A 121686-nucleotide genomic window follows, 5' to 3' on the forward strand; every position below is an offset into this window, starting at 1 on the left:
ACTTTATCTAGTTTCATTGTTTTGCCTTGTGATCAAGTGCTCATTATAACTTTTTCAAGAAAATTACCCGTTTATTTGAAGTGAATGTGACTGGAAATGACATTATAAGCAAGCCCCAGGAGTTAAAAATCAATTTTAGGTGAAATTTTGCTCGAAAAAAAAAAATCGTCGAACGTTCTTTCTTCATTGTGAGTGTGAGTGCTATATCTCAAGAAGTAATCATAGATCTAGTGCGGTGATGTACTCCGCCATTGAAAGCGCGAACCTTGATTTAGACGGGCAAAAGCGAAGCCTACCCACGATGCAACTGCAACCATTGATCTCCAATGAATGCAACGCTGATTATTGTCCGTTTTCCACCAGGATTCACTTGTCTCCTCCCTCGTCACGTGGTATTCGATGATTCTATTTCGCTGTTTTCGGCAGAAGGTATATTCGGACCATAGCATTTTGTTGTAAAAGCAGCGATTTTTAAAATCTAAGAATAACTAAAATGACAACAGACAAGTGAAGCAAATGATGTAACGGAGACTAAGACTTTTTTGCACATTAAAATGCACGCACAAGTTAAAGCTGTCTGGTTGCAGGACTGGAGTAGATACCTGAAACCCCACCTGAATACCCCAGAAGAAGGATCTGCTGGTCTGGTTGTCTCCTTTAGAAGCGCGTGGATTGATTACCGACCACCGCCGCGTAAAATAGAGCTCTGCATTCGAGGTGGCGTGGCGAAGTGCCTTCTCGTGAAAAACGGACAATACATCCTCGCCAAAAGTTGTTTGCGCGCATGCGCTTTTCGGAGGCTTGCCAGTATTTTTAGTTGACTTGCCCATGGAACCCATTTTTCGTTTTGTGTCTAGTTAATCATCTATGGAAGTAATGCTACGTATGATGAAATTTGGAATAAATGTGAACTTACACGAATGCAGGTGCTGATTCAATCTTGGAGTTGATCGCTCCGACGGGGGCTGATTTTTGCCTTCGTTTGCTCAAATAAAAATAGTTAAAAGAAAACCAGAATGTGAGAGATAATCCATATTAAATATCGCCTGCTCTAGAAAGATGGTTTATCCCCAGTTTCGCCGGCATTTCAAATTTCCTCCCTCTCCCTTTAATATATTAAAAGGTATGATCCAAACTGATAAACAGGGGGAAGGAAAATTTCTTGTCTGCGAAACTGGGGAGACACCAGAAAGACTTTCATGCGATTTAATTGTTTTGGCAAATGACGGCGAAATCTCCATGATTTAAAACTTTTATCGCATGCCATCTTCGTTTTGCTAACAGAAAAAATGGTTGTAATGGGGTTGTTTCCTTCAGTCAAAAGTACTACTTTTAGTCACTGAAATTGAAATAAATAAATAATAGCATAGATAAATAAATAAATAAATAACATGGACCCAGAAAATACTTTCATTTTCCAACAGTTATTTTTTAATTAATTTTTTAAAAATGTCCGATTTTTCAAACAAGGCGTTATCTTGATGACGTCACAAATGATGCACTTAGCCGCATCTTTCTACCTCGTTTCCACGTTATGATAATCAAGAAGCAAATTAAATATTGCGCTCTACTCTTGCTATCAACCATATCGTTTCTAATACACGTGAGTAAAGATGCGAATTTCCCAACAGTTACTTTTTATTTATTTTTTTATTTATTTTTTAAAGTTCGATTTTGGAAATGAGGCGTCTTTAGGACGTCCCAAGTGATGTACTTTGGCGGGCTACTCCATTGGCACGCTGAATGTGTACCTTTTGATGGCACCCGCGTTGCGAGTACATGAAAATAAAGAAGTGAATTAAATATTGCACATCTTTCTACCTCGTTTCCACGTTATGATACTCAAGAAGCGAATTAAATATGCGCTCTACGCTTGCTGTCAACCACGTTGCCCAGTACATGTAAATAAAGATGCAAATTAAATAATGCGCTCTGCGCTGATGGTATCAGTGAATGGCATTTCATCACTTGTGATGTCACGTGCAGAAACGTAAAAAATGAAATTGAATCTACGCACCGATTAAAATATTTTTTTTTCAATACTAAACTTGAATCTGAGTTTGATCAACTAAAATACTTACCATTTTATGTTTCAGTGTAATGTGGAACTTGGAGAGCTGTCAGGATCAGAGCTGGCCGCAAAAATCTCAAGCCACAAGGAAAGGTTGCCACGTCTATATTGATAAAGCAGAGAATATGTAGCTTGACCCCGTTTGACCTTCAAGAACTCCGTTTTCTTAGCCATTTATCCTAGACGCATACTTCCAATTGCAAAAATGGTGTAAACAGGGCCGTATGCAAGGGGGTGGTTTATAAGGTTCAAACCCAGTGGCGTAGTCAAGAGGGGGGTCCAGGGGAGCCGGACCCTCCGGAATGACTAAGTGTAAATATATGATTAAAGAACAAAATGCATTGTGTTGAAAACAAGCATTTTACTTAAGTAAAAAAAAAAAGGAATTAGTAAAAATATCTATATATATATTTCTCTTGTACAATGTATAATATACAAAAAATGATAAAGTAAAATGGGCTGGGGAAGGAGGGTGTGTTGTAAAACGTAGAGCTTTACTGCAGCGATTTTCAGCTTTTCCCTATTGGGCAAAATTAATACTCTATGCAGTCTCTAAAAACATAGGTTTCCCTTGTATCATTGAAGTAGATGCAAATTCTGAGAATATATCTGTTTAGAATATAACAAAAGACACTTCTCCTTTCTCTAGTTCCCTCCAAATGTCTTGGAATTTTTTCCTTGCGTGGGCTTTCTGATAAAATGGGGAATCAAGCTTGCATTAAATTTTGCTGCTTATTTTAAATTCAAATGAATTCAAAATTATTACTTGTCATCAATAAGAGTTGAATAAAATTTTCATCTCTAAAAACCTATTTTGCTTATTTTTAAGAAGATCTCCACCACATCAATCTGTCAAATTTCCATAGCCCCCCCCCCCCCCCGAAATAACTTCTTGACTACGCCGCTGATTGGACCCCCTCCGAAATGAAATCCTGGCTACGCCACTGTTCAAACCCCCTCCGAAAATTTTCATCTAACGAAATGCTTTCCATTATTTATTTAATTTATTTATTTATTTTTTTGTGACAAAAATAATGTTGTTGTTATTATTATTTCAATTTTATTTGTGAAATGAAATTAGTATGACTGAAAAATGGTACACACTCATTGTGTGTTTATAGTAGTTTATGGAGGTAATTGAGAAATTCATTTCTTATGTAACAATATGGCGTTTTGTAAGAACATCCCCTCCTTCCATTTAGATAATCTATTGCAACAAAAATCAATAGACTACACATAAAACCAAATTTGATAGACCATATAAATGTTTCAAAGAATGTGTTTGGTGAAACCCCCACCGAAACAAAAGTACGGATACGGCCCTGGATGTAAATAAGCTGCACAGAGTTAAAATTTTGAAAGTTTGAAGCAAAAAACAAAAGTGAATTCGTAGAAAAATATGAAATCTAACTTTTTAAATGGCTTCCAAATCTCTAAAGTGTTATTTAAAGAAATCAGAAGCATACAAAAAAAAAAAAAAAAAAAAAAAAAAAAAATCGACCACAATAAGCTTGACATTGGTACGACCAATACACAATGAAACGCTGCGTCCAATGAAACATTGCGTTTTGTGACTTAACCACTTTGCACTCCTCTTTTTCAGGGGACCCATAACGACTTTTTTCTCTCTCTCTCTCTGAAATTGTTGGAGTTTTAGTAGAGTGTTTCTACGGATCAAAGTGTAACATTTCCTTTTCCTTTGATTTTTCATTAATAATGAAAGGTAAATAATAAATATATGAACTGTTTTGTGGCTTCAATAAATACACCGTAATCCGTGTTCTTCTGGTAGGGCGTATATTATATCTCATTTTATGTCCAGTCCCTGAGAATTTTGAGCTTGAATATCTCTCTGAATTTTGATCGTAAATGTTTCGTTTTTTATTTTTATTTTTAGTGCTTGTGATTTTTCCTGAATGGGAAGCCTTTAAGGATCTGGGGTCGATATGAAAGCTTAGATTTTATATTTTTTACGAAATATTTTTTTCGCTTCAAACTTTTAATACGTTAACTCTGCACCTTACTTTGACCATTTTTGCTAGTGGAAGAGTATCCAGGATTAATGGTTGCGAAAATATAGAGATCTAAATGGGGACACGCTGTATATATGTGTGTGTGTGTGTATGTAGTTGCGTTTCCTATACAAAGCCATAGTTTACGTCGAATCTTGTCTAAATTTGGCACGAAGGTACTTTGGCACCCGCAAATTGTCGTAGGGTTTTTTTTTTTTTTTCGAATGTTGAAAGAAAGTTTTAAACTGCTCGAATTTTATGACCAAAAATGTCTCTTTTTACACGAAATAATTACTGTATAGTTTTTACCATGGTACAATTCCCTAAGCACCCAGATCTTTTGGTTACTGAGTTATATTTTTCAAAAATAATAAGCAGAAAGTCACTTTTTCCCAAAATCTTGAATTTTCAACTTGTTGTCAGAGGAAAAGACAAGGTGTGCAAAATAAAGGCACATAGACTAATAAGGCCACACCCTCAATTTTTATATTCAAGATAGCAAATATTCCCTTGATTGTGATTTCATCGTCATCAGAAAGCCTAACTGATGATTTAACATTATCAACAAGCGACCCGTTCCTGTTACCAAGATGGCAAAAGTGTAGCAACCGTTTTTTTCAAAAGGGTCTTGTCAAAACTGCCTGATATTTTTTTTGCAGTTAATTTTGTTTCTTCGTGGTTCACTGTAAATTACTGGTAGAAAAAACGTTGTGAATTGTTCTAGAAAGCCTTATTTGTGAAGTAGACGAATTCAAAAAGACTGTGTACCGCCATTTTTCATTGTGATTTGATATCCTCAGAAAAGTAGACAGTAACCCAGTAAGGTCACGATTGGCATTATTAAGGCCTCCGGTGCCTTAATAAGGTCAACGGAGGGAGGGGGCCGAGGGAGGATATGATCCAGTGCAGCATATATGAGCATGAAGTGCGCGCAGGAGTGACAAAAAAAAAAAAAAAAAACCGACTTATTAGTGCCTCGAATGTGACGAATGGTTTTTCTAGCCTTCATTGAAGCAAACATGGAACTTTCAATGTTTTTGAGTTCATCAAATGTAGTTTAATATGTTTTTATAGTAACAAAAAATAATTTTTCAATTTTTTTTTAATAGTTTGATAATTTTTTTCGGTGCTTTTCAGAGTTGGCCTTATTAGGGACACGTTTCCTCACGAGCCAATTTGTCATTTTTTCTTAAACTTCTTCCTGCTAAACATAACTTGAACAGGGATTTTCACACGAAATATATTTTTTTTTCTTATTTTCTATGAGTTATTTGATGAATGTATTAAAATTGAAAACAATTGAAAAAAAAAGAAAAAAAAAAAAAAGAGCGAGATATTAGGCTCTGAACCTTAGGTTGGCCTAAGTTAGCGCACTTACCTTTTTATCTGAAAAATTTATCTCTAAAATTTTAGATTTTCCTTAATGATATGAATATATAACTTTTCCGCATCCGGCAGTTTTGACTATTTTGAACGCGTTTTTTGCTCCACCGGCTTATATAATGCCTTGACATATTATTGAATGGTTTACGCTAAGTATGAAAAAAACGTCTTGTTAAGGTTAAATTATATTATTGACGGGCATTTCTCAAGAATGTTTCATGTCTATACTGCAGTGGGAAAGGAAAGAAAAGGGCAATAAATAAGAAATTTTCATTTTTTGGCATTTTTGTCATGTAATGTACAAACCTGTTTATTTGGATTCCGTTGAAAAAAAAAGCGAAAAATTCGTAAAGTTCCAACATTTCCCTACTTTTAGTATTGAATCCAAAATGCGTTTCTTCAAATATTTCGAAAACTCATTTCTGCAGATACTGCCGATTACCTGCCCACGGCAGTATAGGCCGAGATCCGCCCTTCCCCAACATTACAGCTTGTTGTTCTATTTTTAAGCAGCAATGTAAAAAAAAAAAAAAAATTGTTGAACAAATTTGGGTGAAATTGCATATTTTCACACTCCCGAACAAACCTCAATGAATTTGAAATGAACCGGAGACGCATTTCAACATACTTTGTTTCTCATTTGGTACTCTACAGTATTCGTTGGAAATAAGTGAAATATAAATATTTAGATTCATTCACGCAGGCCCGTGTCCAGATTTTCACAAAGGAAGGTGTTTCTAATGCTTCTACAAACTTATCCGAGGAGGGGGGGGGGGGATCAAACCCTCCCAAACTTAAATTTTAAGTCAAATTGCCGATCCCAGTATGGCTTTTATACACCTCGAAGGACTGCTGCTCTCCACCCCTCCCTCCCAAAAGATAATGGGGTTGTTTCCCTTCAGTCAAAAGTAGTTCTTTTAGCTGCTGAAATTGATAGAATAAGCAAAAAAAAAAAAAAACATAGACCAAGGAAATTTTTTCATTTTCTTTCCCAACAGTTATTTGCTAATTAATTTTTTAAAATGTCCGATTTTTCAAACAAGGCGTGGTCTTGATGACGTCACAAATGATGCTCTTTGGCGCATCTTTGTACCGCGTTTCCACGTTATGAGAATCAAGCAGCGAATTAAAATTGCGCTTTACGCTTGCTATCAACCATATCGTTGCCAATACACGTGAGAAAAGATGCGAGTTAAATATTTTGCTCTGTGAATGGCAACACAGAGTGGCATTTCATCATTTGTGATGTCATCGGCAAGAAATTTAAACAATGAAAGCGCACTGATTTAAGTGATTTTTTAAAACTATAAAACTTAAACAAAATTTTTTAAAATTGATTAGATCCTATGTTTTTAAGCATGTTCTTTCAGAAAAAAATACTTTTAAAATTTTGGAAACGGCCCCATTCTGGCAGCTCAAGTGACCGCAGTATTTTTTTAATTCTACAGCTTCTTTTAATCAAACGTTGTTTGTTAATTTTTAATCAAATCTCTTTACTATGTCGTATATTGCAATAAGTATTAAAATCTGTTTAAAAATCCTCATTAATTCAGGTTTTATATTCTGAAATAATGCGTAATAAGATAAACAAGAGCCTATTTCAGATTCAAATTACAGTACCAAACACAATCACTAATGCATCTTCATAGCTGCAACATATGCAAAATTTATCATAACCTCATTACAATAAGCAATAATGCTTTCTATTGACAGAGTTACTGCAGAAAAACTTCAGAAAGAAGGTTTTTGAGCAATCACGATTGCTTATTGCTTTCATTTGACAGTTTTGGCGTCCTATCATTTTATTTTCCCCCCAGTACCCTCTGCAGCATCACTGTCGACCGGCCTCACGATGTTGCTCCTCTAGCGAAAACCGTCTCCAGGTTGCGCCCATATCCTACACACACACGGATACATATACACACCTGCAAACACACATACATACACACACCTGCACACACACACACACACTCATGCCTGCACACACACACTCATGCCTGCACACACACACTCATGCCTGCACACATACACACACACACACACTCATGCCTGCATACAGACACAAACACACACGCATACATACAAATTCCTACACACACACACACACACATACTCACACACTCATGCCTGGACACAAACACACATGCCTACACACATACACACACACACACTCGTGATTGCGAAAAACATAATTTGAATTCAAAAAGCCAAAATTCAAATTAATTTATCCTTTTTTTTTTTAAAACGCTGCACACAAGCTTTCACATTTAATTTAAGTCAAATAGACATTTTCTTCATTTGCTAATTATTTCTTACTCCAAGCAGAGGTTTAACCCCTAAAACCCTCCCCTTGGGCACGGCCTGCACGGCTAGTTTTAGGCTCAACAACAGAATTTTGTTCAGCAATCTGCTTACAAAGATAGTCTGCAAGACAAACCGACATAAGAGTTATCATAAAATATAAATCAGCATTAAGAGGAGCGTAAAAATAAGATGACAGACTAAAAAGACACTTGAAAGCTACCTGATGATTAGTACCATGAACCAGTGGACACCAGAAAATATGATACAAATCTTTGTTTGCTGAAATTTAAGATTTTTTTTTTTTTTGAGCAATCACGAATTGCTTATTGTTTTCACCTGACCGTTGAATGGTGCCCACGTCCTTTGATTTATTTTTTATACTTATAATGCAAGCGTCCAGATTATGCAGTCCTCGGAATTGAATTATTTATAAACGGCCATCGCGACTTAACACAATCCTTTTTACGCGGAAACAGTATCCAGCACGAAACATCAAGCATTCAGTCCCTGGCATTTATTTGAATTTTGACGTCTTGAATTCAAATTATGGTTGCGATAAAAGCCATTAGTGGAAACAAGAAACCTAACGAGCACGAACCTATTGCAATTCGTGAATGCGAAAAACATAATTTGAGATTTTAAGATCTCAAAATTCAAACTATTCTTTTTTTTTATTTATTATTATTTTTTTTTGCTCCAATTAAGTTAGTCTAGCTCTTATTAAGTTATTAGTCGGACTTTTCCAAAAGTCTGCAACGTACGTCGCTGCATCACGCTGTTTATGCCGCCGTGGTTTTAGGCATTATACGCGTTGTTAAGGTGTTCTATAGAATGCAAGATTTGAAACTTTGCAGATAACATAATAAAAGCAAATCTACCAAGTTTTTCTCTTCAAAAGTCTTCTTACTTTTAGTTTATTTAAAACTAGCGGTACCCGCAAGGCCTTTCTCGTAGTAGAAAATTAAAAGGTCATTTGGTTCGCCTGCATATTTACAAATAATGGATGATGAATTTCTCGATAATTCGCTATGTTCATTTGCTCGCCCATGTTACGGTTCCACGTTATGATAATTTGGTAATTTACTTGTCTTTGTTATGATAATTTGCTCCGAGTAATGTTCTTAAAATTGGAATAGAAAAAGAACAAAATCAAATTTTCGAAAAATCGCTTCCAAGTGCCCATCCCTATGCCACGAACTAATTCTGTGCCAAATTTCATGAAAATCGGCCAAATAGTCTATGCGCTTTCTTGTTTTACTATTGCCCCATGAATTAATAAATATATTTCTTTTATTTTACAGAGTTTTAGATTTAATCAATGATTTGGAAGCTAAACTAACAAAAGCAAACGAAGAAATAGCGCATCATGTCGTAGAAAATGCTGAACTTCATAATCAGCTCACTTCTGTTTGGTAAGTTTTAATGAAATGAAAATTTAAAAAATGCGGTAGTGAATAAAAACTATAATCTAAATATGAGAAGCAAAGGGATGTAAGTGCAAAAATTGAAAATTTGGACATAATTAGGGCAAATGTTAGGAGAATCCCCTCTCTGTTATGGGGCACGAGATGGTAGTAGTATATCTGATGGGGTTCTGTTATAGGACAAGGTTTAGAAAAGAAATTTCAATCGAAGCCTAGATAGGATCTGAACTTTAAACGCGTTTTACTCAAAACTTTTAAAAGTCCACTTACATCCCGTTTCTTCTCACTGACTCATATGAGGCAGGGAGAAGCAAAGGGATGTAAAGAGTTCGAATAATCTTCGAGGAATCGAGTTCTCGATTTCAAAATCTTTCGAAATCGAGAACTCGAGCGTTTGACAATCGAGATCTTTTGAATCTAGATTTCGAGCGATTGACTTCTCGATTATTTTGAATCGAGATCTATAGATATGATAATTGATAATCGAGAACTCGAGATGTAACAATCGAGAACTCGTGATTTGATAACCGAGAACTCGTGATTTGATAATCGAGAACTCGAGATGTGATAATCGAGAACTCGAGATACGAATGTCCGAAACTCGAGAACTGATAATAGAGAATTCGTGACGGTCGAATTCCCGAATGATCTTGAATAATCGAGTGATTCGATTTTGAAAACTCGATTAAGCTCATCACGAATATGAAGCATCCGACTTCATATGAATATTATGAAGTATCCGACGCCTCTGTAAATCGGCTTTTTTAGCAATGACATTCTTAATGCAAAGAAAGCAGTAATACAGCGTCCGTTTTCGAAGAAGAGTTCAAAATCTTTCTGGGGAAAAATATGAAATTAAACCATTACAAAGACTAGACCACAAACACATCCATTCACGTTCTTTGTGATATTTCACACTATTCACATGGTGGAAAAAAGAAGACTGTTTTGGCAAGGGGACTTGTAATAAATGCGGGAGACATGACGTCAACGTTTATGGTTTTAATAAAGCTAACAGGTGGGCAATTAATAGAACTAACAAATGAAATTCCACACTTTTCAGGGTTAACAAGGATCTTTTTTTCCAATGTAAAAATATGCAAGTTTCTTGTTTGTAATGTGCTCGATGCGTACTCTATGATGGTTGCCACGTTTCTTGTATAAAAATCGTTAAAAATAATGAAGACTTGCAAAAAATTAAATAAATAAATGAAACTACAGTAGACCCTCGTTTTACGCGAGTGTTACGTTCCACAGAAATGCCGCGTAAATCGAAACTGCGTAAATTGAGACCTAATACTAGTGTTAAAATAGAGGTTTGGTTCCGTAGATAACTAAATACTTTATTCGGGAAAATTTTATCTGTTTGCATTGCCGCATCCGCGTAAAACCGAAACTCATCCACGTAAAATAAAATAAAGGTGTCAAACCTTAACCCGCGTAAAACAAGGGTCTACTGTATTTTCATTTCCTGCCGGAAAAAAACCACAGATTGAAGCTTATCTTGGCATTTAAACATGGAAATCTACAGAACAAATGAAAGATCCGGATTTTAGAGGGAGTAAAAATCTAATGTGAACCCCACACTATATACTTATACAGGGTGCGGCAAAAAAACTCGGACAAAGTTTGCATCATCGAATGGAAGTAAACTAATTTCTTTTTAATCAGTGTCCTTATTTAATTTTGTCTCTCACTTTATAATTTACAGTATAATTCCTAGTTTATGTATTTGTTTTTCGATTTTCTTACAATTTTAATCAAAAAACCTGCTATTTTAACCAAGGAGAATGATAGTTCGTTTGTTTGTTGTGTATCGGCAAACAGTATCTGATGCAGTATGCCGTTTCAAGTGGCTTGGAAATGATAGTCGATGTCCAGTAACAAGTGTACAAAAACAAACAATGAACATTGCCGTTAATCGTCAGGCCATCTAAAAGTTAATTTAATGAACTCCTTGGCTTTACACGTGAGAAGTCGTTCGTAAGACGGGGTTGGGGGGGGGGGGGGGGTACAAATTTCTATGGCAAAGAGACTTGATAATGGAAAATAAAGATTTAAATTTAGTTCTTCATACTTATTCATTTGCTCAAAAAATCAAAACTTAACATATTAATGTTAATTTTTAGGTTTGAGCTTGATTTTCTGAAAAGAAAGCATTTTGATGAGGAAACAACGTTGGATGAAAAGAAATTCATGGTAAAGAAACGTTTTAGTATTTAAATAACGCTACACTACGGTCATAATTTTTCTCCTCTTTATTTTTATTTTCACTTTCTTTAATACAAACAAGTAAACATTTTAAGTGTAAAAGGGCATGACAGAATTAAAATTCTTTCATAAATTTTGATAGATATCCACTTTTTTCAAAGAAATATTTATAAAGTAAAGTTTTTTCGTTTAGAGCTGTGTTTCCCAACGGGGGCGTTTTGGGGCGGCAGGGGGACGGTGTACACGTTTTGGGCGGTAGGGAGGCGATGGGCATGTTTAAGGTTGTCGGGACAGGAATTTACTTTGAACGATAGCGAAACCCCACTCTCTAATATCGTCAAAAAAAGCTTTAAAAAGTATTCCCTGAGGAGAGTATCTGAACATTGATCCTTTTCTTAAAGTCATCAATTGTCTTCCTTGTATGATTTAACGCCCCCCTTTCAACGATAATAGCAAAGATAGCCTGTAATTGCGTCTTTAGGATTTCTATTTTGAAAATGCTTTAGGGAAACCCATAATCCCCCCTCTACCTTTTAACGTCTCCAAAAATAGCATAAATTCCAGTTTTAAATTTTATATTTAGAATAATTAGTACTCCAATACCACCCTCTTCGTACTGTTAACGGCAGATATAGCTTAAAATTTCTCTTAAACATTTCCGTGGGAGAACTATGGAAGCCTTCCTTTTCAAAAATAGACTGAAATTCAGTTCGACTGCAAAAAAGAATACGGGAGGGAACCTCGAACAGCCTCCTCTTTTTTTCATTGTCACCAAACGAAGTTTGAAATCGCAGTCTTAGAACGTCAGTTTCTAAAAACACCCAGAAGAGAGCCACCTGTCTTAACTGACACTTTTTGTATCGTTGGGGCATCTCTCTAAACACCAAAGTTAAATTATAATTACGTTTTTTAGAATTCAATGTCGAAAATTTTCCGGAAAGAGCTCCCAAACACTCGTAAAGATTGCACATTTTTTACACTACTTCATTGGATAAGAGGAAAACGTAAAACCGGTTTGAATTTTTATCAAGGGCCTGATTTTACGTTTTCCCGCTTGGAACGTTTTTTAGAACTGGTTCGATAGAAAGCGTAAAATCGGGGTTTTACTATATACTACGTTTTATTAAATGATATCCTTGCACACTACAAGGTGATTCAAAACGAATGTTGGGGTTTCAGATGCGGCTACCGATTTGGGAAAATTGGACCTACAGCTAGCTCTCTGTTGTAGCTTGAATGAAAGGACGAGTTGTGAAGTTTCAGCAAACTACCGTTAGACGTCTCTGCGTGTTAACTTATGTGTCTCAGTTGCTGATATTCTGTTAAACTTTTTATCATTTTATGATTGGTCTCCTGGATCACCAGACCTAAGGTTCCTACCAGGGGCTCTAACAGACCTAACTCCGTGTAATTTTTCTATGCGGGGATGTGTAAATGGATACTATGTCTGTAGACCCCCTTTACCTAATAATCATGACGAACTGAAAAATTGAATCACTGTAATAATTGCGTCTGCGACTGAAGTTAAGCTACAACATGTATGGCAGGAGTTTCAATATAGTGGGACATCTTTCGGAACTCAGGATGAGCGCACATCGAACATGTTTAGAATGATTTGAGAATGGGGGCAAAAATCATTTTGTTCCATTTTACGTGGTTTTTTTTTTTTTTTTTTTTTTGAGCGGTACATGAAATTTTAATCAAATTAGGACACAATTGACGAAGTTATCTTTAAATCGAGTTCGAGGTAGCACAGTGAAATCCCGATACCACGAATACCAATACAACCATACATCCGTTTCAACGAAATAAATTTTTGTCCCGATTTAATCTTAATATATAAAAATCAATGTCCTGAGATAATATATATACATATATATATACATATATATATATATCAACGCACAGCCGAAACCGCTGAAGCTTCAGACTTGAAATTTGGCAGGCATGTCCGCATGATTACGAAAGTAACCACTAAGAAAGGATTTTTCGAAATCTCAATTAGTTCGGGAGAAATTAATTAAAACCTCTTAATTTCTGAGAAATTAAAACCTGTCATTGAATTCAAATCCCTTATTTTCGAAGGCTTTCCTCCATTCAAATCATTATTCAGTACTTCATCTCAACTTTTGGTCGATAGTGAACTATAAATTTAATATTGTTTTTGTTTCTCACGTGATTCTTCGAGGCTTTTCTTAAGTCAAATAATTCGCAAATAATTTTCAGTATTACAGATCGGACCCTTTTTTTCTTACTTTGTGTAAATTTTGTTGGCAAGCTGTTTTACTATTCAATTTTTGGTTTTTAAATAACATCATTTGTTTCTTGCAAATGTAATTAGAAAGGTTTAATTTGTTATTTTGTTTGATTTTATTATAAAACTTACTTTTTTAAAAACTCATTGAGGATGGAGCACATCAATGTGAACGGAACTATTCTTCCTCATCATGTCGTTAATATTACAGGTGATGGTGCATGTCTTTTCCGATCTCTTTCGTTTTTATTGTATAATAGTGAAGCTATGTTTAATGAAATTCGTGCTACCATAGTTAATTACGTTTATAATCATTGGGATCAATTTTCTATTATGTCATCTGATAAACACGGTAATAATTATGAAAGCTCCGAAGATTACTTAGTGGATATGTCGCAGGTTCATGTTTTTGGTGGATTCTGTGAATTATTCGCTGCTGGAGACATTTTTCAGTTCTTATTTGAAGTTTATTTTGAAGGCAAATTTTATGCAAAATTTGGAAATGACACTTTTCCAGTGAGAAGACTGAAATTTAGTGGTGATCTTTCAAATGGACACTTTGATGTTTACATACCGGTAAATGAAGCCAGTATAGTCTCTGAAAGTAGCACAGAATCACTCCATAATACCACTGATTTTGAAAACACTAAGGAAAAAAGGAAAAAAAGACGAGCCAGATTTTCAAATGCTACACGTAAAAAGCAGTTGAAAACTGCGGTCAAAAAATATCAACAAAGTCACCCAGAAACTTTAGCTGCTGCTGTGAAGAAATATCAAACAAGTCACCCAGAAGCTTTAGCTGCTGCTGTCAAGAAATATCAAACAAGTCACCCAGAAGCTTTAGCTGCTGCTGTCAAGAAATATCAAACAAGTCAACCAGAAGCTGTAGCTGCTGCTGTGAAGAAATATCAAACAAGCCACCCAGAAGCTGTAGCTGCTGCTGTCAAGAAATATCAAACAAGCCACCCAGAAGCTGTAGCTGCTGCTGTCAAGAAATATCAAACAAGCCACCCAGAAGCTTTATCTGCTGCTGTCAAGAAATATCAAACAAGTCACCCAGAAGCTTTAGCTGCTGCTGTCAAGAAATGTCAAACAAGTCACCCAGAAGCTTTAGCTGCATCAGTCAAAAAATATAAAAAAAATCACCCAGAAGCTCAGAGATCTGCTCAAAAAAATTATGAGAAACAAAATCCTGGTTTACGAACTGAACGCCGTTTACGTCCATGGAACACGAAAACCTACTCAGGTTTTGCATATGATTGTAATACAGAATATGAAAATGATATTGGTACTATGGACAATAAATGCCCAGTGTGCCATGCAAAAAAGTTCAAACGTGAAAGCCCAGGTTTGTGCTGCAGCGGGGGTAAAGTACAGCTTCCACCACTACCACCTCCACCAGAACCACTGTATAGTTTGCTCATGGGCCATCATCCAGATCACCGCCATTTTATTGATCGTATTCGGCAATACAACGGATGTTTTCAAATGACATCGTTTGGAGCCAAGCAAATTAAGGAGACTGGTTTCATGCCAACATTCAAAGTTCAAGGACAAGTTTACCATTTGTGTGGAAGTTTGCTCCCAGAAACAGAGCAACAGGCTCAATTCTTACAGATATATTTCGTAGGTGATGATGAAAAAGAAGCTCACATAAGGTCACACAACTATCCTGGTGTCAAGCCAGACTTGGTAAAGCAACTTCAACATATGCTGCATGAAGTAAATAATTACATCAAGGATTTAAAAACTGCGTTAGATAAGGTGCCACTTGAGTGTCGAAATTTTCAAGTAATGATTCATGCAGATCGTATGCCTGCCAATGCACATAAAGGACGTTTCAATGCACCATCAGCCAACGAGGTGGCTCTGGTGATTGTAGGACAGCAGTTTCAGCAGAGAGACATCATCCTTGAAAGCCGCAATGCAAAACAGCAACGAATAAGCGAACTCCATAGGGCATATGATGCCCTGCAATATCCTCTCATGTTTTGCTATGGGGAAGATGGATATTCAGTTGATGTACTTCAGCAAGATACTGCTGATAAGTTGGGGCCTACTACTAAATTACCTGTCAAGAAAACTGTTTCTGCAGCTCAGTTTTATTCCTGGCGTATAATGTTACGAGATACAGAAGAAAATTATCTGTTACGCTACTGTGCTCTTCTAAGTCAATTTTTAGTTGATGAGTATGCTAAGATAGAAACTGAAAAACTGAATTTTCTCAAATACAATCAAAGCAAACTGAGATCAGAGGAATACATTCATTTAAGAGATGAAGTAGGAAGGTATGATGCTGATCAAATAGGACAGAGAGTGGTATTACCATCATCGTTTATCGGTGGACCCCGTTACATGCACGAACGAGCTCAAGATGCCATGTCATATGTACGTCATTATGGAAGTTCAGATTTATTTATAACTTTCACGTGTAACCCAAAATGGAAAGAGATTCAGCGAGAATTGTATCCCGGACAGAAGCATTATCAACGTCATGACATCATTGCGAGAGTTTTCCATATGAAAGTGAAGGAGTTTATGGATCTTATAGTTAAAGGACAAGTTTTTGGTAAAGTTCGGTGTCACATGTTATCTGTAGAGTGGCAAAAACGAGGGTTGCCCCATATTCATTGCCTGCTGTGGCTGGAAGAAGCCATTACTGCTGATATGGTTGATAAAGTTGTGTGTGCTGAAATTCCAGATGTTGATCGTGATCCCCTTCTCTATGATATTGTTAAGGCTAATATGATTCATGGGCCATGCGGAAGAGTAAATACATTTTCTCCTTGCATGAAAGATGGTTGCTGCACAAAACGATATCCTCGCCCTTTCGTCCAAGAAACGCAGAGGGGACTAGATGGTTATCCTTTGTATCGTAGGAGAACTCCAGAGGACGGTGGTTTCACAGTTAATCTTAAAGGATTTCAGTTAGATAACAGATGGGTTGTACCATACAATCCCGTTTTGTTGCGTACTTTTGAATCTCATATCAATGTTGAGATAACGAATTCCGTAAAATCCATAAAGTATGTTTGCAAATACATCACTAAAGGAAATGATCAAGCAGCCTTCATTTTAAAGAATGATAAAGATATTGATGAGATAGAGATATACGAATCTGGCAGATATATCAGCAGTTCAGAAGCAGTGTGGAAAATATTGGGATTTCCTATTCATGAGAGATACCCTGCAGTAATTCATCTTGCTGTGCATCTGGAAAATGGCCAACGTGTTTACTTCACCGCACATAATATTCATAACAAAGTTGTAAAACCTCCAGAGACAACACTTTCGGCATTCTTCAACCTTTGCAAAATTGACGAGTTTGCCAGAACACTTCTGTATGTTGAAGTTCCTTCGTATTATGTGTGGCAACAGAGTAAAAAGTTTACAAGACGTAGGCGGGGAGAGAAAATTGATCAATGGCCAGGGATAAAGATAGATTCTGCTTTAGGACGCGTTTACACAATTCATCCTAACAATGTTGAGTGTTACCACCTACGCCTCCTCCTCCATCATGTTAGAGGTCCAACATCTTTTTCTTATTTAAAAACTGTAAGCAATGTTGAATATCCTACATTCAAATCTGCATGCATGGCAATGGGATTGCTCGAGGATGATAAACAGTGGCAATACACTATTGAGGAAGCTATTTTAAGCAGCTCATCATTCAAACTGCGAGAACTTTTTTCAGTGATCTTGGTATTTTGTCATCCCTCTGATCCCCGAAGCCTTTGGGAAAAGTACAAGGACAGTTTTTCAGAAGACATCCAGTTTCAGCATGAAAGACAACTGCAAGACTCCGCTCTTTCAACTAAGGACAAAGCGTACAACCAATGCTTGATTCTGATTGAAGACACTGTTCAGACTCTGGGAGGTCAGCGCTTAATGGATTATGGTTTACCTCAGCCTGAGCGATTTGAGACTAATTTGCAAAACAGAGAGTACATGCGAGAAACAAATTTTGATCTTGAAGATTTGAAGAAAAAAGTACATAATGCTGAAGTCTCTCTAACAGGCGAACAGTCCAGCGTATATCAAAAGGTCCTCAACAGCCTCGAGTCTGGTTCAGGCCAAATGTTTTTCTTAGATTCACCTGGTAGAACTGGAAAAACATTTCTCTTAAATTTACTTCTTTCAAAGGTCAGAAGCAATAAAGGCATTGCCTTGGCAACTGCATCATCTGGAATAGCTGCAACGTTATTGGAGGGTGGAAAGACAGCTCATTCTGCTTTTAGATTACCCCTTAACCTCAATTACTCAGAGAATCCAACGTGCAATATTAAAAAACAGAGTAATTTGGCTAAGGTTTTACGTGATTGTAAACTCATTATCTGGGATGAGAGTACTATGGCTCATAAAGCAGGATTCGAGGCTCTTAATGCAACTCTCAAAGATCTAAGAAATTCTGAGGAAGTAACGGGTGGAGTAACTGTTCTACTAGCAGGAGATTTTCGGCAAACATTACCGGTTGTACCTAGAGGAACACGTGCAAATGAAGTTAACGCATGCATCAAATCGTCGTATCTATGGCCTAAAGTGCAGAAACTTCGTTTGAGTAAGAATATGAGAGTTCATTTACATGGAGATGCGTCAGCGGAATTGTTTTCTAATCTTCTCCTTAAAATAGGAGACGGATTATATCCTGAATGTGCTGGCAAAATTATTAGACCCCACGCACTCGCTACGGTAGTCACGGAATTGCCAGATCTCATCGCCAAGATTTATCCTGATGTTGCTGATATAAAAAATAAGCCCATTGAATGGTTGTGCGAGCGTGCCATCTTATCTCCAGAAAATGACACAGCCGCAGAAGTCAACAGTATCTTATTAAAGTCGTTTAGTGGAGAAGATATTTACTACAAATCTTTTGATACAACAACAAATCGTGATGATGCAGTGCAGTATCCAGAAGAGTTTCTTAATACCTTAGACCCTCCAGGTTTTCCACCTCACCTACATCACCTGAAAGTTGGAACACCAGTAATGCTACTACGAAACCTTTGTCCACCAAAGTTATGCAATGGCACCAGACTACAAGTGATTAGACTTAATAAGTATGTTATCGAAGCTACGATAATGACTGGATGTGCTCGAGGAGAGTTGGTTTTAATACCCCGCATTCCATTAATTCCGTCGGACTATCCTTTTGAATTTAGAAGAGTGCAGTTCCTGTAAAAGTTTGCTTTGCAATAACCATTAATAAGTCGCAAGGGCAGACGTTAAAAGTAGCGGGGATCGATTTAAGAGAAGACTGTTTTTCACACGGCCTATTTTATGTACCTTGCTCCAGAGTCAGTTCATCAAGCAGTTTAATAATTTTAGCACCAGAAAAAAAAACCAAAAATGTTGTATACAAAGAAGTTCTTGCTTAAACACACAGGCATAACAATAAAATGTGGATGGTCTGCGTTTTCAAAGAAAATCAATACTTTAAAATGATCGTTAATAACAGTTAAGGATCGGTTTAGGCCAAGGGCATATATATTAGGAGTCCAGGGGTCCGGGACCCTCCCAAAATTAGAAAAAAAAATTAAGCAAGCATACAATCCCGTTTTGTTGCGTACTTTTGAATCTCATATTAATGTTGAGATAATGAATTCCGTAAAATCCATCAAGTATGTTTGTAAATACATCACTAAAGGAAATGATCAAGCAGCCTTCATTTTAAAAAATGATAAAGATATTGATGAGATAGAGATATACGAATCTGGTAGATATATCAGCAGTTCAGAAGCAGTGTGGAAAATATTGGGATTTCCTATTCATGAGAGATACCCTGCAGTAATTCATCTTGCTGTGCATCTGGAAAATGGCCAACGTGTTTACTTCACCGCACATAATATTCATAACAAAGTTGTAAAACCTCCAGAGACAACACTTTCGGCATTCTTCAACCTTTGCAAAATTGACGAGTTTGCCAGAACACTTCTGTATGTTGAAGTTCCTTCGTATTATGTGTGGCAACAGAGTAAAAAGTTTACAAGACGTAGGCGGGGAGAGAAAATTGATCAATGGCCAGGGATAAAGATAGATTCTGCTTTAGGACGCGTTTACACAATTCATCCTAACAATGTTGAGTGTTACCACCTACGCCTCCTCCTCCATCATGTTAGAGGTCCAACATCTTTTTCTTATTTAAAAACTGTAAGCAATGTTGAATATCCTACATTCAAATCTGCATGCATGGCAATGGGATTGCTCGAGGATGATAAACAGTGGCAATACACTATTGAGGAAGCTATTTTAAGCAGCTCATCATTCAAACTGCGAGAACTTTTTTCAGTGATCTTGGTATTTTGTCATCCCTCTGATCCCCGAAGCCTTTGGGAAAAGTACAAGGACAGTTTTTCAGAAGACATCCAGTTTCAGCATGAAAGACAACTGCAAGACTCCGCTCTTTCAACTAAGGACAAAGCGTACAACCAATGCTTGATTCTGATTGAAGACACTGTTCAGACTCTGGGAGGTCAGCGCTTAATGGATTATGGTTTACCTCAGCCTGAGCGATTTGAGACTAATTTGCAAAACAGAGAGTACATGCGAGAAACAAATTTTGATCTTGAAGATTTGAAGAAAAAAGTACATAATGCTGAAGTCTCTCTAACAGGCGAACAGTCCAGCGTATATCAAAAGGTCCTCAACAGCCTCGAGTCTGGTTCAGGCCAAATGTTTTTCTTAGATTCACCTGGTAGAACTGGAAAAACATTTCTCTTAAATTTACTTCTTTCAAAGGTCAGAAGCAATAAAGGCATTGCCTTGGCAACTGCATCATCTGGAATAGCTGCAACGTTATTGGAGGGTGGAAAGACAGCTCATTCTGCTTTTAGATTACCCCTTAACCTCAATTACTCAGAGAATCCAACGTGCAATATTAAAAAACAGAGTAATTTGGCTAAGGTTTTACGTGATTGTAAACTCATTATCTGGGATGAGAGTACTATGGCTCATAAAGCAGGATTCGAGGCTCTTAATGCAACTCTCAAAGATCTAAGAAATTCTGAGGAAGTAACGGGTGGAGTAACTGTTCTACTAGCAGGAGATTTTCGGCAAACATTACCGGTTGTACCTAGAGGAACACGTGCAAATGAAGTTAACGCATGCATCAAATCGTCGTATCTATGGCCTAAAGTGCAGAAACTTCGTTTGAGTAAGAATATGAGAGTTCATTTACATGGAGATGCGTCAGCGGAATTGTTTTCTAATCTTCTCCTTAAAATAGGAGACGGATTATATCCTGAATGTGCTGGCAAAATTATTAGACCCCACGCACTCGCTACGGTAGTCACGGAATTGCCAGATCTCATCGCCAAGATTTATCCTGATGTTGCTGATATAAAAAATAAGCCCATTGAATGGTTGTGCGAGCGTGCCATCTTATCTCCAGAAAATGACACAGCCGCAGAAGTCAACAGTATCTTATTAAAGTCGTTTAGTGGAGAAGATATTTACTACAAATCTTTTGATACAACAACAAATCGTGATGATGCAGTGCAGTATCCAGAAGAGTTTCTTAATACCTTAGACCCTCCAGGTTTTCCACCTCACCTACATCACCTGAAAGTTGGAACACCAGTAATGCTACTACGAAACCTTTGTCCACCAAAGTTATGCAATGGCACCAGACTACAAGTGATTAGACTTAATAAGTATGTTATCGAAGCTACGATAATGACTGGATGTGCTCGAGGAGAGTTGGTTTTAATACCCCGCATTCCATTAATTCCGTCGGACTATCCTTTTGAATTTAGAAGAGTGCAGTTCCTGTAAAAGTTTGCTTTGCAATAACCATTAATAAGTCGCAAGGGCAGACGTTAAAAGTAGCGGGGATCGATTTAAGAGAAGACTGTTTTTCACACGGCCTATTTTATGTACCTTGCTCCAGAGTCAGTTCATCAAGCAGTTTAATAATTTTAGCACCAGAAAAAAAACCCAAAAATGTTGTATACAAGGAAGTTCTTGCTTAAACACACAGGCATAACAATAAAATGTGGATGGTCTGTGTTTTCAAAGAAAATCAATACTTTAAAATGATCGTTAATGACAATTAAGGATCGGTTCAGGCCAAGGGCATATATATAAGGAGTCCAGGGGCCCCGGGACCCTCCTAAAATTAGAAAAATATAGGTAATAAGTAATTATTATAGGAGATTTTTATTTACTACGTGCACCAAACACTGTTATCCCCTGCTAATTCCATTACCCGAGCAATGCCGGGTACGGGAATGCTAGTGTCCATATATTGTTTGAATTCCATTGTAATGAAGTTCCAGTTGCAACGAACAAAATTTGCGGTCGCTTGGAGTTCGCTGTAATGAGATTTCACTGTATCTTCAAGCGACGAAAGTGAGTTTGAACCAATTCGCTTGTTGCCAAACCACGAAGGATAATGATTATACGTTTTGAAAAGTTTTCTATGCGTAAAATAAGAGCTTAAAATTTTATAAAATGTTCGCATTTGTATTTTGTAAATCAGTTTATAAAAGGTTTGGTCAGATTAAAAGTAGCTGCTGCGCCTTGAATTCGTAAAGAAGCAATTCCTAGTTATTTGGTATGATTTTGGGGGGTTTTTTTTTTGCGTGGGACTTTTTTTATGCGGTTCCCATTCGCACCATAAAAAAATTAATAAAATGTGTTGCGGAAATTTTTCAATAGCTACTCGCAAAACTTTGGGCGATTTTTTTTTTAATGCTGTCAATATCCACCGCACAAAAGAATGTTTGAGTATATACATGTTTGAAACTCCATTTTTATTTTTTTAATCATCCTGTACTAAGCTACATAATAAAAAAAAATTTATTGTAGGAAGATCTGAAAGCGAAAGCAAACGCTTTCGAAAATAAGCAAAGCAGTCTGCTTGAGGAACTAGAACGAAGAAGGGAAGAAAACAATGAATTGCAGAGACAAGTTGTCCAATATGCAAAACAAATCGTACATTCCGAAGAGAACTGCATGAAAGAAATAGCGAGCCTCTCCCAAAGTTTGGATTTGAATGCTACAATAGAAGAACGTCTGATGTCCATGCTGGAACGAAACACCTCACTGGTATAAACGTTGTTTTCTAATGCTGCGTTCTTGAGGAAGAAATTGTAATTGAAGCAAAAAATCCGGACGAACTTTAAACATGAATAATTCGTAAACGAATCAAGATAAAACGATTTACTAAACGGATGGAAAAGAAGCCAGGTTTTGTCTGGCAATGAAACAAAAATATATCACCAAGTAAAACTTGGCGACCAAAAACTTGACGATATATTACCAAGTGTTCGCCAAGGTATAACATCACTTGAGTTTACATTGGTATTAACACCGATTCCGCCTCCCCCCAAAAAAAGGTGAAAAAGACCCCTTTTGACACATCCGAATACAACTAAAGGGGGAGGTGCACAACTAGATCCCACTAGGAGTCTACATACCAAATTTTAACTTTATATGACATACCGTTTTTGAGCTATGCGAGGTACGTACATACATACGCACATACAGACGTCACGAGAAAACCCGTGGTAATTCACTCGAGGATGGTCAAAATGGATATTTCAGGCATCCATACGTTATAGGCATACATGCACGTGCCGTAGGGTCGAAAAACCACTCAACAGAGATTTTACTTATTCGGGGATGAGTAGAATTGAAAACTAGGCCGAAATTTATGAGGAAATGTTTTTTTCGCTCATACAGGCATACAATACTTCCTTTACTATGTAAAAGGAATTAATAAAATTATTTACAAAACTAATTAAATAAAATAAATAAAACTATTCTACTGCAGCACTTTTTACCGAATTTAGCTAGTCTTATCATCAGTTCTAAAGGATAATTATGACTAAGAATGTCCAAAAAATTAATTACGGTCATATGTGTGCACGTAACTACATTATTGTAAATACTTATTTTCGCGAGTCCATCGTAATACCAAAAATTTAAAACTCGCGAAATATTTCTCAGTGACGTAATTTTAAACTTTCGGTTCTGTTCGTATAAAATTCACGAAATTTTCCCTTAAAGCTCGCAAAATTATCGATATCTTCATTTTGCGAAAATTTTGGCTAGCGAAAATAAGTTTTTTTCATTTCTCACACCAGGGTCCCCAGTGCCTACCACTATTTGTGTTTTAACCAGTTGGATGGGACCCTGAAGACAGCTCTGACTTTTTGATCCAGACCTGAAACCGAGCAATTCCTGATCAAGCGCCTCCAGAAGTATCGTTTCACTCAGAGGACTTAGTGAACACGAGCATATTTAACTTCCCCCAGTCACTATTAATGAAGACGGTGGATCATCGACAGACTAAGCTCAAACCCGGGACCCTCCAATCAGAAGTTCGATTCCTTATCGATCAAGCCACCACGGCCAATGTGCCCAATACTGGCTGGGTGCCTTTACCCTAGTACATAAATAAATATTCAGCTACCGAAGCAAGCTGGCCTAACGGTTAACGCATGAAAATCGGAAATCTCGGGCTCGAATCTTCAAGCTTGCATTTTTTAACTACCGAGAAAAAGTTTAAAAGTGTTTTAACCATTTACCATGACATTAGTGAAACATTTCTCGATTTTAATGGTATTTGTAAAAGTATCATTAAATTGCTGAAACTGAAACTTACTCCTTGATCCCGGATTTTATACACAATAAAATCATCAATATAAGCATTTAAATATTCACTAAAAATCCAAAAAATATGCGCTAAATTTTTTTTATTTCTCACTCACATAAAAGCTTTCAGATCTGAATAAAAACACGAATGGCCATTCTATTCTTGCATTATTTATATTTTAGGCGATAAGTTTTAATTTTTGGCGATAACATGCACAAAAAATAGTATGCGCATTAATAGTTGGCACAAAAAATCGCGCGACCCGAGAAAAAACCACGCGTCGCCCGAATTTTCGTTTTTGAAAGAACAAAATAGTTTTTGTAATCCTTCTTTTACGAAAGAAAATCTAAACGCCCAATCTATGGAAAAACGGTCACTTTGTCTCTCACGTAACGTCTCCCACATTTCATTAAAAAATACTACTTTAAAATATCAATGAACAAATTTTTTTCTGTCTAACAAATTACAAACTGTGTGATTTCTTAAGCAAAAAATTTCATCATTACTTTCTAAAATTATTACTTTTTAATGAAATATATATACCGTCACGTGTGGGACAAAAGTTGACTTTTTCATGGAAAAGCACTAAAAGTAAGTGAATAACGCAGTGATATGCTGTTATTTTGAAAATTGCCATTGTTATGCAGTTATTATGCATTATCGTGAAAAGAAGCAAAAATTTGCAATCACATGTGCACCGTATTCATATAACGTGAACTGCACTTATCACCAATTTAATGGTTGCATCTAAAATTTAACTAGAATTAACGAATTTGTTGGTCAAACATTGAGCTTGATTTTTAATAATGTAGCAGTAGAGTTGTGAAAACAGAGCTATTGCTTAACAATGTACTTTCCATATTTTGCTTCAGCAATCATCTACACCTAATCCAGCAGCGTGTGAAAACGTCGTCCAAGACTGGATCAGGATGATAAGAGAGGCAGTGAAAGAAAACAAATCAGAATTTGAGGAAGTAAATTACCAAATACAGCAAACAAATGATGAGCTAGTCAGCTTGCAAGAACAGTTGGAAGAAGCTAGAAAGGAAGTTATAGAGCAGAAGTACAAAGTACAGCAAGCAAATGAACACCTGGAATTCTTGCAAGAACAATTGGAAGACGCTAAAAGAGAAGCTGAAGAGGCAAAGGCAGAAGTAAATACAGATTTTTTTATAATTTCAATGTACGTACTGTCTGTCCACGTTTGGTATACAATTGACTAACGTCCAGTTAAGACGAGTTAAATCTGAAGGGGAGAGGGGAGTAAAAAGTTGATGCACGTGATTCGCTCATTTCAATGTGACTCTGCTTAATTTAGAGCCTAACACACATCTGCAATAGCTGGCATCCCTGAACACTAATAGATGCTTCCATTTCCGCTTGAAAACCGAATGTTTGTCTTCCCATTTCATCGGTAGCCAGACATTAGGCTAGAACTGGTAATCGAAAAAAATAATTTGTCTGAAGTGCAAATAATTGATTTTTTAAATTTAAAACAGATATTTTCCAGCGTTGCATTTGTGGTATCCCATAATAGGAGCCATTTCGGGTGAACAAACCTTTTCCTGATTTTTGAAAAAACTAAAGTTTATAGCCAAAAATTTTTATTTAAGCTTTTAAACGCAAATGATCTTATCTCCAAAACCCTGAATTTTATTTTACATTGATGTTTTCTTAATTATGTTAGTTGCAAGGGGAAAAACAAAAATCACCCGATAAATAATTTATGATTTTACCCTATCCTCGGTTAGTTCCACTTTCAAATAGTTTTCGAATATCCTATATGAGGCAGTGAGAAGCAAAGGGATGTAAGTGGACATTTTCAAGTTTTGAGTAAAACGCGTTTAAAGATAACATCCTAGGTAGGCTTTCATGGAATTATTTTCTAAATCATGCTGTATAGCAGCAACTACCAAAGCTACTAGTACCATCTCTTGCCCCAAGAGAGAGGAAAGGTTCACCTACCATGTGTACTAGTTACCTCCAAATTTTTAATTTTGCCACTTACATCCCTCTGCTTCTCACTGCCTCATATGCATTCATAAATATTGTACTAGAAATCTATTCGAGCGCACTCTTAGAAATGTTTTCAAGAATGTTATCTCTTCTGAACTTAATCTAGAGGTAATTTTTGCAGCTGGAGGATATGACAAAAGTTAGAAATGAATTTCTGGAATTGATAGCAAGAAGAGACGAAGAACTCCAAGGATTGGCATTGCAGCTGGGCCCTGTAGAAGAAGCAAGGATTTCTTCAGGCCAAGAAACAGCTTTAACTAATCCTCTTCCATCTCACGAAGGATCAGGTTTGTTTTCCAGTTCTGAAGGCGAAATGCAGTCTGGTGCAAGTCCCATTGCAGTGTCTTCATTTGGAATAACACCACCACTTTCGCCTGCCTTACAAAACTCACCTTTCGTTTTTGAAACACAACAGTGTCCTTTAATAAGAGTTGATCCAATGAGTCAAAGTCTCACTACTACAAGGGTAGCTCCAGGAACTCAAAACATAGATCCTGGTTCCAGGAGAGTTGCACTAGCAAACCAAACCATTCCGCAAGTTTTAAGAAGAATTGCGCTGGGCACGCAAACGCTTCCTTCTCGTGGAGGTAGAGTAGCGCCAAGAACACAAACACTAGCTCAAGAAACTAGCAGAGTGGTACCTGGTACGCAAACTGTTGGAAGAGTTCATAACCGCTTTGATGTTGGAAGTTCCCTTGGAATGCGAACTACCCTTCTAAATAAACCACAGCCATATGCTCAGACAACAAGATTAGCTAGCACACAACCAGTAGCAGGACCTTCTAGGATGATTGACTCGCCGCTACAAATACGTCACAGAGCAGAATTTACTCCTTCTTCTTATCGAACACCATGGATTTCTACAACTAGATTTGGATATACTGATCCTACAGCTAAATGCCTAAACTTACCTCCAGGAGATGATTTAGTTTTTGACGATAATCAACCAGCTAATCAAGGAGCTGTTAAAAAAACGGTTCTTCTCACTAGTCCTCAGAGGCAGAATCCGCTTTTAGTAAACATTGATGTGTTACCTAGACCCCTTATACATTCATCTAGTGGAGAACATTTTGTTTGTGACATATCTTTGGACGTGCAAGATGCAAAGACACAAAAAACTCCAATAACTATGGTTTATAGAACACCAGATGTAACGCCTACAACCACACGACGGCACGGTTTAATGGGAACGCCTAGAGGAATTTATAAAAGAAATCAACGAGCAATAAGGAGATTGTTTCCAACATCTGATGCGTCATCATCTCCAAAAGATCTCGATAAAACATTGTTTGTATCAAGCACATCCCCAGATATGGGCTTTCGAAGAACTTCCCCAACAATGCATCAATCTTTCCAAGTACCAACATCTCCTGGACTGAATCAGACCATTGTAAGGACCTCTCCTGGATTAAATGATACTTTTGTAAGAACCTCTCCTGGATTAAATGAGACATTTGTAAGAACCTCTCCTGGATTAAATGAGCCTTTTGTAAGAACCTCTCCTGGATTAAATCAGACATTTGTAAGAACCTCTCCTGGATTAAATCAGACATTTGTAAGAACCTCTCCTGGATTAAATCAGCCTTTCGCAAGAACCTCTCCTGGATTAAATGAGACATTTGTAAGAACTTCTCCTGGATTAAATGAAACTTTTGAAAGAACCTCTCCTGGATTAAATGAGACATCGCAAAGAACATCTCCCGGTTTGAATGTAAGACAAAGACTATCGCCTTTGTTACGTGAAGCTTTCAACAGAACATGTCCTAGATTAAATGAGACCATTGAAAGAACGTCTCCTGGGCTGGGAAGAAGGCAAAGATTATCCCCTTTGTTGAACAGGGCTTTAGACAGAACATCGCCTATCGCGTTCTCGTCTCCAAAGGATGTCTATAGAACGTTATCCTCAGGATACCCAGATTCAACTTTTGGCACTACCCTGCCCACAGTCTTTGATCAGACAATTTCCTCAAGTGCTTCACCAGAAAGCAACTTAACCGGCACTTATGAAAGAACATCTTCTGGACAGAATTGCAGTTTGGGACTAGATAGTTTTCAATCTGAATATTCATCGCCTGGTGTGATATCATCTCCAAAATATTTTAACAGATCATTTTCCTCAGGATATCCAGGTTCAACGTTTGGCACAACTCAGCCCACAGTCTTTGATCAGACAATTGCCTCAAGCGCGTCACCAGAAATCTTAGACAGAAGCAGCTTAAACAGCAGTTCTGAAAGATCATCTCCTAGACTAAACCGCACTTCTGGAAGGATATCTCCTGGATTGAACGTACGGCAAAGATTGTCTCCGTTATTAAACGAAGCATTAGGCATGTCATCACCTGGCCTAAGCAGTTCTTCTGGAATGAATGGTAATTCTGATCAACAAGGAGACGTAACTTTCAATTCTTCTGGTACCACTGACTCATTTGCAATGTCCTGAGTAACGGATAACACTTTTGATTTATGACTATCAAAAAACTTACTTTCTCGACAGTTCACTGGTTAAATATCACATAAACCAAGTTTCCGGCTTAAAAAAATAACATTTCATATTAAAGACTAAAACAATTAACAGCTTTGAGATCGTTTTATTTATTTAGCTAAAATTCTAGCACTTCTAGTACAAGGAACTCTCTCAGAAATGGTTAATGAACTCAACTTTTGCAGGACCGATGAATATTCATTTTTTTCCAATTAAAAATGTGCAACCACTTCATTTGAAAATATCTTAACAATCAATGAAAAAATAAATGCATTTCAAAACAGAACTTATTTGAAGGAGCATCATAAATTTAACATCGAATCAGTTTCCAAAATAAAGTTAGTACAATTTACTTAAGAGGTTTCAGTTTAGCAAAATGTACTGTACTTGTCACAGCAAAGCTTTATATTCATTCCCTATTGCATTACGCCTTATGCATAGTTAAAAATTGGTACCTGGCAAATGATTTCAAATTCACACATTGAAAGAAAAAAAAAAGGGGGGGGGAGCAAAAATGTAAAAGGCAATTCCACGTGACTCACGTTACTATTTGACGTAATTTCTCAAAGGTAAATGGTATTTGGTATATATATTAAAGAGATACCGTACCTGACTTAATTAAGTTCTTAACAGTCATCTGTTGTACAATAAGAACCAAGGGATAGCAGTATTTTAAATTTTAATGCAATTGGACGGTATTTAAACCTGAAAAAGGCATCGTGACTCACTTTACAAAAAGAAAGGAACTAAAGTTTTGTGAATCACTAAAAACTTACACGATTTCTCCCTTTTCAGAATAATAAAATCTAAAAAATGCATTAAACTAAATAAAACATATTTCTAAGCTATGATATGCACAAAAAAACAATTTATTCTGCAGTCGTTAGTTGTGTTGAGGAATCGTTTGAGTGTGATTCACGTTACTTTTCCTACTTAAGTCTTTGAGGTTAAGATATTACTGATTTCAAAACATCTTCGTTTGCAAATTCTGTTACAATTTCACTTAATTGCAATGTAAGTTAATGCAAGGGCTGCCAGGTGTCCCTTCTCCCCCCCCCGCCTGTGAACGCCCCTTATTGCAGTCCTAAAAAGGGAATTTCTAAGGATGAGGGCTGGGTAAAGCTATTTTCGGTAGGAACATTTTTCAAATTGAAGTCCTGAAATGCAATTTTTAATTATCTTTCGTATCATTTGTGAAGGAACATGGGAATAGAGGACTCTTTCACAGAAAAATTTCGAAATGAAAACCATAAAACAGAAATTTAGGTTCCCTGTGGTCTAGTGAGCAATAGAAGTTCTCTGAGGACAGCAGCATTTAGAGATCGACCAAGTATCAAAGTTGGCATCAAGAAATGATGCAAACAATGGAGCAAAATTTTGAAAATACAGTCAATTCGCGATAACTCGAATATTACTATAACTCAAAGTTTTTATGAAGTCCCGACCCTTTGTCTTTAATTTCATGCTAATCATTCTCAATATCTCTAAGTTAACTTTCTTTAACTCGAAGTTTTTTTCCAAGATGACTAGAAATTTATTTCGAAAGAAAAAAAAAGAAAGAAAGAAACAAGTGACTATGAGAGAAAAAATAATTCACCTTCACTTGCAGTTCCTGCACAATAGATCTCTAAAGCAAGAAGAGCACCTGTTGAGCCAATGTACGATAAAGGAGTTACATGTGCGGAAATGAGTTAGCTTGTTTTCTTTTGTTATACTGTTTACACTTTGACAAGTTGCTGGACTACGAATTTACTTTTAAACTGTCAAGAAAACTGATTGTACCTTTATTCAAAGGCTGACCTAAGTTAAGATGCGTTCCCCTTCATTCTTTAGTTTGATTTTCGATTATTTGCTGATAAGTTTCTTAGAGACAGAGTGAGTTTTCTTTACTATTAAAGATGTCTGAGCAAGTACTCTGTCAATGATATTAAGAGAAAAATAGAAACTTCTAAAGTGGTACAATCCAGAATCAGCTCGATTCAAGTGGTTCCAGCAGTATCGAAATCAAAACCATGCTTTTGATTTTTTTTCTCTCAATATTTTTACTTTCTTCTATATCTAATATATAGAAGAAAGTATTGGATTCGTGCAAATTTTCGAATTTCGAATTTTGACGGATTCGAACGTTTTGAGGTGTGCTGAGTCCATTTCGACTATTTTTGGAAAATGTCTGTCTGTCTGTGTGTATGTGTGTGTGTATGTGTGTCACGTCTGTGTGTGACCAGTTTTTTGTGGCCGCTCTACAGCAAAACCTACCGCATGAAATTGAACGAAATTTGGTACACATATGTGCCCCTATGTGAACTTGTGCCCATTGGTTTTTGGCGCGAATTCCTCCAAGGGGGGTGGAGCAATGGGACGTTTTTTGAGTTACGCGTGCTTGCTATTCCTCAGGAAGTAACTGGCGGAATCAAACAAAATTTGGTCCACATGTTGCCCCTAACAGGAGCAGGTGCTGATTTAATTTTGGTGTCAATAGCTCAAGCGGGGGATGAGTTATAGAACGTTTTTTGTCATCAATTGTGACTGCTGTATCTCAAGAAATAACGAACGGAATCAAACAAAAATTTTTTGACAAGTAGCCCTTAGTGGGTATAAGAGCTGATTTTATTTTGGTGTCAACAGCTAAAAAGGGGGTAGAGCAATCGCCCGTTCTTTTTTTCCATTGTGAGTGCCCTATCTCAAGAAGTAATGCTACGTTCTGGTTGAAATTTGGAATATATGTGAATCCATACGTAAACAGGCTTTGGTTCAATTTTGACTCCAATCGCTCCAAGAGGTGTTGATTTTTTTTTCTTTTTTTGCGAATAAAAATAGCTTTATTAATGCAACAATAAGAAAGATAAATCGTAATAGATTGTCGTCTGCGTATTTCTTGTGATTTTAATTGTATGGAAATGATCGGAAATATTATCTCAATGATTTAAAATTTTTAACTGTTGCCATCTTATGTTTGTTAACAAATAAAATATTTGTAATTAATTCAAGTAAGGCTTTTAAAATAACTTTCAATTTTCGCTCTTTGCTTTGATTTTGCAATAATTCGGATATTGGGATGGTCGTCAAGTTTTTGCATGTGTAATTTTGTTTTTGTTAGGAATATTGCTTCTTCGTCAAGCATGGGGAGGGATCAGAAAAAATAAAAATATAGAAGAAAGTTTCGTGATGGCCACAACATACTACAGTCGACGCTCATTATAACGACCACACATTATAAAGACCGTCCCATTATAACGACCAGTGGTAAAAGTCCCAACTTTGTTCCTATGAACTCTATGTTAATTTGCTTTCATTATAACGACCTTTTTGTATCGTCTAATCCAATACAGCGACCGAATTCAGCGGACGCTATTTCTGGTGTTCTTTCCAATAAACAAATTTGTAGCTTGAAATGACTTTGATTATTGTTTACGGACATCTGCCTGAAGTTTTCAATGTCAAATCGAACTTTGAGAGGGGTGGAGGGATTACCATTCACCACTGCTAGCACAGAAAAAATAATGGGGGGAAAAATCGAGAAATTTCCAGATTCCTAAGAAAAGGGAGTTGACAGATGTGTTGGTAGTTTGGTGTTTGAATCTAGTGGTTTTTAAAATTTGGGGTTCTCGAGGGACTTTTAAATGCTTCTTTGAAAAGCAAGAAAACACAATTTATCACCTATATCTGAAACAGAAAATAATGTTTCGCAAAAATCACTTCTGTCAAAAAGGCAAACATCTGTCTGGTTTTATCTTCAGAAAATGTTGTGGTAGTAGTTGTAGTAGCAGATTTGCAAGTGTGTAACATTTTCCTCCCTATATTTTCTACTTTGAAATTTGTTTAATATTCTGTCATAATATTTTGCACACGATTTTTCTAAAAAATTCCTATGATAAAAATAATTTGGGCATTTAACTGGAATGTTTGAAAAAGTACCATTTTTTTCGGAACAGCGGGGCATGCATGATGACCGTGTATATTTTTTAAAATTATACCTCTTATAACGACCACTCGTTATAAAGACCTTTTTCTCTGGGACGGAGATGGTCGTTATATCGAGCGTCAACTGTAGTTGATTTTGGCTTAAAAATTAAGTTCTGTAATTTTGTCTTTTATATGTACAAATTAATTAAAATATTTGATGGTTTTTAATATTAAAATGTGGAAAACCAAAACTAGCAGTAGGTCGAACTTCCGATAAGTCGAAGTTTTTTCGTGGGGGTCCCTTTAGATTCTAGTTAAAGCGAATTGACTGTAATACGGGGGTCTTTAAATTGAAGTGTAGATACTGGCGGCTATATTGTTTTGATAACGTCTGACTAATCCATTGGCTCCGCATTGCAAAAATTATGGGGAGGGGGGGGGGGCTGACGTCACTGGTTACCTAGAAGGTAAGTAATCTCACGGGGCTTCTTCCTCCCCCCTTTAAAAAAATTCAGATTTTTTTAACTTGAAAATGCTAGTTTACATATTTTCTGATGTGTATAATTTTATAAACCAGCAATATGTGATAAGGCGTTTTCAAGGTAAAATAATGTAAAAATTGATGTTATGTATTTGGCATAAATCGAAGTTTCGCTGCTTGAGTAAGGATTTGCGTTGAAATGAAAAATGACGAGCAGACGATTTTTAATTCATGCATCTTTTATTCTGTGTTTTTTTTAAGTATGCAATAAATAATGGAACAAAACATGATGAGTATTCCATAGACTAATAATAAGAATAGATCGAGCTATGGCAACCCTTTTGCTGCTCATAAACCAAACCATGTGACTGGTGGATATCCTAGCAACAGCGAGCGTTGATCGTAGCAGACGATCAACGTCCGCGAGAAATAAAATAAATAGAATCGATGGAACACGGAAGAATGATGTTTTATGGAGTCCAATTTGTAAATTTGTTATTCTAAGTTGTAAATATTTTGTTAATATAGTGAGTTTTTCGTTTAGATAGTACTGTGCATTTTCTTTAGTCAATTTCAATAACTCTTTAAGCAATTAAAGATGCAAGCGCTCAAAAAGAATCGGCAAACGGTAAGATTTTTACCTAGAATTTCAATTTAAGATACCGATTAGTACATTTTAGCATTAACGCAAAACGTTTACGCCATTACGTTCACGCCAACGCTGACGTAGCAGTTCCAAATGAAATAAAAGTTACTGAAAACTGTGATCAAAAACTAATTACTAATTTCAAAATAATGCATAACTAAAAGAAAAACAGTTCAATCTCTGCACATAAAAAATTATAATGAAAACACATTACGTCTTAAAATACATGTTGAGTGCCAAACTATAGATAATGTTGCCATCTAGCAACCTTGCTGCCAAAGTTTTCGCCAAGCCTCCCACTAGTCACATGATGTATCCATGAACCAATTTTTTCATCAGCAAGTCTGGGAAAGCTCGGTCTACTCTTATTATTAGTCTATGGTGTATTCAGTTGTCTTATTCAATGAACTAGCTGTATCTGGATGCCAGTGCTAACAATATAAAGGACAGTGTTCGAAATAGGGTTCAATTTCTAGGGGGGAATGTCCCCCTTTACTTCAGATTACAGGGGGGATTTTTTTTAATTTGGGGGAGAATTTTTATAAGTTTTGAAAATTTGTTTAGAATTTTTTTATAATGCATTTTTATATTTATTCATTTTTAAATTATTATTTTTTTAGTATAATATCAAGCCCACACACACACACACACACATTTTCAAATAATTATTCAGTAATTTTGCGATTTTATTTTATTTCATTTTTAATAAAATATTTCACAACTAAGTAACATACACATGCACTCAATTATTTTTTTAAATAGACCATTTTCTGGATCATCTGAATGCGGTTCGGCCCCATTGTTTAGAATAATATTTCTACTGCACAAAGTCTTTTTTTCTGACGATCAAAAATTAAAGTAAAAAATTGCCTATACCTTTCGAAAACGGACTGTCGTTTTCAGCACCTTTCGAATCGCATTTCGGCCGGCGGATCGGAATCGGTTGATGTCGGCAGATCGGAATCAGTTGATGTCGGCGGATCGGAATCGGTTGATGTCGGCGGATCGGAACGAGGGTTACGATCGGAATCGGTTGATGTCGGAGGATCGGAATCTACTATTGCTGTCGGCGGATCGGAATCGATTGATGTCGGCAGATCGGAATTCTTCGATGTCAGCGAATCGGAATTCGTCGATGCAACTTGAATTGCTTTGAATTGACGGACGCTTTATTAAATTTTTTCCATCTTTCCAAAATGAAAATGGATTTTTAAATTTTTTTTTATCTTCTCCGCTTTCCCGGTATGGGCTCGTTATGGAGTTTACAAATTAACGGGGGAGGGGGGAATCCCGTACGGAACTCTGGATCGCGCGGGATTTACCGATTTTGTGGGCGTTTCGCGCAATCCCGCGCTCTATTTCAAACCCTGAAGGATTTTCTATGAATAAATGAACCCCCCCACCCCTCCCTGAGAACACCATAAAAAAAGCATGAGTTTCTTTGAAATTTAAAATATTTCTCCAAAGACACCAAACGCATAAATTACATTTACAGTTGATTCAAAACATCAAATAATCCACCAATGCCAATGCTTACTATCTATCTCGTCAACAGGGACGTAACTAGAGGGGGGCAGACGGGGCTCGTGCCCCGGGCGCCAGATTTTAAGGGCGCTAAACTGACTAAATAAATGCTTAAATTTAATTTTTTTAAAAAGGACAAGTTATTAGAAGCCACCCCCCCCCCCCCCAAAAAAAAAAAAAAAAAACACGCTGTGCAGGCGCTGGCAGTAAGTTTGCATGGTTTTATCTGGATAAAGAGTGGGAAGGATAGACAGACAGAGAGAGAGAGAGAAAGAGGGCGCAGTAAATAACATGAATGTGTTTTCTGATCAGAGTGACCAATACTTATTATAGCTTATCTAAGAGTTTTCCTCTCGGAGGAGGAATATGGGAGCTAAGCTGAGGGAAGTACACACCAATACAAAACAACGGAAATGCTCAAATGTCCTTTTTCTACAATTAAACGTCATAAAGCTGTAAACATGATGCTTTCCTTTCAGCATTCACAATGACGAGAACTTGTCTACCCCACCCCAAGGGGCTAAGGGAAAATCGTTACATTGTTCCCTTGGCCGTAGCCCATGGCTTAGGAATTGGAGCCACTATCTTTACCCAACAGAACCATTCTCTAAAGAGTATCTTCTCGCTCGTACCACGAACTTTTTTCTGCTTTCTACTCCGTTCTCAGGGTTTTTTTTTTTTTTGCTCATCTTGTATAGTTTTAAATCAATTTTAAGATATGTCGAAAAAACTATGTGAAGTTGAATTCAGAAAGAGAGTGAAAGACCACGAAAAAGAGGCCCCCAACAATCTTCATCTTATTTATCATCGTGGCTAAAGGTTAAATGCTAAAGACGTTAGGAGAGCAGGTAAGGCTTTGTTTATATAATTTGAATGATGTAATACAAATTTGTTGAATTTTATAATTTTTCTCATTCTTGGAAAAAAATCTCTCACTATAATAATGGAGATTCAATTTAAAGTTCGGGAGGCTGCCAATTTTTCTTTAGAAAATACTAGGGTTATTTTTAAGATAAATTGAACTAAAACGATGAATTTTCGACTTAGTTTCAATATATTTTTTCCACCCACACAATATTTTAAATATGCTTAAATCATCAACGTCAATCAATGTGTTAGAAATCAGCTATTTTTTACGGCTCTTAACTTGAATTTTCCTTTGGTACTTTTGATGCATATTTATAATTACAGAAGAACCTCGTTTATCTTGCTCCCGGTTAATCCAGATCTCCGGCTTATCCAGATCAAATTTTTAAAGTTAAAAAATATATATTCACTGAAATGATATAATTCTAAATTATGATAGCCGGAACGAAACTGTCAATGTACCAAATATTTGCTATTTATTTTGATTAAATACACAACTCCTGCATAGGACGTGCAATAAATTATAGTCATCTAATAAACAACATGGCATATTTGGAGTGTCATTCCTACACCACAGCAGCTGAACTATAAATGATTAAGTGTTTGCGAGTAACAATCCTTAGTAATTTTGGTACAGCGTTTTTTGCTGTTATAAAATATAAGTCTGCTTATTTACGAATGTGTTTTACAAATTACCCGGATTTTCGTTATCCGGATTGCCTTTGGTCCCCGCTAGTTCGAAAAAATGAAGTTGTACTGTAAATGAAAATAACCTCAACTGAAAACATATAATATTTAACATTTTTAAGATATGTGTTTAAAAAAAAAAGGTTAACAGAAAGAGTTTTGATCTCAAGCACATTAGGTTTCTGTTTTTCTATTAACTGTTTCTCAGATGTGTACTATATACCAGAGTTGGGGGACGTGCGTCCTTCATAAAAATTATCTTTTGTAATAATTAATATTTAACTGTACAGACTGCGAAAATTTAAAATGTGTTGCACATAAAATTATTAAGATAGAGTTTACAGGGGTCTGTCCAGGATTTTTCACATTGTCCGTTTTTTGTGAAAAATCAAATAATTTTGTGAAAAATAAAATTTTGTAAATAATAAAAAAAAAAAAAATTTTTTTGTCAAAACAAAATTTTAGAATTTAGAGATGGCACAAACGGCATCAATTAAACTTAAAGTTGAGTGTTTTCCTCTTTTCCGTCGAGAAAATCATTTTGGATTTTTTTTCTGATATTTGGCGGGGGGGGGGGGGGGCATCGCTCTTTCAAGTATCAATATTTATCTACCATTCTACATTATGTTAAATTATACTAGATATATTTCTGTACAGTACTTAAAAATAATTGTAACAAAAATATAAATAAATAAAATAAAATTCAGAATAGGGTTCAGCATTCAACTTTTTGACCCGAGACACTCTTAAAACGCACAGAATTTCGTTTATAAAACTTATAAATTCCGTGATTTTAACAAAAATAAAAAGATATTTCAATTGTTTACCTCTTAACAAAGCGTAATAATCATCAAAATTTCGTAAAATCGGATTCCCATAGCAAAGAGATCGCAATTCTCAAAGTGAAGGCATCAAAAGTATAAAAGCGGCTTGTAAAAGAAATGTTTTTGATAAAATTATTTTAAAATTGCATTTTAGAGTCCTATGATAAACATACCATTAATATCTGTGGACACAGTTGACCCAAAAAATAAAATAAAATAAACCATCTATTCAGCATTTTAATTTTTGACTCATAACAGAAAATGGAATTTTGCTTTAAAAACTTGAAATGAGAGTTCTAACAGAAATAAAGAGACTTTTCATTTATTTGAATCCTAATAAAGCGAAGTTAGCTTGAAAAAAGAACAAAATATGATTCTCATATCGGATGTTATAAGATTGCATTTTTCAAAATGTAGACATCTAAAGAAAAAAAAAACGGTAATTAAAAGAGTTTATTTAAAGTTAATCATCCTTGTGTATTAGCATCGAAAAATCAAAACCCATATAATTTTCTCCCAAAATAACAATTAAACATCGCACTGCACCGTAAAAACGCAAATATTAACAAGCTGGCAAAATGACGAGAATATTTTCTAATCAAGTTATTATAAAGGTTCAACGCCAGACGCTAAGCGGTGATAATTTTGAAATTGGTAACCCTATCTGAAGTGATCATATTTTTTCCTCATCCTTACTATTCCTTTGCAGTTCTAAGTTCATTTCGCAGATATATATTATTATTATTGTTTATTAAATCATGAACGAAGAAAAGTGCTTACCAATGCCTTTTCGGAAAAGTTTACAACATCGCCGCTAATTAGCTGTGATAAAACAAACAACCATTATATTTATTTGGCAGTAGCAATTATTTATCGCTTGCAGGAGCATCGCAAGAGTGCCGATTTTTTTTTTTTTTTTTTTTTCAAAATTAGCCGATTTTGTATAAGCTGATTCCTCTAATTTGACTTAAAAAAAGGTTCCAAAAATTATCGGTTTATACACAGAAATATGCGTTATTTTACTTTCAGATTTGCTCTTTCAATAAACAATTTGTGAAGATCCGATCTTGTTTATCAGAATTTTGTGAAAGGTCCGTTTTGTTTGATCGGGATTTTGTGAAAGGTCCGTTTTGTTTGATCGGGATTTTGTGAAAGGTCCGTTTTGGTTGATAGGATTTTTGTGAAGGGTCCGTTAACGGACCCAAATTTCCTCTGGCCAGACCCCTGGTTTAAATAAGATAATCTGTTCTTTTGAACTATAGGAAGATGTCTGCTTAAAGTCAGGATAAGCCAAGTATAGTAATATTCAATTAATTTCAAGTAAGAAACAAAAACAAACAACCTACTAAATTTTTTATCTGATTTAAAATTATTTCACGCATTATTGTGATATGTTGCTCTTTTGTAGTTGAATATTGTTATTTTTCTTGCGAATTTCTTCATAGTAGTATATTAAAATACTGAAAAATAAATAATTGAAAATCTTTGTTTAATTGAAGTTATAATTTTTAATTTATTTTCTTAAAGCAATGTTGCAACAAGTTGTGAATTACTCTCTTGTGGAGAAACAAAAATATTTTTCCTTGAATAACTTCGTATGTCAAATAATAAATAAAATACTTAATGACTTTTACCCCCTATCGCTATTTTTAAAAAAGTAATACAGTGATAAAGCTATATAAAAACTTATAATTACGTAAAAGTCGCATTTATAAGGCTTATGGCATTATAGGCAGCGGATTCCTTTATCACTGCCAAATTCAAATATGGCTTCCAGTGGTGAAACGATTCAAAAATGAAACCAAATGGAATGTTATTTATCTATTTGTTCTACTGGTTAGAGTACTCCATCACGGTGCAACGAAAAGTTACATTACAAGACATGTATGAATTGCAAATGCATTTTGTGTAAAATTCGTCCTTGACTCATATGAGGCAGTAAGAAGCGAAGGGATGTAAGTGGACATTTTCAAGTTTTGAGTAAAACGCGTATAGCCTAGGTAGGCTTTCATTGGTATTTTTTCTAAATCATGCTGTACAGCAGCACCTACCAGGGCTACTAGTACTATCTCTTGCCCCAAGACAGAGGAGGGGTTCACCTACTATGTATACTGGTTATCTCCAAATTTTTAATTTTGCCACTTGCATCCCTTTGCTTCGCACTGCCTCAAATGTAACCGTGTCTTCCGTGATTCTGCTCCATTTGTGTTGAAATTTGATAGAATTAAATTTAAGATTTATTTAAGATCTTAATTTTAGGTTTAAGTTCTTGTTTATTGTATATAGTTTACCATGTGGTGCGTTTAGCCTAATATGATATTCTGTCGTGCATATATACTGGAGCTTAAACACCCACTTTTTAGTTTGTAGTTTAATTTTTTGGTCTTTTGACCATACTTATTGAATCCTCCACGGTTGATGAGATCTTGATTTAACCTTTCAACTTTTTCTATTAATTGCTGCTTGTATTTTTCTTTTTCTCATCATTATTATTCTTAAGAATTGCTTAAAACTTGTTATTTGGCTTGTATATTTTATATATTTACTTGGCTTTTTATTTTTGCTGCGTTGCGCATCTATGGGTTTTTGGGGTTTGGTCTTTTCAATATTCTTCACTTGTATTATAATTATAATAATTATATGTATGTATGTATAGGGAGCGTGTATTTTCTCTTTAATGTACGTGAGGGGCACTATTGTTGACGTTATGAAGTTTCTCGGGGATTTTTTTTTTTTTACTTTGTATGGGGGGGGGGGGGGGCGCCGAAACAAGGTCTTGCCCCTGTTCGAAAATTATCTAGTTACGTCCCTGCTCGTCAAGCGACCAAACTACCGAAACAGAGCCGATGAGTGAGTGAAGCGAACTCCAATCAATTAGCGATCCGATCTTTTTACGTAATTAAAAAACACATTATGTCCAGAACAGCAGAAGAAACCCTTCACCCGTACAAAAAGAATTTAACTGACGCAATTTACATAAAATTATCATTCTGCTCCAACCAGAAGAAAAAGTTTTAAATTAAAATCCGCATTACAAACAAAAAAATCTTGCTCCCCATAGAAAAAAGAACGTAACTCAAATCAGGATTGGTGAAAAAAAAACAGATTTTTTTTTGGTTCAAACCAGGTTTTTTTTTTTTTTTTTTGTTCGTTTGTTTGAACCGAGCCTATTTGGTTCAAACACTATTTGCTAGAAGAACAAATTTTTTTAATGAAAATTGTGCAGATTTCATGACTTAATTGTCAATGCATTTTTAACACATATATTTGTTTCTAATTTCTTCATAGTTAATGATCTAATTAATAATGAATTTTTACATTTCACGCTCGCTCCAGAGAAATCATCTTTCAAAATTTTCATTATGATTACTATTAATATTACTGTTGTAAGGCTACGAATATTTGTAACAATGGGGGTTTTATATTTAATCATTTAATATTTATTTTTACCTAAAAACACTTTATCCTTGCTTATTCTTGAAGTCAATTTAGGCACTTCTAGCTTTGAAACGTCGGATGAAATTTTAAGAGCTTACTTTTAACGAACTTTCTTAACGGTACCAAATTCGAAAAGTGTGGACCTATTCTTGGCATAGTTCAAGAGGACTTAAAAAATGAGTTTTTTAATTAATTGAATGTCCTACGATGACAAAACCAGGATATTCATAATTTTTGAATTTTTTGATAACTTGTTTGACCCTGAACTCTAGCATTTTGCACAAAGTGTTCCAAGTTTCCCCTCTGAAAATCAAAATTTTAAAATTATTTCTCTCTTAGCACATAGTTAAGTTATAAAATCAACTTATATTCCAAATTTCAACTTTTTAAACTCAGTAGTTTTGGCGGTTTGCTGTCTGATCAGTTTGGACAAGCTATTTACTAATAATTAATAGTAAAACGGTCCGAGAAATTGCATTTTGATGATGAATCCTGAAATGAAAGTTAACAGGGAAATAATATTAACATGCAAAAATTCGTCAATAATCAATCAAATACATGGAATTTTTTTTCAATGTAATTCAAAGAAATATTAAAATTGGCCATTTCCTGCAATAAATTCTACTTAGTTTATAAATAACACTTTTAGAATATTTACGAATTACAAATCAGAATTGTAGGGCTCCTTGCTCAATACAAGATAACCCTTGCTGACTGAAATTCATCCCCTTAAAATATGTCAGAGTTAAATATTTCCACTTAAAAGAACTTCATTCTAAAAAAAGTGGGTGGAATAAGCAATTTTCATCACTCAGGTACAGCTGCAATCCAATAACGACGAAGGGTGAATAAATAAAGTTGACCAACATGGCGGGAAATTCGAATTTTCAGCTATTTGGGATTTATTTTTCCAAAAACAGGGTAGCGACAGGAACGGTGAAAAACATTTCCCCGACTTTTTTTCCCAGTATACCAAATTTCGCTGTTTTATGCTACCAATGGTTTCCTTTCTTTACCCTATTTGAAAACTATTGCATATTAAATAAAATGCAGTGTTTAAAACATCTTAAGCTGTTAATTAAAAATATATTTTGAAAAGATGCTCCTTTTTAAACAAAATAACAGTATATTAAATTATCTAAAGGGAAATATCATAGGAAATCCAAAACAAATACCTTACTTCTAGTAACCAGTTAGCATAACAATTGTAAAAAAAATCCCCATCAAGATAAAATTTAGAAGTTTATATGGAAATAACTCTGAACCAAAAATTTTCAAGCAGTATAATTATTGCTGCAAGAATAACAAGTGACAGTGAAAGTATAGAAGTAATGTAGTTTTACTTACATAAATAATAGACATTTATGTAAAACAAATTGCAACCTTTTGACAACTAGTCATATTGAGCTATTCTGTAATCAAGAAATTAGGTTTTAATAAATGCAGTATTTTAACTTTTAAAAAAAGTAATAAAAATATTTACTTATGTACACAAGGCAACTCAATTTCAAATGATTTCATTATTTGCTAAAGAAAAAAACATCTTAGGTTGCTTTTGTAACAAACATTGAAATGCAAAAAACAATCAATTAATTTCAAAATATATAAGTGTATAATATAGTTTAAAAATAAAAAGTCTGAAAAAAAAAAAAAAAACTCTTTATATAATTTGAGGCGACAGTGAATAACAACACAATAATGGCAAAACACAAAGTTGAATTTGATTTGCATTTGATTTTAGAAATTAAATTAAAAATGTGGAGCTGTATTAACTTTTAAGCTTTTATCAGTATCAATTTAAAAATCTAAGATTTTTTCTTGAAATCATGATTACAATACACTAACTACTTCAAGACAATGAGTAAAGGCAAGGGAGCTAAGCCATTAGTGACAGCTTCCTCTTTGCTAGTAGGGTTGCTTTAAAACATAGCATGGAACGCATGAAAGGAAAATTCAAGCAACATAAAATAAACTTTACAGACAAAGAAGCAATCTTTGGAATTTCATCATGTGGTTAATAAGTTAAATTCAATATTTCGACATTGGGGGGGAAATGCGTCGGGAATTCGGGGTACTTAATTTTGCAAAGCAAAAAAAAATTTTTTTTCTTGATTTAATCAATTTTATCTGTTTTTTTTTTTTTTTTTTTTTTTTCAAAATTCCCGGGTTAATAAAGTTTCTTGACTTTTCCTTGATCTTGATCTATCGCCATTATGAAACTAGTATGTTGTGGCCATCACAAAACTTTCTTCTATATTTTTCTTTTTTTCCCGATCCCTCCCCATGCTTGACGAGGAAGCAATATTCCCAACAAAAACAAAATTACACATGCAAAAACTTGACGACCATCCCAATGTCTGAATTATTACAAAAGCAAAGCAAAGAGCAAAAATTGAAAGTTATTTTAAAAGCCTTGCTTGAATTAATTACAAATATTTTATTTGTTAACAAACATAAGATGGCAACAGTTAAAAATTTTAAATCATTGAAATAATATTTCCGATCGTTTCCATACAATTAAAATCACGAGAAATACGCAGACGACAATCTATTACGATTTATCTTTCTTATTGTTGCATTAATAAAGCTATTTTTATTCGCAAAAAAAAAATCAACACCTCTTGGAGCGATTGGCGTCAAAATTGAACCAAAGCCTGTTTACATATGGATTCACATATATTCCAAATTTCAACCAGAACGTAGCATTACTTCTTGAGATGGGGCACTCACAATGGAAAAAAGAACGGGCGATTGCGCTACCCCCTTTGTAGCTGCCGACACCAAAATAAAATCAGCTCTTATACCCACTACTTGCCGATAAATTTTTCTTGCATTCCGCTCATTATTTTTTGCGATACAGCAGTCACAAATGACGACAAAAAACGTTCTATAGCTCAACCCCCGTTTGAGTTATTGACACCAAAATTGAATCAGCACCTCTTCCTGTTAATGGCAACATATGGACCAAATTTTGTTTCATTCCGTTAGTTACTTCCTGAGGAATAGCAAGCACGAGTAACTCAAAAAACGTCCCATTGCTCCACCCCCCCCCCCCCTTGGAGGACTTCGCGCCAAAAACCAATTGGCACAAGTTCACTGTTGGTCTACCTTTCAAAGGCCAACAAGTTACCAACAAGCTTGTTGGCCTTTTAAAGGTAGACCAACATTCACATAGGGGCACATATGTGTACCAAATTTCGTTCGATTTCATGCGGTAGTTTTTGCTGTAGAGCGGCCACAAAAAACTGGTCACACACAGATGTGACACACACACACAGACAGACATTTTCCAAAAATAGTCTAAATGGACTCAGCACACCTCAAAACGTTCGAATCCGTCAAAATTCGAAAATTTGCATGAATCCAATACTTTTTTCTATATATTAGATATAGAAGAAAGTAAAAAGAAAGAAATAGCTGCATTAAAGTCTTATGTAATTGTAAAATATTTTTGTTCAAGGACTATAAATGTGTTCTTTGTTTTAATTCAATATTTTAAAATTATTTGTCATAAATGCAATTTTCTAAATAAAATAAACATTGTTAATTAATATTTTAACAAAAACAGTTTACACTTATTAATAAGATTATATGTGGAACTCAGATTATCTTTCAAATAAATCATATAGTTATTGTATGAAATTAAGCATATGTATTTTATCCAGCATGCAGGAAAGGACCAAATAAGGGATATTGAAAACCTGGTTAACCTTGAACTTTGCGGCATGCTGGCAGATGTGGGGGGGTTATACCGTAAATTGCGTGAGTGCTTACACCATGTCATTTTTGTATTCAATCACATTGCTAAGCTAAGAAATAATACAAACACAAGAGATATATAATCTACAATTTTATTAAACAATTCACAGTGACAATTTTATACAGTGCTATATACAGATGGAAGTTAATTACTTTTGTAAGGTGAGCACATCAAATTAATTTACAACAGCTCTGAGCGATATTTTCACCATTCAGACTGCACACAAAGTGAAGCATGGGAAATGCTATAAAATGTGATCTCTATGAGTGTACTAAGACCCAAATGCTTCGATCATAAAAACTGAAGCCGTATTCTTCTGTAAGATTTTCATTTTTTAACTAGTAAAGTTCTTAATAATTTATAATAAAAATGTTATTAGGAAGAGTTTAGTTGTTCTCTCCTAGGCACTATGAGGAATGGGGCAGCTTCATGCCAAACATGAGTGACGAACTTGAATTGGATTCAAGCCATTCCTGATAGTGACAAGATTTCTATTAAAAAATCTACACCAGCTGCACTCAACTTGTGCACACAGACAGGCTAAAAATATAAGGCTCGATCATGTTTCTCTTGTCACAGGAGCCCTTCCATCAAGACAGCTGGAGACCGGATTGACACTGAGTCCACAACACATGGTAGAAACGAATGAATGGGGGAAAAAAACCTTCCACATAAAAGGAGCTATTTTCTCATAGAATAACACGGAACACACTGACATGTTACTATGATTTCTAGCAAAAAGCCCTCAGACTAGATGGTTGGTTTCGGAAACTGATAAAAATGAAAACAAAGCTCTGGTATTAAATTAGATATAGCACATAAGAAAGAATAAGGAAATTCTCAGTCTCTATGTGAGATTCTTACAAAACTACAAGACAAGATATTTTGAAAGGAAAGTTAGAGATTATTCAGGACACAATAACATACATTTTACATGCTTGCCAAGAATGCTTTCCTCATCGCTTCAACGAACTTAAAAGATTTTACATAAATTAGACTTCCAAGCATCAAACTTCACTCAATCAGCTTACCAACTATTACAGAAGATTCCGATGCCTCGGGCATCATATGAAATTCATTTGATCTGGATCAACCAAATTAAACTTCCCACCATGTGTTGCATTGCCTTTTAATTATCCCGCACTTAACATGGCCAAAAACTATCGTTGGGCGATTCCTAACCAGACCATGGATCGAGAATTTGAAACAGCAATTCCATTAAAGCAATAGTGGGTACTAAAGTGCAGTGTGAGTAAATGAACTGGCACTGTTACTATGAGCCAAGCTCAACATACTCCCACTGATGCTGATGTCATCGGCAGGTAGAGGCTCCTGAGATGCCTCGGCTATCGCCATGGCATCAAAACCCAAACGAGCGCTCTCTTCATCGAATGCTTCTATTTCTCGGGCTTGTCGCTCTAGAAGCAGTCGCTGTCTCTCTGCTCGTTCTTCTTGGAATTGCTGTTTTTCTAACTCCATCTAAAGCAACAAAATGGTAATAAACTGTTAGCTTCAAATGCAGAATTGTATTGAACAAATATTTGATTACACATTCTGAATTAAATAAAAATTAAAAACTATGGGAGTACTTTTATAATACTTTAGTTATTTCTTTCAAAGTACAAAAAATAGTCCAGTACTACAAAAGTGGTAGCTGCAGTCTATTTCAAACTGAGATATTGCGTTTCAAAGTGTTTGCATTTTCCATGTATTCGATTCAGAAGTCACTTTTTCAGATTTTTTTTAAAAATACTTCTTGTTCTCAAATGACCATAATTCAAAAAATTTCCCCAAATATTTTGAATTGTATTAGTTCTATCAAACATAGTTGCATTATGGGTCGGTGTTCGTAGTTTTTACTTGCCTTCAGCAAAATGGTCAACTTAAAATTTCATTATAACACTAATTTAGTTGTTTCTGAAAATTGTATGAATTTTGTTTACATTGGACATAAGAACCTTTTTTTTCCTTTTGTAAGCAGTGGTGGTGGTGGTGATGGGTGGTTGGGGGTTCTGGTAATAACAGAAATTGCCGCTCCGGCATCACCCATGCCTCTGATTTAGGTAACTGGCGGATGTTAATAACTCAATTTTGTTAAAAAGTGAAGATACGACTTCTGCATTTAGCACTGTAGAATGGCTCTTATCTTTTTCAAACAAAAGTGAGGAAATTAATAAGGACATGCTGGCTGCTTTTGTAGCCCTTTTTTTTTTTAAAAAAATCACATCAGAAACCAAACTGTAAGTTACAGCTCCAAATTGAGGCTAAAGCAGAAATACTTGCATATACAAAAAGCTTGCTTATGGCATCCAGATACTGAAGTTTCACACAAATTTACTATCATTGGTCTGGAGGCTTCTCACAAAGCTGAAATTACTCACACTGCTAGCAAAAACATGCACAAAAGCGATGGTCTGCAATTCTGGTTTAGCTCCCCTCCCAAAGTGAAAATAAAGGTAAAAACTCCCAAACTGGCTAAGACAGAACTAAAAATTTTCCACTTAAGATGTCTTCACCCAATAAGTTGTTTACAACTATAAAAGATGGGGCAAACCTAATCTGGTAACAGGTGTAATGGTGTGATAAGTACCTGTGTAACCTTCACAATGCTGCCAGGATAGGTTTACCTCTACTATAGTTTCAATTGTTCAAAATAATAAAAATTTTGATTAGCTAAGAAAATAGCTAATTGTGCACTACTGAACTTTATCATAGCATGCATTATATATTAGAATGCTTTGACAGATCTGTCACGTTCATTTTCAAAGTAATAAATTAATGGTAAATGAATGCAGACAGAGGCGTGCACTGCGAGGGGGGGGGGGGAGAGAAGGGACACCTGTTGGCCCGGGCATTAGCGTGAAGGGGGCCAAATATTTTTTAAATGAAGGGTGAAATATAAGGGTAAACAGTATGGAGGGGGCCCGTAAATGTCATTTGTGATGGGCCTCAAAATTTCTGTGCATGCTGCTGAGTGCACCTCCTACTTAAACTTTAGTAAAAAAATTGTTAATTCCAAATTTTGACAAGCAATTAAGCATCAAATATTGCTCTTTTATTTTTCTTTTAAATAAAATTAAAAAAGAGGCTATGAACTGCCTGTAAGCAGCTGAACAGTTGGATAACTATCATCTAAGGACAAATCCTTTCATTAGGTTTTTTTAAAAAAAATACATCAGCATAGATAATTTTGATTTTGTCTATAATTAATACCTTTTGCTCTAGAAGTGCTCGACGTGTAGATACTCTATCTTCTAGTTCTCTTCGTTCCCTATTTCGCTGTGCCTCCCCTTGCATTTTGATCTTACTCTGGAAGGCTGTGAGTAGCTCTAGTTCTTGTTGCAACTGATCTTTTAATTGGCGGTATTCTAATTCTTGTGATTCATCTAAACGAATCTAAAACAAATGCAAACAATTAGGGTTAAAGCATCATAGACAAATATCTGACAAAATTCGTTTTTACATCACTCACACACAATTTTGGCTTAAGAAATAAAAGCTCAATTCTACTTTATATATACAAACTAATTTGTCATTGATATGATGATAGCTACAATTTTATTACCACATGAGAAAAGAAAAATTTCGCATTTTTTTTCTAATTTTAAATTTCTCTCTTATAAGTTTTCTTTGTTAAATTATGTCACAGCACATTTGCTGTGCTTGAAATTTAAAGCTGTAAGCAGATTCACAAAAAGGCCCTGGGTGGTAGGGGTTATCTACCTTGGGAAACTTAAAGTCAATCTGTAACAAGCTGATATTTCAGATTATTTTTTTGGTTTCATACGCATATCTGCTCCGCACAAACAATTAACCATAGGTTCCTATACACAATATTTTATTAAGAGGGGTATTTTCTTATGGGGAGAAATGTCCTTTACCTTAACAAGCTGATAAAACTTAACTGAAATTGTAATAATAAATCACTAGCTATTTGAAAGTAATAAATGCTAGTGGTAAAAAAAATTCGAAATAAGCTCATTAAACATAACACAGTACAGTAAACTCCCAATTATCAGCAGGATAGGTGGCATGGTAACCGTGCATAACCCAAATAGCAGGTAGAAAATAATACCACTGTATACAATAGCTTAAAAATATGAATAACATTCACACATACGTTTAAATTATAGCTTAAAACATTGTTACATTGCACCTACTACCATTGAATGTAAAGAATATACATATGTAAAACGCTAAAATGAACAATAACACTATCACAAGTTTAAAAAGCATTTAATGACAGTTTAAAAAAATGTGAAAAGACCTGTAGATAATCCGACCGCCGATAATTAAGAGTTTACTGTAACTAAAAGCATGTTCAGACCATAAATATGAATGAAATTTTTATAATGTAAGTAACTTTGAAATAAATTACAAAATCTTTGTTTTTTGCACCCCTTTCCCCACAGCAATTTTTGAAAAAAAAGCAATAATTGGGGATTGCTTGCTCAAGGTGTTTTGGGAACACTTTTGAAACTCTTTTTCCAAACGACAAAGACTATTATACTCCTTACTCAGACTTTCAAAGTCTCTATTCCTATTTTATCAAGCTAATAAACTGCAACAAATTGCAATTTTAATAACCTCCATAGTAGCTATTCTTTCAGAATTATTTAAAGTAAAAAAGATATTTGAAAAACTTACCGATTGCTTTTGTAACATGTCAGCTATACTCTGTTCATACTGTTCTCCTAAGATTGCTAGTTTACGCATCTGCTCTTCTTTCAATTTTTTAATAACTAACTTTTGTTCTTCTTTTGGAGTAGAAGCTAATATCTGGTTCTTCCAAGCTTTGTACTGTCTTGTCTGTATTTTACAGGTCTCCCTAAACTGCTTACGAATCATCAACTCTTTTTGCTATAAAGAAATATACATAAGGATTAAATTACAAAAAAATATGTTTGTCAAAGAAACTGCAACTGCTAAATTGAACAGATTTATAAAATGAACACATAGGGTAGAATAGGTTATGGGATGGACGGCATGAACTATATTGCTATGTTTTGGGTCAAGTTACAGTAAAATTTTGCACATACACATATATTAGCAAGTAATATAAAAAGGTTTTATGGTTGAAAAAAAAAAGAAAAAAGATTTAATTAATTTTAATCCTATAACTTAAAATGACAGGGAATAGTTTACTACAAATGAATATAACTATAATTTTTTCATGATCACAGTTTTTTAACATTTAAAAAAATGAGCAGTGCTATGAATCAAGAAATTAAAGCCTCCGTTGGGATATTGCAAATGCATGATGTTGGGGCTACTCTGGATGAATCCACACAAATGATGAAATTGAAATTAAAGTGGAAACGAGTGAGAAAACAGAAGAGGAGACAGGAAGTTTTGTGGCTTAATCATTTTTTACGTGGCAAGTGACTTCATCAATCTATAGCAGTATTAAAAATTTTAAAGCACTGCGTCTAGAGAATTAGTTGCGAGGAAAATTCTTATTTAAACTTAAAATGATATTTTACTAGCTATGCGTTGAGAATCTTCTTTTTTGAGGATAACAAAACGACAAAATATATTCCTGTAACTTAAGTTTGAAGAATACCAAAAAAAAAAAAAAAACGTTATTTATGTAATTGACATTGGGAAACATAATTTTATAGCATGGTCAAAAAAGACATGGAAAAAGTAAACTACCCACTGTCTGCAATATTTCACCTTTTTTTTTTGTAGAAAAATGCATTTATTTAACTTAACAAGTGTAAAATTTATTTGAAGACATTCCTATAGCTCTTCTTTCTCCCTTTTAAGCTCACCAAAATTTGACTAGTAGAAACCAAATTTTTACATCAATACTCTTCATTTGTGTATGCAAGTGGCTGGACTAATTTTGTTCAAAAAATTCTGCCCCCCCCCCCGATTCCACTACATGTTTTTTGGAGATAACCTAACTTGATACTTGGTCTGCAGGATTTGCTGTGTATGCCTGTCATCAGTTAGCAATAATAAACTTTTTTTTAATAGTTTTTACAAATTTTTTGCATAAACGGTAATTGTTTTAGCAAGAATTTAAATGTATGCATGAGTGCTGATTTTTTTAGCTATGGTATACGCAAGTAACAATTTCAGCCTATTGGGATTTAGATACTAAGAGTAAAAAAGTATTTGAGAAAATTATAATTATTGAGCTTAAAAATGGAAAGTAAATAGGGCAGACTTATGTCAAATTGTATAAGATTTGCACTGGCTTGATGCTGTAATGTTTTATCATGTCAGAAATCTTTACTTAGGAGCCTTCAACTGATGTTTTCAATAATGTCAACTTTCGAACCTGGCATATTGTAGCAGGTATGTCTAACACTTGGAAGGATAGCGGATTTTTTTACCCCCCACAGAAGGAAAATATATTATTTAAAAATAGTAATTTGTAATATTATTTATTTAACAAACAGTATTGATTATATGAAAAACAGTAAATTGAAGAATTACTATTGTGATTGTAACAAATTCCATACTTAAAATTTTACCTTCAAACTTTTGGGTTGCTGTTTAACTTCTAAGGCATGTTTTTTACGAAGTTCCCTTTCCCGTCTAGAGTTATATTCCTGTTGATTTGCTAGTTCTGTGTGATGTTGTTTCCTAACATGCTCCTCTCTCAGCTGATGAACAGCTCTCTGTTGGCGATATTCTAACTCTTGAGTCATATCATGATGATGGAGTAACATTGAATGAGCTTGCTCCAGCTGAGATTGCCTTTTATTTAATTCCTGAAATTGAATTATAACTCAATTAATGCTGAAAAACTAAAATACAAATTAGAATACTTTCAAACACATAATAAGTGACGATTTATGAGAGTTTTCCAGTTTATGAAGAAATGCATAAGCTTTTGAAAAAAAAACACTAAAGACACAGACTGGAGAGTATGTTGTATCAAAAATTCATGTTAAAAAAAAAAGTTTCTCCTAGATAACACCTCTCAATATTTTTAGACTTGTGGATAGTAATACAGTGAAACCTGTGTATAACAATACTGTCTATAACAAGGAACCTGTCTATAGCGATATTTTCCTTGGTCCCAGAAAAATGTCAGCATAAATAATTGAACTGTCTATAACAATATTTTTTTTAGGTCCTAGCAGTATTGTTAGACAGGTTTTACTGTATACAGGAAGAATTTTAGCTTCCTATTTCAGCTGAAAGAGAGCACTCAACTCCCTCCACCAAACTTCATACGCATGGGGAGGGGGATTAAAAAAGTACATTGAACTGGAAAAACAATGTTACATATTATAACATACACCAGTAATATGCACATACATTGCATTAAAATAATTATTTAAAAAAACTTGGGAAATTAAATGTTTCTAAACTTGTAGCATTTTCTATACTACAGCTAATGTTAAATAAACGGATCATTGAGTACCCTCTTAAAATTTGAGTAAGAAGCTAAAACTTTTACAGCATAATACTATTAGTAAGTCTAAAACAATAGAGGGTGTCCTGGACTTTAGCTTGCAAAAAAATTTTTGAGCTACCCTACTAGAGAGGTCTTAACTATAGGTAGCAGGGGTAACTATAAGTGCAGACTGTGTGCTGTAGGGTTAACTATAGGTGCAGACAGGTTGCCACAACAACTTGGGGTGCGTGGGAGGAGGCAAATTTAGGTGTGGTGTGTCCATGGTATCAATATACAGGGAGTAAAACTAAAAACCAGACAAAAATACATTTTTGCAACTGGAAGTATACATGTAGGACTAACAGTTGCGAAAATAAAGGTCTTGCAGGTTACACCCTGTATGTGTACATAACAGAGATACAGCAGCGGGCCGTCAGAAACCTCTAACTCTTCAAAGAGTGCCGTGAATTAGAAAAGATTGGGAGCCCCTGATATATAGTGAAATTCCCTTACAACGAATACCATTACAATGAAATATCCGCTACAACAAACAAAACCTTGAGCCCTGTTTTAAAACCCACTAAGATTATGTATAAAATTTGTTCAAAAATTCATTACAACAAAATGTTTTTCTCAACGTCAGTTTGAATATTTTTTTTACTTAATACTGTTTTTGGAAATAAAAAGACTTTCACAAGTGGTAACGAGAAAACTCCGTTTGTACTTCCAAAACAGTCATTCAAGGTGGAAATCGACTCATGCTGAAACGTAAACTGATGTGCGGCAAGAAAAGCTTACCATTGAACAGTTGATTTTCTATGCACCAAACGTGAGACATCCTGTAAATTCACAAGGGGGTCAGCAAGATTTCAACATTTTTTTGTGCTCAGTATAAGTGACATTTATAAATTAGAATCTTTTATAATGTCCTCTGGGACCAAATCTCTCGTACAAAAAAAAAACACTTTTTATGAAGTCTATCAATAAATAAATGTCAGCATTCAATATTTTTTCTTTGTTTTTTCAGAATAAATGTGTTTAATTATGCTTTAGAGTGTTAGTAACGCATATTTAATTATATTAAAGGGTATATTTACAAAATTAACACACGTATAAAAATACAGAAAGTTTTAAGGCGATTCCGTGACAACAAATATTTTGTTACAATGAAACTTTTATCGGTCCTTTAGAGTTTGTTGGAAGGGGATTTCCCTGTACTCTCACAAGCATGCATTCAGAAGTTCAGATATGCACAGCAAAGTGTTTAATTTTGAAAACATTCAAATGCTGTTCTGCTGCAAGATGCATTGAAAGATGAACTAAAAATAAAATGTTGAACAAGTAAAAATTACATACATCTCGTAATAAATTTTGTTCCATCTGATGATACTGTAATAATTTTCGTCTACGAAATTTTCTAATTTCTAGACGGTGCGAGTCTCCATGTTCTCTTTGAAGACGTTGCAAAGATGCTGTTTGCCTTTGAAGAACTTCATCTTTGTGATTACGCATTGCATCATCCCTCTGCCTTGACGAACCATCTCCACTCATTTCCTGAAATGGCAATAAGCTAAATAAAATATGAACAATCATTAAAAAATAAACCCACTAATTTAGATTTATCACAATGTAATCTTCCGTAAAGAAATTCATTGTACATATATCACTGTGTGCAGAATGATGAAGTACTTTTATGGAATGCTTGCTTCCCTCTTGTACTCTGACAATCTTGTCACAGCAGATCTGCGAAGCGCTTCATACTCAATTTGTGGCAATTCCAAGATTTTTCTTTAAAATATTTTTTGCAATGTGAACATATTTTTGTATATGAGACTAATACATATGAGGTTAATAAACTTTAAGAAAAAAAATTAAAATTCAAGTCAATTGCTACTTGGGTCAACAAAGAAAAAAGAAAATAAATCACCTTTTTGCTACTCAAAAAAGGACTTAACACTAAAAAGATTGAAATTTTCTGTATACCTAGAAAGACTGAAGGAGCCAGTGGTGGCCCCCATTAATTTTTTTTGGGTGAATTCTTATAAAAATTCTTCCTGAGTAAGCACACATGCCCGACGTACATTCTTTTACGACTAAATATAAACTTAGTATGCAATTATTCTCAGGTTTTTTATATTTTTTCTTGCCAAAAGGTAGAATTAGCTTATTCTTCCAAGAGCAATGGCTGCCATTTGGCTGGTAAGCAATCGGTACTGTGTATAGCATTTGGATATTCAACTGGTTGCATAAAAAGAACGTTACATGTTAAACTAGGGTGAACAGCAATTTTTTATGATACAACAATTAGGAGAAAGGGAAAAAATATCTTTCCATTATAAAATAGCTTAGGGGGCACTATGGCCCCTCCTGTCTTTCTAGGAAAAAGGATCAATATTTACAGTACTATGAGGCTAATGATTAAATGATTAAACAAGTGTTCAAATAGTGTCATATAATGAAAAGTCGGGAAGTTCCGTTACATAATATTATTTGAGTTATTGAGCAACAAACTGAGCTAGGGACCACACAGGCCCCTCTGTTTTTCCAGTGTTAAAATATCGAGTTTATGAGTCCCTTCTGCCGAGCACAAGTGCTTTGCAAACGTCTGTTGAAAAATATTATTTGTCTAAGATAGTCTTTGCGGGAACGTCGTAACTTGATCAATACGACATCAATCTTCATAAGTAAGGTATCATGTAAAACTTATTCTCCCTTGCTTTTGATGAAAATTAAACAGTGTGTTCACTTTATGCTCATTTGGAAAAAAAAAAACCTTATAAAGAAATCAGATAGATTCGTTCGGTTTTATCACAAACTAATATTTTGATTGTAGGATGGCCCAGATGGTATGGCATTCGGCTCACAAAATTGCAAAAATGATTGGGATAATATAATAAATAAAGGAACAAAGCAAAAATTACTTACACGTTTTAAACGATCCTTGAAATACTTATATTCTGTTTTCTGTTGGGCTTGATATCGTTTTACCTCTTCTTCATGCTGGGTAGTTATATTTTTACTTAACCGTTTTTCACTAGCTAAATTTTGTTTGAGCTAGAAAGGTGAGAAAGAAAACTAAGTTATATTTAATGCATAAAACTACATTCAAGTTGTAACTTATAACTGAATGTTTTTAAAGCACTAAACTAGTTCTAACTTCAAGTGTATAGAAACTTGGGAGAAAAAGACAGGAGGAAGAGAAAGAAACAAATGTATGAACCTTTCTTTCGAGTTCTTGCTGATGCCTCATTTGTAATTTTTCCAATTCTTTGCTGAACTGCTGAAGTATATTTTCGTATTCCTTATCTAACTTCTGTTTGTGCTCTTCCATCTCTTGTCTGCACTTTGCTTCAAGCTATTAAGCAATGACAAGGCATTAATGTGATACTGAACACAAAAAATAAACAAATAAATAAATTACAAATTTTCATAAAGAGTTCAATTGACAATGGAATATAAAAGAAGTAACTTCCTAAATTATAATAAGAACTTAGTTGGACTTTGTATCATTAATGAACAGTGTAAGTCATCAATATAACATACCAAAAATTAATACAAAACAGTGATGTAATCTTAGACCAAATATGATCTCTATATCATATAAATATTAAAATTGAATGAAATTATATTGCAGTGCAAGCTCCTCATTTAACAGTAAAATTTACGAATAGTTAATGTAGAACTACAGTAAAACACCATTAATGAGTTTTTTTTTTTTTTTTTGTATGATACCAGGTCCATTTTCTATAAACTAGCATGTTCCAAGTTAAATCTAGCAAACATTTTTTTATGGAAAGATACAATTTTTTTTTAAATACTGCTTCGTATCCACTAGTTTTAGAACACATGTTTTATCCTTCAGCAAGAGACATTTTTAACTCTGATAAGTCAGTCATTTTGAACCAATAGTAAATCTAGCTTCCGACACCCAAGGCTAGACAAAAATAAAAACAAACGAATATTTATAAAACAACATGATTGCCAACCTTTTTTCAGTAGATTCAGGAGCAATGACTGAAAATATGAAGAATTTTTAAAGCTCTTCATGATCACTGCAAAAGGATGAATTTTTTTTCTTAAGAACATTTAAAGCAAATCTAGAACAAATTTGCTTGGCAAAACACAAGACTGCGAAAAAAAAAAAAAACTATTTTTTGAAAAATGACATGTTTTTAGTCTTTTTTTCAGTCTGTCTTTAACTGACAAATGATTATCATAAAAAGGAAGTTCATGCATTGGAAATTGGTATTCTAGGGAATCAAAGGGAAAGTTTCCAAAAAGAAATGTTACCTCATTTAGTGAAGCAGTTGACAACCTTCAAAAAATGTGGAATGTTCATTCCTCAGACAAGGTTTGTACCCAAAAATTTAAAAAACTTTTCCAGCATAAAATGAACTTTTTCAAGGACTAGTTAGGATTAAGATAGATTAATACCTTTGTGCTGAAAAGTAAAGAAAAAAATAACACCAAAAAGCACAATTTGCAGATTACTGCAGACACGTGTTCAGACGTTACAGGGAACGCCTTTGTCAATGCAAAAAGAAATCAGCTTGCGGATGAAAAAACATCAGCTCTTTTCTTTTTGCATTGAAAAAGGCATTCCCTGTAACGCCCAAACACGTGTCTGCAGTAATCTGCAAATTGTGCTTTTTGACCTTGTTATTTCTTTCTTTAGTTAGGATTATTTGAAAGTGAATTTCTTTAAGATAATAAAATGATAAATGTTGATTTAGTTCCAGTTCATATAAAAGTTTCAGCATTAAACAAAACCTTTTACACCACACTATCAAAATTTAAAAATCAATCTTTAATACTGTGGGCATTAAGGATCAGACTGACAAATACTGACCTAAAATAACAATGATAGCAAGACATATAGAAATTAAAGCCTAATGTAGTACACTTGTAATTTTAAACATTAAAAAAGTAATTTTAAAATTTTGCTGTGATTGCACTCCCAATATTTGTTTGCTTATGATTTTCAACTATTCTTATTGTGCACAAAAGTAAGGCATCGAATGCATAATTTTTAGTCACATGCAACTCAGGAGTGTCAATATTTGAAGCTGCAGATTCAGAAAATAATAGCGATGATTGCTGTGGTAAATTATTGAATATATTTTTAAAACAAGCAAATTTAAGGTAGCATATGTTAAAACAGCTTCCAACTTTTAAATAACTGAAAAAGTTAAAACATGCAAAAGTACTGAAATCTTAAACAATACATGCAATTTTCATAGCACAAGCTCAATATTGACAAGTTTTCAAAAACATGATATTAATTTAATGAAATTGAAATATTAATTGCAAAAATTCAGTTAAGTGGATATCTTTAAAGCAAGAAATTTGAGGCCAGTTTTTCCGGAGGGAAAAAATAAAGTTTGCAGAGTACGCCAAAAGTAATTCTGTGAAAAACGGTGGTAATTTTTTTTAGCGTACCCTTTTTAAAAAAAATAATGAAATTCAAGGACTAAAGATACATTTTACATTTTTCAAGGATTTTAAAAGCATATGATCCACATCAGGGATAATTCTTACGCTCTATCACACACCTTTATTAAAACTGGGCAATAGAGATGTGAGAATCTTTGAAATGCAACCTTTTTTCTCTTCTTCCACATGGAGAAACGTTTGAATGATATTTGTGATCTCGGAAAACTATAAATGATACCTTTCAACATTATCTAGTGGATTGACCAAAACCATTTAAAAAGCTTATGAATGATAAAAATGAATAAACAAGAAATGATGCATTGCAGTTCATAAAGAAAAGCTCATATGGTCGGTTCAGAGGAAAACTCACTAAGTGCACTTTGATTAATTACTGGAAATATGGGAATAAAAATAAAAAAATAGCTATAAAAAAAACTGTGGGCGATATTTTGTAGCAATACTTAAACTTTTAAGTTCAAGTTTTGTTTCAAGCTTGCATTATTGTAATTTTGGATTAATCATTCCAGCTTAGTTTTTTATGGGAAATTTTACACTTAATCACTTTTAAAATGCACTTAGTGAGTTTTTCCTATCAACCGACGATATACAAATGGTAATTTATTTAACTTAAATCCACACAAAAATTACTTTCAAAGAGAGAAGAAATTCAAAACACCTGGATTAAAGCCTTTTGGTGTTGCCTTCGCATTCGTTTATAGCCAGACATCTGTTCATGCATATGATTTTCCTGTTCATGTTCTTTAATTTGTCGAGTTACAATTGAAGTTGTTCTAATTGTGGCAAAATTATTGGCTCCAACATCAGTGCTATTAAGGCTAGTTGATGATGAATTCTAAAATTTTAATGTTACAAATTAATATTTGCTCTAATTCTATAACAAAAGTTCTTACATAGCAATTTTTTGGTTAACAAAAAAACACAAGACAAATTCAGAAAACATATGATTTTTTTGAAGAGTAAAAAACTGGATTTCAGATGTTAAAAGAAATAAATTTTAAAAATAGGCATACATTAACTTGTGCAGGCATTAAAGACATTCTTAACAGATTCATCACTGTATCTAAGAGATTCTTAATTCGATATAAATATGAAAATAGTAAAACACGAAATCCTTATTTATTGGTATATCATTCATTTGTAAGCATTAGAGTTTCCGCTACAGTCGCATTTTTTGCAAAATGAGAAATTACTAAAATACGAAAATGAAGCAAGTCATTTTCGCTTTTTTGCTCAAGTAAAAAACTAAGTAAATAAACAGTGCACGAACCAAGAGAGGAAGCTAGCATGGCTACGCTCAATATTATTAAAACTCTTAAGTAAGATGTTAAAATTACTATTAAGTTCAACAATTACTACTAAGTCCTGATGAGCATTATGTCCCCCCAGTACTGCATGTTTGGGGGTGGGGAGTGGACTGTAAAGCTTGTGTTTTCTCAATAAGTACAATTCTAATTCTTTTATTTCAAATTAAAAATAAATACAGCTACTGCATATCTATTTCTTTAGATATCATGGCTAAACTTTGAATTTAGTTTTCAACTTTAGAGTAGATGAAACAAATCAAGGCATTTAGAAAGATATGTTCAACATTTTAGTATTATGCTAATGCTTTTATTTCAATTTTAGCTTTTTTGCTAAAGATCTTTTTAACTCAGCTTACTCACTGGTAAGCAAAGTATTAAAACTTAAGAAAGAGAAGGCCTTTTTTGTTTTAATATAACTTATAATTTTGCTTAGTCTTCAAATTTAAAGTAAAAATTTAATCAAAAAAATAATACACAAACTGAAAAGTAGAAATTATAAGGGGAAGTTTTTTCCCTTTTTGAATTGAAAAAGGTAAGATTGAAAAGTAAAATTTTATTGAAAAACTGGCAGTATAATTGATTCAATGCACTGAAAATCTGCTTACACAATATAGAAAATCTACACTGAACTAGAAACAAAAATCCCACATACTGATGGACTCAAACGAATGCCTCCTCGTTCACGGAATGAAGCTGGATAGTTATAAGTGGAATCTGTTTCAGAAGCAGGTGGAAGACTACTGGTACTGCTGCTTTGACTTCCAGCACTCACATTCTCACTTTGTTGGCTATGAGTGCTAGTAATACTATTGCTTTTACTGCTATCGCCTCCAATCTGATCATCTTCCTAAAATACAATAGTTTTTTTTTTATTATTTCTCATGAAATAGAGAGAGATTTAGCACAAATGAAAATTCATGTTTCGTTTTGAATTTTTCAGATTAATATTGTCTTCAAAATACGAACTACAGTTAAGGATAAATGTAGAAGACATATATGCATCAGCAAATGGCTGAAAAACAAAATTTATTCAACACAGTAGTGAAATGAAAATGATAATAATTACTATGAATTTGTAAGGCAAAGAAAATTATTTTAAAAAAATTCTACATAAGAAATTTCAATTTTGCTTCACTATAATTTTCATGTAATAATAATTTTAGAAAAAAAAAATTAATATAGAGAACAAAATCATGTGAGCTAGTAACATGTTTAAGATTCAAAAACATTCCAAGCATAGCATAGACATGAATAAATGTGCTATTAAAACTGTTAGTGTAGTTTGAAACTTTCAGTGTTTGAATGATATGTTTTTGATCAATTCTTGCTCTTCCTCAATAAGAGTCCATTTTGATATGGCCCGTTGTACTATTTTATTAACTAATCCCTCAAAATATTGGATTAAATAAATTTTAGTTGCATATATGTTTTAAAAGCTCACATGAGTGTTAACAGTTTTATGCATCTCAGTTTGCGGGAAATTTCAGAAGTCTTAATTTTTTAATTGTTTGACACACATCAAAGTGCAAACAACGATGTGAAAAGCCAGTTAAACACTACTATCTGAGAAAAATGCTAAAATTTTAACTTTATCTTTTATAATTTACTTACAGTACTGTCTTCTTCAGGCTCGCCTGTACTCACTTCATTTTCTTGAGAGTCGACCATTAAAATTTTTTTCATTTTACGGTAGTTTAAATTGTCCAATTCTCTTACTGCAGCTTTTGTACGCTGAATAAGGTCCATAATTACTCTGGATGGTCGTGGGCTTGTTATAAAAGGATGCTGCAAGTAAAAAATTTTAAAAAAACCTTTAATTTCTTTAATCAAATACCAACTTTATCAATACAATTCCAGAAAGCAGATTTAATTTTAAAATCCATGTAGGCTTAATAGCACTCCCTCAAAAGGGGGTTGGAGGCAATCAAGACATATTTTCTGAAAAAAAAAAAGAAAAAAAAACACTCGAGGTTTCAGATGCAGGGCTTGATTACTGAAGAGGTCTACTAGATCGTGGTCTAAGGCCCCCACTTTTTAGAGGCCCCCAAATGATTATTTTTTTTAAACCAATAGCTAACACTTTTTTTTTTGCCAACTATGAGTTAAATACACAGGGGCCGATGAAAAAGCAAATGGCCCATGCCCCTCCCCTGATAACTTTAATTGGGCCCTGTTTAGATGGGATTCATTTGACCCCAAGTAACTGCTCAGTATTTGGGCTTATGCACTTGATTTTTAAAAATCTGGAATCTCATCTGAATAATGCACTAAAGATCAAAATATCAGTCAGGATACCTACAGAGGAAATGTTGATTTAAAGTTTCTTCTTGGGTCAATATCTTGATTTTGCAGATTTAATGATTTAACAATGCTTTTGGAACATGTATTTAATTTTTAAAAACAAAAAATAAGTTTGTTAGCTCTTGGACTGCTTAAAAAACATAAAAATTATTGGGTTCAACAATGAACTCCGTGATTTAAGGAAAGGTCCAAAAACCAGTATAAATCTAGGAAGAAAAAAAACAGCCAGAGTAAACTAAAAAATAAATAAAAATGAAAAATGGGGTCGTTTCCAAAATTTGAAAAGTATTTTTTCTGAAAGGAGCATGCTTAAAAAATAGGATCAGACAATATTAAAAAAAAATTGTTTAAGTTTAATATTTTTAAAAAATTACTTAAATCGGTATGCTTTCATTGTTTATACATCTGCCGATGACATCACAAATGATGAAATACGATTCACAGAACAAAATATTTAATTCGCATCTTTACTCACGTATTGGCAATGATATGGTTGAAAGAAAGCGTAGAGTTACAATATGCAAAATGATACAGTGAAGGATTGTTTATCGTTTTTGAAGGGACTGTATAAAAAACGTATAATAGGTACAGGTTAATCAGTATTTGACTCTGCAGGGACCAATTTAAAAAATGTATAGTTGATAAAAATGTATAAAAGAGAAACATATAAATGGTGCTTCACTGTATAATAAAAAAATAATAAAAAGAAAGAAAAAGGTATACAATATTAAAATAGAAAGGATTACCTGCAATAATCTAGATGCAGTTGGTCTATCTGTTGGATGCTTTTGTAAACAAGTTTCTACAAAATGGTGGAAGGAGTCAGACCTAAAATGCAAGGAATTTACATTAAATCTTAAAAAAAAAAAATGTTATCAAGCAAAATACTTTCAGTTTTATAAATTGATATTACAAGCTAATCATTAGTTCAAGTTTTTTTTTTTTTTAAATAATTTTCGACAGCTGTTACACATCCCAGTGAATTAATGTCTGTACAATTCAAAACCATTGAAAACTTTTGCAAAATCATGAAATCTTAATTAATAATACTAGAGAAAGTATGTCATGCTGTCAGTATTTTACAGAAGACTGATCAACCAATTTACATGAAATTTTGAACAAAATTGGTTTGGAACATGGGAATGTGCAACTTTTAAGGGGTTTTTTCTTTTCTGTTCTCCTAACCACCAAGTATTTACAGGAATTCCTTGAGCACACTGGTTGAGTCATAAAGTAAAACAGGTAAAAGTTTGGAGTTAATAAAATTTAAGTGTTTTTCTAAGTTTATATTAAATTTTCAGGAAAAATTGGGGAAAAAGATAAAGAAATCATAAAACATACTTTCTTACAATAAAAGAAGCTATACATATTCAATAATTTATAGTAGTGCTTTTATTTTTTTAATGAATTAAATGTATATTTTTCCTTGAGAAAAAACTACCTGTTCTAAAACGGACTCATTTGGGTCTATCGTTACTTGAAAAATAAATTTTATTTTATGAATTTTCTTTCCCTCGTGGATTTCCAGTAGCCTTACAGTAACAGAATGCAAATAATTTTTTAAAAATTATTTTGAACAGTTCCATTTAATCAGACTTAATGACTGTAGCACAAAATACCCCAGAAGGACTCCAAATATGTCAGATCCTTGTTTCATTGCATGAAATTTATGAAGGACACATATTCTACATCTATACAATGAAATTAAATTTTAAATATTTCCGAAAGCAACAATTAAACTCTTTTTAACTTGGTAAAAGATGCATCAGCAAAAAAAAAAAAAAAAAATCTTTAAATATTGTTAAAAATTGTCAAAATGTAGTTGCATTGGGTTGAAGTAGAGTCCATGTAGTAACACAAGGATCTAGCATATTTAATGTTTTTAAGGGTATTTTGGGCAGAAACTGATATGTTTGTCGCTGTGGGACATTTGTAACAGAACAAAGCTGATCTGTGTAAATGTGCTCTTCAACACATTTGAGAATGAAACGTCTGCTTAAAAAGTGAATTATCCCAAATTCTAACTTTACCCGCAATAGTTTAAGTTTTCGTAATTTACAAAATTTTCAAAGAGAAAAACAGATCATTGCATTTGAAAACTGAGTTTAAAAAGAAAAAAACTGAAGGATTCTTTATTACTTCAATGTATTTAGGTAATTGCAAAGCTAAATATGAATTAAATAACAAATATTATTAATTACCAATCTCCCGGTCCTAAGGAAGGAGAATCATTCTGGGCTATATGATACAAGGCACTCATTGCATTCATATTAAAATAAGGAGGTTTACGTTCCGCTACAAAATACAAAAGGGAAAAAAAACAATTGTTTATTCCAAGAAAAGAATTCTTACATATATTTACATGGGATAGATGATGTGGTGTACATGAACAAATAGAACTTTTTGCACTGAACAGATATCAGAAAAAAATACAGAACTCATAATAAATGCTCAAAATTATTCATTAAATCATCAATGCATAATATTACGAAAACAGATACTTTAAATTCAAGGAGTTTTAATTTTAAGGGGAATGCAAGCAATATATTTTTAAGTATTTTACTGGTATTATATTCCTTATTACTACGATAAATCATAAATGATTCTTCATTACTTAAATCGACATGAATTTCATCAAAATTAAGATATTTAATGTTTTTATGTAAAAAATAAAAAAATTACATGCACAATACACTAAATGTGAATACAAAATTTACATTTACACTCAAACCTGTTTTTAAGCGGTGGATAGGGACAGCAAAAAAAAATTGTTTGAAACTTCTAGAGAAGCTTTAAAAAGTTGTTTTCACAACACAGTTAATTTGTTTTTTTAATGCGGTGGATAGGGACCGCATGAAAAAAGTCTCAAATAGAAAATAATAAACCCAAAAAATTACAAAATTATAGTATTTAATAAAAAAATCAAAATGAACCAAATGATAATTTTTGCTAAGTACTCCGACAAAATTTCCCATGTAAGGAAATTTTTGGGAGGTCACAGTGACTTCCCATCGGCGTGTCTATGTTGTCACTTAAAGAGACTAGGTTGCACTCATTTTAAACATAATTTTGTCAATTGAATCTCATTCTGATTGAAATTTTAATATACTGTACAAAAAAAGGTTTGGATGAACTTAGTTTTATTTTTACTTGAAGAACTCTTCCTCAATTTTAACAGCGTTTTGCTTCCTTCCCGAATCCTGAGTTTAGAAATCCCAAATTATTTTGCAATTATCCGTCTGTGTTTTTTCTAATTTTTAATTGCTTCCAAAACTTTTAACTGAACGTACAAGCTTACGTCATTCCTTTTAGCGTTCATTTTTCACCACAATCAGTATAAAGCAGAGCTGAAAATAAACATTCTATTGATTTTGAAAAAAGTCTTTTGGTATTCTCTAGCTACAGAACTTCATCACACCTCAAAACAAGTAACAATGTCATTGACAAATGTCTCTTCCAAGAACAAGAACTAAATAGCCATGGGAACCACTTTCTACACAGAAAGGAGGCAAGTTCCTTAAGGGATTAGACGGGACGGGGCTGGACCAGAGCCAATCAAAGAAACATTTTAAGCCCCGCTCACTGCATGTGGTTCAATTCTTCCAACACTCCTACCCAACCCCTGATGCATTTTAAAACCTTAAATAAGATTACAGCTAGAAGCCAACTAATAAGATTACCCTCTTTTGTGATTTTTTAAAAGTGACCTTTTGCAAGAGAGAGATGTAAAATTTGACTTGAAACAAAGAATTTCGATCAAGAAACTTTGAATATGTATGCGATTAAGCGGGATATGGATGAAAAAAAATTCTTAAAGCGGGGAAATTTAGCATTAGTGCTATGGGATTTTTTTTTTTTTTGTTCCACAGATTTATACTCCTATAAGCAGGATATTTGATTATCCGTTACTCAATTAAGTGGGGACGACTGTATTCTAATAAAAAATAAAGAATAAAGTTTTCTGATGGTAAATGGTTAAAAATTTATAGCAAATAGGTTTCAAAACAAAACTGAAGAGAAGCATAAGGTTATTCATATAATTGCAAATTACTCTGAAAAGAACTAAATAAATTTATCCTCAAAACAATAGCAATGCTACTTTTTAACATATGAAGTTGACACAAAAATTACATGTCTATCAAACAATTCAAAATATAAATTTAAATGCAGCCAGAGCTTGAAACAAAATATTCTATAGATTAAATAATATTTGTATACATTAAATTGCTGACAATACAATAAGATGATAGTGACAGCAAATTTTCTTTCATCACAATTTCGTGCTGACTATAAAAATCTTTCCACAAAATTTCAGCTGGATAATTTATACTTGGGGAATAAATTAACATTGCTTCCAGATTCCTTACATAACTACAAAAATATTATATGTGCCTCACAATATTAGTTTTATTTTTCTCTTCAAATTAAAAATTATCACTTGTTTCATTACATAAAAATAAAATTATGGAATTAAGCCTCTAAAAAAAATATTCATCAAACATATCATTACATGAAAGTTCATAAATGTCAGAACTTTGCAGTGCCTTTCAAAAAAGTTTTAAATTCAAAACGCATAAAACATTCAAAGACACATCATTAATTTATTAAATAGACAAACTTTTTCAAACGTACCTAATTCAATGCATGTTATACCAAGAGACCATATGTCCACTTTACCATCATACTGGCCTTCGTCCATAGCTAAAATGACTTCAGGAGCCATCCAATATGGCGTCCCAACAAAAGAGTTTGCTGGGGATGCCATTGAAGCTGATCCAAAGTCAGCTGAAATACAAACATTTTTAAGTTCAAATTGCAATTATGAAAAGCAGAAAATTATGGTAACTAATTATTATAATTTCTTTTTGTCTACAAACTATTCTTAAACTCAATTTCATTCTCTACACCACAGATAATATTTGTCAAAATCAATACAAATCAACCACATAAGTTTTTATTACTACTTCTTTGTAACAGAATAAGTGCCCAAAATTAACATTTCACACAATATACTAATATATAATATAACATTTAAAGACTTTCATAAATGAACAATTAATGAAGTAAATGAATGGGTCTATAGAAGAAGGGCATATGTTACACTTGATTTTCATTAATGTTTAGTCCTTCCTGTCATAGAAGAAGAGCATATGTTACAAAATTAAATTTTTAATTTGTAACATATGTCTTTCTTTTGGGGATTCATTCAATAGTCATTTGAAATGAGGCTATTTGATTTACTTAATCTCCATAGTTCCATGGTTTTTTAAAAAATATAATTATAACTTGTCTCTCAACCAGATTTAAATTTGAAGATTCATGTCCATAGGAGACCCTACATGTTTTTCGGTAAAATACTCAAACCTTACATGTTTAATTTAAACTAATTATGGCAAAATATTGATTTTGCTCGTTAAATACAATTGTGACATATATTCCAATGTGCACATTTTAATCTATTGCTGCTTAAGTCTTTCTTTTTCCTATAGCAATAATGCCAAAAATTTAAAATAAAGATTAAAGGGAAATAATATTCAAAAATATCCTGAGAAGGATGCAAAAAATTACACCTTTCAATACATAGATGCTGAAGATAGAACAGGAAAGGAGAAAATCTTCAAAGTGTCTTTTTTTGCTAATTTTTGACCATAAGGCAAAATCTTATAATCAAAAATAATGGGGGGAGGGGGAATTAAAATTTAAAATTGAGATGACACGAGATAAATTGGGGGGGGGGGGGGGGGTCAAAGAGCGATAAACTTTGAGGTTTCATGTTTTGTCTCAAATTCATATGCTGAAAATTTAAGTCTTGTTTTGGGAAAGAATTACCCATTGTACACACTATCATAGAAAGGAAATGAATTTCAAAAAAAAAAAAAAAAAGGGAAAATGACAAAAAAGCAGAAAATCAAGGATCCAAGAAAGAATCTGACATCTGAAAGAAAAATGTTTTTCAGGTCTTAGCTAACCAAATAAGAGGACCATACTATTTAGTCTTACATTGACGCTAAAATTTCCAAATCAATTTTTTCTTAAAAGTACTGACTTACAATGTACATTCCCAGGAGTTATAATAAATCTATATACTTCAATTATGTCCAGGGGTCTGTCCAGGATTTTTCACAGGGTCCGTTTTTTGTGAAAAATCAAATAATTTTGTGAAAAATGAATTAATTTTGTGAAAAATCAAAAATTTTCGCAAAAAAAAATTTTTTTTTTGTTAAAACAAAATTTTGGAACTTAGAGATGGCACAAACTGTATCAATTAAACTTAAAGTTGAGTGTTTTCCTCTTCTATTTCGAGAAAATCATTCTGGAGTGTTTTTCTGATATTTGGTGTGTGTGGAGGGGGGCATTGCTCTCTCAAGTATCAATATTTATCTACCATTTTTTTGTTACAATTACTTTAAATACTGTACAGAAATATATTATACTAGAATATATTATACTTTAGAAATATATTAGTACTTTAGAATATATATTATACTTTATTATTATTATACTTTAGAAATATTTCTGTACAATATTTAAAATAATTGTAACAAAAAAATAAATAAAATAAAATTTAGAATAGGGGGTTCAGCATTTAACTTTTTAACCCAAGACACTCTTAAAAAGCACAGAATTTCGTTTGAAACTTATAAATTCCGTGATTTTAACAAAAATAAAAAGGTGTTTTAATTGTTTACCTCTTAACAAAGTGTAAATATCATCAAAAATTCGAAAAATCATATTCCCATAGCGGATGCAAAGAGATCGCAATTCTCAAAGTGAAGACATCAAAAGTATAAAAACGGCTTGTAAAAGAAATAGTTTTGATAAAATTATTTTAAAATTGCATTTTAGAGTCCTATGATAAACATATCATTAATATCTGTGGACACAGTTGACCCAAAAAATAAAATAAAATAAACCATCTATTTAGCATTTTAATTTTTGACTCATAACAGAAAATGGAATTTTGCTTTAAAAACTTGAAATGATAGTTCTAACAGAAATAAAGACACTTTTCATTTATTTGAATCCTAATAAAGCGAAATTAGCTTGAAAAAAGAACAAAATATGATTCTCATATCGGATGTTAAAAGATTGCATTTTTCAAAAATGTAGACATCTAAAGAAAAAAAAAACGCTAATTAAAAGAGTTAATTTAAAGTAATCATCCTTGTTAGTATCGAAAAATCAAAACCCATATAATTTTCTCCCAAAATAACAATTAAACATCGCACCGCACCACACCGCTCCGTAAAAACGATGACCATCTGGTAAAATGAGAATATTTTCTAATCAAGTCATTATAAAGGTTCAATGCCAGATGCTAAGTGGTGATAATTTTAAAGTTGGTAACCCTATCTGAAGCGATCATATTTTTCCCCCACCCTTACTATCACTTTGTAGTTCTAAGTTCATTTCGAAAATATATATTATTATTGTTTATTAAATCATGAGTGGAGAAAAGTGCTTACCAATGCCTTTTCAGAAAAGTTTACAGCAACACCGCTGCTAATTAGGTGTGATAAAACAAACAACCATTATATTTATTTGGCAGTAGCAATTTTTTATCGCTTGCAGGAACATCGCAAGAGTGCCAATTTTTTTTTTTTTTTTTTTTCAAAATTAGCCGATTTTGTATAAGCTGATCCCTCTAATTTGACTTTTAAAAAAATCCAAAAATTATCGGTTTATATCCAGAAATATGCGTTATTTTGCTTTTAGATTTGTTCTTTCAATAAACAATTTGTGAAAGATCCGATCTTGTTTATCAGAATTTTGTGAAGGGTCCGTTTTGTTTGATCGGGATTTTGTGAAAGGTCCGTTTTGTTTGATCGGGATTTTGTGAAAGGTCCGTTTTGGTTGATCGGATTTTTGTGAAGGGTCCGTTAACGGACCCAAATATCCTCTGGCCAGACCCCTGATGTCATGAACATTTTATGAAATGACATTGCAACAAACTTTCTAGTATAACATAAAAAACTGTTATATGATAACCAATATATTTATGAATTTCATAGGAAAAGAATAATACCCCTCTTTAAGAAGAAAATGATAGTAATGTTGAACAAGACATATTCTTGTCAAAATACTGAAAGAGTTTTTATTAAAAATTAAATAAATTTTTATGTTTAATAGTGATAAAATCAATTCTTGAAAAGCTGAAATACAAGATATTTCGATGAAAAATATGGAATAGAAAACATGATGCTAACATTTCTGCTTAGTAATGATAGAGAGAAAAGGAAAGATACTGGTATGAATGGATGGCCCACAATCATATACAAAAGCCAAAATAAGTTCTAATTTCCTTATTTTTCTTATTTGACGTACAGGGTTCCCACTCATTGTTTTTTGAAAAATACATATTTAAGGCCTTACTAAACCAAGTCTTAAAAGCTATTAGCTTTTATTTTCTATCAAAGCCCAAAAGAGCAACTTATTATTTGATGTCCTAATTGTTTTTGTTTAAAAATAATTTTAAAAGTAATTGAAAATTATAAGTGGTGAATCTGCCGAATGTATTTGATATTTATTACATAGTTGTGAGTTTTCCAGAAGAAAAAACGAAGGAATAAAAATCTCTAAGTCTCTAAACCAATTAACAAGGCTTTGTAAAAGTAATCTGCTATGTACTAGAGACTTCAAGTAAACAAACTGCTTAAGCAATATTTTCATCAGCTATTGGTCAGCTGTTCTCTATGAAATTAAACATTTTGACGAAATAAGTAAGATTTTAGTAACTAGTAAGTAACATATGGAAATCATGCCTTTTAAATATGAATTGAAAAGTATATCATAAATAAATACTATGCATATATGGTACTTTCAGAGATTGTCGATTTAGCAACTTTTCTAGTTACAATAGGAAGCAGAATTAGAAATGAATAGAAAAGAGGTAATGTTTTAGCTTAAAAGTTACCTAATTTAACAGTGCCATTTTCTGTGAGAAGAATGTTACCAGCTTTGACATCTCTGTGTATTCTCCCAAGAGAATGTAAATAGTCTAAACCTTGCAAAGCATCCTGACAAATTGCAGCTATTTCTTCTTCTTTTAAAGGTTTCTTGTGCACTGTTAAATTAACATGAAACAAATGCTTTTATTACTGAAATATTATTTTGGGAGTCATAAAAATAGTTTAGTAATAAAATTAATTGTTATAGTTAAAAACTACATTAACCACCTTGCAGTTCTTGAAGAGATATCGGCCAGTTAACATGTAATTCTGGGAAAGACCAATAGCAGGATGGTTAGAATATGTACAAAAATTATAAAACTTTGATCTTTAACATTAGTAGGAAAAGAAGTCAATGTATGATAGAGCAATTACTTGTCCCATAATATTTTTTTATTGCTTTTGATTATGTATTGTTAGCTAGAAAAGAAAAGATTTTTTTTAATTATCCTTTTTAGTACAGTCAAATGTTCCTTACATCTTAGACACAATCAAGAGAAATGATCAAAATCCAGGAATCTCCCAGAAAAACCAGTAGAGTTGGCAGATAAAGCTCACTAAGGTCTACTGTTCAAGTTCCCTTTTTGAACATTTTACTGCATTTATGAACTGATTGCAGTCTTCATGAAGTACCCACATGTTTTCCTAAACACTTGTCAGAACATTGAAATCAGGTTTTTTAACATCATTGCTTTAATTTAAAAAAAAAAAGAAAAGAAACTCGTCCCACCCCATTTTTCCATTTTACACAAAATTTTTCCAATGTCACATTCAACTTTATGCACTAATAATAAAAGTTTGGAAAACTTTAATTAGCAGCCTCATGCTGTGATTTTTTTTTTTTTTTTTTAAATTTATTCATTACTTGCATTTACATTTTTGCATTTTCATTTTTACCCCACAATTTCCAACGAGTTGTCAGTGAGTCTCAGAGTTAGCTAGTCCTTCCGTAGTCAGTAATATTTAAGCTTCAGGGATTATTTGTCCTCAGATTGTTTGGTCTTGCAGTTTTCGTGTTCACTTTAGTGTAAAATGAGTTATTTTGCCATAGTTCAGATTAGATAACAGATGCAGAAAATCTGAAGCAAAGTATGTAAACTACATGCTTTTCTGATATGTTATAAAACCTTCAGAAAGGTAAATTGTAAATTGTAGGTAAATAACTAATAAAGTTAAAATGGGTTTCACTATAACTGGTCTCAAACATGTGTTTTCAATAGCAGCAAATATAACAGTTCAAATAATGAATAGTGTTAGATACACAACTATTCAAGTTAAATACTATATGTGTTAAACTGAAAAAAATGTGAGATGAACTTAGGTATTAAAACATGGAAATTAAATTGATTTTAATCTAAAAGTTACTAGTAAACACATAAATAAAAGATTTTAATTCTTTAAAGTAGATTACCTTCAATAATGTCAGAAGCAGATCCTAAGCAATACTCCATAATGAGCTAAATTAAAATTATAAATGTGAGCTTTTTCTTTTTTTTTCTAAATGTGTAATTAAAGAATAATACAAACTATTCTAAGAAAAAATCTGATTATTTTTACCCATGCGGTGTGTTCTTTGAGGTAACATCCTTTGTAATCAATGGTATTTCTGTGCTTTAACTGACGGAGAAATCTCACTTCTTTTATTATGTCTTGCCATTTCTGCAAGAAGAATGCATGATTGAAATATATATATGATACAGCATAATTTTGATTTAACAATACCCAATTTAAAGATTTCCTCAATTTAATGATACAGTTCACTGGTCCGGTTTCAACTGTATTGAATGTCTATGCTCTTCGATTTAACGATATCCTTAATTTAACGATAAAATTTTTCAATCCCTTGACAATCCTTAAATCAGGGTTACACTGCACATTAAAATACATAAACCTAGAGGTTTCCAAACTTTCTGTACTTTGTTGATGTTACTTTTATTGACGCCAACGGAACTAACAAAACTTAAAAAGCTCAATCCACCATCCACCCAAACCACTCAGTAGGTTGTAAATTGTGCTATACCACCCTATTTTTAATGTGCTGCATTTCAATGAGCACATATATTAATTTCTTTTCTTGTTTAAAAGAAGTTTTACAGGGTTGCTTGATGGATAACACATAGCAGTATTTATGAGGAAAAGAATAGGTCTGCAGAAAACAAATTTTGTAAGAAAACAAAAAGTATTAATCAATAACACGGGAGAACAATTATTTTGGTGCACGGGTATTTGGAGCTGATTTTGTATGAATTTGGGTACCCCGAGTTCAAATATGACATCGGTTTTTGCACAGGAGCTCAAATTTCTAGGATATAACATTGAAATATATGTGACATGGGTTTAAATTACATCCATAGATCAAACCAAACATGGATTTTTTTTTTATGTTGTATTATACAAATAAACCAGAGCTCAGTTACCAAACAGACTAATTAGGCGGCTGGCAATGGGTAACCGATTTTTAAGGGCCCCAAAAAGACTAAAATTGTAGTAATCTATTACTTTAGATAATGAAACAAAATTAAAGGTATCCTCTTTTATTTATTTACCTTTTTTTGGCGTACAAGAGTAGGATGTTCTGCTTCCCAACAACAAGTATTTCGAACGAGTGGTTCAACACCTCAACACCCCTGAAACCACCACCTTCAGTTCTTCATTAATGCTTGGGTTTATAAGGTTTGACTGTGTAGGACCTCCAAAAAATGTTTGTTTGGGGTTACCCACTACATTAATCAGGCTCTGAAAATATTATACACAAAGATCCAACTTGTCACACATCACGCATAGCGCACATTTGCAAAGCAAGAACTTAGAAGTTGACCTTAATTCGTTGAAGAGTTGTTACTAAACTTGCTAGATATTTACTCCATGTAGTGAATTTTCCTGAATGAAACTGGACTGCATACTGACAATAGAGCAAATATGCTGGAGGCAATCATTGTTTCAGAAGCCTACACTTGCTTTAGAACTGTGCAAAATGGAGTTAAAACTGCATATTTTGGGTAAAACAGCAGCACTTATCTGAAAAAGTAGAGCTGCTAGAGAAAACCTAATTCCATATTTCGATTCAGAGCCCCAAAACATATCTCAAATCCGTTCTCAAACTCTGGGCACCTAAGAAAAACATTTTTTTGCTCCTTTGTGTGATCAATTTTTTTTTTTTTTTTTTGAACATTGAAAAACAAGAGCAGTTTCAATGATGATTTACTTGAGATTTAAAGAGGGTATAAAAACAAAATTACTTCGTAATAAATATTTTTGAATGAATAAGTATAATCAATACTATGAAATACTTTTTAAAAACACATATGCGGACCCCAAATACTCATTAAGCAATATAGGGGGAAAAAGGAAGGACATTGAAAAGAATTAAAAAAAAAAAAAACTGAACATTTTCCCAAGTTACCCAAACAAGTCTAGTAGGTTGCTGTGCAGGGGAAATTTTGTTTCTTTTCTTTCAATTTACTTTTTGATTTAACTTAAGTGAGATTTCAAATTAAACAATAAAAAAATCCTCAACTCATTCACTGAATGATGATTTTCATTAAAAAACAGTTAAATCATTGAAGGAAGAACAGACACTGATTGAAGATTTTTTTCTGTATAATTTCTAATACTTTTATTCAAGATGTATCAGAATTTGAAAAATAAAATTAAATTTACTCAGTATATATAAGATTAGCTATGAGATGATAAAACAAAGAATTTTTTACAAAATAATTTCAATGTATTAAACCACAGTATTACCTCCGCAGATTGCTTCCCAGTAAAAGACATCTTCTTAATCGCAACCACTTCCTTGGTAACTGCATTTCTAGCCTAAATGAGTAAAATAAATAAAGTTACTTTCAATATTAAGAAGAAAAAATAGAAGTTGAAGAATCATCATTCTCACATAGTTAAGCATTGAAGAGCAAACAATGAAAACTTTATTTGCTGCTTCTGTTAATTGAAGAACAATATCTTACTTTATGTAAGTAATATAAACAACAGCCTTGTAAAAATCCTAATGTGACTACTAATAACGTACAATTGGCTATTAAATCATAAGAGTCAACTAGTCACAGGCTACTAACTAAAAATGCCCATTTTCAGGTTTACATGCACGCACTGCTTTTAACGTACAAATTTGAGTACACACACATATGATGCACATAAAAGTTTAGGTAAAATAATGATGCTTTTTACTTACATAATATACTGCTCCAAAACTTCCATGACCAATTTCACGAAGGTCAACAAAAATTTTCTCAGGGTCTTCTTTATCAAAAAGTTCAGCAATTTCAGGATCTTTCAAACTACCAGGTCTTAAAATAATAGAAGTAAAAAAAAAAAATCAAGTAAATCAAGACAATCACATAACATGGTAAAAATCATCTAGTCTGTCATTACTAATTGATATAATAGAAAAACTCATATCATTTTTTTTACTCTTATTTAGAATATATCTTATTATTCTTACAAATATATATAGTATGGAGTTTTTTATGTCAAGTGACTTAGGGCTCCCACCTCTCTAGTTTATATATTTTTTATTTATTTTCAAAAGGAAAAAATATTGTAAATATCAGATCTTATTCCTTTCCCTAAACCTAATCCTTTTTTCTGCAACACTTCCTGCACAGCCCTTTTTATTTTCTTTATTATTCTATTTTTACATCTTTTCTTTTTGCAGAAGACGAATGAACAAATGCTAGCTTTACAAAGTATAGATAAGCTTTATGTCAAGCACATATTTTGGTCAACTACTCCTCCCCCCTTTCTCCAGGAAAAAAAAAAAAAACAGCATCAGCATAGGTTTTTCTTTCTTTTTTAGAGAAAATTTCTTAGGGTCTATGAAGTTTATTTTATCCTAAAATATATCATCATGAAAAGTTTGATATTTAGGTTAAATTTTATTTTTCTGCTCAAGTAGGGAAATAATTAATGAAAATTTTAGGAATCGTAGGAAAAAACTCGAAATTTTAGGAATCTTAGGACAAAACTCAAAATTTTAGGACAACTCCTACCCCTGCATTTAGTGCAATTGTTCTTACTTATCCTTAGCCATAAATAAGGCCACAATAGACCATTTGGCGACTTTTCACGTAATTTGGCAGACCTGAGTGAGATTGAAATTAGGAAAGTTCGGTCGATGATACCTGAAGTTTTTTTCTTTTACAACTCCATTTTTTTAAATAAATGGTTGTATTTTTCTCATTATAATTGCTTTAAGGCTGAAACAGTAGCAGTTTTTTACAAAATAGCCATTTATGTCTTAATTTAGGCTGTTATAGTTACAAACTCCTCAAAATAGTCACTTTTTTAAGTTGCCAGTAGCAGCACTGTAAGAAGCCGATTTTAAAATTAAAGCCTTGTAACTAACTAATGATAAAATTAAACTTTTTAAATGTTTTTTTTTAAACTTAACATTGTTTGAAATTAGGAAAGTTCGGTCGATGATACCTGAAGTTTTTTTCTTTTACAACTCCATTTTTTTAAATAAATGGTTGTATTTTTCTCATTATAATTGCTTTAAGGCTGAAATAGTAGCAGTTTTTTACAAAATAGCCATTTATGTCTTAATTTAGGCTAAGTTATAGTTACAAACTCCTCAAAATAGTCACTTTTTTAAGTTGCCAGTAGCAGCGCTGTAAGAAGCCGATTTTAAAATTAAAGCCTTGTAACTAACTAATGATAAAATTAAACTTTTTAAATGTTTTTTTTTTAAACTTAACATTGTTTGAATAAAAAAAAAGTCATTAAAGGATAAAATGAATCTCAAGACCTCTTACCTGGGTAGTGATGGCATTGTAGTCTAAGCTCAAAATGAGATATTTAATTATAGATTACACAATGGACTTAAATCCAAACTTTTTTCATAAACAATTCTGACATAAGTGTCAGAATTCCAATCAGCTACATTTCTAGAAAAGAAACAACAGAAAGACGATCAGGAAATAGTTGAGTAATATGCTGATTATTTCAATATAAAACTCATTACAATAGAACTTCATTTATCTAAATTGGTTTCAGAATTTCAGAAGAAGAAAAAAAGACTGAAATATATTGTCAGGGCCATGTCAAAGGAAAGGGTTTTAAAAGGGTTAAACCCCTCACATTGAAAAAAAAACTAGTAAAAAACTTAATGAAGAAAAGTGTACATTGGACTTGAAATTAACTTGAATGTTGAAGTTTGTGCACAGCATTTTTCTTTTTTCAAACATTCCTTTTAAATCTCCTGGCAATTTTGCAATGCCTTCATTTTATTAAAATCATATTTTGGAAAAACAGTGGTGGAGAAACGGTTGAATAGGCTGTCAATACAAAGCATTCACTATTTAATATTGCTTCCCATTGGGTGGTTATGATGACTTTGGCATTTCGCTAGAAAGATGCATAGCATTTGTGTTTGATAATGTTCAGTCAGACCTCCATATATCAAAGTGGCAAATTGCGGTGAAAAAATCCGATATATAGAAATTTCGATATGTAGAAAGGATCTTTGTTTATCATAAAAATCTCTTTAAAACATTAAAATAAAACTAATTTTTGCCAACTGTAATCCCATTTCATGTTTTGAGTGAGTTTTTCTGCAAGTTTCTGTACTTTTATTACGACCTTCCGATTTCTCATAATAGCAGGAACTCTGCTTGCAGAAATACTAAATTTACCAAACATTAGGGGATTTTTATTTTGGCAATGTAATCGAGAGAAAAGTATGAAATCAATCTAGTACTTAAATTGAATGATTTTCACTTAAGCTAAAAAGATTAGGAATGATAATCAACAGATAATAGGAATAACTTGAAACTGATTTTACTCTATTACTGGTTGCAACTAAGATTTGAAATAAACTGGAGGGAATTTAAGAACTCCAGAACGGAACAACGATCCATCTACACTTCTCTCGACCCCAGATTCCTTATGAGTTTCGTAGTAACCTTTAGTGAACATAATTTTCTCCCCCTAACCTTCATTTTTCATGAGACAGTCTAAAGTGGAAAAAAAATAAATGAATGTCTGTAAAAATTTTTTGATATATAGAGATTTTTCCGATATATGGAAACAATATTTCTATGAAATGGACATGGAAATTTGCTGGGATATTGATATATAGAAAATTTTGATATGTGGAAGTTCGACATATGGAGGTTTGACTGTGATTTGCATCCACAACGAACCCCTTCCTATTTAGTTTGCCATGCAATATCTTAAAATATTAAACCAGAAAATATATGCAAAAAAAAAAGTGATTTTTTTTAGAACTTGTTGCAGTATAAATCACACAGTAAATATAATAAGGTTGGAATCTTAACTGAATAAATACCAAGGTTACTAGGACAGCTAGAATTTACTTTCTGCAAGGTGGGGTTCATAACGTTCCTTACATGTAAAGTACAACCTTGTTTATCCGCATAAACTTGGACCAAAACCAATCTAAATAAATAAAAATTGGGATGATCCGGGTAATTAGCAAAAACATTCTTAAAAGAGAAAACTTATCTTTAATTAAAGCAAAAAATAATGCTTTCTAACAAAACTACATAATATTGTTTCTCGCAAATACTTTGACATTTCTAGTTCAACTACAGTGGTGTCAGCCTGATGTTTCAAAGTACGCCATATTTGTTTGTTAAATCAGTACTATACTTGATTGAACATTCTATGCAGAAGCTGTATGTTTAAGCAAAACAAAAACCAAATATTTGGATACATAAAGTTTGGTTCTTGCAATAATAATTTAAGAGTATTATTTAAGTAAATATATGTTTTTTAATGCCACAAATTTGATCCGGATAAACAAAGTTCTACTGAAAAATAATACAATTGGTAGTGTTACTTAAAGTCAAATCTAGCAAAGAAAAAATTAATTTAAGTTTTTAACAGTGCAAAACTCCCTCTCTTTTCCCCCTTAATTTGAAAAATGTTTTCTGGATCTGAAACACATGAGATAGCTGTCATCTTATTCCTTGTAAAATGATCCAATGGTTAGATGCTAATATAAAAGAATATATTCACATAAAATATTTAAAAAAATACATTAAACTATAGCACAAGACATGTAGACTTATTAGAGAAAATAATAAATCACTGCCTGCCAGCAAAGAAACAAAGGCTGATGCTAATAGTATTTCCTAGGTTTTTACTGGTAAAACCCTAGTTTCTCTCATGGCCTGGTAAAAGACTAATACCCCCCCCCCCCCCCAAAAAAAAGAGTATGTATTTGGCTTTCAAATATTTATTACATCTCGGATCATGTCACATTTCATCATAGAGCACATATGTGCACACCCAGTGCACTTACGTGCACTACATGTAACTTTTCTTGGGGTCATCAACTTGGATGAAGAAATTTCTAAGTGGGTGAAATATGAGACTATTATAAAGACCTAGAAGGTATTGATAGTGCAGCTACAAAAATTGCAAAATTTAGCAAAGCCAAGAACATTAATTTTTTTAGACAATCTTATAATGAAAGAACTTTTCTAGGGAGCTGATTATGACATTGATCAAGTTATGTAAAAAATGGAATAAATATAATATGGTATAAATGTATAATGTAGTAAGTATGATATAAATGTACAGTTTGTGAGAAAAGTACTCTCTTTTCAGCTACCATAATGCTGGAAAAAGGGAAAATATTTGTTTATTCCTAAAGGGATGTTAAACTTTTAAATGTTAACTATTGGTTTTTTTTTTGTTTCCAATGGGGCCATCCAAGAGGCGTCTGAACCATAACTAGACAAAGTATGCTCTCCTACAATGCATCAGTCTTTCGTGTGTCACCATTAAGGCACTGATGTATGACACAGTAGTTTTTTTTTTTTTTTTGACGCCCAGTTTCTGCCAGATGGAGGCACCAGGGCTCTCATTTGATGCGAAATTGAACTAGGATTTAAATTTTGCTTGGGGAATTTTAAGCCAAACAAATACCCTAGGGATCTTTTACATGGCGCATAATCATACGACATGGATGCTGATGATTTTCTGCATCTCGAAAATCCACCGACTGGCCACCTCAGGCAGGCAGAACCCGGGTCCACAAGGGCCAGTTAAATGTTATTGTACCAAACATGGAAAAAACAGGTGAGATATATTTAAGAAATTTCTCATCTACTTATTACTGAAAACATATGTTTCATGGCACTTAAAGAAATTTTGAATGGGCAACACTTTAAAAATTTACAAGATGACTTAATAATAAGAAAAATTGCTGAACAAAGCTTGGAATCTGATGAACATAAAACTTTATTTATTTTACTGAATATCAAAAGAGTAAATAAGGCTAAGCTGCTAAATACCTTTTTGGATTGGGTAACGTTCAAAAATGCAATGCTCAAACTAAATTGAAGAATAAAATTTTCCTGCAAATGTTCATTGTAAAGTGTATAAGCATTATGATTTCCGTGCGATAGAATGTGACTACCTTTAGAGTTTGAAACTCGAGAAGTCTTGGTTATCAACACACAAAGAGAATCATCAATATGTGAATTACATGCAATATACCAGACAGCCTGGCTGTCACATCCAGAGCAAGGGGCTGGACTGGAGGGGGGGGGGGCACCTAATGGTCCGGGCAAAATCCGGAAGGAGGCCAATAAAAGTCATTTGTGACAGGCTTTGAAAATTCTGTACACGCCCCTCATCCAGAGACTGCAGTTTCGTTCTTATTAGAACTCACCTGTCTGGACAAATCCAAACTGATGGCTTCCAATAAGAATGAAACTGCTGTCTCTGGATGTTATAACTAGGCTATCTGGAACATTGCATGTAGTTCTGCCTTAGCCCTGGCTTAGGGGCGGTAACTTTTGCTTTTAAATAAGCGAATTCTCACAAGAAATAACCTATTTGTTTTCTAGCACAAAATACCGATTTATACTGATTTATAAATACAGTGAAACACTGATTTTAAGTTTTTCAAGAAACTCGGTTCAAAAAAACGTAAAATACGGGAAATACAGATAAAGCAAAAATTAAATAGAAAAAAAAAGTAAAGGTAGTAAAGACGACTCTCTTAGAGTATAATATCTATGTTTTGCGAAAAGAACAATATTATACATACCATTTTAGATAATTTTATTACATTTATTTGCAAACTCAAGCATTTAGGTTTTAAATACTCTGCAAAATGGATTGTTTTTTAGTGTCATTGAGTTCGAATTTAATCCAGCATCTTCCAGGATTGGATACTTTTCAAGTTTTTCCTTGGTCTTTGTGAGAAAGAAAAGTCCTTTCATTATTTGTAAGCTCTTCAATGCATTATTGAAAGAAGGGATGGGCTGCGCTCCTGGTTCTTCTTGTTCATTTTTATTGGTGGACGAAAAGTCCATAAGATCGGCTGTGGATCGAGCACAGTCGGCATTTCTGTTTTCATTGAGATTAACTTTTAACACCATAGATTAGGTTTTAAAAAGTACAAAAGAAAACACATTGCTTGTTTTAGAACATTCTTTTTTTTTTTTACTTCCTAGGGAAAACCTAAAATGCTGGAAATTTAAGTAACAAACTTTTCATCCGGGTTAAATTAACATATTAGCAAAGAGAAATTGAAGCCTGGTGAAAAAACGTGAAATGAGGGGAAAACATAGATTTGGGAAACAAAATCAGAGTTTCACAAAAGAAGTTTTCAGAGAACTGTGTAGCATAGTAATGACATTTTAAAATGTAATTAAATGACAGAACAGGCATAACTATGATGAAGCATAGGTTTAAATAGAAAAGTAGCTATGCAAAGATATTTAGTAAAGGCAGAATTTCCACAAGCAACAAAAATGTCATGGTTACACTAGAATCCCAAAGAAAATTTTACAGGATTTTTTCGTCCACAAATAATAAAAGCGATCTTTATTATTATTATTTTTTTGGTAATCAATATTTGGAATGTTTCAAATTTTTTAGTGTAAAAGACGTCATGATAGCTAAACATAAAATTTAAATAAAAATGCTCATCTTAATATACTGTTCAATGTACCTACAGCAAACACAATATTATTGGTATAAGTTCAAAGTAATTGAAAAAAAAAAGATAAATCTGCAAAAGTGTTGTTGAAACTCATTCCAATTGGATATTAACCTTCATTTGGATGCTAAAATACATTCATCAACAAGAAGATAGCCATGTTTTCAGAGCAAAACGTCATGAATCGTTAAATAAAAATGAGCTACTTGTTCGTGAATACGGACATTTTTAACTTCGAAATGCACAAAATCATCAAACATTCAATTTTCAATGGTTTGCATCATCTACATACGAAGATATAGCACTACGTTGCACAAGTAAGACACAATTTAAAAAATTCAGTTTCATCTATTTATGTGATTAAAATGAAAGTAACAAGAACAATTTACAAACATTGTAAATTAATCAAAATCCTGACACATCAATTTCTTGTTTATGTGTAAAATCGCCCATGAGATTTAAGTTGCATAAATAATTATTGCTAGAGATACTAAATTGCGATGGATTACTGTCAGGCATAAATGACACATTAGCTCAGGTCATTTAAACGCTAGCATACACCATTACTTTTCAAGAGATCAGCTGCTTACCTTCGGGAATTCAATGAGTGATTTATTTCTTGACTTCCTCCAGTAGAAAAATGCTTTATTTATGCAATAATCATATGGAGAATCGAAGAATGCAGCGAAATTTTTCCATAACAAAATGTCAGTGATTACGGCATGCCAATGAACTTGCAAGAATGTTAGGAGGCATATACGAATGAAATGACATACATTTGAATTAAGAGGGAATATTTTGAAAGTTTAAATATTGTAATTATTTTGTTAATAGCAAACATTAAAGACTATGTTTACATTAACTTCGATACCCGCTATATTAAATTACTCCTCCCTGCCGCAGTGAGCATCCAAGATGGCGTTGCTTTCAGGCATGCGCAATGTACTTCTTCCGTGATTTGCTTCGCACGAAAAATTATCGATTCATTTCTAGGAATTGTTAGCAACCATCCAAACGTTTACTTATAAAACTGTCTCAGCGTTTGAATTCTTAATCGCTTTGATGTCTTTTAAATTCACTAAGTCAAAGTTTGCGTTCAGCAAGAACTGAAGCAGCAGACAGCCTTAAAAAGTGACGTTATTATTATTTTTTAAACCGTATGCTACTAAACATAGTTTCTATTATAAATAATGCCCGATTCCGTGATATTTGACTGCAGTAGTGCTAGATATAAATCTATTCTGCATGTATTTCTCTACAATTTGCTGCACGTGTCAAAAATGATAAGAAAACATCATTATCTTGAAATCAATGACTGCAATAAAAGTGGGTATGGGAAATTTGTGGCGCAATATCAGAAACAGTAAGCTCATCTTCTTGATGTTGCACAATACTGTCACATTCCAAAATAACACGAGTTTTGAGATTAATCATTGGCTCACATGGGGCCCACAAATCACGGGCCCCAGTGGTTGACTCCTTGACAAGTTATTTTAGCCATACTGGCAACGCAGAATTGACCAATGATCCTCTTTCATTATTTGTTTACCGTAGGTTTTTATGGTTTTCATGGCAACGAAAGACAAACATTTTCATGCATCTATTTCTGTCGTGAATAATTGTGAATAATACTAATATTCTTACAGAAAGTGACTAATTTTTTAAGCAAATAAATGATTTTCCTTTTTTTGTGTTCGTTTCGAAATCCAAGGACCAATTGCAAGACTCCGTTTCATGTCAATTGAGTTCAAATGCTAACTCCGTGAGCTTAAACTTTATGTATTACTTATACTATGTGCTGGTAAAGTAAAAAAGGTATTTCTATAATATCAATCAGTTTTATTCAAAAAATAAATCTTAATTTCCTTTAAAAAAAAGAATATTTCAATGATTTTCTGCTTAAAATTATCTTTGTATATAATTTACAGAATTTTAATCGCCATAACTAGTTTTTATCCCTGTCTATAAGTTTGGTAAAAGTTTAATGTTTCATAATCAAAGAAAAAAGTGAAATTTTTTCTTTGATTATGAAAGATTAAGTTTCGATGAAGTTTTCTTAATTAGAAAAATTAGTTTTGTAACTTAATTACTTTTTTTTTTTTTGAAAACTTCTTTTTTTTCTCTCTATCTCTCTCTCTGTCTTTTGAAGAATTTCTGTGTTTTGTAGTTGATTACTCGGTTTTTCCGAAACTTATAGTTTTGCATAAATCTTATGCCAAACTGCTCAGTCATCACGAGACTGCATTTTCGCCCTTGTTTGTGATTCAACTGTCTGAAATCGATATAGCAGAGCTAAAGACAAAAAACCTTGTGAAGGAGCTGAGCATATTCTTGATCTAGAAGCTATCCCATATTCAAAGGGGGTCACTGGTGTTATTGGGGTTATATATTATAAGGGGATTACACTTATGAGATTATGCAATGCTTCAGGGAGTTACCTCAGCAACATTCAGTGGCGGACCCACAGGGCAATTGGGGCAATCGCCCCCCCCCCCAAAAGGTTTGTAAATTTGAAAAATTTCCCAGAAAAGGTTACCAAACTCCACCCCCCTCCCCTCCCAAAACATCTCAAAAAAATTGCCTACAACTGTATTTTTATGACTTTATTTCCAAAAATTTTCCAGGGAGAGTCCCTCACCCCCTCTCTCCAATGTCATCAAAGACAATCAAAAATTTTGAATTTTTGGAGCTTTAATTTTAAAAAAATTGCCGGAATCGAAAACTTTTTCAAAAATGTCTTTAATGAGCGCCTTCAGTTACATTTTTAGAACTTCAATTCCGAAGAAATTCCGGGGGAGAGCCCCCGATCCTGAGTACTTCCCCTAACATCAATAAAGACCCACTATCATTACGTTTTGAAACTTCAGTATTGAAAAGTTAAGGGATAACTCCTGAACGCAATCCTTTCCTTAACGCTACCAAAGATGACCAACCATAAAATTTCAAGACTTCAATTTCGAACAATGTCCGATGAAAAATTTCAAACCTTGTTCCTTCCTCCTTACATCATAAAAGATGGCTTACAACTGCATTTTTCGGGACTACAATTTCAAAAATTGTCCGGTGAGGAGCCCCAGGTCCTCCTTTCCTCATCTTTCAACATTATTAAAGATCATCTAAAACAATGTTTCTGGAACTCCTACATCGAAAAGTCTCTGGGGAAAAGTTCTGAGCCCCATGTTTTTCACTATGTCATCAAAGATGGCCTACAATTGCGTTTTTAGGACTTCCAACTCCAAAATTGTTCCAAGGGAAAGCCCCCGAACCATCTAGGTCTTAGCATCACTAAAGATATCTAAAATTGCATTTTTGAAGCTCTAATATCAAAAAACAATGGGGGAGGGGGGAATTCCTGAATCTCATCCTTTCCCTTCAAGAAAACAAAGATAACAAGCAAACAATTTGTATTTTTTTAAATGTGCCCTTAAATTTCAAAAAAAACTGGATTCAAAGAAACTCATTGCCAAAAATTTTCGGGGGAGAGCCTGCAAACACTCCTACATATGCATCAATATTAAACAACTCAATCAACAAACAAATCCATAACTATCTTCAAATTTTATTTAAAATGCAATTTTAATATTTCATTATATAGTCGGTACCCTTTCTCTTCATTATGTTGTTCAGTTCTCTCTTTCTGCAACCTTTCTTTTATAAGGAAAAAAGTTCAATTGAGGACCTGATTGGCTACTGAAAATACTTCACGAGTCCTCAAACAAATCAAAAGTTGAAGGGTTTAATTTAGATAATGCATCCAGAATATTAGTAGATTTTTTTCTTTTTTTTTTCAGTTTTTAATTTTAAAATATGTACTCGAAACTTATAACTTTCATTCAAAGTCTTTGAACAATACACATTGTTCCCCAAAAAAACATGCTTCAAATTTAACTTTTTTTTTAATTTTGTTTTTATTAGTTACCCCCCCCCCTCCCAAAAATTTATCACTCAATTGCCCCTCCCAACAGGATGCTCTGGATCCGCCGTTGGCAACATTATATACTTGCTTCGACACATTTCTATTCCAGGACCTCCTCCAAAAAAGTGTTCAGAGTAAGGGGCTGTCCACAAATGATGTCACACATTTTTTCAGAATTTTAAACTCCCCCCCCCCCCTACCATTTTGCCACAAAGTATCATACTTTACCATCCTCCTCAACTTATCATATACCATCAGGGCCGATCCTAGGCTGTCGGCCGCCCGTGTGCAAAGAGCTAATGTGCCGCCCCTCATGAGTAATTTGCATATTTTGACTAATATTTGACGTCCATATAAATATTTCTTCAAATTTCTATATCAAGTTCTAATTTAAAAAAGAAAAAAAAAAAACAGAATTATGAACTTATAAAAAGGAAGAAAAGTTTTATAGTAAGAAACTCCTTAGGTACAATTTATATCTTTGAAGAAAGTAATAGATACCAAAATTTACTAGTCGTAAAAACGCATTTTATAGTATGTCTTCGGCGACATTTCGGTGAGAAAGCACGGAGGAGGAGGAATCATGGGAGGGGGGATTACTCCCAGAAAATTATCGAAATTGGCGTACGAAAAATTGTTTTAGTGATCTTAGGTTGTGTTTGGCTGCAAGGAGAGAAAAGAGTCGGGTATATTCAAGGTGCATGGAGAAATTTTCGAAATTGACGTCAAAAATCGCAATTTTAGGAATTTTTTCGAGACTTCAGGGGAAAAGTAATGCTGGAGTTCTCTCCTAAAATTCTTTCAAAATTGAAATCAATTCGAAGCTGTTTTTTGTGATCGCTGCTTAGGAAAGATAGGTGCTCTTTCCGAAAATTTTTCGAAACTGAAGTTTTAAACAAGCAGTTTTGGGTTATTTTGTTGACGTCGCTAGAGGGAGGGAGAGGCAATCATCTCCTATCGAAAGTTTTTGAAATTGAAGTTTAAAACGCAAATTTAGGCTGTCTTTGGTGACGGTAGGGGATCTGGCGGCTTTCCTTCGGTAATTTCTCGGTACTATTGTTTCAAAAACCCATTTTTGGCTGTATTTGAAAACGATAGGAAAAACGTGAAAATATTCCGAACCGAAATATTTTTCAGAGCTAAATTCCATTTTAGGCTATTTTTGGAAGGAAGGGTTTCGGGGCTCCCAAGTGGATGTTTCTAAAAGCCCAATTTTATGCTATCTTTGGTGACGTTAACAAAACTGGAAAGCTTCGGCGAATCTTTCGGATATTTTTCGATATTAATATCTGAAAAACACAACTATAGACCCCTTTTGTCCATCTCACATCGAAGATTGATGGGTATATGCCCTAGCGCCGTGAAAAGTTACATAAGCCAGGCAATTCTCCTCCAGAGTTTTTTAGAAAATCGTATTTTACGCATTGTTTGATAACGATGGGACAAAGGGCGGACGGGGGTTCAGTGTGCCCTCACGAAGTGTTTTTTGAAACTGAAATCAATTTCAAACTGAGGAGGCGGAATTAGGGGCCTCTCTAAAGACACTAATTGAAACTATCTTTGGTAGTAATATTTGGGAATGGATTTCGGGACCCTCCATCGCAAAAATTTTGAAAAAGAAATACGAAAAATGTCATTAAGCAAATTTTGATGACATTAAGAAGGGCTGTCCTCTGAAAAAATATTTTGGATTTTAAAGCCAACATTTTCAGGCTATGTTTGATTAAGTTAAGGTGGAAGGGGTGAATCAATGATTTAATTGGGTTCTTAAGATCGGTGGTTCAAACAGTGAAATTTTCCAAAATCAAAGTCCTATAAAAACGCAATTTTAAGCCTTCTTTAGTCTCGTCAAGGAGGTCATGGCATCCTTTTGGATCTTCGTTTTGGAGGTACGTTTAAATTTACTACCCGGGGCAAAAGCTCTGATCTGAAACCGGGCAGTTCATTCGTGATTTTAATTCGAGAAAAATGCTGTAAAGGGGGAAAATTACAAAACTTTAGTTTGTTATTCATATATGTTTGAGTCTCAGGGGAGTCGCAATTTTCCACTGTCCCTCCACGCATCCGCGATTGTTGGAAAATAATTTCTTGTTTGAAATGCTTGCGACAGTATCTAATAAGTATGGCTTTTTTTAAATATAATATATAAATATATCTTCATTGTTTAGGTCTATAAAAGCTTGGGGGGTAAACACTAGTGGCCGCCCTGGGCCTTGAGTGCTCCTTTTAGAAGGCACCCTTTCTTGCTTCAGGAGGGAGCCATTTCCCTCATCTCCAATCCCCTGTATCCATGCCTGATTACCGGTTCTGACACAAATTTTGCAACCAAATGAAGCATGTGTGTAAAGAGTGGATATTAATGAACAATAAATCAATTCCTAATGTTCCCTAACAATCTATTTTTCTTAAACTATGCTATGCTGTCGGGAAATCGGCACTTACTTTGATAATTGAACATTTAAAATTCAGCATACTTATTTGACTTATTCTAAGTTATCTTGTGAGAAAGTCTTGAAGAATTTTGCTTGATTAAAAGAATTATATGATGCGGCCTGCGGCCGCCCCTTGCTTTGGCCGCCCTTGTGCGGTGCACACCCTGCACACCTGCTAGGATCGGCCCTGTATACCATACTGTTTTTCATGAGCATATTCTCATAAAAATGTTTCGTCCGACTTCTTGTTGTCTCCCCATCATTTATGTACAATTCCAAAGCCTTGATTGGATAGAAAATATTTGGACACACCAGCAAAAACTCCAATAAGAAGATAAGACTCTGCCTTAAAACTTGACGACAAAATCCAGGGAAAAAATTTAAAAGGGTACCTATACTTTTTCATAAAAGGTTGGTTACTCATTTACTTTCTATCATTGAGACAAAAGAAAAAGAATGATTGATAATATCCATAAGTATATGGCAGCCCTAGAATTTAGAATATGAAGTTTTTGAATATTGCTGTCTATGAAGCTTTTAGTTTTCGCAATTATGATAAATAAAATTAAATTTCCTAAAATAAAAAAATATGCCAATTGCCGTACGCACCGTTCGAAGTTACCTCCCTATATTGGAACTAAAGCTCAAAGAAACGATTTTGAATGCTTCTTCTAATATCAGATTATAAATAGAAGTGACTATCATAATTTTGCTTTTTTTTAAATGTACTAATCTGATCTTAAAATCATCATTTGTGTTTTTGCGTTTGTAAATAAATATTCAAACATGATAAAAATAATAAATATTTTGAACAAAGAAGTGCTAAGTTATTTATTTTAATTGTTATTTATTTTCCATTTATGGAGCTTTTCTTGCTTAAGGACTTCTTTTTTTCTCAGGAGAAGTTCTTTAGTGAGTTCCACTGTATATATATTAAAATCTCTTTTATCTTATTATAATTACTTACATTGCAGATATTTTGCACCATTGACAAAGAAATCATATTCATGTATCATGGAAAAGTAAGTTATTAATATAGAAGCCTCTTAAGTAAATACAGGGTGCAGCAGAAGTAACTCCTATATTTGCCATTGCAGTTTCTCTGGCACAAATGGTGTGTCATTAGTCATTGTTATAGCCTTGAGCGGTGTGTAGTACATACTATTTTACGAGGGTCAGTCAGAAAGTTAGTTGTATTGCTCAAGAAAACAAAATAAAGATTGAAATTTTGCAATGACTTTACTGTTATCTTAAAGTTCCATTCAAAATCTACCTGAAAACATAACCACCTTCGTTATTTAAGCATTTTTGAGGCATGGTGCAAGTTGATTATGCCTTCTGCAAAGAAATCCCATCCAATGTCCAATAACCATTGTTGGGCTGCAGCTTTCACTTTGTCATTCGAATGGTATTTTCGCTTTGAAAGTTCTTGTTTCATGGGACCAAAAACATCAAAGTCAGGAGGTGAAAGGTTTAGGCGACTAGGGAAGGTGATCCCACATTTCCAACAGAAACTTGGTCTTCTCTTGCGCTCAACATTGTCAATGTCTGTGCGTCCATCCTCAAACATGTTGCACCATTTCAGGCTAGCTTAACATGACATTGCATTTTCGCCAGACACTTCATGCTACTGCCCATAAATTTCAGTGCAACTGCACCTTTTTTCCCACAAAATAAAATCACTGCACTCGTTTCCAATTTGGACGCTACTTGCAAGTGTCGAGATATGTTTGCGACTGATTATCAGAAAAACTAAATTTGACTTGAAAAAGCCGCTACTTCACATGATAAAGGTACATGTCTGAAGTGTTGCCCCAGAGTTTCATCAAAATTGTCTTGGAAAATATTTACAAAGTAGTGCAACTAACTTTCTGACCGACCTATTTAAATGCAGTCAAACCTTGATGTCTCAAAGTTCTTCATGTTGAAAAAAAATCCCCTTCTTTTCTGTAAGAACTTTTACGTATTTTCCACAGTTATCTCAAAATTTATTTTTGGAAACCCTTAATATGTTGAAATATTTGCATAGAAGCAAGTTTGAATTATCATTTTTCCTTGACAATTTTCGTAGTAGAACCAGTTCTGGAGACATTTGAGGCAGTGAAAGCAAAGGGATGTAAGTGGCAAAATTAAAAATTTGGAGATAACCAGTACATATGGTAGGTGAACCTCTCCTCTGTCTTAGGGCAAGAGATGGTATTAGCCCTGGTAGTTGCTGCTATACAGCTTGATTTAGAAAAAATTTCAATGAAAGCCTACCTAGAACCTTAATCTATAAAGTTGTTTTACTCAAAACTTGAAAATTTCCACTTACATCTCTTTGCTTCTCACTGCCTTATTTGCTCGTTGTTTTTCATCCTTTTGCTTAGAAATTTTAAAAATAGGTGATAGGGGTGAGATAATAGGGGAGTGTAGGTATGGTGAGATAGGTGCTGCCGTCTTTTTTATTGCTGTGTTTACCACAGAGCTAAAATTTTTTGGGCTTTTCTTGGGAACACATTTTACACTTTGAGGACAAAAGGTCACTTTTTCATCAGAGTGCATAGCATACACTATAAGCATTGTTATTTAACAGTCTAAATAAATTATTCAGTATATTTTTGTTATATTGCTTCGTTATTCATATTTTAAATGTGAGAGATATTTCTGATGCATCCTGTATTAAGTTGCATCTTTTGTTTGATTTTCATTAGATATTGCTAATATTTCTAGAAGAAAATATGTCTGGCATTTATATTTATTATGTGTTTATGATGTGTTGTAAACTCTTGATTATCCATAGAAAAGAGTGGCACATTGACTGCAGATAAGCAAATTTTGCTGATACCCACAAAATAAGTTGGAAACTGTATGCAATAGCTAAGAAACGATAACAGTGTATGTAAAAAATGTATTTAAAAGCAAAAAACTAATTGTTCATTGCTACAAATCACAGTTAGGAGATCAAGTAAACAAATTAGTTGAAACATATAAAGGGCATTCAAATGAAACCATGTCACTAGTGTAAAAGTAACGGCAGCGATTTTATTAACTCAAAAATAGTCGAAAAAACTGTTGGCGCATTTATCCCATTGCGACACTAGGCGGTCAATTCTACCTTTGAAAAAGCTAGTAGGTTGCTATTGAATCAAGGACTGTGTGAACCCAGTCACACACTTCATCATCCATTGTGATATCCGCGATATCCAGTGTGTTGTCTGCAAATAGCTTGTTTTAGAGGTTAAAAAACATGAAAGTCACACAGTGAAAGGTCCGCACGGGAAGGGGTGCACGTGGATGTTCCAGGTCCCACGTTTCCCACCGAAACTACTGCAATGTTGTCTTCACCACATTGACCGTATGTGGACGCCTTTGGACAACATGTCTGGCCGTTTTGAATTAATGGCTCGTCTAAGGCTCTGTAAAGTGGCTTGATAATGCTGGGCATTGATGGTGGTTCCCCGTTTCAAGAACTCGACAAGTAGTGGGCCTCCTCCCCCTGAGTAGGGGACCTTGTGGTCAGAAAAAGACATGTTTCATAGTGGACGATAACTTGTGTGACCACCTTCTCTTGGGCGTTAAACCACACTGTCACTGTGCAACATGAAACGTTACGCATGCATCAGTCTCTCTACCAATAGATGGCGTCTCCATAGATGCAGTTACGTGGCATCCTCTAACGTCTAATGTGAAGTTGGATGCACTGACCTGGTTTCATTTGAATGAACCTTAAAAAATTTAAATCAAGCCAGAAAGATGTAGAAGAGGAGAGGAGAATATTTTTGAACAAAACTGGTCCGTTCACTCATTTACAAGTGTTAGCCAAAAGGAATACAGATGTAAACTGAGGTTTTGTAGGCCTGTGGAAAGTTTGATGTCATTGGAAGAGAAGGGGAAGAATGCAATAAGAATATCCAAATATAGAATTTGCACTTGTTTTTTCAAATTGGGTGCATTTTTCTACATTCAGTAAATTATCGCTGCAATTTTTATTTATTTATTTATTTTTTTGAAAGCATGAAAGAATACAGATAATCTGCCTGTAGTTAGATGATCAGGAGTTAATTGTATTAATTTTCAAAGTTATTTCAGAGAAGTATCTATATCTTTATGTAGAAAATTTTATAAATTGTGTAAATAGATATTTTTATGGTCTTCTTTTCTTCATTGTCCCTAAGAGAATATAATTTTTCCGAACAATTTGTCTGGTCTTTGTATTTATTTATTAGTTTTTATGCTTTTGCTTAAGAACTAAAGCTTAAGCTTTAAGCTTTGACTAATTAATCCTGAAAACTTGTTATACAAAGAAATCTACCTTTTTGAAATTGATTTTATTCTCGTTTTTTCATTTTTATATTCTACTGTTTTGCTCTTTATTGGCTAGTTTTCATTGATTGATTTTTTTTTTAAATTCTTTTTTTTAGTAGGAAGCTTTTATGGGACATTGCTGTTGAAGAATCAAATAAATTAGAAAAAGGTATATACCTTAAAAAGTATTAATTCCTTAGATTATGGTATTTTTTCAATAGTTAAGTTTAATTTTGAATTTATAAAAAAATTTCCAAACTAGTACATACCTAAGATGTTGATGAAGTGTTGAAAAATTACAGAATATATTTCTTTTAAAAATATGTACTTAAAATAATTGTTATATTTTTGTTTTTGACAATAAAAAATATTAGTTACAAATCTGTACTGAATTTAATCAATTGTATTTTTTACCTAAAAATATTAAGTTTTCAATTCAATTTTGAATTTCTACATGATGTATTTCTAAAAAATGCTTCAACTTTTTTACCATTTGCAGTCATCTAAAAAAAATGTTTTTGTGATTTTTGTATACCATGCATATGAGGTAAATTTCATGAACTCCCTTTCTTAGTCAGTCCCTAACTTCTGGACTCAAATAGCCAAACATAAATGTTAGCAATTTCAGTAAGCATTTTAAAACCAATTTCAGTTCAAAACTTATTGTGATGATTTTGGCTAGTAATTTAATGCTATGTGATTTCTTTTGAATTATTTTGTCTGTTTAAATTATATTATTGTCGTTTGAATTAAGTGTCAATATTTATTAGAAATGTTTAACTTTTTTACAGAATCTAGTGACAGTAAAGATCCAGTTTTATTACTTGTTGGAAGTAAGAAAGGGGTTAGTATAAATATTTTCTTACACTTGTGATTTTGAGCAGTCTGTTACACCAGTAATAGCCAACAGGTTGTTGCAGAAGAATTTCAGCTGATAATATATATGATTCTTTGTTGGCAAATTCCCATACTAAAGCCTTTTTAAATGATATATATATTGACAAAATACTTTTTTTTAAAACTTATTATTCAAATATTTTCATTTTCTATTTTTATGCAATTAAATTATATCAGTAAGTATCTACATTGAATCATATGTTTTAAAAAATTAGATTAGTTTAGAATTGTCTTAAAAATCCTTATCAGTTGTTAAAATTATTCTTTATCTTTATTTTTAGGGAAAATCCACTATAATTTATAAATTTCTTGATCGAGTAGAAACTCCTAAAACTGGACTGGCTTTGGAATATTTGTTTGGGCGTAGAAATAAAGGCATCGAGTCGGTAATCTATTGTCATATAATTGAGAAATCTGTGCTTAAAGTAATACATTATTTCTCATGTCATCCCATATTAATGCATTGATTTCTTAACCAGGGCAAAGAAATATGTCATATTTATGAGTTGGGTGGTGGTTCAATCTTCATGGATCTTCTTGAAATTGCTATTTCACCTGAGAATGTGAAGTATGTTTTATCCTCACTTCTAATTTCATGAAAATTTGAAACTCTTTACCTTTTGTGTTGTGGTTTCTATTTTTAATTACTGTTCTTTACTGATCAGCAGTGAAGTCTTTGCAATTCCTTTATCACCAGTTTCTTTAAGAAGAAAAAAGTATTATGGCCCCCTCAATTTTGCTTAAAAAGTTTTCGACTATATATTAATCAGGGCTTGATTAGTCTAAAGTGTAGCCCAAAACATGATACTAACTTGAAGTCCCCCCCCCTCCCAATCAAAAATGTGGAACTAGTATAATGGTCCTGCCTGGACTATAAAACATGAAGAAGATTTGCATCGAGCTTTAAACCCTTAACTTTTACATGCTATAATTGTAAATTCATTAACCAAATAAAAGTCCAACATAACTTTTTGCTGATTAACTTGATACTTAGAATAAATCACTTAAAGTCAAGATACTAATTAAAAAAGCCACGAAAAAAGACTGTTACTCATGAATGTCTATATTATTAAAGAAAGATTTCTACAAAACATAAATCTGCAGTTGTTATTGTTTTGTATAGTAATGTTTTTCCTTATTTGTTTGTACTAAGTACAGGAAATATTATAATAACATAAAAAGTTTCACTCAAAACTTTGGCCGAAATTTCCATTGTACTCTTCCTGAAATGTATAGTTTAGTTTTTTTCGAAATATGCATCTGTGCTTAGAAAAGAAAAAATCACCGCTCGGCAATTTTTTTCTATCTAGTTTTTATCAGTCCATGAGCTGAAAAAGGCAAGAAATGCTACTTCAAACTATTGACATTAAACTTAGATATAATCTAGATCTGAAGGTCCGCTTACTGACTTTGTATATTCTTTAAAAATTTTCTAATAAGGTAATGTCTTTCTTAAAATAGGGTATTTAAAACTCAAAATCATCCTTCAACTGAGGTTCAACAAAACTTTTGTATTATACCAGAAGAACTGTGTTAAAATAATTCATAACATTTTTTTTTTTTTAAAGTTATATGATCATGCTATTAATGTATGCATTTGATTTTTCTTTGTTTCCAGAAATCTTTCCATTGCAATATTTTTTGATTTATCCAAAACTGATGAACTTTGGTTCACCATAGAAACATTGTTAACCAATATAAAGAAGTACATAAACCAAGCATTGTCCAAAGATCCTGTCCTCAAGAAAAGATTATTGGAAGAGTCAAGAAGCAGAATTTCAAAAGATCATGAAGTAATTACGTTTTTAAGGATTTTTAAATATAACATTTTTGTATCTATGCATGTGTGTGTGCCTGTCCTGTGTTGCACAAAAATCATATTGAAGTTACATGTTATTTTTGATACTTTTAAAGTTTTAGATTGTATATACATGCAGATGTGCCAATTTCCTGAGTTTAGCAGGAGGCTCCTGCTTTAGCGTTCAATCTCTGGTTTCCTGCAACCAAAAAAAGTCCTGTATTTTAAGAAATCAAAAAATTAGCAACTGAAGTGTACAGCCTGAACTTCTTTTTAAGTAGTGAAAATTTAGAAAGCCTAATGACAGTTAAAAATCAAAAGAAGCAAAACTATGCAGTTGCACAATATGCTCAAATATATTTGCATGTGATCCAGGCTCTTTTTAAGATATAAGTAACTTTTTGTAGACTGTTCATTTCACTCAGCCTGTTGATTTTTCTGACCCCTATTTTGTGTTTCAAGAAATGTTTTTACAATACTCACTTAGTAATTTTCAAACTAAGCAACTGAAATAGATTAAAATGCTCAATAGCAGTCCCTTAATCTGACTGACCATTTTATATGTTTTTATTGAAAAAGAAAAACCAGTTCAATCAAAGTGTACAGAATTTGAGGATGAATAGCACTTTTCAACTCCTTAAGATATAAAGGTGCTGGATACAGTTAGTTACCTGGTACCCCTATCGATCTCATTTAGATTGAGATTGGGTACTTGTGCAAGCCAACTAAGCAAGTAGTGCCTCTGTCATGTTCTTTGAACCATTTGTAGACCTGGGCAACTTTATGATAAGACTAGCTGCATTGCCCGGCGTCGCATGGCCTACCTCAAAAATGAATGGCGTCAAGTGCTGCATGTCCAGGAATCTGGCTTTTCTATTAAGAAAAATCCTATTGATTTTTAGAAAAATGCAATTTTATGTCTAAAAATTTCGATTTAGACTTCTTTGGATTTCTTTAAAATCCCAAAACTTCTGTCAACTTTATATTAACCAGCATCAGGCACGATCTTTCCAGGTTGACAGCAGCATGTATTAATAAATTAAATTTTGAAAATTCAATAAAATTTTTTTAAAGCTTATGACTAAAAATAATTTTAAAACTAACGTATATCGACTTATCATAATTTAGCCTATCTACTATTGAACTGTCCCTGTGGCCCCATTTGTCCGAGTCATTTTGGGCATCTAAAACTGGTAAACTGCAAACACGGTAGACACGGGGGGGGCTTCGGGGTGCAATGCAATGCAATGTTCCACAAAAACTATTAAAACTGGCAGAAAGCTCAGACTTTTTTCTTTTTAAAAAGAGCATGAAAAAGAAACCAATTACTTTCTTTCACAAAACCATCGTTTGCTACGAAACAGTTATTAAATTTTATTTAATTTCAATTCCGTGACCAGAAACCACAGACGACACTTCAAAAATGAATATAAGCATTCTTTTATAACATGAAATTATCATTTAAATGAAGGTTTTAGGGGTGTTCTAATTATCCCGCGAACTTCAGGTAAAATTCACATTGTGCAGCTATTTAAAGGATTTAACATGCTGCAAAAATTGAACAAATGTGAAATTTTAGCAATGAGATAATCTCAAATCTATATTTTTCTTTAAAATTGGAATAAAAATCATGAAATGCTTTCTTTTTATGTTGACACTAGCACTCATGACAACGTCTACTAAATTTCATGATTATCAGTTGTGTAATTAAGGCGTGAAAGAATTACAAACAAGCAAATATATAAACAAAGTCACTTTCGCATTTATAATGTTAGTAAGGATTTATTTTACAGTTGGATGTATCCATTTTTGACGGGGTACATCATGAATGTAAACAAATGTACTTGATCGACAATATATAATTTTAATTCCCTTGGACTTTCAGAAGTTGTTTCACTCTAATCAAAGTATCCATAGGATGCCAAAGAAACATCCCCCAAATCATAAAATCTTGTCCCCTAACTTGAAGCAATGCCTTGTCAATGCAGTAGGAGACGTTATTTTCATGCTTTTTTTCCTTCATATTCACAACTTTCCATTTGCATTGTGTTATAGGAAATGCAATTCATTGGCCCACATGTCCCTTATCAATCACCTTCTCTTCATTCCTTGAACTCAAACTGGAGACGTCTGCTTTTATTCCACTCAGATAGTACAGATTGTACAGACTTTTAAACAGGTCATTGTCTTCTATAGCTAATACAGTGTATGTTCGAGATTGGGTTTCCGCACAATTTGAAGTACTGTTGCTGTTTTGTTGGACTGGTCAGCTCTGGAAAGACTCCTTTCAGCTTGAGCACCCAGTAGCCAGTGATGACCACAAATCTGACATTGAGGTCCTGTTTTTGCCTGTTAGTCCATTCTCTGTAAACGTTAATAACTACTGTTCCTGTGCACTTCCCAAGTGAAGTTGTTTTGCTGATATTGGTTCCAACACTTCAAGATTTTAGGTCATCCCCCTTTCAAACTCAGTTAAACCATGTTTTTTGCTCATTTCTTTTCAAACAACGCAGTGAATTTAATTTTTTACTTCTCATACATTTCCTCTATATAGTAATCTCATTCTCCAGCGACAAAAACGGGTAGTTATAGCCGTTTTGCATATATACATAACTGTCAAGTAATCATAATATTGTGGCTGCTCACGCTCAGTGTAATTATATTAAAATTTTCTAACTTTTTAAATTAAGAATATGTATTTCATTAAAAACATTCAGTGTAATTTGTTTCATCAGATAAGTATATGAAATTTGTAATTGTTCATTTTGAATTTTCAGGATTATGATTCTATTGATATTTTCCCTGTACCTCTTTTGATGATAGGAACTAAGTATGACATTTTCCAGGTAACTTTTTTCTTTTTTTCAAAATTTCATCTCTGCAAGTTTTTGGTTCTTCAACGTTGTTATTTAAAAACATGGTTCCTACATTATCGTTATAATGTGCCATGTGAGAAGAATAGCTCAGCTCCAATTTACCTCAGCACTATGAAGACTAAACTTCAACTTCTCCCAATTTTAAAGGGGAAGATGTCTTCCAATGGGATTTCAGTGAATGACACTTCTTGAAGCAGCATATGGATTAGCAGATTTAGAGTATTAACCTGCCAATTTTGAACTTTTGCCACTAAGGCAATGAGTGAGCCAAAAATTTTAGCTGTAAAAAATTGAGATTATTAAGACCATTCTATCAGAAATACTGATGCTAAAATTTAACGCCAACCAAAATACTTCTTACTGTTTTTAGTTGAGTTATAGCTATTTATATTAATTGAGGATGTTTCTTAGTTTAGATGATCATATTAAAAATGATTGACACAAGTTTTCAGTTTAATTTTAAACTCAACTTATAAACTCATTAAATATCTCTTTTCCCTCAACACAATTAAATTAAATTTGATTATTGCTGGAACAATGTTGGTTAATCAAGTGGTGTTTGCTTAAACTCTTCTCAACCTTCCCTGCGTCATTAAAAAAAAAAAAAAAAAAAAAAAAAAAAAAAAAACACTCAAATTCATTCAGTATTTAATTAACTTTTCTGATGTATGTTTTTTCTGTGTATTTGAAAAGTTTAAGTATGAAACTTCACAATTTTTAATGATTGCTTAATAGCACATAGGTGAAAAGCATTAAGTTATTGAAAAATGATTTTTTTAAGGAAAGATATGAAACTGATATCTTAAAATAGTCAAGTTATTAATGCTAGTATTTCTTATACATTGTTTTGAGTAAATGAAATTTGCTGTGTAGATTTAAATCATCTTAAAGAATTCAAAAACTGAAAGAAAGTTGTTCTGTTTTTTATACCGTTATATTGATTTTGACTTGGATTTTAAACATTATGTTCAATTCCTCATTGTAATTGGCATGTTCCATTATTTTCAGTGAAACTGGCACATTTTTATCAACTTTAAATAACGGAAAATATCTCATTGAAAGATAAAAATGAATGAGAGTACAGTGAAACCTGTGTAAGTTGACAACTTGCGGTGCACTACTTTAGTCGTCAACTTAAACAGGCGGTCAACTTACAAAGCTGGATTTATATGATAAGGACTAATTCCGTGCCTGTAAATAGCGGTCAACTTAGACAGGTGGTCAACTTCACAGGTTTTACTGTATCACATTGAATAATTATTTTTTTAAATTATGCATAAATTATTAATATTTCATTATGAACAAGATGTTATTATTAATATTTTCTTTTCTTCCAGAGTGAAGATTTTGAAAAAAGGAAAATGTTATGCAAGTGTTTACGATACGTTGCACATTATTATGGAGCAAGTCTACAATTTGTATCATCAAAATCTGAGACTTTAATTACTAAAACTAGAGCTTCAATAAGTCACATGGTTTTTGGTACAGCTTGCAGGTACAATATTACAACCTATATATAGACATAGATAAATTGATATTGATATAAATATGCAGTCAAACTTTGTTATTGCGACACCTGAATGTCAAAATTTTTTAAAATGGTTCCTAACTTATAGTATATAATCTTAATATTCAGTGGCTCTAGATTTCACACATGTGATTCGTTGTGTAACTCACTTACCCGCCCATTTCATGCAGTTTAGACAGGTTTTTTTTCCTCCTTAATTACCAAAATATTTTTAATGAAACGATGGAAACAAATGGAAAGTTTTATAAGATAGGAATTTCTGACAAACAATGAAAGACTTGTGTTATTCATGCACGCCATTTGAACAAAGGCCGGCCATGTACATGGGTCTTAAAAGTGACAGATTTTAACCTTTCACATGATTGAAAATGGAAAGCAATGCAAAGCAGATGGATTTAATACAGGACTACGAAAGTAGTAGGAGAAGAGAAAGACCATAGCCACTATTCCATAGTTGAATGGTCAATGCAAGTTTCTCATATGAGTTAAAGAGATAATATTAAACCCCTTGAGATTGGCAAGGAATACACAACCTAAATCTATTGAAAAGAATGTGTTCTTCAATGTTCAAAAAGGAGGAAATAGTTGTCAGGATACAATCAGATTGTAATTAAAAGTGAAAAGTCTATTGTTGGATTCTTTGTTGTTGATAACATGCTACAGTAAAGCACTTTTTTTTTTCAATAGAAAATCAATGTTGTAGAGAGTAGGACTGTAAGAATCATTATTCAAAAGTAAGCAAGCCCTGAAAAAAAAATTTAGTGTTAAATTTAAAAAATGAATTTTTTTTGTATGATTTTAGATTTGTCTTAGACAATAATACAAAATTTTGTCGATTAAATCTAATCAAATTGCTGATTAATTTTTTTAATTTGTATTTTTATTACAAGTTGTTGTTTAATTACGCTATGCCTGTTTGACAATGTTCGGACTGTAACCATAATTTGTTGGTAGTCGGAATAGTGACATGATGCAGAGGTTTGACTAAATATATTTCATTAGTATTCTTTTATTATGTGATTAATGTTTTATCATTCTTTCTTTTACACGCAATTAAAAAGACTTGTACTTAGCCTATGAAATTAACCATTATGACATCTGGTGATGAATGGTAACAAATATTATTTTATCTTCCACAAAAAAAAAAAAAAAAAATTCAAATTGAATCATTTTAAAAAAAGGTTCCTTTCTAAGGATCCTCGCCCTAATCTGAATTGTACTGGACTACAGTAAACTCCTACTATCTGTGAAATAAGGTGGCATGGTAGCCGTGGATAATCCATAAAATTTGTAAAAAATGATATTAGTGTTTACAATTGCTTAAAATAGTAAAATTTGCTTGCATTTAAATTAAAGCTAAAGCAATAATAGTGTATGTAAAATCAAAAATAGGATTGCTCGTTATTACAAATGGATTACGCAATATGCGGGCAAATTGTGCAAATAGATTAACTGAAAGAGATTAAACTAGGTTATTCCAAAAATGTCGAGGGGAGGGGCAGGGAATTTTTTCGAACAGACTGGTACAGACACTTGTTTACATGCATGGATCTAAAAATCAGTACATAGTATAGATCTAAAGCAGTAAGTAGTGTTTATTAAAAAATCAGGTTTCTGGAACGTTGGGAGGTTTGATGTCATTGGAAGGAAAGGGCAAGGTAGAAATAGGAATGTATAAAAAAAATATTTTGCATTTGGTGAGTTGAAATGGGTACACTTATCTGCATTCAGGTAATCAAAATTTTTTTTTTTTGAAAGCGTGAAATGCCGCGGATTATTTGCACTTCGGATTAGTCCCAACCCAACTGATGTTTCTCTAAATAAGTATTCCCTTGCCTAATGGACAAGAATGTAGATGTTTCTTCAGCTGACTGGAGAAAAAAGATACAGATATTTCCCATATGAGGGAAATATCCTGGTATCACTACTACCAGTAAAATATCAATGAGTTGAAGAATAAATAATTTCTGAAATAATAATTTCTGAGAATGTGGTCTAATTATACAAGGGTGCCCACCCGGCTAAGAGCAAGGGTGGACAGCACCCCCCAAATCAAGAGCCCCCCCCCTCCACCAAAAGGGAAAAATACTCATCAAAACACCCTCACCTAAAAATTTCAATGGCGCAGTCTGCACCATGACCCTCCCCCCCCCCTCCCAGGTGGGCACCCCTGAATTATATTGCTTAACAGATACCAAACTTGCTGCTATCACGCCTCACTACTGCCCAAATGGTATTTTTATTTTACAGGGTTTGTACGCTCCTTCAAAACTCCTCCAGTACTCCTTCATTTAGGAAATTTTTTTGAAGGGCCCTTCTCACTCTTTCATTTTGGTTTTTTAAATCCTTTTTTAGTTCAAGACTACACAACCTTCCTCTATGACAGTAATTTAAAATACTTTGATCGACAACTGAACTTCCTCACAAAGGCGTAAGGGCAATTTTAATGTAGTACTTTCATATATTTATTTTTTTCATAAAGTTGTGATTTACAAATTGGTTATAGAAGTCGTAAAAGTTGAAGGTGAAAATATTATTAGTTGGCTAAGAGACAAGTGAAGTAAAACACACTTAAATGGTGCTAGCTCTATTTTTTCAAATTTTACAGTTGTTGCTTTTCCTTCTACTACATTCTTAGCAGCAAAAATCATTTTGTCTTATTATTATTTAAATATTTAAAAATGCGTAAGTATATGAACTATTTTAAGGGATTGTGTTAAAAAAACAAGTGTTTAGTAAGTAGCAGTTTTGACATGGTAAAAGGGGCCATCAACAAGTGATGTCATGCTTTGAAGAGGAGACGGGTTCATGAAATTGTGACAAGAAGAATAGAGATGATGACGAAAAGTGACATCACACAGTTATTGTCACAATATGTTTGTGAAGAATATAACATGTGACAAGGGGAGGAGTAAGGTAAAGTTTGACACTTTGTGACAAAGGGGGAAGGGGGTCAAATATGTTGAAAAAAAAGTGTGAGATCATTTATATATATAAGGACAGCACAAAAGTACTTCTTCAAAATCTCATTTTACTCCTTCATTTTATTTCGAAATTCAGTATGAATCCTCTTTAACTCAAAACAAATTTCTGAGTAAAATAATACCTGTGTGTGTGTGTGTGTGTGTGTGTTTCTTCTGATGAATTCAATGAGTAAGCTAAAATATTTTCAAAATTCATTTTGTGTACATTAATAATGTAATAATATTATTTATTTACATTAGATGCATATGTTTAAGTTTTATTTTTAGTTAAAAGTTGCTTTTGTATGAATCTCATTTTCCTTTGTATGGTTTTGCATAAGTTTAGTGTGTTTTCTTTTCCAGTAAAAATACTGTTCTAGATCATAACAAGCCCCTCTACATTTGTGCTGGTGCAGATTCTTTTCAGTCTATTGGTGTGTATTTTAATATTTTTTAGTTTAAACAGAGTATTTAATCAATAATCGTGGGATAAAGTGTTAGTACAATATCATGTCACTATGAAAAAAAGTCAGTTCCATGTGTATCCCCCCCCCCCTGATGTTATGTTTTTTACAGCCTAAAAACCATGTTCCAAAAATGACATTAAATAAAGATATCAATTGGGCATTTGAAAAATATTTCCTGATCAAGCTATTACAGCTGAAGCAGAATTTCTTCATGGTTGCCTTTCTTCTGTAAATCAAATAAAAATTTCGATACTGAACTATGAAGTAAGAGATATGATGCTTCTGTACCAGTAAATGACACATCTTTTCTTATAAGCAGCACAACTTGGATCTCGGTAAAGGTTTTTTTTTGTCCTTGTTATTATCTATATATATATATAAAGGTGATTGTGTTTCTTTGTTCTTTGTTTGTACCCGATGATCAAAAGCATGGGTGCAAGACCTTCCGTCTCAGGACGGATTTCCGTCTTGGACAAAATTTCCGAGACGGAGGTCGGCATGGAAAGAAATTCGATGACTTTCCTTCAGTTTTTCTTAAAAAAGAAAAATTGAGTGTTTAAAAAATATGCTTTAATTATCCACGAATTTACATCGACATTCTCTCAATTTTTCTCCATGGGCTTGTTTTGTTTGCATAATGCTTTTGGAGAAGTGGCTTTTAGACTCGCCCTGTTTGACTTTTTTTAGGTTGCTCTGTTATTTCCAACTCACCGCATTGCAGTCTACGGAGTTGTGCACTCTTCTCCCTGATTTATTGAATTTATTGTCTCTATTTGAAGAGAGTTGAATCCGAATCACTGATTGAGAGTGATTGCTGACGATGAAAAGTTTACACCACAGCAAAGGGCGTCCACATACCAGGCAAAACAGAAACTATCAGGGACTTAGATTTAATTAATGAAAGTGGGAATTTTGGAAAGAATTGGGGGCAGGGGGGAAATTTCAAGTTGGTTTGAAACACCAATGGGCAACTGTTCCTGCATTTTTGACATGTTTCTGGTAAAATATTCTAAGACTTGAGGAATCACTAAATTCCAATGTCTTTCAATCTAACATTCGCTAGAATGGAAATCTGGGGTTATATGGGGGAAATATTTTACCTTAAACATGTAGAAGTAAATCCAATCTGGGCATTTTGGCACATGCGTTTATTCTAGCACAAAATTAAAATAAAGTGACAAACTTGATGACATAATAGATGTGAAATATTCTACTGAACAATATCCTTAAAACTTTGAATAAACCAATGAGGAAGTAAAATGGCCTGAAAAGTTGTTTCTCTCTATTGAAAGTAGAAGACTAACAAAATACAAAACCACTTTCTTATAACTTTTGATTTATTTGCTATTCTCTTGAGCTATTTTCAACATCCTATATTTTGTTTGATATCGGGTTCTAAATGGATACAGATTTCTAAGCTGAACTAAATAGTTTTATAGAATCCTTTTTTCAGGAATTCAGTTCAAAGAATTTTCGCCTACTTGAATTTGTTGAAGAAATGATTAAGATAACATTTTAATTTCTCCACCACTGCATACAGTTTTCTTTCATTAGAGCTATTCCTTGTTCAAAATCATTTTCCTATGGCTTGAGTTCTTTGTCCACTTTCTTCTCATTAAAACCAGATGCTTTGAGTGTAGTGTGGAAGAATTACTTCCTAATTTTTAATCACTTTCACATTAACTAGTGTGGTTTTTCTATACTTGTGTACTAATTTCATGAAAGAGATTTTGTTTGGAAAGGTAAAAATTTATATACAGTATAACTTTGATTTAACAATGCCCAATTTAACGATTTCCTCAATTTAATGATATATTTCATTGGTCCGGATCTGACTGCATTGAATGTCTATGGTCCTCTATTGCAATTTTAGCAATAACTTTTTTCAGTCCCTTGACAATCGTTAAATTGGAGTTATACTATATTTGATTGAGTCTCAATTCTCTAACATTGAATTTGTAAAAAAAATATTACCTGTTCTATCTTTTGCTTCCCGATTTTGGATTACTTTCACGTTACCTAGTGTGGTTTTACTGTACCAGTGTCCTAATATTATAAAAAAGATTTTTTTCTTTTTTTTTTTTGGAAAGACAAAAAATTATATATTTGATTGTGTCTCAATTCTCAAACATTGAATTTAAAAAATAAATTGCCTGTTGTATCTTTTGCTTCGTACATTTGATCGTTTATTCATATTTGCACAAGTCACCTACGGAGCTAATTTGAATTATATCAAACAAATCTTTCATAGTGCTTTATTTTTTTCAAATATTAGCTTATATTAAGCAATAAATAAATACCTTTGCCGAGGAATAACAGGAAATATCGAATGTTGTTTAGCACAAATAAACAGATTACTAAATAACGTTGGATATTTCCTGTTATTAGCTTATATGTTACATTAATTTTTAAATTATTCTATTTAAAGCCTCCACTGTGTAAATCACTTTTTGATTTGCTGATGAAATGTTAACAGTAGTGTATTACTATTCAGAAAAGACTGAATTTTTTTTCTGTTAAAAGTTCAAATAAAAGGAGTATTATACATTGGTAAAGTTGAAAAATCTTAAAATTTCCTAGTCTTGAATGATGAATGTAATGTCTTTGCTGAGCAAAATTTATTTGTTTATTTATTTTCTCTAATGTTATTTTTTTCTTTCAGGTTCTTTAACATCATTAAATGTTGGCAATGAATCTGTTCCAAAGTAATTTTTATGATAAATTTTTATTTTGATTTGCTAAATTTGTATGTACCAAAAATAGTATTAAGGTGTAGGTTATCGCTCCAAGCCACTGCTAAGGCAGAACCACAAGCATACCAAACAAAGAACAACCAACAGCCCAATTACGACATCCAGACAGTGCAGTTTTGTCATTGTTTTCGATTCATCTATTTGATATAATGTTGAGCGGCGCCCTGCTTAGACCCTCCCTAATGTGCTAAATTAATTTTAGCTTCCAGTATGAAGGTAAATCTGAGCTTCAGTGAAAGAACACCTGGCTCATTTGTCGCTGGCTATCAGGAAATTCGAGCCCAAAACAAAGGAGAAGCTGCAGTTCTTGGATGCTGTAGCTGCTGCTTTCAAGAACTGGATTTTCTGTTTTTTGAACCAGCTTCTAAGTTATCAGTTATCAGCAACAATTTACTAAAAAACACTTTTAAAACATTTGAATGTATAAATACTTCAGGGGTGATAGTTTACTCAAGTAAAATTTTCTGAATAATGAAATTTTGGGAAACTATAAGGAATCCCCCCTTCCTCTCTCCCTTCCGTAAAAAGAACTCTTCAAATATGCATGCAAAAATCATTAAAAAAATATTTTTTAAAGTTTTTTTTAAATAATTTTTTCAGCCCAAAAATTTTGGAAACAGCAACCCAAAATTTAACACAGCTGAAGGGAGACACGAATGATCACATATACGAATGATCACATATACGTGATCACACAGGAGTGCCCACTTAGAGAGGAGAGGTCAAGGCGCAGACTGCGCCATTGAATTTTTTAGGGGGATGTTTTTGAGAGGTATTTTTCTCATTTGGGGGGGGGGGGATTGTTGCAATATTTAAGGGGACCCCTTGCTCTTAAGGGGGTGGACACTCCTGGTCCATGGTTCTTCAGGGAAAGTTATTGTGCACAAAATGCATCAAAATCTTTAAGAAAACTGGAGTTAAGTTGCTAGACTTTCATCAATTTCCATTTATCTGCTACAATACTCTCAAAATTAGCCTGAAAAAAAATTTTTTTTTTTCATTTTTTGCTGCCACTAAAAGTTTTATGGCTTTTACTTTTCTTTCTTTCTTTTTTTTTTTTTTTGCCCCCCCCCCTCACTTTTAGCCCTAAGTTATGCCACTGATTGTCTTCAAGTTAAAGTGTTCAAAGGCAAAATGATTAGAAATGCAAGTCGATGAACTCACAACAAATGTTTTTATCTGTCTAAGTTAATATATCATAATGAAGTTTTTGCTAATATAAATAAACTATAAAAATTCTCTAAAACATTTGTTTTCTTATAGGTCTATAGAAACTGTGAAAAAGATTTTCTGTTCTCATTTTCCACAAGTTGTAAGTATTACTTACTTGTATTGTCTTAAATTTGAAGAACACACTTTTCCTCATTAAAGTTATTTGAGTTCAACAAATCAAATTATTGTTGTAATATTTAATTTGCAGTTATTTATTTACTTAAACTTATTTTGTGTGTATTTAACTGAAATGTTTTTATTTCGGATATTTTCTCATTAGTTCAAAAAAAAAAAAAAAAACCTTAGAACTATGCAGTACCTGTTAAATTGTTTTACTTTTCTTTTTATGAAATATCTATGGACTAGGAACATATATATATATATATATAAATATATATTATACAATTTAGGTAGTATGCTGGCAAGTGTACTAAACAACAACAAGAAACCCAAAAGAATATTAACAATGTAAATTGAAAATCATGAAAATAGGAAAAGTTGAACAGTATGAACATTAAGATAAATAATAGAATGGGCAGTAGCTGCTATGTTATCAAAGAGCTGGAGCAGTTGGCATATTATAATAATTTGCTCACAAGTCAGCGAGGATTTGCATTTTTATCAAATTAGCAAGAATTTACTTGCTTATTTCAACTGTGTGGTAGGCTAAGTATTGGTAGACATTAAACGAGTATTATAAATATATTTCATAATACTTGTTTAATCAGAGGAAGAAAACATGTATTCAGTTTCAAATAATTCTTGTTGGGAACCTCTCCCACCCCCACTCTGTCTTCTAACATCATTAATGAACCCCTTAAAGTCACCAAAGATAGCCTAGAATTGCGTTTTTAGGACTTCGGTGCTGAAAAGTTTTCAAAAAAAGAACCTGGACCTTCGGTAACCCACCAAAGATGCCTTAAAAATTGATTTCAGACTTAAAAATATTTTAGTAAGATACTTCAGCGAACCTCTCTTCACTAATGCCTACAACTGCATTAGAATATATATGCAATTAGGTTGGCAAAGATGGCCTAACAAACTGCATTTTTCATAGATTAAAATTTTCGAATTGAGTATCCGACCATTCCCGTTTTCTTTAACTTCTTCAAAGTAACCTAAGCTGCATTTTAAAACTTTGATTTCGAAAATTTTCCTTTCGGTGCCCACTGATCCCTAACGTCAACCAGGAAACTCTAAAAAACACTAACTTTGCAAAAAATCGAAAACAAATCCAACTTGCCCTTACTCCTAATTTTACTAAAATTTGCAATTTTTGTAGCATTTTTTTCCATTTGTGGGCTCTTATCCCCACCCCCCCCCCCTTTTTTTTCCTTTGCAAGTATATAGAAATTAGTTACGTATTTTATTTTTTCTTTAATTAAATTTCTAGTTTTAATTTTAACACCTTTGACAGTTATTCACAACAAAAGTGTGGCTATTTGAGGAACCATCCCGGGCCGCAAGCACTGTAGCAACGCCACTGCTCGGGGTTATTCCAGAGCACATGCCTAAAATACTTTCAAACTAGTGACACAAGCATAGGCGGATTTAGGACTGAGTTCCTGGGGGGGCAGGATTTTTTTTTCTTTTTTAGCAACATTTTTACTGCCCCCCACTCTCATGTTTTGGTTTGTTTCCTGTGATGCATAAGTACATGCTTTACTTTTTTGTGTTTCGTTTTCATTAATGCGTGTTTTCATGCTGTCCTTTTTGAATTCACCTTAAGATAGGGAGTTGGTATCAAGAGAGTGACGCAGGACTCCAATTTTAGGGGGCCGGGGGTTTCTCCCCCGGAGGAAATTTTGTAAAATGGATATAAAATGCTGCATTTTGAAGTCTTATAAAGGTTAATTGGATAGACATAGAAATTGATAACTAGATTATACAGTTATACAGTATTCTTCAAACTTTGTAAGAAACAGCCATTTTAAGTTTGAAAAAAAAAATAAACTATAGATTTCTCATTACAACAACTTTTTTTTAATTATAAGTAGTTCAGAAACGAAAAGGAATAGAGGTAGTGTATCATTTTTTTTCCTGGCTAAACAGATTAACAATATGCAGTAGAAGTAATTGGAGCCCACTTTGCTTAGAATTTTCAAATTCTTATCTAATTATTTTCAAGGACTCTAGAATAAATAAAATTATTTAACGCACTTCATTTGTACTTTCCAGTCTCTGATATTTTAGTACTTGACTGTAAATTTTTACAGTCCTGTTCTAACTTTGTGAGAAATAGCTATTTTAAATTTAAAAGAAAAAAGAAAACAGATTTCTCATGACAAGAACTTTTCTTCAGTTGCAAGTGGGGCAGAAAACGAAAAGAAATAGAAGTAGTGTGTATTTTTTTCCGTGCTAAACAGATAGACAATATGTAGAAGAAGTAAGATAAAAACAATCAATACAAAAGAATTTCCAAAATACTGCATTCGGGATTGAATAAATAGCAAGATATGAATCATGTGAGTTACAAAAATTTATTTCAAATAATATTTAACAAACATGAGAACCATGATTTTTACATTTTTAATACAGGATGTGGCAAGCAGCTGAATTTGACATATTTTGGCATTCCTCCCCCTCTACCATTTGTTAGAAATTTTAAAATTTAAGGTTTGTAGCCACATTTTTCCAAATATTCAAGGTTTTCAAGCACATAAAAATGAAATTAGTTTTTTTCAAGCAATTTCCATTTTTTAAGGAACGAATCATGAATTTTTTTGGGGGGGAGTTAGGAACCCACTTCAAAACAGGGGCCCTAAGCAATAGCTTGTTTACCTTATAGGCAAATTTGGCCATCTTTGTAATTCACTCTTACCTGCAAATTTTTGCTTGATTTGTTTGAAATTTTAACGAAAATTCGTCAGTTTTTACGGTTAAAGGATTTTTACGATTTTACCAATCTTTGTTAGGTTTTTATAGACTTTTATAAAATTTCAGTAAATTTTTCCAAAACTTTTGATGACTCAATGATTTGGATTTCAATAATGACAAGGTCTGACTCACTTAGACTTAGATGATTATGACTTACCTTACTTTTTAAACAGTATTTGTAAAGTAAGTAAAATTGTACTCTAAGTAAAAAGATTCATGTAATCAGAACACTCAGATAACTGAAATTTATTCAGTTTGCAGTAGTATTTATTTTCTTTCTCTCTCTCTCTTAAAAAAAGAGAAGGAAAAAAACTTTGTTTTTTGTTTTTTAGAATTTCTCAAAAGGCCAATTAATCTATCTACTAAGAACATAAATATTATGCATAAATATACTTGAAATGTGGACACAAATCATAACGAGTAGATCGTTCTGTTAGCGCTAATAGGGGGGGGGGAGTTTTTTAACCTTTGCTTTAGGTTCCAATTTGTTAAAATAATCGTCAATTATTATAAGTGTTGCAGCTTAATGTATAGCTCGTTTAGCTTATATTTTCATTCATATACTTGCCCAAATGGTTTTCAGTCCAAAATAGTGAATTTAGACACATTTTCAGCACCCCTGTGACAGCTGTACTATTTGTATTTAATGTTCGTCCCCCCCCCCCCCTTTTTTCTTGTCTCCCATCAGAAAAGGACATTTGCTTTTTTCTTCATTTTCATTGAGCTATTCAAAAAAGAAAAAGTCATGATTATTTTGTTTTAAGATTTTGGAAGATGTGTTGTTACTATATAAAGTCCTCCCAAAACTGGGGGGGGGGGCATTGCCCCATATGACCCTCCTATAAATCCACCCATGCCCTTCTGAACTATTCAAAAAAGAATTTTTTTTTTAAAATATTTGGAAGATGTGTTGTTACTACATAAAGTCCTCCCAAAACTGGGGGGGCATTGCCCCCCTCTGCCCCCCATAAATCCGCCCATGGACACAAGGCTGATGCTGTGATCACATTTAACTACTGATAAGAGAGGAATGAACTGGTGCCTAGTTTTATAGGAAGTGACTTTTGGAGAAAACTTGTGGTCCCCTGTGAGTCTTCTCAGATTAAGTGCACTTTTCCTATCTGACATCATCAGAAGCATAGATAGGAATTTATTTCATTAGGGGTCCAAACTAAATATTATGCAAACTTTCCAAATGTAAATTTGATAACATGAAAATTCATTGAAATAAGAAGTCTTAATTTGTGAGTGGACCAGGCCTCTTTTGCTCCTTCTTAAATACACACTTGGATATTATTGAAGTTGTTCACTGCTTTCTCTACATCCAAAATGATATATTCTGTAAAAAAGTGTACTACTGTCAGCCCCACTTAATCGGGTAATGGATAAACAAATACCCCTCTTATACAAATAAAATCTCCAGGAACCGAATATTTCCCCATAGGTGTAATGTTGGAGATCCCCGCTTAATCGAATGATTTCCCTGGTTAATTGAATAATAGTGATCAGCTTTTGTATATATTTTTGGTGAAAAAAGTTTTGAATACGTTCAAAATAAATTAAATAAGAGCAGTTATTGATGTAAAAATTTAAAATAGTATTTTTCGGCAAACAACAAGCAGGAAAAACAACATTCATATTCCATCAAAGCATTTCTGCTATTTTATCTAGTTTCTTCTATTGTTGCCATTACCAACAGACAGTCGATAATTAAATTAAACACAACGAAATATAAACATTGCAGACGATAAGAAATTGATAAATATTAATTACGTAAAACACGGTAATTGAAGTTAGAAAAGTGTTCTCAAAATACCTTGAGCAAGGAATCCACTATTATGGACTTTCTCCAAAAACTAGGAACTGAAAAAAGGTGTCAAAACAAAGATTTAATAGCCCAAGCTATAAGTTACATATTTATAATTTTCATACGTACTTGTATTATATATATTTAATTATTACACTATTTTGTTGATTACTTAGCTTAGTTAAAATGCTTTTTAATCAAAAACATTTTTTCTTCTATTACTTAGACAATAATTTACTATTGTGTTTTAAGACAAAAGTTGTCAAAAATCATCGATTTTTCATAACATATACCCAGAAAATTGTTGGATATTTGACACATATGTGTAGAAACAGTTGCATAGTAAATTTATTTAGCTTGAATTTTTAATTTAAACGCATTTTTGCCTCCGTTTCTGACATTTTCTTGTAAAACCCAAAATTTTCTTCCCCCCTCCCTCCACCTTTAGCTCACCCCTCAGGGTCGGGGACTTTTAGTATGTTTACTTACTAACTACCCCTAACAATATTCTGAAGTCAAAAATTATCACATATTCCATGCACGCTACAATGTGTTCATTGACTGGACTAATACTCATATTGTAGTATTTTGTTGTAAGTCGAAAAATATTTTTACTATTATTAAATGATCAAATTCTTGTAATTAACATTTGAAATATTAATTCAGACCTTATAATATTCGGTGCAGTATTTATTTAGTTAATATTAATCTCATTTGTGTTATTTTGTACAATTAGGCAAGTACATGCGGGGCAAAGTGAAATAGTTGATTTTTGTTTAATTATTCAATTACTTATTAATGCTCTCATGCATTCTTTATTAATTAGGGTCTGGTGGGGGAAAGTGGTCAATGGGGTAAAGTGGTCATACGTCAAATAAATGGCTCTAGCTTGGAAATAAATGTTCAAATGAATGTGAAAATTTTATTTCAGAGTAGGGCAGTTAGAAACTACATTTTGAATACAAAATTTTACAACTGGCAAAATTTTATTTGGTAAAAAAAAAAAAATTTTGCGTGAATATGAAAACTTTTAAAATCTAAACATCTATTTTAACTTTCTTGGGAAATTTTGTTTGTGAGAATTAGGAACAGATTGACTGCACAGGAAGCTTCCTACATGTCTCGAGAACTCTTACTCATTAGCATTTAGCTGAATCTATTTTAGATAATTTTTTAGAACAAATTAAGTGAGATGGGATAAAGTGGTCATAATATTAGGCTTAACGAATATTGTTCTTCTAATGTCACTTAATCTTTAAGTATAAGGCAGATACAAATTAAATATTAGTTTTACTTAATATGCATTGTTTTTACAGTAAACGGGGTTAAATATACCGACTATATGCGTATACATAAGCATAAATACTCGTGTAGGCACGTACATAGGCGTATTCAAATAAATGCTCCAATAAATACGTATATAGGTATCTGCAAGTATCTTTTATCCATACAGCTATATATTCTACTATACATGTATATGCTCGCTTATATTCGTATACACAAGAACACTTATATAATCAGATATACACGTAATATACGCGTACCTACTCGAGTAGACACTTACACTTACATACAAGCATAAGAAATACAAGTATACAGGGTGAGTTTAAACCCTTGGGCACATTATTAAAAGGTGTTAGAGGGGAGGATAAGAAGCAAGAATCATAAGGAACATATGGTGACAAGCACAATGCTGACGCACTACATGCACGCAAAGCCAGAAACTGATGGATGCAAAAAAAGTCACAAATTTATAATACACAAAGATAATTTTACACAACATTTTAGGTCTTAAGGAAGTTTTAAAGCGATTGATGAAATTTGCGGATTGCAGATGTAATAATGCGTCGCATTCACTGATCATTCTCTGTTGCAATAACGAGACTTTTGAAAAACTTTCATCAACCGCTGCGCCTTTGTTGCGATGCGTGTATTAGAGCTACTGCAGGCCGTAACTTTAAACAACTGCTCTATATATTTCTTAAAAACTAAAATGTTACTTAAAATCATCTTTGTGCAAAAAATTTGTGCCCTGCTTTGCATCCGTCAGTTTCTGGCTTTGTGTGCATGTAGCGCGTCAGTGATTATAGCTTCCTTATGATTCTTTGCTTCTTATCCTCCACTCTTACACTCCTTTGATTTTTGCCCAAAAGCTTAGATTCACTCAGTAGGCCGACATGTATATAAGCGTATGTTCTCGTGTATACATACATATACTGGTGTATGCACTTATAAGTACTGGTAAATGTACTTATATACGTCTATACAGGTATATAATCGTGTTTACACGTATACATGCGTATATACTCGTGCTTCCATATTATATGTACGTGAGTAGAAACATACAAAGACGCACTGGATGTATCCACGAATTAACTCGTTTATACTCGTATATGTATGTACACTTATATATGCATATATACGTCTACTCTACACATATATACTCAAGAATGCACGTATTTTCTCGAGATACAACTGCATACGCGCATATGATGTTCGTTTATACGCGGATATACTGGTATACACGTGACACGCGTATAAACGTGACCGTATATACACGTGTCACGTATGTACTCATGTAGACACGTATACACTGCTGTAGGTAATCACATATATATATATATGCTTATATACTCGTATATACACGTATATACTTGAGTGGGCACGTGCATGCATGTATCTGAAGTATACATGTATCTACTCATATATGATCGTGTTTACTCGTGCATAACACGATACGAATATATTCGTGTATACACACGAATATTCATGAATATACTTGTAACTATAAAAACAACCGAAATATCCAAGTGTTCTTTAATAATGCAATGTAAAATAACAACAAAAAAAGTTGAAGTGTTTTAAAGAATTTGTTGTATTTATTATCCACCTAAGTTGAAAACCTACGATTTTATGGCCACTTTACCCCACCAGACCCTACTTTATTAACATACCTTAATTTAGTAATTTACTTATTTTCTTATTCATTCACTCTTTTACTCGATCATTTATTTCTTCTTATACACTAGTTAATTTAATTATTCTTTAATTTTTTTTCAGTATCTTCATTTATTCATTCTAACCTTTATTTACAGATTCTTTTGATCAAAAGTATTTTTTATAATCGAATAGAAAATATTTCATTTAAAAAATATTTCATTTTCCACTTTGCCCCCATGAAAAAAATAAGTGAAAAATTTTCACTTGTTTTTAAAGTGATAATTTACTGCCAAAAATAAAAAATATTATTTCAATGCAAGTTTTATTATAAAATACAATGCTCTTTCTTTATGTACTGTAATTTTCAAAACAAACTTCCAGTTTGTTCATTTTGAAAAAGCTTAGTAGTCTTAACTGTTTTACTTTGCCCCACATTTTCCTTAAATATATGTTTAAGAATATAAGTTTTAAATAACAAAAAACAAAGTGTAACTGAAATTCTTCAATTGATGATTTAATATCACTTTGTATTTGGTCTGATGTAAAATATGAAGATCAAAAAGCTCAAAATGTAAATATTTACTTTTTGACATACACACAGGAGAGTCGAAAGATATTGCCAGATGACCCAGCAACCGATCCAAATTTCAAAGAACCTGACATTGATAACATGCTTGCTCAAAAAAGAATGGTAAGATTTTTCATTCCAATTTTAAGGTAGCATGATGCCCTAAATTATAGCAGCTAGCTGGCAACTGCACCACCCTCCTTATCAATAGGGGTCTTTTAAAGTTCTTTTCTTGTATTTTTTATAAAATTTAAAGCTCCATTTAACCACAATTACAAAACACAATTTTTTCAAAAAATGGGTTTGTAAATTGGGTTGAGGGTCTTATTTAAACAATTAATACTGTGCTATCAGTGAGATTTCAAATGTTTATTCTCCAAGTTACCTCAGATTAACATTTAAAAAAGGTCTAAATTAAGGAGACATTTATTATAGACACTAATATGGCTACTATAGTCAAACTACATTTACTTGAATTAAGGGGGGGGGGGATTTGATATATTTTTAAGGAAGGGGACAGTAATTTAATGAAATTTATTAGTTAATATTCCAGATTTTTTTTTATTACTTTCTGTGTTTAAGTAACTATAGTCATATTTTATACCTTGTAGACCTAATTGTTCGATATTTTTCTAATGTCCCTAGCTTTTTGACCACATATGCAATTTTTCTGACCATTCAAAGCGCTTCCTAATTCCATAGGAAATGAAAACTCTGCATTTTGATCAAAATAAATACAATAAGCTTTCTTTGATAAATCCCCTTTTCAAGGGGTGGGGGTGTAAGGTTTTTTTTACAAAATAATAACTTATGATAGTTTTATAAATTTCCAAATTTAATAAAAATCTTGTTGTTAAAGATCTCATTTTTATATTATATTTTTTGATCTTTAACACTCCATAAATGTAACTAGATGGCAGCACCAGCTTGCGTGTGTTGTGTATTACATAACGGAAAGATGATGATCTAAAATGACGTCAGGAATAGGGTGTGGAAAACTGTCAGAATTGAATGCGTGATATCCGATTGGATAATTTGAGCTGTAGCGTCACCTTGCCATTTTGTTTTGCTGAGCTGATTTATCTGTTCAGTTGGCGGTTGAACTTTTTACATTCAAGATGCTCTCAAGAAAGCGTCCTTCCCTAAAATTGTGCAAAGATGGCTGGAGCCGACATAGGAAGAAAAGAAAAAAATATACTGTGATACTATAAAATATTACGGTAACAGTGTTTAATCACTAGTGAAATTTACCCAAGAAATTTATCATAACCAAGAACTGCATTATGTAATATATTGTCGATTCGAATCGCATTCTTACTCATCCTGAAATTTACCGGCTTCCACATGGACTCCATGCTCATTTGTTCTGCATTCCGGCTCATTTGGAAGAAAAATTGCAACTGAACTGCATTGTGTAATAGGAAAGGAAACATCCATTTCGTTTTTGTTGAACTCAACCAAATGAAGATAAAATGAAAAATATCTCGCGGCTTGTTCAACAAAAAATTCCAACGCATTCAGCCGAATCATCAGGAAGTGTGTACTTCGTAGTTCATAGGAACTAAAAGAAATATTCACCATTTTTTATCTACAGACTGTTTTCGTGATAAAACTACTGATTACTTCTACTCCGCCACGCAGAAGAGTAAATATGCGTTAATTTGTGATGGTGAATTTATTGAGTAAAAAAGTTGTGATCGTCGCATCTCAACTTCGCGATTTAGAAATGCATTGATATTAATGATTCGAATCTGTTATTTATGAGTTCCTATTATGTGCTAAATGTGAAGATAATGTCAATTATATATCCAAGTTAAAATTTAATAAATTGTTGTAAAATGGTAAGTTATTTGCCTCAGAGTTTCAAATATGATGGTTAATGATTTAATATTTTGATGGGAATTTAAATTCCAAAAATAATGAATGTGTCACAACGCTATGACTATTCACTATACATTCAATTTATTTGGCTAATTTTTAATACACCTTTCGTCATGTTGTTGTATACACAAATTTTCATCATAATATCACCATAATCATTTTACACTTGTATTGTAAAATGGAAGGTCAGTTTTTTTATGTCTACCTCAAAAATTTAATTGAGTTCCCAGGTTAAATACCGAAAGGTTCAAACAAAACTTGATGGCACTTTTAGTGCCAAGCATGCGGACAATGTATAGCTGCCAAACCTATAATAATAACTACTTAGCATTAAAATGCTAAACTGACTGCTGTGAGGCAGACATGTATGGTGAGCATACAAAGAGGAAATATTGCTGTTTACTAAATTTCTTTTCTTTTCATTGATGCCTATATATCCGCACGTATGGTTTCTAAAATGTCATCAAGTCTTGTTAGAACATCCTTGTATTTTTATATTTTGTAGTAATATTTTACACTACTTAGTATATTGTTTGTTATAGGAACTCCATGAATATTTGAAAAAGAAAGGAGATAAAAACTTTGACTGGAAAAGTTAAAGAATCAAGTTTTCTTAGAAAGGAACTGACATGTAAATACAGATTAAACTTATTGAAAGTCCCTTCCCTGCTTGAGTTATGTTATTGTGCCACTATTGTTATTGAACTCTTATTAGTTAGTAGTTTGCTGATGATTTATTTTTAAAGCTACTAAACAATAATTTTAGGCAAAAGATATATAAGTAAAACTTTAAAACCTGTTTAAATTTTATATATATAGCATTCAAACATCCTAAGCTCTGTTTTAATCAGTACTAATCTACCTTCTACTCACACAAAATCACTAAAACTTTGAAAGTCAAATTCTGATTTTGAAATAATTCCATCTTGAATTATGGTTAACTTGATAACAATTGATTCAAATCAAAGGGTCCTACGCAAAATGATACACAGTTGTGTACATTTATACTAAAGTCTTATACAGTGACCGCCGCTTAATATGAATCCTGTTTATATCAATAAAGGGAAAATAAGCTTTTTTTTTTTTAATGTGGAATTTTGCGCACAAATTAAGATAACTTTATTTAAGTTTTAGTCAAAAAATAAAAAAGGTTTTTATTTTTAAGTCCAGATTTGGTGAACTTTTTTCTTTCTATGAAAAAAACTATTTTTGGAGAATTTTTTGTCACATTGTATACAGCATGTTTAACTATCACAAATCCAAGCGGAAATCCCTTTTGCATAAAATATTTCACTGGAAATAATTTGGAAGCTGGTGTTTTTTTTTTTTTTTTTTTTTTTGCAGATGTTTTGCTTTTAGACAAATTGAGTAAAAATGTGATGAAGCAAATGTTTTCACAAATGAAATTTTATGAAAGGTCTAATTTTAAGATATGAAATTTTGCTAAGAGGCCATTTTTACAATATAGAATTTTGTGAAGGGGGCAGACCCAATTGGTGCCTTAATCAAGCCCTGTTTGTGTAGCATAGTTTAAAGACTAATAAAATTAGAAATAAACAAAGATCAAACTGAAACAAATGCAGTTCCAGTGCAATGATCCTAATTGATCACCATTCAGAGAAACAGCTGTTAACGTTTTATGATCATACTGTACCATTCATTTTAAGTAGTCTGTCTTTTAGACTGGTTCGATTATGAATTGCTCATTCCAAATTTGAAACAAATCTTTTGAAACACATACTTTAATTTGTATTATAAAATGAAATTCATAATGTCAATTTTCTTATTATTCTTGGTGGAGATTAAAATCTGCACCTCAAAAGAATGCTGCAGTTTAGTCATATAAAGTGGAATACCTAGAAAGTACTGAAATTTTATGTAAAAGGAATAAAGAAAGTAATATAAATAACTTTATTTTAAAATTCGATACACTGCTAATTTCGAAAGAAAAAATTAGCAAACACTAAAATATCTAGAGTATTTTTGCATAATCTAAAAATAAAAAATTGTGATATATTTGCATAGTTATTATAAAAATGCATTTCCAGCAATTTTTTTCTGAAATTTCTTTATCAAATTTTTGTATGAATCCACATTTTTTTTTTCAAGTTTTATCATTTTTACATTTCTCCGAGTTCTGAATTTTCTACAAGAAAATTCAAAATTGAAATTAATGAACAAATACATTGTGTGAATGGTACATGGGTAATCAAACATCTCACATGTTACATTTTAAATAAATACCATAAAAATTTTCAATGAGAAAATTAACATGCCAATTTAAAAAGTGGCACAGAAGTTCTTGCTAAAGCTTAGCCAAATTTGTCCACGAGGTGTATTACCTAGTGTCAGATACAAAAATGAAATTTTTATGTGCAAAAAATATATTAATTCATAATAAAACTAAAACACAAATTAACATCAAAGCAATATAAATAATTTATCACACACCGGCTGTACACAAAATACAAAATTATTCAAATAAATTAGATCAACTACAAAAATTAGTGCAAATTGTAGCAAAAGTCAATTTCAAATCAATTGCATAAGAATAAGTCTAAAAGGAACATGAAGACAAAGTACTAGGGTAATATATAAAACAATCTAATTTGATAAAAGAGCAATTTTAACAGTAAAATTGGAAGCATAAATTTTACTTCCTTTTAACTAAGATGAAGTCATTGTCGACAAATATGTTTTATATCACAGATAAACTTATGTACAGAAATATATTTTAGAAAGAAAATTTTCTGAAACATATTTGCATGAAAAGCTACAATTCTAAAGCATAACTGTTTGCATATAAGATTGCTATAGTATATTTCAGTCTATTTTATTACAATCGTGAAATGGATAATTTTAATTTTTACTAAATACTTAGTTAAAACAGTTAAATAGTACAACAAAACCAGAAAAATGGTTTGTTTTCTTTTTAAATGAAAGTGTTTGTCAAGACATCTTTTTCTATTTTTAGGGGAGGGGGGGGATATCATGCGCATTTAGGCTAAATGAAAATAAGTGATTTTTATCATGATTTTTCATGCACACCTGTAATTTCCTAAGCTCAGAAAAGTAATAAGAAATAATAAAAATTAAGTTATTAACTATAATAATAGCAAGCCAAGATTAACATTTCCCTTAATGAATATGAATAAAATGTTTCCACATGAGAAAACTTTGCATTTAGTATAAGAGTAAGAAAGCTCTAATTTTATTCAGTAAAAATATGGAGAGTACAATTATGCTTCTCTGTAGCCAGGCCCATGACCAGGATTTCATGAAGGTGTAGGTTTTAATATTTTTTAATCCTTGCCCACATTGTCAGAAAAACAAACCAGTGGGTCAAACAATTAACTCTTGTTTAATGGCAACAATCAAGTTTGCAGAAAGGCGGGGTTAAGGGTTAACCCATATTGACAATATTAGTATGATAGTTATATACATGTCGGGATATTTTGACCCCCCCCCCCTCTCACGGTCTAGTAGCTACAATGCTAACTCGTTCAACAGCAACCTTTGATCAAACCTTCAACTGATCACCAATTTGTTGTATTACAAAAAGTTAAAATTTGGGCACCAATTCTTGTTATATAATGTATATGAGGTAGTTTTATACAAGAAAATAATGCTAAATAAACTAAACAGGATGGGGTTTGATGAAGATGCAAATTATAATTAGTCATTTCCTTAAGACCCCTGCATCTTGATAGCTGCAATATTCTTCTTTTGTGAAATGCCAGATTCATCATAATCTCCTCACCAGAAGCAATGTTTCTGCGGTGGATAAATTGTTCTGTTGTCAGAAACTTCAGTGGCGTGGTTTAACTGCCACTATTTTTCCAATATATGATTTTAGTCAGTAAGAGGGGCAAGTCCTAAATTGCAGTGAAACTTTAGAGACAATGTTTTAAAAAATCTAGTTTTGACACTAAAGTAAATTCAAGTTAAAAGTATATTTTCTTAGTTTTGCTTTTCATTTTTTCCTCCACTTGGGGAGGTTTAGCCCCTAAACCTTCCCCTTGGTCATGGCTTTGTCTGTAGCTCTAGAGAAAGCATAGGATTACTAAAACATTGATAGGCTTCTGCTCAGAATTTTCATAAAATTTTAGGCACATTCAATTCCAAAACAAGTCAAAAACAAAATTTTAAAAACGGTTTGCTTGGTTTTTAAAACTCAGTCTAAAAGTATTTTTGCACTAACTTTTTATGTCCTTAACACCAAATAAAAATTTACAATTAGTTTACTTAAATAACACAATAAACTTTTACTCAGCCACAAAGATAACTATAAGTAAAATTTATACATTGTGCATAGATGCACAGTCCAAAAAGTGTTAGGAATTTTCAATGCAAATATTATAAAATATCAAAACTTAATTATATTAATTATATACAGTGGTTCTGATCAACGCAGCTAGAGTATTATTATCCTTTCAAGTGTGGTCATATGAGCTTCTTGCCCCTAGTCTAAGAAACATGCTTGTTTATAAATGAGACAATGTAACTGAAGTAGAAATTTGCAAAAAATACATATATCCTGAAGAAAACATAACATTGACTACAAGTAGCTTTATTTTTAAATTGAAAGAAAAAAAGGTTATTTGTAACCCCGACATGTGGAGATACCTTAATTGCCAAATCGATTAACTCCACTTTTTAAAAATATCCTCATTTCTGCTTTAATAGTGCTTTATCAGTGCTTAACATGTGAATTTATATTAAAGTTTTGGTTCAGTACATTTCTGATCCTGCGATGGCAGAAAATGCAACACGAGGGCCTATTTACTCCTATGGATAACACCATCTTCTTCATAACTATTCTCTACTTTTTGTTTAATGGAGTTAGTCGATTTGGCAAGTGAGGCATCTATATATGATTTAATTTTTGTTTCCCAATTTTGTGCTACAATTTTTTTTTATTTAATTTTTCCTTTGAAACCCACACAAACACAACAGCACTGTGTATAGGAGACAGCATTGAACTACAACAAGTTCACATCAATGCTTGAATGCAATTGAAAACATTTTGCGTAAAGCTTTTAAACTTTTTCATTGAACCTTTTAAACCATTAGTGAACAACCAAGATAGTGCTTGCACTAAAATATTTTCAATCGGTAAAATCTTTCAACCAACAAACAATTGTCTATAAGATGAGTATTGCAATCTAGTTTCAGGTTTTGGCTAAATAAAATGTTTTACTTTTTACTAAGAATCTAGAAAATTTTGTGTTTGTAAAAAATATTCCAATGTCTATAATTTAAGTAATAGTAAGTTCTGATAAATCATTTTCAACTTT

General features: G+C 33.0%; 2 protein-coding genes across 3 annotated transcripts; one reads left to right on the forward strand and one right to left on the reverse strand.

The window, feature by feature from the left end:
• Positions 1–44961: 44961 nt before the first annotated feature.
• LOC129221589 (serine/threonine-protein kinase Tao-like) lies at positions 44962–82110 on the reverse strand. 2 transcript variants are annotated; one of them, XM_054856103.1, is made up of 20 exons: positions 81778–82110; positions 76020–76151; positions 74438–74552; positions 73993–74064; positions 71806–71907; positions 71660–71705; positions 70215–70364; positions 65933–66085; positions 63502–63595; positions 62047–62128; positions 60644–60784; positions 59652–59846; positions 58351–58527; positions 55462–55596; positions 55167–55295; positions 53598–53795; positions 51370–51609; positions 49532–49744; positions 48098–48280; positions 44962–46363 (listed from the first exon to the last, which is right to left on the reverse strand). In XM_054856103.1, the coding sequence occupies exons 2-20, from the start codon at positions 76034–76036 to the stop codon at positions 46121–46123; spliced, it is 2685 nt and encodes an 894-aa protein (XP_054712078.1). In that variant the 5' UTR covers positions 76037–76151; positions 81778–82110; the 3' UTR covers positions 44962–46120. The 2 variants fall into 2 exon arrangements, with proteins under 2 accessions (XP_054712078.1, XP_054712077.1); XM_054856102.1 differs by having other exon boundaries at positions 60611–60784.
• Positions 82111–82187: 77 nt separating this feature from the next.
• Positions 82188–117350, forward strand: LOC129220198 (cytoplasmic dynein 2 light intermediate chain 1-like). The gene is made up of 14 exons (XM_054854562.1): positions 82188–82318; positions 88510–88557; positions 91939–91991; positions 92614–92666; positions 93001–93105; positions 93199–93287; positions 94338–94512; positions 97295–97363; positions 98731–98888; positions 102248–102318; positions 105014–105056; positions 106368–106416; positions 114542–114631; positions 116932–117350. The coding sequence occupies exons 2-14, from the start codon at positions 88550–88552 to the stop codon at positions 116986–116988; spliced, it is 1020 nt and encodes a 339-aa protein (XP_054710537.1). The 5' UTR covers positions 82188–82318; positions 88510–88549; the 3' UTR covers positions 116989–117350.
• The last annotated feature ends 4336 nt before the right edge of the window (positions 117351–121686 follow it).

This window comes from Uloborus diversus, chromosome 4 (genome assembly GCF_026930045.1).
Source record: "Uloborus diversus isolate 005 chromosome 4, Udiv.v.3.1, whole genome shotgun sequence".
Taxonomy (NCBI): domain Eukaryota; kingdom Metazoa; phylum Arthropoda; class Arachnida; order Araneae; family Uloboridae; genus Uloborus; species Uloborus diversus.

What these genes read in the sequence shown, in the direction of transcription:
- LOC129221589 (XM_054856102.1), bottom strand. An exon ending in ACCAAAAGGCTTTAATCCAG is followed by an intron (nt 55,597 to 58,350) that starts GTGTTTTGAATT and finishes ATTGCTTAATAG; the next exon opens with CTTGAAGCAAAGTGCAGACA. An exon ending in TCAAGGATCGTTTAAAACGT is followed by an intron (nt 53,796 to 55,166) that starts GTAAGTAATTTT and finishes TTGCCATTTCAG; the next exon opens with GAAATGAGTGGAGATGGTTC.
- LOC129220198 (XM_054854562.1), top strand. An exon ending in GAATTTCAAAAGATCATGAA is followed by an intron (nt 94,513 to 97,294) that starts GTAATTACGTTT and finishes TTGAATTTTCAG; the next exon opens with GATTATGATTCTATTGATAT. An exon ending in TGCTTGCTCAAAAAAGAATG is followed by an intron (nt 114,632 to 116,931) that starts GTAAGATTTTTC and finishes TGTTTGTTATAG; the next exon opens with GAACTCCATGAATATTTGAA.